The sequence below is a fragment of the Colossoma macropomum genome, unplaced genomic scaffold (genome assembly GCF_904425465.1).
Source record: "Colossoma macropomum unplaced genomic scaffold, Colossoma_macropomum, whole genome shotgun sequence".
Classification (NCBI taxonomy): Eukaryota; Metazoa; Chordata; class Actinopteri; order Characiformes; family Serrasalmidae; genus Colossoma; species Colossoma macropomum.
In genome coordinates, this window is record NW_023494810.1 from 9,813,378 (window position 1) to 9,957,556 (window position 144,179).

General features: G+C 38.6%; 5 protein-coding genes across 5 annotated transcripts; 2 read left to right on the forward strand and 3 right to left on the reverse strand.

Moving 5' to 3' along the window:
- Positions 1-1,124: 1,124 nt before the first annotated feature.
- ssuh2.2 (ssu-2 homolog, tandem duplicate 2) lies at positions 1,125-18,556 on the reverse strand. The gene is made up of 13 exons (XM_036559787.1): positions 18,447-18,556; positions 18,062-18,120; positions 17,834-17,917; positions 15,740-15,809; positions 15,473-15,602; positions 15,307-15,367; positions 13,173-13,294; positions 13,025-13,087; positions 11,185-11,267; positions 9,449-9,541; positions 9,233-9,338; positions 8,273-8,380; positions 1,125-2,029 (listed from the first exon to the last, which is right to left on the reverse strand). The coding sequence occupies exons 1-13, from the start codon at positions 18,467-18,469 to the stop codon at positions 1,886-1,888; spliced, it is 1,146 nt and encodes a 381-aa protein (XP_036415680.1). The 5' UTR covers positions 18,470-18,556; the 3' UTR covers positions 1,125-1,885.
- A 4,305-nt stretch (positions 18,557-22,861) lies between these two features.
- LOC118799537 (protein SSUH2 homolog) lies at positions 22,862-36,540 on the reverse strand. Its single transcript, XM_036559485.1, has 12 exons — positions 36,373-36,540; positions 35,787-35,873; positions 34,466-34,535; positions 32,142-32,271; positions 31,516-31,576; positions 31,300-31,421; positions 30,681-30,743; positions 30,407-30,489; positions 29,735-29,827; positions 29,016-29,121; positions 28,750-28,857; positions 22,862-26,569 (listed from the first exon to the last, which is right to left on the reverse strand). Exons 1-12 carry the CDS (start codon positions 36,392-36,394, stop codon positions 26,429-26,431), a joined length of 1,086 nt encoding a protein of 361 aa, XP_036415378.1. The 5' UTR covers positions 36,395-36,540; the 3' UTR covers positions 22,862-26,428.
- Positions 36,541-44,394: 7,854 nt separating this feature from the next.
- On the forward strand, positions 44,395-48,314 carry rpl32 (ribosomal protein L32). Its single transcript, XM_036559349.1, has 4 exons — positions 44,395-44,490; positions 45,263-45,363; positions 45,569-45,750; positions 48,142-48,314. The coding sequence occupies exons 2-4, from the start codon at positions 45,268-45,270 to the stop codon at positions 48,269-48,271; spliced, it is 408 nt and encodes a 135-aa protein (XP_036415242.1). The 5' UTR covers positions 44,395-44,490; positions 45,263-45,267; the 3' UTR covers positions 48,272-48,314.
- A 64-nt stretch (positions 48,315-48,378) lies between these two features.
- cand2 (cullin-associated and neddylation-dissociated 2 (putative)) lies at positions 48,379-64,934 on the reverse strand. The gene is made up of 15 exons (XM_036559348.1): positions 64,867-64,934; positions 63,761-63,904; positions 62,203-62,357; positions 61,922-62,045; positions 59,552-59,808; positions 58,361-58,466; positions 58,107-58,252; positions 56,116-56,402; positions 54,885-55,026; positions 52,082-53,584; positions 51,228-51,323; positions 50,399-50,568; positions 49,995-50,159; positions 48,980-49,087; positions 48,379-48,852 (listed from the first exon to the last, which is right to left on the reverse strand). Exons 1-15 carry the CDS (start codon positions 64,932-64,934, stop codon positions 48,628-48,630), a joined length of 3,696 nt encoding a protein of 1,231 aa, XP_036415241.1. The 3' UTR covers positions 48,379-48,627.
- Positions 64,935-66,810: 1,876 nt separating this feature from the next.
- sec13 (SEC13 homolog, nuclear pore and COPII coat complex component) lies at positions 66,811-74,683 on the forward strand. The gene is made up of 9 exons (XM_036559824.1): positions 66,811-66,947; positions 68,186-68,230; positions 68,335-68,450; positions 68,740-68,891; positions 69,005-69,138; positions 69,789-69,922; positions 70,374-70,494; positions 70,993-71,139; positions 74,137-74,683. The coding sequence occupies exons 1-9, from the start codon at positions 66,945-66,947 to the stop codon at positions 74,245-74,247; spliced, it is 963 nt and encodes a 320-aa protein (XP_036415717.1). The 5' UTR covers positions 66,811-66,944; the 3' UTR covers positions 74,248-74,683.
- The last annotated feature ends 69,496 nt before the right edge of the window (positions 74,684-144,179 follow it).

Sequence of the window (144,179 nt, forward strand, 5' to 3'; positions counted from 1 at the left end):
ATTTAATAACTTTCTGTGAGGGAGCTTTTAGAGGTGGATGTGTGGTTCCTATCACCACCACTGTGAACAATTCTGAGTCAGTTTCATTTCTCTTGAACGAAGCATTTTGCATCAAAACACTCTGAATGACTTTGTTTACATCTGAACCATTTAATTATGTAGAAATTTAGAACAATTTGTTCTCCTTTAAGTGAACAATCTAAAATATCTATATATTAATGCATGTTTATGTTGTATGAATGATTGTTCCTAAAACATAAAGAAATATGTTTGTTAATTGCATGATTACTACAGTTTACAAGCTGCACTATAGTTCTTAAAGAAACGCACTATAAAAGTAAATACAATTTATTAACACAGTATAAAATGTAAAAATAGATTAAACATGTTCATATTTAATATATTATACAAAAAATCATTATTATTATTATTATTGTTATTATTATTATTAATAAGAATAAATAACTATTTTAAGTGCTGAAGTATTATGTAATATATACACATGAGAAAGTGTGGACTTGGTTTCTTCTCTGAGGATTTTCAGAACAAGAGCGCTTTCAGACTACTCCCCCTTTCTAAGAGAAATTAAGGTAACACATCATCTACAGGGAATAAACTTATTTTTTCCTGAACATTTTAGTGCACAGTTTCTATTTATTTGCTGAGTTTGACATATTGGACAAAATAAAACATAAAATGTACCATATCTTTTGCACAGGCCATTTACACATTTTTTCCCAATATTTTAGCAAATAAACAGTAATTGTGCATTAAAATGTGAAGTGTTCATTTATTTTCACTAAAAAAAATTAACACAACATGGAATTTGACCAGGGGTGCCCAAACCTTTGCTTATATACAAAAATATATATACTCACATCTCCGTTTTAGTCATTTTTTGTTACTTTTTTGCATAATTTGTAAACATCAGTGGCCCCTGGACATTGTGTTAAAATTTAATGAGCAACAAACCAACATAAACGGAAGCTGGAAAAATCTTGCTGCATTAACTTTCAATAAAAGCTAAGAACTTTTTTCTTCTCCTGTCAAAGTGACATTTTGGAGATGCAGCGTTTTGTTCCGACAGTGGCAACATACTACAAAATCACACAGTTACCACAGTATGCATAATATTTGTCTGGTTTATTCTCACAATATCATTTGGATCATTGTAACAGTCATGATTATTCTTTAAAATGACAACCTATAACCTTTTACAAAATATGGAGAAATGTAATGATACCACATTTTTACAAATTCATAGATTTAATTCACATCGTGAATTAAAGCTGGGAGACTGTAACATAAACTCATCGTGTAAAATTGTTAATATGTGAATGTGAATATATATGCCCTTGAAATGTGAGAGCCAGCCAGGGGAGGGAAGGGTGGCCTAAACCCAAACTCGAGTAAAAGTACTGTAACTTTGGTGAAATACAGTTAAAATGAAAGTAACTTTACAAAAACAACTTACAAAAACAACAAAAATATTAGGTCAAAAAACGACATAAGGAACCCGAGTAACTTACAGAACTACAACACATGAACTTAGCACAGCATAGAAAAATGAAGTTGGTAGTGCTATATTGTTCTCTTTTTAATGCACTTTTGGTCTAAAAAATAATCGTAAATCCCATAAGTCAGAGGTGTGGATAACCACAAAGCAGCACAGATGCTGTCACAAACAAAACATAATGAAATTCATTTTCCTCCCACATCCCTGTTAACGTTTTGGCTTTGAACTTGAAATGCCAAATGAAACAAAGTAAAAATGTATAAATCAAAACACATTTCAGTGTCTTATGTGTTTAACTACTAACACAATACAAAACAGCGATGAATAAGTGATGAATGATGCAGGCTGAACAGTGCTGTAATAAAAGTCTTAAGAAATGGTGCAGCAGAGACACTTGGCAGGGTAGTCCTTGGTGAAGACCTTGTGCTCAGCTCCATACACAAAGAAGATGTGCGTCTTCTCCTTCCAGGCGTAATGGACTCGAGTGACCGGGATCAGCTCGATGGTCTGCCTCTGAGGAACAAATGCACAAGCATTGTGGCTTTGACCTTTTTCACATCCTCCAATTCTCTCTTCAGTTAATCACAGCGGTACAGTTCACATTTATGAATCAAACACATTCACTTACTGTAATAATGCACTGACAAAAGTGAACAATGGAATTTAGATCAATACTTTGAGCTTCAGAATCTCTAAAAAGATGCAAGTCTTCCAAATTCAGCCCTCAAGGCCTACTAACAAGTCGACGAATTGTTGTTTTCCAGATGCTAATGTGCTTTAGCCAAATATTCAAAGACACGGCACGTGTAAAGAGTTTGCAACAGTTCATCCAGATTTGCAGTTTCCCTCTTTACCCCATATGTAGCTGATCAGCCAAGACATTAGTGTTTAGTGTCAAGTCTGCTTCTTTAGCTTTGCACTGGAGCTACAAGGCTAATGTAGCTAACAAGCACTGGAGGTTTCTGGCCACCATTTATGCCTAAATCATCACACACTTGTCTCAAACTGCACCTTTGAGTTGTTATGTAATCTCAAATGCACCTATTTATGTAATTTCTGACAAGGTATGACATACTGTAATCTAGAAAAACTGACAAATTGGAGTGTCTACTTGATTTATGCAGCAGCTTCACTCCAGAAAAGAGTAGAAAACGTCAAAGCATTTAATGCCAAGACAACCTTGCTGTCTTAAGTGAACGCAGTGCATCATTAGCATAGCCAGTAGTTTGCAGTTAACTTCATTGAATAAAATAAAAAAAAAATTCCCTGTAATTTTTACATTTTGAGTTGTTCACCTGAGATAGGGCAATAACATTACATATCGGCTCAATTTAATCCACACAGAATATAAATAAACACTTCTTTAAGTGCCTCCATACATAAGAAGCCTATTTTCCACAACATGTTGATTCACACTGGATTAATATAACCTGGGTTTTTTTCTAAGGAGGCGCCAGAATCTTCACTGTCATGTATAAAAGCTGCCAACACTGCATTGTGTAGCTAAAAACAGTAGTAGCCACCTTGGAGCCTGACTGTTTGTCTGTACCTCTGTCTTTTTGTCGACAACGCTAGAGTGACCAGATGTCCCTGTTTTCAGGGAAATGTCCTGAGAAACAGCTGCCAGAAAAGCAGATGGGTAGACGTCTTGTGTTGTGCTTGCTTTGGCCAACAGAGGGGGCTAGTTTCAGAAAATACTGCGGTGTAAAACTCAGCCAGAAACTAGCAAGAGACCATTGTCCACAACATCACCACAAACGTCTTTTCAAGACAAGAGGGGTTACAGGACTTGAATCGTACTACCAGGTATCTGATTTATACAGGTATACAGTCTACTTAAATGTAGGCTTTCATGTGATCTACAAGTAGCACATCATTTTTTAAAACCATGTCACTTTTTCAGTCATCCATATGTGACAAATGGCATAAGTTGATAGCAGCCATCTCTGACTCTACAGAACTGGAACTAGCCCAGAGGTTAGTTTAGGGTTTGGGTATTTGGCTACAGCCATGGGTCTCTTTTATGGCGAAAGTATTTAATATGAATACGAATTATGGGCTCTGAATCTTTTGTGGTAAACATATCCCTGCCTCATTCCTGCCTAAGCCACTAGATCTAGTGACTTTTAAGGCCCTTTTTACTTAGCAACTTTATTTCTAAAAAGCAGTGAATGACGAATCACACAAGGGGAAAGCAATACACATCAATCTCAGTCAGAAGTGTCTTTCTATCTCTCCTTGCACAGGAGTGAGTTACTGTGGTTATGGGGAAAAGCAGTAATGATGAACAAAAATTAATTTATAGTTAATTTATTAGTACCCAATTTTATCCGCTGCCCTTCACCACAGCTTATTACAGTACAACAGTTACACACTAAATAAATTAAACTGGAACTGCCCTTCCTTTTTATTTCATAGATAAAACACTGGATATTTTAATGATATACTGACTGCCGAACTGGAAATGTCCCTGGTTTTTATTTGAGAAATCTGGTCACCATAGACAGCAGTATTCAGTCAAGTGTCCTAACAAACCAGCAAGTCTGAGAGGCAGTTTGAGGAAAGTGTGTGATTACTATGCTAACTGCAGGCTATACACTTCCATTTCTTTTTAAATACATTGTAGCTCCAGTCCAAAACTAAAGAAGCAAGTTGGACATCAGAAATGTTTTGGCTGACTACATTTGGGGGGAAATTGTGCGCTTGTTGGCTGAATAATTGCTCTGAGTTGAACTGAAATTCAAGATGGATTTGCTGAGGGTCATCAAGGACTGAATGGTAAACTTTCAGTACAATGAAGGGACTGCTGCAGAATTGTATGCAACATATATGGAATATACATGGAAGAATTATCATGTATTTCTTTATATGACTGAACTCCAAGTAACATGAAGGTTCCTTTACTGTAGGAAAGACAAGAGGCCTATGAGTAGCAAAAATAAGACATTCATTTCCAGCACTTCAAAGCAAACAGTGGGTAGTCTGATATGTCTCCATTGGCTTTAACTAACACACGCCAGGCAGTCAGTCCTAAAAGCAGAATTGAATACTGCAGTTACGAAAGGCCATTATCTCTGCTGCTAAATCGATCTGCCAAGATAGAGCTAATGAGGGCAATGACCTGTAGACGATCTTCCCATTAATGTTAGATTGGTGCAATGAAGGAAAGTGAAGTGAGCCAAGAGAGGGGCTTACATAGACAAAAGTAATGAGGCTGGAGTGAAGCCACAGGAGGGGCCTGAACAGGGCAAAGATTTAATGTGGACAACACAAAAACTCCTTAGTCTGACAGAGCCGAGCACCACAGAAGAATACATTAATGACATAACGCAGATAAAGCCATAAGTATTCTAACACTACAATAGATGTTTACTGAAAAATAACAGGGGTCCTCCAAGCCCCTCGTCCAGTATATCACATGTCTTCTCAAAGACGTCACCCCTAGCAACCAAGGGGAGGTCCAGTATAGCAAATTACTAGCAGCTGTTCTTAAAGAGACAGGATTGTTTTTCTTCCTTAGGATTCTATTGTTCTGACACTGCAGTTCCGTAAAGATAGAACATCAACAGCACAGACTGTAGTTTAAATGACAGAAAACCTTCTGCTGTTTGTGACATATTGCGTTTGAGATGTGTGCCGAGGTGATTTAACTGGCACATTTATAGAAATGCTGAATGCACATTGTCCCTGTAAATCTAAACTGGTCAAGGTAAACTAAATATTGTTGATAACTTGGCCAAAGTTTCACAGGAGAGGGATAAAATGCTTACTTATAAGCAGACAACTTGTAAATAAGAATATATACAGTAATTAGCCTACATATATGTTAATTAACTATGGCTGCAGTCTGATAACTGCACTGTTAATATCAGTATAGGCAGATAATGTCTTTTTTAAAAATTAGCATGAGACAGTTATTTAGATTTGGCTGATTTTTCAAACCAATACTGGATGATATACACCATATTAGGGGTGCGGGAAAAAATCGATTCTTAGATGCATCGCGATGCAGACGTGAACGATTCACAAATGTCAAAAAATTGATTTTCTAAATATTTAATTTATAACGTAATGTTGACGGAACGCAAAGGGCGGAACTTGGAAGTGGGTAAGTGCAGCGCCCGGACAGTCTGTGGCGGCACATAACAAAAACACAGCTGGATGAGTGAGAAATCCGACTGGCTCCCTCTGCATTAAAGCCAGGTTAGATCAGGAGTCACAACACAAATGATAAGAAGAGCCATTTTGTCCTTTCAACAAAAATCAAACCAGCTTGGGAGCCACAACATTTAATGTCCAGCATGTCTCAGTATGTGATAATGTCCTAGTTTAGGCTAAAGAATATATAAACAAAAACGCGGACTTACTCTGTTCTGCTTTAAGCTTTATCTATAGCCGCTTTCCTCCCATCTCCGCCAGAAAACTTTCCTCAAAAGTTGAATAGTTTCTTGTAAAATGTGTTTCAGCTTTCGGTTGTTTTACGAGGCTGAAGTCGCTTCTCATTCTCCAGCTTCTTGCTGAACTTTCCGGTTCCACCTTAAATTCTGACTGCGACGCCGAATGTAATTGCGGCACCATTTAAGGTGGAACAGGAAAATGTTTGACAGTCTCTCGTTGCGCTGCTTATAAATGCGAATAAGTCCATTTGTCTCCAAATGCTCGTCTGTCTTTCTCTTTTCTTTTTCGTTCGCTACTAGCCAGGCGAAACCTCGTTGCTACGTGACCTGCAATCCTTCGCGCTCCACCCCCCAAATCATCCATTACCACTGGACCTTATTTCACCGTAACAGTGCATTTTATCGCAGATTTAGTGGCAGCAGCGTCTCATGTGCTCCAAACCAGAGCAGTAAATGAGAGCCTTCTAGTTTACTTGCCACATCACTTCCATTTGATTTATTAATAAAAGATATTGGACGTAAATGCACTATGGATCATTACAAATACTTCGTTTTAAAACTACCAAGTCCTCACACAGTAAGAAAATAGAAATCATGTGTAGAAAAAAAAGATGCATCAAGATGCATCGATAATCGTTTTATAATCGCATCGCAGCCCTCTGAATCGTAATCGAATCGAATCATGAGGTGCCTAAAGATTCCCACCCCTACACCATATGGACATTATGACACCCCACCTGAGTTCAGGTGTTTTAGCCACTCCTATTACTAACGGGTGGATAAAATTAAGCACATAGCCTTGCAGTCTCGATAGACAAGCAATGGCAGTGAAATAAGTTGTACTGAAGAGCTCAGGGACTTTAAACGTTCCACCTCTGCCACAAGTCAGTTTCTGAAATTTCTGTCCTGCTAGATCTGCCCCTGTCGACTGTAAGTGGTATTGTTGTTAAATGGAAGCACGTAGGAGCAACAACAGCTTAGCAATGGACCACACAAACTCACAGACTGGGGCCAATGAATGCTGAAGCGCACAGTGTCTATCCTCTGTTGAATCACTCACTAAGGAGTTCCAAATTGCCTCTGGCAGCAACATCAGCAAAAGAACTGCACGTTAGGAGCTTCACGAAATGGGTTTCCATTGCTGAGCAGCTGCACACAAGCCTAAGATCAAAATGCACAATGCCAAGCAGCGGGGGGAGTGGTGTAGAGCATGGCGCACCGGACTCTGGAGCAGTGGAAACACATTCTGTGGAATGGCAAATCACGCTTCTCTATCTGTCAGTCTGATGGACAAGTCTGGGTTTGGCGAATACCAGGAGAACGTTACCTGCCTGACTGCACTGTGCCAACTGTAAAGTTTGGTGGAGGAGGGATGATGTTATGGGGTTGTTTTTCAGGGGTTGGCCTAGACCCCTTAGTTCCAGTGAAGGAAAATATTAATGCTTCAACAGACCAAGACATTTTGGACAATTGTATGCTTCCAACTTTGTGGGAAAAGTTTGGGGAAAAACCTTTTGTGTTCCAGCATGACTGAGCCCCAGTGCAAAAAGCAAGGTCCATAAAGGCACGGCTGGGGGAGTCTGGTGTGGAGAAACCCTCACAGACCCCAACCCCATCTAACACCTTTGGGATAAACTAGAACGGAGATTGTGAGCCAGGCCCTCTTGTCCAACATCAGTGTTTGACCTCTTCTGGATGAATGGGACAAAATTCCCACAGACTCACTGCAAAATCTTGTAGAAAGCCTTCTTGTTAAAGCTGCAAAGGGGGAACCAACTCCATATTAATGCCTATAGATTCAGAATGGGAAAGCTCCTGTAGGTGTAATGTGTAGGTGTCCCAATACTTTTGTCCATATAGTGTACTTACGGTACTTCAGAAAAGCAGAACATTTAGTTGCCAGTTTTCTGAATTACTGCATTTGTAACTCTACAGAAACAAAAGTTATATTTCTCTGTAATGCTAAAACAGGTAGATGTAGTTCCAATTTCTACATTTTATAAGTGTTTGTGTATCGGCAGGTCCAGACATAAAAACAAGATCAGACATCAGCATCGGTGCATCCCTGTGTTTAGCACTATATGGCTTTGAGATATCAGAGAAATAACCTACATCAGTCACACATTTGTCTTCAAACAGCACAGTACTGTGCCATTATTTGGCCTCTACTGCACATCATTTGGACACTATAGATTGCAAAACATTGTGGGATCTGACTAGATGTACCTCTCAACATGAAAAACTGACCTGTGTCCCTGCAAAGACATTTTGTACCAAATTACCTTGCAAGATTGAACTCAAAAGAACAAAAGAATGCAGAATGTACCAATTAGAGTTTGAGTGTCTAACAGCTCCTTACCTGCTGTAGGATACGGCAGGAGGTGGAGAACTGAGCCTGATGTTCCTGCACAGCCTTCCTTGAAGCTGTGTTTACTGCCTCATCAGGGAAACTGCTGACTGGATAGACCTGCGACATTCAATGGGAATCATAATGCTCAGTTTAACATTCATACAGCAACTGAATATTCACTGGACACATGGGCTAATTTCATACATACATTAGGTAATATAAGGTTGATCCAAACTCTTTCTTTAAAACTATGTTTTCCAATTTTAAAGGATACATGAAAGCAGAGTATGTTAGCAGTGACTACAGACTGAACAATGCTTTTATACTGTCAGTTTTTGAGTTTCAACTCATTCCATTTACACAAAAAGTACTGTGCAAAAGTCCAGCCAAAGTAGCCGGTAAATACAAGTTATTAACTTTGTCAGCGTCTGGGAAAAAAACTGAAAACATATATTTAACAGACAATGACACAGAAGTCTCAATGACTATAAAATTATATATATATTTTATACAAATATATTTTTTATACAAAAATATTTATATTTTTGTCCACCCATTTTTGAAACCTGTCATTTTTATATCATTTCCTTGTTCTAAACACCCCCACCTCTTGTACGTCTTAGAAGTTGGTTGCATTTCTGCATCTAAACTAAAAAACCTTCTTTTTTCACTTGTTTCCTTTTGACTTTCTTCTACCTGCAAGTGGATTATTGTATATCTCCTTGGAAAAATCTGCTCAAAAAGAATATGTTGTGCTTCCCTTTGACTGGAAATTAAATAAATGAATGGTGATGTCTGACTTTCTGTACGGTACTGTATATATAGCCAATTTATTAGCTACTAGTCATGGGGAAGGATGTCTGTGCTGTGCATATTTAAACTAGCATAATTTTAACTTCAGTCATGCGCATGGAAAAGTTCCAGTGGGCTTCCCAGGTGATCCATGGAAGCATTCTTTGGTTTGCTCACCAGTGCATTCATGTCAGTAAGAAGCGTTTCTCCAGCAACAGAATCAAGAAGGTCAACAGAGAATCCTGAGCGCTTATCCATCACCTGCACATAAACGTTGTTTGTCCTGAAAGGATCACATACAAAGAGAAAAACCATTAGCATTAATCACAGACCCTGAAGTAATAACCCTCCACTGTGTCTCACTACTTGCAAACAATTACTGATGATTTATACCACTTAATCTTCAGCTTGACGTAGCAAAGGAGTTGTCCTCTTCCTTGACAGGTTGTGCAGGTGGTTGATCCGACTCCTGAGCAGTCTCTACATCTAGAATAACAAAATCATGTTATAGTAACAAGAAGCACTCTGAATTAAAGCCCTTACCCTAAATGTAGTCAGTTGGCCTGGTGTCTGAAGTCGGCTTCTTTAACTTTGCACTGCAGCTACGAGGCTAATGTACCTAACAAGTAATTGAAGCTTATACCCCACCAATTAGCATCTTGTAAATTGCATGCCAAAAATAAGCACATACTTGCTTCAAACTGGGTCAAGTTGTTACATAGTCTCAATCAGACTGGCTTACGTGGTTTCTACAACTGTATGGCATACAGTTATCTTTGGAAAAGGAAAGAAAGTATGTTTAATAAATGACTTGCAGAGCTACGATCCTATGGCTAACCTTATTCTAACGTATCTGGCTTCAATCCAAATGTAGTTGATCAGTCAAGACATGTTTAGTGTCTCAAGTTTGCTTCTTTAGTTCTTTATAAAAATGACCCAGATATTATACAAAATACAAACAAAAAGGCTTCAAAATGGCTTCTACTGTTTTATGCATGTAAATTTTGTACATTTTTATACATAACACTATGTGATCTTAGTGTATTAGTGATGTTAATTGGTGGTCATAAGCTTTCTTCATGTGTTAGTTATAGTACTGCACAAAAGTCAGTACTATAACTAACACATGAAGCTACAAGCTGTTAATTTCATAAGATATTTCTGAAAAGATTAGATATAAGATAATCCACATGCATAAAAAATGGGAAGTCAATAAAAATAAGTGAAAAAAACAGGAGTTTCCAAAACTACAGTTTAAAAAATGTTAAAAAGCTACAAAGAAAATGGGACTCCTAACAACCCTGGAAGAACTGGTAGACACTAAAACTGTCCTTATCAGATAAACGGCATGTAAAGCTTTCATCTTTGAGAGAGAGGAGAAAATCAAGCTGCTTCAGATCTGAAAGCATTCATAGGTGTTTCTGTCCATCCTTCCACTGTGAGATGACAACTCAGCGCTATGGGTCTGAAAGGATGTGTAGCTGTTAAGAAGCCTCACTGAGAAAAGGAGACAGACACATCAAACAAAGAAGCTGAACAATGGACTGACCACCCCAGAGTCCAGACCTCAACATCACTAAATGTGTGGATTACCTAAATCATAAAAAGCAGAAAATGCAACCAACTTCTAAGACTGAACTTTGAAGGTGTGGAAAAATGTTCCTAAAGATTTCTTTGAAGAACTGAAAGCGGGTCTCCCAGAAGGTGTAATAAAGGTAAAGGACGGACACATTAAATACTGGAAAAAACATATATTTAGTCATTGAGGCTTCTGTTTTACTTTATTAATGTGTTTCTGCTTTTTATCATTAAACTGAAAAATTAGTACCTTGTACTTAATGCCTGTTTTGACTGAAATTGAAATAAGTTTAGGGTGGTCTCTGACTTTTGCACAGTACTGTACATTAGCCTCTTAGCTTCAGATTTATGTCCACTCACCTTAATCCCCTAAACTCAAATTGCTCATTTGTATTTTATGATTATATAACTACCTAATAGTTTCATAGTAGTTCCTGACTAATAAGACTTAAGATTCATGAGTTAAAGCTATTCAGATGCACCTGAAGTCCCTGATTAGGTGACTTAGATTAGTAGGTGCAGAAAAATTGATCAATAAAGCAGGTGCTTACTTGACTCTACCCAGCCCATTACAGGAATAACACCGTTGATTAGACGTGTTCGTCCCTGAGCCACCGCACATTTCACACTGGATCTGCAAGCAGAAGAACAAGCCCATGACACAGATACATGATATTTTTTAATTGTTTCTTTTCTTATTTTTTTTAATTCAGAGGTCACGAAAGGTGAATAATCGCAGTTCTTAAAGGATTATTCCAGTATTTTTCCATCTGATCTCTATCTGTCACATATCGTTGATTACCACATTACTATTTTACAAACAAATACTTTTAACTGAAGAATTCATGAAAGTGTTTTACAAAATTATGTGTTTTGTATAAACACACACAAATTCAGCAACTGCCCACTGGCTTCTGTTGAAAGGGAGTTTCGCATAAACAAGTTTTTCCCGTTCTGCTGTATATGCACTATTCAGCAAAGAAAAAAACAGTCTCTGAGTATTTATGTGCAAAATGTCATCATCCGTCACTTTGATAAGCCAAAACATTATGACCACTCAGAGTTGAAATGAGAAACATTGATTATCTCGTAACAATGGTGCAAGTTGAGGTCCCGGGATATATTTGACGGAACAGTCTGTTCTCATAGTCGAAGTTTTGAATGTGGGAGAAATGGGCTGGTGTGGAGACCTGAGCGACCTTGACAGAGGCCAAAACATTATGGCCAGATGACTGGGTCAGAGCATCTCAGAACTGACAAGGCTTGTGGAGTGCTTCCTGTCAGCAGTGGTAACCACTGACAGTGGGCCAAGGAAGGACAAACCACAAACCGGTGACAGGGTGTTATCTTTCTGTGGTCCAACAGAAGGACTACTGTAGCACAAGTCACATTATAATAATAATTATATAACCATCTTAATGATGGTTATGGGAAAAATGTGTCACAACATGTGTCATAGTCGCAGACCGGTCAGAATGCCCATGCTGATCCCTGCCCAGCGTTAAAAGCACTTGGCATGAGCATGTGAGCATAGTAACTGGACCTGGGAGCAATGCAGGAAGCTCAGCTGGTCGGACGATTCTTGTTTTCTCTTACATCACACGAGCAGCCAGGTACTCGGGAGGCCAGGTACGTGTGCAGTGTTTACCTGAAGATGGCACTGTGGGAAGAAGATAAGGTGGTGGAGGGAGTGTGATGCTCTGGGAAGTGTTCTGCTGGGAAACACTGGGTCCAGGCAATCACATGGACATCAATTTGATACGTGCCACCTACTTCCCCCTTTTAAAATCCCAGGCTTATTATATACGAAGGCCTATTATTCAGGAACTACAGGGACTTCAGTGCAAACTGATGGAGCTATTCTTAGGTTATAGAAGTGTGTAATAAAGCTCTGGACCTACTGGCAGGCCCTGGCCTTTCAAGGGGTTAAACATCATTGCAGACCAGATACCTCCCTTCATGGCACTGGTATAACCCTCTTTCAGCAGGATAATGCACTCTTCCACCCTGCACAGACTGTTTATGAATGGTTTGAGGAGCAAGACAAAAAATTCAAGGTTTTGCCCTGGCCTCCCAGATCTCAATCCAATCCAGCATCTGTGGGATGTGCTAGAACAACAAGAACGAACCACAGCAGCTCCACCTTGCAACTCATAGGACTTAAAGGATCTGCTGCTAACGTCTTGGTCACAGGTACTACATAGCACCTTCAGAGGTCTTGTAAAGCCCATACCTTGGTGGGCCGGAGCTGTTTTGGCAACATGCAGAGGACCAACAGCATGTTAGGCAGGTGGTCATAATGTTTTGGCTTATCTGTATATATTCATTTTAAAGGAAAAGACTTGCTGGCTGAGCTGTAGATCAAAAATTGTTATTTTGAAATGGACTTACCCTGCCAGATGTTACACATCGATTACATGCAGATTTGCCAAGATTCAGGCAAGAGTGACAGCCCTAGAATATAAAAGAGAGAAATTATAAGCTCTTGACACTCCACGTTTTCAATATAGTGACTTTAATGCAGTTTTGACTGCTCTACCTTTATGGAGGCCGTATGCGGGATGCGAATATCCATTTCAGAATCCACAAACAGAGTAGGTACGGAGACAGCCACATCCCACGGGCCAGGAGCTACACCACTCATTCCATCCACTAACTGGCCTGTAACACAGAAAGATGCATGACACAGTGCAGTGCTACACCTTCAACAGGTCTGTGTTGATAAGGTGTGAAATGTGTAAGATAAGAAGGTGTATGTATCTCCTGGGGAGTTCAGGGGCTGAGGGTCATGGGAAGTTCACTTACCTTGTTCACTTCTGATACTTTTCCCTATTCATAATCCTTATAGGGCACCTGATTTCCTTTGCATGTAGTTTTTGTACAGTGTTATTGGTTACCATAGGAATATAATATTTTATTTAGTTTATAGGCCCAAATCATGGAAAAACTCTATTTTCTGCCCTTTTAAAAAAAAAGGAGTTTAATATAGTATATAAACACGGATAACATTTCAAAACGTACACTTAGCTCCCCAGTACGTATAATCCAGCTGCAAAAACCGCAATATGTAGTTTATGCCCATTAATGCTGCAGTTATAAAGAGTGTTCTGGCCTGTACTGCTTTTGATTGAGGCACAATACAGAGCAGCCAATCAGAACAGAGCTCATTTACATTTAGTAGTCGTAAAAACACAGTAACAGTAACAGCCTGTTTAATTTGAGGGATAAAGCGAGGTTGGGAAATGGTCATGTAAAAATGAATTATTTTATTTGGGTAGATAAACCTGCACAAATGTGCAAACGTGGCCTTTGTGGGAAAAAAATAATCAAACCCCAGAAAAATACAGAATATCTGCCCTTTAAAAGCATCTTTTCATGCACTTGCATATATGCACATTATTACTGGACAACTTTTCCAGGTTCGGCTCCTGCTACTTTGAGTGCCAAACCTTTTGAACAAGCAGAGTATTCTGAAAACATAACATTAAAACATTTTAAAACTCTTAACAGGAGAAAAAATAAGCCTTTTTTTTTTTTAAACTTTATATAAAACTTTTTTTTAAATGCAGCTCAAAAGTCAAAATAATTGAGTCATAATTGTTTACAGCAGTTGTGACTGCACTGGATGTCTGAAGAGATTAATGACTTCACTCCCTTACAGAAGCTATGACGTAAAGTGGTTTTAAATGAGCTGTCTCGTGCCTAGGACATCGTTTTATGGTCGTTTTTAGACAGGTTTAGGTCTAAATTGTGTTTTTGTTATCAATTCATGGTGGAGGGGTACATGCAAAGCATTGTTATATAAAACATTACCAAAAGAAAACATATTTTTTAAATTTACCACCATTTTATGATTATCAACATTACTTCTAAAAACTCTTAAGACCTGTGTAGGTGGTTTTGGATAGTAAATAAAATGCCCACATTTGCATTGCAAACATCATGACCCCTGTTTCCCATCACCACCACTGTTAAGAAATCTTAAGAGTCTGTAAGTTTCTCTACAATGAACTCTTTCACATCGAAGCACTCTGAGTGACTCTGTTTACATCTCAACTATTGAAACATTGATGCAATACCTCTATAATTCTTCACTTATGCTTTGTTATAAGTACATTAGTGTTTTGGTTCTAGCCTTATGAGAATACTTCACCAAAATTAGATGTTATGATACGTATATTAATAGTCACTATTCTCCATAAACAGACAATGTGTTGTGAGACAATACATGGAGTTCCACTTTATGCTGCAAAATCGAAATTCTGAAAAAAATCTATAAAAAACACTGCCCTATTGACTTTGTGTTGTGGAATCGTAGTCAGATACACATGTGGGGCAACATGCTCTTTACTTTCATTTGTTGCACTTTGCATGTATTTACATTCATTTGTCTTCTAAGAAAATTCCTTGTTTGTTCACCAGGAACTGCAGCCTTATTTTGGCATCAAAAGAACAAAAGAATACTGGCAATTCTTTTTTGCTGCTGTAAAAATATAACATATTATGGTGCTAAGAACACATATATAAGCGTATACATAACACAACACCAAATGTGTGCTGTTATTCCCCTCCCAAATATGTTAACATGACTCTAACATTGTATTTAGTAGGACTGAATTTTCTATTGTGGCCATTTTTTTAATGAAATTGTGAGGAAAACGTGCTTTTTTTACCATTATATGGTTCAGTGGCCCATTCAGTGGATCTTGACTCTGTAAACGTCTCCAGTCGATACTAAGAACGAAAAAAACAGCGATAATCAAAATTTCTGAATACATAGCATGTACATAGCATGCAGTATACTGTAAATAACATCACCATACTACAAAGTTAACCCACCCGATAGGTGTTAAGAGCTTGAAAGTCTGTTAAGACCATCTCTTTGGGTGGTTTCCTGCTGTAGCAACAACTGCTGTAGGCATACTCAGTGAAAGCCTCCCTGGCAAGCTCCTCAGAAATGGCAGGAATGCTGCAGAAATAAGACGAAAGATTGCCTTAATAAGAAGATTATTTATTCAGACTTCTTAGATCACAGAACAGTGAATATGTTTCTTAAAGCTGACATAACTATTTCACAGAATGAACTCAATACTCCAAAGCTCTTACTCCCAGCGTCTGGTAGGTGAGGTAGCCGGTGGCTGCGGATGCTGATATCCTCCTGGTGGGGGTGGAACATCTAGAATTAACATAGAGAGTGCAGGTTATCTTAGATGAGTGGTGGAAAATATGAAAAAATGTTATCAAAATTGTGATAAACTGCTTAACAATGCACCCTTCTGAGTATAATAAATGTAACTATATCAATTATAATTACTAAAAAAGACAGATTCACACCAATTACAAAGAGCAAGTAAACAACAACAACAACCAGTGATAAATGAGAGGCTGTCAGCTCATAATGTAATTTTTTCAGAATTTATTTTTCTCAATTCTTTGATTTTTTTGCTGTCTGTCTTAAAATAGTTTATCTTTGCAAATAACAAGCTTTTTAAAATGTGGCACTATTTTTTTGCATTATGTCTGATCCAACTTGTTTTTCTGAACACTCATTATTTAAAGTATTTCATGTTTATTAGATATTAAAGGGAAAGATACACAGACAATTTCAAGGCATAATCTAACACCATGTATCATTTATAGCCATAGGCTAATTTGCAGTGTTCCTGAATGGCCCTTTAATAAAACACCATTCCCTAAGTAGGAAAGGAGGGGTGAATGAAATGAATAAACAGTAAAAAAGAAATTTACACATGCTTGCAAAACTAGCTGCTTTCTATGTACCTTTTGTCTTGCCTTTGAAATGATCCTATTCATGGATAAGCTTTAGTTCATTAAGAAGTGGATTCATTGGGAATGCATACATTAACATTAACTACTACCTTGTACTGTAAAACTGTTTGACTGGTGGACATTTTGTGATAAAGCGCGCTGCAGCAGCAGCCTTGGAACAGAATCTTTAGCCTGTCGACGAACCACTTCAGGCCTTGTGTCTTGTTCCCTAAAGCTTTGCTCCCTTGTTATCCTGCTCACCTGTATCTTGTGTATAACCCTGTCAAGTAATTGTTTTTGTTTTTTTCAAGTATTTCTTGTTTGTGTTTCCCCAGTATATTCACTTTAATCTTATAGCCCATGATGCTTTGAGTGGCCTATGGACAGAACAGGGTTAGCTTAGCTGTTGGATTTTGATGTCAGCTCTAGTTTAATTAAAGACATTTTAAGCTCGTAACAGTCATGCACTGCATCTCACTGCACTGAAAAATCAACTATGCTCTCCATTATCTGCAAGTAAAAAAAGCTGTAACATGGAAGTGGCTGTTTCCTGAGCCCCCACAGTGGATGAGTAGATAAACCCGGTCAATGAAACATCTCTAAAGGAAAAAAAATACTTTTCCTATTGGACTAAAGATGGCAAAATTTGTAAGATTATGGTTAAAATGGGTCAACTATATGAAGTCTTAGGCCAGAGTTCAGTGACAACTTTTTTCCTTACATATTTTACTTTTCATTATTTATTTGGGTCATTCGACAAAAACGTCCACTTTTTATTTATCCATAGGAGTCACTGGTGTTACTGATCGTTATTGGTGTTACACATAAGAAAGGTAACACCAGTGACATTTTTAATGAAAAATGCATTATACAAAATGGCTGCTACAGAGCATCAAACCACATGTTGTCAATCATGGAATATCCACTAAAATATGTAATTTAATCCATTTGTATTGATTTTTTTCACAATTACCTGAGCATAAGGTAGGCCACACCAGTGACTTCAACTACAAGCTTCATATGAAATCATGAGCTAAATAAGAAAATTCCTGATAACTGAAAAGACACAGTGGACTCACCATGTCCTTTTTAGATCCTCAGAAAATAGGTAAAAGGAAGTCAAGCGATGTCAACAGTGTGATTTTTATTACAAAAAAAAAGATATTGTAACCCTAACATGTTTTTCAAGTGTAATATATCTGTAAACTCTAGGGACACAAAAATAGATGTTTCTGTAGAATTTCCCATTTATTTATTTTATTTTATTCATTTTTTTACTCCTAAGCATCTTCTTTAAATTTATATAGTTACGTTTTTTTTTAAGAATGTTAAAAATAAAAAATACAAAAATTAAAAAATTGACTATGCTCAGTTTAAGCAAAGGAAAAAAGCTCAATGTCAAGTGTAAATATGGTGCAATGTATTTTGTACCATTGTAACCAGGGCCTAAGTTTTCATAGCCGGGCACTGTGGGCATGTCTTCTATAGAAGGAGCTGTGGCCTCTGTCCACTGACCTGTGGATTAAACACCAGAAATGGATGTCTTACTTTTAACAGACAGAAAAATGGCTTTATGAACATCTGTTCTACCTACCATCTACTTACTGAACTCTGATTTACTACACAGGATGATACAAAGCTAAAAGGATAATGCATTACCTGCAGTAGGGACAGACGGGTGGTGACAGGCTGGCCCTGCTGTGGGCTCATCCTGATCGCTGAACAGGATACAAGAGGTTTAAAACAGTCATGCATATGTGTAACACAGTAAATGTTATCCGTGTAAGTCAACCAAGACTACTGCAAAACTCATTCAGATCACATATTTACCTAAACAGAAGAAAATACATCACTGGACATTAATAAATGGTTGAAAGGTAACGATAAGTGTCTTGTTTACTAGTCATTCCTATAGGATTACCTTCAACTTTAAACTGGACACGGAAATATTTTATCTTCCCAGACTTTAACATCGTCCGTTTTTATTTGTAAGGCAGCATCTTTTCAGCAGCACTGTTAAGATGTACAAATAACTTTAACCCACCTCAGCAGATGCCTTCTGTCCATCCTGGGCAGTGTTTCCCTTTCGATTAAAGTTTCACTTCTGCGGAAACGACTTTCTTTCTCCACCCGTATTAGGACAAACCCCGCCCCCCTCCTGCCGTTTGTCTTCGTCCCGAAAACGGGTGGAAAACAAACTGTAACACGCTCATGTTGGTTCGCAGTAGCTTAGCAAAGCGTGCTGAGGTGGACCAAAATACTGCATACTTCGAAATACTCGACATTATATAGGTGGAAATATGTCTAAGAACACTCTAGAACACATTAGATGGTGTTATTGTTCTTCTATTTCATTTATACTTCATTTATTTTAAACTATACTTCAGCCCACAGGACGAGATAGCAAACTTCTGCTTAGGTGTTGTGTAATAAGACTTAGCCATTAGCACAGGAAGCAGATGTGTAAGCAAATGAGGGGAAATGTGTCAGCTCTGTCTACACCTATTGTTATTTTTGACAGCAATGTTAATAATTTAAAAAAATAGCTTTTTGTTATCTTCAAGAGAAACCCACATGGAAAACAAAATATGGACACACATTTTATATATTCGAAATACCTTTCAAATACATTGCAATCCATACCAAAATACACACACTAAAATGTATTTCAGAATATATTTCTATATTAACCAAATATATTTTCAAATACAGGCACAGCTTGAAAAGTCCGTATGTACATTTACACAGTTGACATAAGATGATTTCTCTGATTTTTCTTTTTTTAAATCATGTTTCATAGTTATTGTACATCTGTAAAACAGCTCATCACATAACCAGTTTATAAAACACGAGAAGCTATTTTTTAATATAGAACAATATTTTAAAGGTTTTATCTTAAAATATTATTGTATAAAACAGATTCATGTTTACAACATTAACATTATACTACATAAAAAATATATGTATTGTATTTAAAATACATTCGTCACAGAGATTTTGGTCACTGGAGTTATCAGGACTCTTCTATTACATTTTAACATAGTATTTTGAGCTCTATTAAATTGATTCTTTGGATCAATGGTCATCAGTGAGCAAGCATCTCCAGGCATGATAAGTCCAGACTTGCTCACTATATTTCATTAATTTATGAATAATTTTGTTTATCAGGCAGCACATAACTTCTATGTGTCACCTGTGTTATGTGCTTTAATGGATGGGTAATTGAAATTTTGTCAAAGTAATGCCAGAAATGATTTATTATAATTTATTACTGATTTTAAATAGCTGCACAAGGTCACTTGGACACCAGTGGGTCCGCAAATTAACAAAATCCTCAGTTTTAACCACTAGTGACTGTGACACCACATTCAGATAACACCAGTGACATGTAGTGACACCAGTGACTAATGATAATGTCATTAATGATAAAAACACTTGAAAACTAGTAAATATGGACATTTGATCTTTATCAACATTGAAGACTTCCAGTGCTTATTTTGTCATTTTGCTACCCTGGCTAAGTGTGGCTAAGGCCAGACAGTGCAGGAGAGAGGCTGAGGCTGTACAGGCAGCATACTGGTTCAGGTAAAGCTGGTTATTTGGCAAAAAAACAACAGACATACCCTCCTCAGTCATCTATGTTTATTTAAAAACAAATACCGTTTTGTTGTGAAACATGTTCTCTGCTGCCTATTAAGTAACATAGTAGGTGAATTCATCTTTTTGCTCACAGGAAAACATATAATATTCGACGTCCAGCATACTGGACATGTGGACTTATGCGCATGAAATGTAAGAGATTTTGAAACATTAACTTGTTTATAATCATCAACATAACAAGACAAAAAGCAAGCACTGCACTTTTTCCATTTACTGTGTGTACAATTACATGAAAAACTTTCTGAATTCTTGGAACCACCTGGACTTCTGCATTAAAAGCTCCTAAAATGTTAAATATTCATCACTGGTGTTATGGACTTGTTACAATAAGGTGTTCTTTTTTGATGAAATGTTGTCTGTATTAAGAGTATCTTACATGAAATGTTAGAATAATCCATTTTTGCCCTGATTTTTATCTCAGTAGTTCCATGCTCATTCTACAACATCTTAATCACTTTTTTAAAATAGTATATGGAGGTACATTAAAGTATATAAAAGCATCTGTATTTTGTGGTTTTTGATTTAATTTTTGATTATTCACATCCAAGAGCTAAGGAAGACTGAGAAAAGGTGGAGGAAATCCCAGCTTGACTTAGATCTTCACTCCTACTAATCTCTCCTTTCCAAGTTCTCACTCGAAGTTACTGCTGCAAAGCCATCTGAGAAGCCTCAGTCAGCAAGATCAGCCAAACTGTCATCTGTCCTGATTCTTCTTGACCTCTCAGCAGCTTTTGACACAGTCAACCACACAGTCCTTCTGGATGTCCTCACCGACCTTGGAATCACTGGCTCTGCGTGGAAGTGGTTCGAGTCCTATCTGGACGGTCACTCTTATCAGGTAACATGGGGTCCACATCCTCTCCATGCAGGCTGTCCACTGGTGTCCCACAAGGCTTAGTGCTGGGTCCTTTTCTCTTATCTTGGTGATGTAATATCCTCTCATGGCTTCTCTTGTTACTGTTATGCTGATGACACTCAACTAATGCTTTCTTTCTCACCCTCTGACACACAGGTTTCAAGTTGCACCTCGGCATGTCTGACTGACATCTCTACATGGATGGCAGCTCACCACCTGAAGCTCAATCCTAGCAAGACTGAGCTGCCATTTATCCCTGCAACTTCAGGTCCTCATCATGCTCTTGCCATCTCATTCGAGAACTCTCTGATTGTTCCGTCTGTAGAGGCAAGAAGTCTTGGTGTGATTCTGGATGGCCAGTTATCGTTCTCTGACTCACATCGCGAACCTAACTCAGTCATGCAGATTTCTCCTGTACAACATCTGGAGGATCCGACCCTTTCTCACTCGAGAGGCCACCCAGTTGCTAGTTCAGCCTCTTGTCATCTCAAGGCTTGACTACTGCAACTCGCTCTTGGCTGGTTTTCCTATGCAGGCCATCAAGCCTCTGCAACTCATCCAGAATGCAGCAGCACGGCTCGTCTTCAATCTCCCTAAGTTCAGCCACGTCACCCCACTGCTGCGCTCCCTTCACTGGCTTCCTGTAGCTGCACGCATCAGATTTAAAACCCTGATGCTTGCCTACAAAGCCAAAAACAGACTAGCCCCTACCTACTTGATGGCAATGGTCAAAACTCGAACTGTATCTCGAGCCCTTCAGCTTCGAGTACAGCTCAGCTTGAGCTGCCATCCTTCAAGGCGCATGGAAGACAAGCATCAAGGCTTTTCTCCGTACTGGCGCCCAGGTGGTGGAACAAACTCCCACTGGCTGTCTGAACAGCAGAGTCTCTCGCTGCCTTCAAACACAGACTGAAGACACATCTCTTTATACAGCACTTAAATGAGCACTGAGTTAAGTATTAATTGTAATGTATTGTACTGCACTTATTAAAATGTATTGTATTGTATTGCACTGGGCTGTGTTTAACTCTGTTCCTTTTTCTCTGGGTATCAATAGGGACTTTGTTTCTAGCAGTATCTGAGCTCAGGACCAGCTTTCTCTCTAACCTATTGGTAACTAGCAAAGATACTTTCTCTAGATTAACAAAGCACTTTTTGTAAGTCGCTCTGGATAAGAGCGTCTGCTAAATGCTGTTGTAAATGCAAATGAATTTCTTCAATAAACACAGTCATGCTAAATTTAAATGTAAAATAAATACATGTATGACAAAAAGAATGCCCCATTAAGGGGTAACACCAGTGATAAATTGACAAACATTTTGCATTGTACATTAAAATATTTTAACACATGGTTGGAATTAAGCTCTCCATTTTGCACATATGATAATAGGAGGTATGGATATTAGGTGGATATATATTAAGGTTGTTTGGTTTTGGTATTAAAGACATTTTTGAGAATATACTTACCTGGATTCCCAGTTCAAATGGAGAATGACCCAAATAGATTTATCAAATACAGCCAAAAATACTGTCTAATACTGTTTGGATACCTTTTGAAATGAATTTGTTACAGTATCTTAATTTTAAGCATTAGCAAATGAACCTTTAACATGACAATAGCAAGTGTTGTGGGTATTGATGAACTGTGAAAATGCGGTTATGATTTGATTTCTTTTTTATTTGAAATGCATTTTGTGTCTTACTGCATATGTACATGGTTAATGCAAAGTCAGTACCATTCATACAGTTCTTGTGTGCTTAGATATACACGTAACCGTGGTTAAAGCTACATACAATTGAAAAAAAAAATTCATATATATGACAAATGATCAATATATATCTTAATACATTGCAAAAATATATCTAATAAACACTTTTGGATTATATTTATTCCTGTATGGGAACACAGCTTTTAATTCAAAAATGCATATGGACACCAAGAGTGGCAGAAAACAAGATCGTTTATTTAAAGATAACATGTTAATCCTGAGTTGTCCTCGTGAGCAACAGCTGACAAAACAGAGAAATCAGACCTTTCTTTTTAACTGCTCTGGGGTGAGGACACCTCCCCAACTACCTCACCTATCCTCACATGCAATTTCTGACTTCACTGAGTTCTAGCATAGTTGTAACACTTCTTTCTTTTTCAATCACCTTCTTTCTTTCAGCTCTAGGCCTTCTGCGACACCTCATTTGTCTTCTAAAAACGCGATGTCACCCTACAACAGCTATTCCAGTTTTATTCGTCCATTTACAGCTACATTAAAAAAACATAATCACGTACTTGTTTGAAGATGAGGCTATGCGCCTGATTACACCAGTTCACATATTTCACATTTCCATTTTTTATTGGTCAAAAGATTACAAAAGAGGTCAGAATATACTGATCGTACCTAATTGCGGCTGAATAAGAGTGTAAACATATATGCATAATAAATCAGAAGGACGCAAATTAAAATATGATCAAACTAAGCCTCTCACATCTGATATCTTAACTGTGTATGCTAGTCTGCAGCACTAAGGACATAAACAATGCCCAAGTGTCTCTTGTTGAAGCATCATAGATACATTTTTATGTTCAAATGGGACTGAACAGTGTTTCTCAGCCCTGGTTGTAAGACAGCGATACAACTTGTAGCACTCCAGCATATTCCAAAGCTCCAACCTACCCTTCAGGGTGACACAGAGAGGACTTGCACATACACAGAGATAGGGCAAAAGAACTTTCACCTTAGATTATAGTGCGATTAACTACAAAATCCAGCATTAATATGTTAAATTACCATTTTTCAACCATGTTCATAAGTCCTAAAGAAAACCTTCCATAAGAGGGTCTGCTTTGCACTCTTTAGAAAGCTAGTCCATGTTCTTTAGTGGTGGTTAACCACAAAAAACAGCTTAGACCAGCAGGGCTGTCACATCTAAGCTGGTTTATGTTGGTTTACCCTGCTAGAAAAAAACAGCACATGATGTATTTTGGAAGCTGTTCTGCTTATCACCACCAAAACCAGCATGTTTTGGATTCTGGTACACTTGCCTAAGGTGTGTTTTTCAATAGGGTATGCTGGACTAGAGGTAGTCTGGTGCTGGTCATCCAGCATGGTAGTGCTAGCTCACCAGCACACCAGCATCTAAAACACAACACATGCTGGTCTATGTTTCTTTTGCTAGCACAGAAGGCCATAAGCTACCGGGTTAGCATGGTGGTTTATGTAAAATCCCTAATAGTGTACTCTATTATAACCCTTCCCACAAGATATATACCCCGGTAAGGGTATTAATAGAGAGCAAGTACCTCCTTTGCTGCAGTAACAGCCTCTACTCTTCTGGGAAGGCTTTAGAAGGAAAGAAGAAGGAAAATACTTCAATGTAAGTTTAACTTCAATGTTATTTTGAACCACTGGTATATTCATCGTTCAATGTTCATATTGTTTTTAAAATGATTTCTAAAAAAGTTAAAAAATAAAAAAATAAAAATGATAATTTGATAATACAACGCTGACCTCTCTATGTCTCCACAGGTTTATATATAAAGTATACTGAGACAGTGGTTTAGTACAAGCAAAGAGAGCCCTCATATCTTTTAGTTATGACAAGAATATATAATACAGGTCGCTGTTAGTAGCTACGCCATGCAATGTAATATATACTTGTGTTACATTATATTGTTTAGAGAGCAAGTACCTCCTTTGCTGCAGTAACAGCCTCTACTCTTCTGGGAAGGCTTTACACTATGTGTTGGAACATTTGCTGTGAGGATTTGATTGCATTCAGCCACAACAGCATTAGTGAGACCAAATACTGATTCAGTTCTGGACACTCCAGCTCATCGCATAGTTACTGGATGGAGCTCCATCACTCCAGGGAACACAGCTCCACTGCTCCAGAGCCCAGTACTGGGGGGCTTTATACCGCTCAAGCCCATGCTTGGCATTGGGCATTTAATCTTAATCTCACATGGAGCTGCTCCCGAGCTTCACATTCTTCATCAGTGCTTTTCTATGAGGACTGTACAAGCAGTGTGCCAGCAACGGGTGCACCCTAGACTAGCTGAATTAACTAAGAAGGGCTGTCTGGATACTTTTGGGCAGCATAATCAACTGTAACATGCTGGCAATCGATCTTGACCAGCACAAGCCAGCACTAACAACATTTAAAATTTCCTTGTTTAGATTCACACATTAGGCCTACATATTCTTCAGGGGACCTACCACACCCCACTCAGGCATTCGACTGGCCTACACGACCAACATGAAATATGATAGTCCTTCTGTGTTTTCAAGTATCTACAAAAGCAGGCCACTGCTGTTCCGCTGTACAGAATTTTTCATTTCCTCTGTGGAAACGAGGGCTTAGGCCTACTGCTACAGAAGGGTAGACAATCTGCAAAGGGTTACACTATGCTGCTCAGACATAGCCAACTACGTTTGAGATAGATTAACTTTATTACTATAACGTTTGTTATGTTTGGATGGAACTATATTGATTATCAACGCTGCAGTGCTTTGAAAGGAAGAGACCACTGAAAAGGAAACGAACGTGCTGCTAATTTCATTCGTGGATTTGTTTGCTAGTTATTAATCCCTCATGCTGGCTCTTTTGAATGCTTTAAAATGAAAGGCAGAAAGAACATATCTGAGAGATCTGAACATATCTGATAGGTCATATCCCATAGACTTCTTAGTGGTTTTAAAAAGTTCTACATGCCACCGCTGTCATTAAGTTTTGCATCTCCTAGTTGGTAACACTGAAGAAGAAGGAAAATACTTCAATGTAAGTTTAACTTCAATGTTATTTTGAACCACTGGTATATTCATCGTTCAATGTTCATATTGTTTTTAAAATGATTTCTAAAAAAGTTAAAAAATAAAAAAATAAAAATGATAATTTGATAATACAACGCTGACCTCTCTATGTCTCCACAGGTTTATATATAAAGTATACTGAGACAGTGGTTTAGTACAAGCAAAGAGAGCCCTCATATCTTTTAGTTATGACAAGAATATATAATACAGGTCGCTGTTAGTAGCTACGCCATGCAATGTAATATATACTTGTGTTACATTATATTGTTTAGTAGATTAACTTTCTAAGCTGAGTTAGTACCTTAATAATGCATAGCACAATCACAATTATGGAACACAATAATTACATTACATATCATGCACAGAATTCTTGTTTATACAGTGAAAAATGTAACCTGTTTTTATAATTACATGATTCAAAAGTGTACTTCAGTTCCACATGAATAACATATATGATATCAGCACAGTTATTATCAAAAGTAAGTAAAGTAAAAGAGAAACCTGGTGCTGATGTAATATATTTCCTCTATGTAGAAATTACACATTTGAGTCAAGTACATTTAATACAGTGGAAGTAAATTTGTTTTTTTTAACATGAACGGTCGATTTAAGAGTTTACCTGTTGTAATTATGTCATGAAGATACTACTAATATAGGCTTATGCATGAAGTTAATTGTCCTAACCAGGGCATATGGCTTCACATTTTAGAGTATAGTGCAGCAACATGTAGCTGGATAGTCGTCTGCTTTAACTTTTGACTCATTACCGAAAACATAGTAAACATAGGATTTTCCCTGCCACTCGTAGGTCACCTTGGTGATGGGAATCAGTTCCACACATTGTTGCTGGAACACAGAGAGATTCTGAATTAGTTCTCATTTTGAAAATCAAGGAATCTTATATTATATCTATATCTATATGTCTATCTATTTATCTATCTATCTATCTATATATATACATATATATATGTGTGTGTGTGTGTGCATATATATACGAATAAAGCCTCGTACCAACAAAATGAGAACTTCACAGGAGAAGAAAAAAACTCAATGGAAAAAAGTCAATGGAACCAGATATTTTTCCAAGTCATTTTAGATCATTTCTTTTAATCAATTCATCATAATAATTCATCCTAATTAAATTTACACACAGTGTAAAGGGCAACAGGTATTTTCAAATTATGTCAGAAACTAAAAAACGACAAAAATGGAGATATGAGGCTTTGTTCTGACAGCAGTAATATAAAATGTATGTTATACCAACTTTATACAGTGCTGTGCAAAAACCAGAATCTACACTTTCCACTCTCCACTTTAAATTTCCAGTCAAAAGAGCCATCGACTACAAGATATTCATTTTCATATTTCTGAGGAGATTCTATATAAAATAAAAGATATCCACTTGCGTAAGGAAGGCCAAAAGGTAAAGAAACACAAAGCCCTGTTTTAATTCTTTTTTTAACTTACTCTTGCCCACTTTGACTCACCACGCTGATGTATGTCACTCCTACGTTACAGAAGCGTCCACACACAGCCAAAGTGGACGCGACAGTGTCTGTGTTTACTTGCAAAGATTTTTGCCAATCCAATGTACTGAATTCATTCTGATTATAGATTAAGACTGAGGTGTTTCTATGCTCATTCTACTCAACAATCTGAGGGAAAATCTCTGGTTTCATGCGCACTACAAGTAATCACGCTCATGCATAGAGTACCGCTTAGTGTAGATGCTACCATGACTACCATCGCGTGAGTCCAGTCAGAGTGAGACGAGCAGCAGTGAGCAGCACTTGTGTTTTTAATTGCTCATTTAACAGACTCAGGAAAACGTACTTCACATGTCCTTATTAAAGAAGGCTGAGAGGAAGACGTTGTGTTCTGAGACACATAAGCTGGACGTCCGTCCCACCGCCGCCTTTTACAGATCAGAACATAAACTTCCGTCTCCTCTGCAGACCAGTTTCTGCTCTGCCATGCTGAACGTTACAAACTTTCACTATGACGTGACGCATAGAAGGTACTTAAACTTTTCAATTGGGAATGTAATCAGATACAGGCGTTTACTACTCTATTCCGACTGAGGTGTATACATAGATGTATTCTTTTCCCATTGAGCTATTATTCAGATTATTAACGGATTATCAGGCTGGATGTAAACATGGTTAGTGAGGAGCAGATTATTCAAACGAAATACACTCACTATCTGGGTAAGTGTGGCTGCTGAGGTTGACACTGGTGTTTACTCGATCCTTCACCCCTCTGGGGGTTTAACTAACACCTTTCACTTCAGCTAATAAAGTAGTGGAACAAGTGGACAAGGGCTTGTGAGATCCGGTGTTGAAATGGGGGGGGTGAAAGGATGAAAGGTCAGGAATTTCTGAAACTGGAGTTTAAAAAAGTCATTAAAAAATCCAGAAAAAATGGGACTGTGCAGGACCTGGTAGACACCAAAATTCTCCCCATCAGATAAACAGCACTTAAAGCTTTCATCTTTTAGAAATGGAAGAAAAACAAAAAAAAAAGCTGACAACTGACAAAAATGAAGAAAGTTGGCAAATCAGACAAAAGGAGCTGCTGGTGTTCTGAACAATGGACTGACCACCCCAGAGTCCAGACCTCAACATCACTAAATGTGTGTGAGATTATTTGGATCGTGAGAAGCAGAAAATGAAGCCAATTTGTGAACTTTAAAGGTTTGGAAATATATCCCTGCAGATTTTTTTTCGAACACTGAAAGCAAGTCTGGAGAGATGTACTAAGAATAGAAGCTATAATGATAGGGAAGAGTAGACATGCTAAGTACTGGAAAAAAATATATTATTTTTTGTTGTAGAGGTTTCTGTGTCATCTCCTGTGTCATTTTTGGTTAAATTTACGTTTTCTCCCTTTTTCCTGACACTAAAAAAATGACTTTACATTTTGACTGGAAAAAATATAAATGAAGGGTGGTCTCTGACTTTTGCACAGTACTGTCACAGGGCACAAATGAAACATCATAAACATGGCACATTCTATGGGGAACCTACCTGTTGTAGGATGCGAGCAGACTGAGAATATTTGCTCTGATGCTCCCTAATCATTCTTTCAGATGCCTGCACCACGTTTTGGTCTGGGAATCCAAGCAGTGGATATACCTTAAGCAATAACAATAATAATAATCAGAAGAATAATAATACTGTAATAATGGTGATGATAGCAGTCCACACAGAGGATAATAAAATGTGAGGGACACATTAATATTTACACAAATACAATCAACATGGAACATCAGTAGTAATTTGCATTCTCTTACCATGTACTTTGTATCTTTAAAGAGTTGCTTCCCACTGACATCATTCAGCTTCTCCGCCTTCAAACCACTCGCCTGCTCTGCCATAAAATCCTCAACATTGTTTTTCCTGGTATGAAAAGCATGTGCATCACAAACCTTTTCCTTCAGTGAACAAGGATGCATAGTGGCATTGATGTGAAGCACATTTTTATTAAGCACCAAAAGCTAATGGAGAGCTAATAGCGCCCCCTTGTGGAGGATCTTCAGTCTGCTGAGCATGTGTGAGTGAGTAAGTGAGTTGCAAGCCCAGTCCATAAGGTGCTTGACATCTAAAAATACAGGGGGTGAACAAAATAATGGAAACACAATATGAAGTACTCATACACACTGATGACTTCATTAAGCATGTCTATTATATAGGCACAGCTTTGAAAGGTTTACAGTGTCATCATCTATAGAAAGGGACCACCATAGTTCCCCCGCTGACCAGATATTATTTAGCTGGCGGACCATTCTCAACACAGCAGTGCCACTGACATGGTAGTGACATGTTAGTTTGTGTTATGTTGGTACAAGTGTATCAGGCACAGCAGCGTTGCTGGGGTAACTGATAAACTGGCCAATGAGAATCAACATTTCATGCGTTTTTATTTTGTTTTTTGTACACCTTTTGTACTCTACATTGCTTCTTTGATGCCAACAGTTCGTTTTAAAGTACTTTTAAAGTGTAAGTGAATTACCATTCCACAGTAAGTTTGATGTAGGATAGCAGCTGCCGCTTCCCTTTGCAGGTTGCACACTGTACCGTTCCTTGACCTGAACAATCATTACATCTGTATAGAGCAAAGAAAACAGTAAAGTATGACAAAGTATCACAGTAGATGACTTTCTGGTAGTGCATACAGATTCAGTGGAAAGATAAAGACTGATTTTTTCTAAATCAAAGTTTTATTAAATGCATTTTTCTAAAAACGAACACTTTTTACTGTTTTATTACCAATTAAAGATTGACCACACTCTTAAAATTAAAGGTGCTAAAGAGGGTTATCGTAGCATGAACTGATGATAGTGTTACATAAGTGCTGCATGCCACTACACTGCACAACACATGGGAGAACCTTTAATTGGCGCTGTAACTTTTTCCGTATTACATAAAACAGTTAATGCTGTATGCTGTAAAACACAAAGATTATGTCTGAAAACACCTGTCAAATACTTATGACAGATCTCTACAAACATTCAAAATATGATGTTACATAAAATTAATGGATTATAAACTAAGCTTGGGGGATGGGGACAAGGTTGTTCTCATTGTAAAATTACGTGGACCACTGTTTTATGATCTTGCAACATCGAAAATCAGTTATCTGTCTCTATATTCAGCTGTTAGGCACCCATGTGTGTAAACGTACTTTTTTTTTCCTGTCCCGTTGCACTCATTGCAGCTTTCCTCTCCAGACACTTTCCCAGAGCCACTGCATGTCTGGCACACTTTCTGCATTGACAAATTGAAAGCACTGCTTTCAAATAAAGCACTTTCAGAAGCAATTAGGAAGGCATTCAAGAGTCATCTCTCATTCATAGAGATGAAAACAATGCACTAAAAATGACTCTTCATAACATGGCACTCCATCTCTCTATACAAACTATACACGTTCTGAAAAGCAAGAAGTTTAAATTACTTACATTCCCTGAGCCAGTACATGCAGCGCAGGCACATTTCCCAGTGGCCGAGCACTTCTCACATGGCTAAAAAGAAAATTCACAGAATAAGTAGGGCTTAAGTATCGTTGATCTGCTTTTGCAGTGGTGTTTGGTTTGGATGCTGAAAAAACAGAATTTACTTCTTTCAAATGTGTACATCATCAATTACTATCAAAAGTTAGTAAACTGAAAAACAAAACTGTTGATGTTATGTGTTTTATTTGTGTGGAAATTATTTTAATTTAGCATTCAACACATTTCACTGCATTTACTGCACTACAAACTTGTACTACATATCGCTTATTTTGAAAGTTTGATTAGCTTGTCTTTAAATGTAAGGTCTTTGGGATCATAATGGGCATCTCGTTCACATTCTCCTTTTTTTGGATCTACACTTTGAATCTGATCTTCCTAAATTACCAGGGAACTTTATGCAATTCCATTGTAATTCTCAAAATAATGTATACATGCCTAAACCAACTAAAGTTTCTGAAGTTTGCTATGAGCTCAAAATATAATCTTAATGAAAAATGTATGCCATAAATGCGATGCAAGCAAAATGAATAATATTCCTCCTGTTGACTGTTAAACCGATGTATACCTTGACCGATGAGGTGTAGGGAACTTCAACTTCCTGAACAGAATCTTTAAACATTTCAGGGGTGTTAACAGGGATTTGCCACGGACCAGGAGGAGGCTGTGTGAAAGCATTCACTGGCTGACCTGTTGCCAAACACATTCACAGCATTGAGGGAAACCATGAAACCATGTAAGTGGTTGTAAAGAAACTTGCTGATAGCTGTGAAATTGTCATTACCATCATAAGGCTTAGTGGCCCATTCCGTTTTTCTGGACTCACTGTAGGTCTCCAGTCGATACTTCAGAGGAAAGAAATTTGTTAGTTGTTAGTTTCTTTTATGAAAAGAAGCTTTATGGAATTAATGTGGAAAGAAGCGTCTTCTATCATTACATGGCAAGAAAAAAGTACTTGTTGTACAGTCTACTTATTACTGTCAGACTATAAAAACTACACACGTTGCAGATTCATACTGGATTGAAATAACTCCACAATTATTACTGTCAGACTGTAAAAACTACACACACTGCAGATTCATACTGGATTAAAATCATTCCATAACTATTACTGTCAGACTGTAAAAACTACACATAAAGCAGATTCATACTGAATTAAAATCACTCCACAGTTATTATTGTCAGACTATAAAGCCCACATACACTACAGATCCATACTGGATTAAAATCACTCCACAATTATTACTAACTATAGTCTAACTATAAAAAGTCCATATTCATTCTGGATTAAAATTACAGATCCTGTTGCTGATCTCTTAAATTACAGCTCCTCCCCAGGTAAAACTAATCCAGCTCTAAAAGGGCCTTAGAGTTTTGTGTAGACAGTCGAGAGATCGTGTGGTGAATTACACGGTAGGTGTTGAACTGCTCCATGTTGGTAATCGTGCCATCTGTCGCTGGGCCAGATGACCAGCAACAGTTGCTGTCTACATGCTTGCGGAATGCCTCTTTGGCGGCTTCCTTAGTGAGAGCAGGAATACTGAAAAAACAAAACACAATGAGCTAAATTTCCTCATTTCTTCAAAGTGTCCATACCAGATCAGACTATTAATATCAACAAATAGAGATTCACAGCATCTTTCCCTGGAAGAAACATACACTGTTGTATCTTCCAATACTGCTTTCTTCATTTATTTATCCAAACATAAATAATAGACACATTACAGACACTACTGCATAACTATTTAAAGTAAATGAGGAGTACCCTTTTGTTATAGCACATACTTTGGATACAAAGTGTTTGTATACACATCCTTTACAGAGAAAACACTTCTGCACAACTCAAATAACTCAAATAAATACTTATTTTGCCCTGTAGAGGATGTGTTAACTTAGTTTCATTTAGAAAATCAACAAAACATGTAATTTGACAGGGAGGGTAAACTTTTTGCATACAACTGTAAACTAAAGTTAGACTTGCATTCAGTAGTTTCATTTACTGCATCACTACAATAACCACACTGACTTGAGCAGCTTTAAACTTCCACTTTTATTTAATGAAATCAGCAGCCTATACTCAGCTCAAATTCAGTGTTGAAACCAACTCTGAAATTCTTTCAGGAGCTATCAAACCCACACAATGGTTGTCTTGAAACCCAATACAGTGACACGCTGACATGAAAGCATTCCGATTAGATAACAATTCATAGATTCGGCCTTTGAATGGATTTACTGAAATCCTTTCACTGATAATCAGGCGTTTAAAGTTAAGGTCCTTCTTTAATCATTCACATTCACAGTTACTAGTTCCTGTTTTGGTGTTTCATTTTATTTCTTGGTTCAGCTCCTTTTATTTTAGCCCAAAAGGATTGAAACAGAGCAAAGAAGGGACCCAACATTCTTCCGTTCCTATGCTGCAGTTCATAAACAGGCTGCCTACATTTTAAAATTGCTTAATAGAAATAATTATTTTCTTATTTTAACCATGCACTTTATTTTAATTGAATGGAATTGCTTTAACATATACTATGATTGATAAATTACCTCGCAATGGTCCTCATTCACCAATATCTTCCTAAGTGTTTTCTTAAATTTGTTCTTGAGAAAGGTTCTAAGAGAAAGTCTACGTCAGATTCATGATGTGTTCATAAACCACAGAACTGTTCACATCTTTGTGCTCTTGAGTGTGTGTGGATTCTGTTCTTACCTAACAACAAATCTCAAATAAGAAAACACTGGTGAATGACACAACCTTTGTCAAAACTGAGTAAATGGGTTTTAAGAAGAAACTCCTTTTTAAGAACTGTTGATGAATGAGGCCCAATGTTTTTAAGTACTTCTATGAGTTTCTAGTTGAATATCTCAGTGATGTTGTTAGTTTATGGTTTGAATTCTGTCTCTTTATATTGTTTTCAAGCAGAATCTGCACTTCTGAAGCAAACCTTGTGGGTTTGATTATTTAGACTATCATTTTGAAACAGACATTAGGCTTTTTTTTACAATTAAAATGTATATTTATATTTACATTCATACATTCAATTTGTAATAACACTGACTTTAGCTTTTAATGCACTTTATCTATGTCGGTAGCATAAAATGACCTTACATGCTGTCATGGAAAAGCTTTTTTGATCATGAATAAAGAAAAAAAATAGATTCAAAAAGAACCAAGGATGTTTTTAAAACTGTTGTATAGTTAAAATCAGAATATTCTATGAAATCGTTCAAAATTAATATGAATTTTACATTACAGTCTATTGAATACTACTTGACACTTTTCCCATCATGTTGGTAGGCTTTTATTATCAGCTTGTTTGTTTGTAAAACTGAAATTGTTCTCGCTCTTTTCGTTCCATCAGTCAAGTTTTCTGCTGTCAGTAATAAATATGATGTAGTTATTTTGTGCAAAAGATGTGAAGTTTGGTTTGCATCAATATGCATGCTTACCTAATAAAGAGGACTGAAAACAAAAGTGTTAAAAGTGTACCTGTACAGTGCACTTTTTCTGGGTAACATTCAGAAATTCTTAATATTTGATTCATCTTCGCACTCTTCAGTATTTTATCGAAACTGCTTGAGCATATGCAGATTTTGACCTCATGGCCTTCACCGTTCACACAGTTTTGGAGGGGCTTGTACGTGTCTCTACAAGCCCATGTTTTCAGGAACACTGATTTACAAAACAGGTTGTTAAACAGAGATATGAAACTTAGGAATGAATGAAGAAAACTTACCTCCAATCTTGCGCAGGCTGTGAGTCAGGAGTTGGCATGGGCTGAACAGGTGGAGGAGGGATAAAGCCACCTAATTAAAATATGACAGCACTGTAAGAGAGCCTGATTTACAATAAACACCACCGAACAGTTTTGAATATGCATTTGTCTTAACTATAACTTAACTGTCTTAACTATAGTTTGCAATTTTACAGTCCATTGACTTAACAGCTCTTGTTTAAAGCAACAGAACATAAGAAATAATGTGACATAGAAGTAAAATCTATTTAATATATTATATTTAACATCATTGTATTATGTGTCAATATTATAAGTTCATATTTTTTTAAATAAATTATATTTAGTTTGCATTTACCCTTTTTTCTAAGCTATAAGCCCTTAGGCTGTACTTGAATGGTAATAGGTGGGTCACTAGAGCTGGTACTAATTACTGATGAATTTCAATATTAGGGTAGTTTCCAAATATATCACAATATCACAGTGTCAGATGACACTTCAAGTTGACTGAAAAACAGGTTGTTTTTCAGTGTTTGACATAATTTGAAGGTACCTGTTGCCCTTTACACTGTGTGTAAATTTCATGAAGAACAGACCAAAAGAAATGACCCAAAATGAATTGGAGAAAAAGATCTGGTTCCATTGAGTTGCATTGAAAATAAAGTATGTTTTTTCCTTCTCTTGTAAAGTTATCATTTCGGACATATGAGGTTTTGTTCCGACAGCAGCGTTATGTTTCTTGAGCGCTGCTACTTTATGCTTACTAACTAAACTTCCTATTTATTTAATTTTTAATGGATTTTAAACTGTTCCTAAGCACACGTTATACAATATACATTCCTGTTAACTGTCAGGCCCTGAAAAGAGTTGTAGGCAAATGTTTGGGTACCCCTGCTCAAATGACCTCTTTTATTGATTGATTTAGTGAAAACAAGTTAACTCTACAGTGAACACACTTCTGCACATTTTAACCCCCAGTTACTGTGCACATTTTAACCCCCAGTTACTGTTCATTTGCTGATTTTACCATATTGGGCGGAATACATAAAATGTGGCTTGTGCAAAAAATATGGCACATTTTATAATTTGTTTTTTTCCTAAAATATTTTAAACTCAGAATGTAAATTGATGAATAACTCTTGCTAAAACTGAAAACTAATATCACAAATAAACTGGTGTGGACTGTGTATCGCTCAGCCCTATTGATAATACAGCATTAATCTGTGCATAAAGAAAACAAAAGTGGATTCATAAGTCTGTTGCTGTGGCTTTAAATCTACATGCATGCAAAGATCATTTCACAATAGCGAATGCTTTTCCCTACCGCTCGCCCCTGGGGCAAGCCCCTCATATCCAGGAACAGGATTGTACATAACTGGGGCCTGCATGCCCATCACTGCAGGATACATAGCTGGGAGGCAAACACAGAAACATTCCAATCAGTTAAACAAGCATGAGCTTAACATGAGGCTATATATTACATTATACAAAAACAAACACTCTGAAATGAGAAGCAGACCTGTTTTTTTTTTCACTTTTTGTTGGTTTTTGTTTTTTTTAAAAAGAAAGGAAAAAAAAGAAACAGGCCAACATGCTTTAGGCTCCATGTGTACAGAAAACACACATAAGCCACTTTAAACCAGCACAATCCTGTAGTCTTTCTATTCCTCAATTTGTGAAGTATCTATAGTAAATGGCAGTTTCACTGCTTCAGCTGGTTCTCACAATCCTCTAGTCTTTCTATTCCTCTATTTGTGAAGTATCTATAGTAAATGGCAGTTTCACTGCTTCAGCTGGTCCTCACACAAACACCTCCGCTGAAATCGACACAATTAACTTAACGGAGGTTCTTGAAACGACAAAAGCTAAACGGAGTGAATCAGAAACGAAAGGAATGTAATGAAACCTACCGGGACCCGCTGGATAAGCCATTATAGGTGAAGAACGGGAGACTCTGGCTCGGTTTGACGGTCTGTTTGGGAGGAATGTGCCCCAAAGGCACTTGCAGAGAGAGCGGAGATTAGATTACTGAGGAGGGCTCCTCCCCGTCCACCGCCCCCTTCAGCTAACTGCTCACAGCCCTCAGACTCAACTAGAGACCGAGTTGTGTTTCAAATGGCGATTTTCTCCCAAACTCACGGTTTATCAAGCACATTTAAAACATATTTACCTCGCATTCAGACTAACAATACCTCATACTTTGATACGAGGAGAAAGTTCAGATGAAGGCGGTGTGGCTGTGTACGTTAAGCCATACCGTCCTTTTCTGGAATGTTCTTTGGTCCACACTGCTTAAAATGGCCTCTCGTCAAGAAAAAGAATCACTATAATGTCTGTCTGTCTCTCCATCCATCCATTCTGCTGAAAAGGGACCATTGGAACCATATTGAAAATTCATGCTTTTGCATTACAATGGGATTTGGTTTCATCTATCGATCTGTCTGTCTGTTTATCCATCCATCCAACTATCTATCCATCCTGCTGAAAAAAGACCATTGAAACCGTATTGAAACTTGATGCCTTTGCATTCCAAAGGGACTTTGCTTCATCTATCTGTCTGTCCGTCCGTCCATCCAACACAGCTTATTTTTAACAAAACAGTAGAATTTAAAATTCTGTAACATGTTATCATCGTGTCTGATTTAACACCCCCCACCCCAAACCCATTAAAAAAAAATAAATAAAAAAAAATAAAAAAACTGCTTTGTTCTTTCCAGTCGTGGATGGGATGTTCTTGCGGGAAAGTCTCAGCAGATGATTTCTGTGGAAAATGCTCTGAAAGCGGTAACGATTCATTTTTCTCTGAAGTGCCTTGCCACAGAGCCATCATGGGAAATGGATGCATTCTCATCAGAACTTAACTGAATGAGTCGAAAAAGAACTTTTAGGCAAATAACATTTAGACACAGCTGATTGGAGGTGACCTCAGGAAGCTGAACAGGCAGAAATAGGTTCACCATTGCTTAAATAATAACATCTAAGAGAAGCAACCTGTCAGAAGTTGGAGCTCATCAGTCTGAGCTTTTTTTGTGATTTGTAGAAACCTCATGTTTTTAGCAGCACCAGAAACGTTTTGACATTTCTAGCTCATTCTGTCTTTGTCTGCCATCTTCATGGATGTTCCTTCCTAAAGTCTGTTGACCAAAAAAGTTGTGTTGTTATCATGTCGTGACAACGTTTTGTCTCAGGGTTGAATAATGGCTGTCATTGTGTTGACTTTTAAAGATGAAACTACGTAACTTTTCCAGATTGCCATATTAAATGTAAATGCTGCCTCAACATTGAAAGCAAACATTGTCTCAACATTACTTTTCAACTCTGCTCTGACATCATATGCCAACATTGCCATAATGTTGTGAAAACGTTTTGTCTCGATGTTGATTGTCAGTTATAAGTATGTTGAATTTGAAAGATGAAACTATGTAACATTTCAACATTGTCACAAAATCAAATGTATACAGAAATCCAGAGAGGCTATGAGGCAGTTATAGTTTTCTGGATTGTTATCTTGAGATAACAAGATAATTAACTCATAATAACAAGTTAGCTATCTTGTTACCTCGAGATAATAAAAGTTGTTAGTGGAAAAAGTTTCCTGTGGTCTCACGAATCAACATTTGAAATTCTTTTTGCTTGTTATCAGTGCACAGTTCAAAAGCCAGTATTCATGATGGTATAGGGGTGCATTAGTGCACATTACATGGGTGACATCTGTGAAAGCACCATTAATGCTGAATGATATATACATGTTTTGGCAACATATGCTGCCATCCAGACAACGTCTTTTTCAAGGAAAGCACAAACCACATTCTGCTTGTATTACAACAGCGTGGGTCCATAGTAAAAGAGTCTGGGTGCTAAACTGGCCTGCCTGCAGTCCAGACCTGTCACCACTGAAAACATTTCGCGCATTATGAAATGAAAAATATAACAACGGAAACCCCAAACTGTTGAGCAGCTGAAATCCTGTATCAAGCAAGAATGAGGAAACATTTCACTTTCAGAACTGCAGCAGTGTCTCCTCAGTTCCCAAACGCTTACAGAGTGTTGTTAAAAGAAGAGGTCATGAAACACAGTGGTAGACACGCCTCCGTCCCAACTTTTTTAGAACGTGTTGTTGGCATCAAATTCAAAATATATATAGTATCATTTCTCAGTTTCAACATTTGATATGTTGTCTTTGTACTATTTTCAATGAAACACAGGGTTTAAATGATTTGCACATCATTGCATTTTGTTTTTATTTACATTCTGCTCAGCCACACTAACGTGTATAAAACTCCAGCAACATCTGATACATCCACACAACAAACACTGCACTGAAAGAAAAAAATAGTGTAACACATGATGTGTAGCACATGATGTCATTTGTGATAATACTTATCCTTGAGTGTTCTGTTATTTTTTAAACAATAGTTTTGCAAAAAGAAGAAAAGAATTAAGCAAAGATGCCCAAAACATATTAAATGTCCTTTTGTATAGGCAAATCCTTCCACCAAAAAGTAGTACCCTTTTGCATGACAAATAGAGCCATAAATCTGTCACAATATCAGGTTCAGCTCAGCTTTTTCAGTATTTACCAGAATAACCTGAATGCGGTTTTGTTCCAGGCATTTCACAGCCCATTTTATTTGATGAATACTATTTGGTTCATTTCTGACTAATTCCGTTTTGTATAATTGTGTAGGAGCAACAGCAGGTTTGGAATTTGAGGCCTGCTTTCACATTCTTCTCCAGAATTAGACCAAACAAGCTGCAGGTGAAATACTAACATGACCATTTTATGTTTTTGTTGGTGCTGTAGGAGAAATGTAGTGCAGTGGTGTAGCTCTGCATACTAAAGCTGTAATAAGGTGTGTTTCAGCCCGGACTGCTTTCTGAACAAGGCACAATTTAGGGCAGTCAATCAGAACAGAGCTTATTTACATATGTCAGTCTGAAAGGCACAGTAAAGAAAAAATGGCTCTTCTATCGCAAGAGATAAAAAGGTTGGAAAATTGGTCATGTAAAAATGAATTATGACTGCTTTTCAGATGTAAAAGCTTCCACAAATGGAAAAACAACATACAACAAAAATGTAGGATGTGGGCCTTTTAAACAAGAGAAAAAAGAAAAAAATTGTAGATGACAAAATCACAACTATGTTTACTATTTTATGATATTATGCTTGACCTGCTGACATCTGTAGAATTTGTGTCAGTTTTGGCAGGATGTGGAGTAAATTGTGCCACATAGTGTGATCTGATAACATTTATACACTGCATTTTCCAACAGTGTGCCCAAAACATAGTGTGAAAAGACATTTATTTACATTTTACCTTCATCTTAAACATGCTTAATATCAGTGTAATGTTGATGGCCTTTTAAGGAACCTCAGTGATTCTTGGTTTGGATATACCTTTAATTAGAAACAAAGCTTTAAATTCTGTAGAGGTTTTTTACATCTCTTAAATTCCCAGGCTTAATATATTTTAAAACATATTACATGGAAAACAATGCAACAGAAAATGCAAGCGGAAAAAAACAAACTGTTACACAGTCCCACACAAAGGTTTGGGCACCCCTGGTGAAATTAAATGCTTTATTGAGGTTCTAAATGAAAATAAATTATTAAATCCTCTGCAAGGAATAAACATCTGCATATTTCAATGTCTGGTTCTTTGCTATTCCACATGTTGGGGAAATAAATTACAAAAAATGTGGCCTTTTGGAATATCTTATGTTCTACAAGCCTGTTTCCAAAAAAAGTTGACACGCTGTGCAAAATGTAAATTAAAAACAGAATGCAATGATGTGCAAATCCCAAAACTCTACATTTAACTGAAAGTAGTACAAAGACAACATATCACATGTTAAAACTGAGAAATGTTATTGTTTTTTGAAAATAAATGCCCATTTTAAATTTGATGCCAGCAACATGTTTCAAAAAAGTTGGGATGGGGGCAATTAAAGACTGGTAAAGTTGTTTTACAATGAATTACGTTAATTGGTAACAGGTCAGTAACATGACTGGGTATAAAAGAGTCTTTCAGAAGTAAAAATGGGGAGGAGCTCACCACTCTGTGAAAGACTGCACAAGCAAATAATGTTTCTTAACCAAAAATAGCAAAGAACCTGGGTTTTCATCTATGGTACATAATATCATTAAAAGATTCAGAGAATCTGGAGAAATCTCTGTATGTAAGGGATAAGACCAAAAACCAATACTGGCTGGCCATGATCTTCGGGGCCTCAAACTGCACTGCAATAAAAACAGACATGATTCTGTGGTGGAACTCACTGCAGAAACACTTCAGAAAACCACTGTCTATGCAAAAAGTTTGTCGCTGTCTGTGAACACAGTTCATCACTGCTTTCATAAGCACAAGTTAAAATTGAAACATGCAAAGAAGCAACCATATACAAACAAGATCCAGAAACACCGCTGCCTTCTCTGGGCCTGAGCTCACTTAAGATGGACTGAGGCGAAGTGGAATAGTGTCTTGTGGTCTGACGAATCAAAATTTGATTGGGCTAAAGAAGAGACCCCGAACTATTGAGCAGTTGAACATATCAAGCAAGAATGGGAAACGTCTCACTTTCAAAATGAAAGCAATCTGTCTTCTCAGTTCCCAAACACTTACAGAGTGTTGTTAAAAGAAGAGGTGATGCAACACAGTGGTAAACATGCTCCCGTCCCTGTTGGGAACATTCCAAATGTCACATTTGTCATCACTGGAGGGTGTTGTTTTATTGTATGCACGTAATGTCAGGCAGGTTGAGACATGACAGAAGGAAGTAGCTTCTTTAAAGGTGCAATGTTACGGGAAACAAAGGGTTATAGACCGATCAGGAACCAAATGATGAAATAATAAATGAACAGCGCTGTCGCCTCACAGAAAGAAGAACCTGGGTTTGATTCCCTGCCTGGGCGACCAGGGTCCTTTCTGTGTGGAGTTTGCATGTTCTCCCTGTGTCTGCGTGGGTTTGCTCCCACCGACATGAAGTAAATTGAACTGGAGATATTAAACTGGCTGTAAGTGTGCGTGTGTATGCACTGTGATGGACTGGCAACCTGTCCCAGGGTGTTTCCTGCCTTCTGCTCAATGACCGCTATGATAGGCTCCAGCATCCCCCATGACTCAGGAGGATAAGCGGGTTAGAAGATGTTTGAACAATTAATTAATTTAATTTAAGTTTAATTAATTGATGAACTTTTGTTTAAGCCTCCTTTTTTCTTGCCATTAGTTGTAGATTTGACTGCACATTTTCAAACAGTTGAAATGTATTAATAAACTAAAAATTTAATTGAACAGACAGAAAAAGTATTTTTTTCAAAATTTCTGCATAATTAAATCATTGAGATGTAAATCCAGTCATTCCAGGTGGTCTGATCTAAAAATGCACCATGTAGAAAAACCGACTCATTATTCACAGTGGTGGTGATAGGAAGCAGATGTCTGAAGATTTTAATGCTTTCCAAATCTCCTCAAAATTGTAAATATGTTGCCAGAGGCCTGAAACATCGTTTTACAAAAGGTTTAAGAAGGTCTTGGTCTTAAATGTATTTTTAAAATAAACTGGCAGAGAGGTATCATTCATTATAAAGCAAAATAGCCCCCAAAGAAAACTTTTCAGGCTTACTATATTATCACTAAATTATCATCAACATGTCAAGTTTTACTGGTGGTTTTGGAAAGTAAATAAAATGGTTAGACATGTGACTCCCTGGTTCCTATCACATCCACTGTAAAGAAACAAGAAATTAAAGTTTCTCTGCAACGGACTATTTCACATCAAACCACGCTGAAAGACTTTGTTTACGCCTCAGCAAATTAATTATGGACAAATTTTGAAAAATCAATGGAATCCCTCTTTAAGCAGGTCACACACACGCCTTAGCGCAACCTTCAGCAGATTAAAACATTGCAGATTTTCCTCCTGCCTGTAGGCTGCTGGATATTGCTGAGTAAGACGTTGTTGGTAAGTTAGAAAACAATCAGTGGTTTGAAACAGTTCTTCACAGACTTTACTTAAAACTGTGCCCTCACTGCTGAAGTAACTGAGTGTATGTGACAAGCAACACCTGTAACCAGACTAGAGCCCGTCTGGGGAGGCCTGTCTACTGGACTACAAGGGGCCAGAGAGAGAGTCCTCAATGAATGGGAGTTGAATGGAAACTAGCTAAATAGCTGAAATGATTCGTCGTAGAGCTCCATAGCTGTGTCATTCTGTAGGCGGTGTTATAACTATATTTTTTGTCTTTGATTATATTTAGTGTAGTTTGCCTCTGTTGCACGCTATGATATAAAAAGTGTTGCAAACCATGCAAACTGTAACACGACAAAACACGCAGACGCTCGCAGGTAAAAAGTGCATTAGAGGCTTTAGTGTTGAAATCGCAATCCACCATCGAAGTCAGAAAACAAGCACTAGTCAAATCCAAAAAGGACCAGAGATACAAAAACCCAAACATAACCAGGCAAACAGTCCAAAAAGGGGTCAAGCAAAAGGTAATCCGAAAAACAGTCAGAACCAGGCATACACGCCATGAAATGAACCGCCCAGCAGCGCTCGTGAAAAGAATCAGCATCGCGCAAAGACACGAGTCTAAAGGTCCGGGCTTTATACTACGAGACAGGAGTCACGTGATCCCCAGGGGGTTCTGGGAGATGGAGTCCAAGGAGGCTTCAGAGCCAAAGGGAGTCGTGATACAAACCCTTTTGAATGTGCAGTTTTGGTCTGTGGTATATTGAACCTTTGACCTTAGTGTCAGCGTCTAGAGAGTGGCTTAGAGTTAGATGCAAATCTGATTAGCTGTAAAGCTGCAAAAAACCAAATGACTGTATAAATGACTTAAAAAAAACAACAACTTTATTATTTAAAATAAAATCAGATTTTAAATCATCTTTTTTATTGATTATTTTATTTTATTATTTTATTTTATATATCATCAGGGATGATATATATTATTTATAAAGACTTTATATTAATAAGTATTTGTCTAACTCGATATCAAGGACTGATGGCCTAATGAGCTATAGTAATGCTAATGCTACAGGAATTTCTATAGGATTTGGACAGTTGCTAGCAGAAGACTATGCAGCATTAAGACTTAGATTACTACACTCTAAAAATAATGTGTTAAATAGCAACACACTAACTTGTGTTATCCATTTTATCCACTTTTTGTGTCCTATTGTCTTCTGATTTAACACATTCTGTGCTAAAAGTAACCCAAAATGTCTCGTCTCCAACTGAACACACTGATTTGTTTATTTAGATACGGAATGTGTGTGTGTGTGTTTTTTTTAACACATCTGTTTTAAAAGTGTATAAGACACTACTATAGGAATATTACACCTAGGTGAGCATAGTATAGATAATATTTTAACCCAATCAGTGTTTTGGATAAATAAATAATTTATTCATAATTTAGGAATAAATGCATAAATACAGCCTGACATACATTAATGGAAGCTCATTTCCACCATTGAAAATAAAAAATAGAACAGCACTTAATTATTATCTCATTATTATAATTCATTATTAAGGTACGCCACTATTTTGCTATATGTCATTATTTTGCGATACTAAGTAATTATTTTGAGAAACATTTTCATTCGTTTGTGGTTCTTTATGGCTATATTTTTGTATAAAAAATATGAATATATATTTACATATAAATAAAGAAAAAGATTTTCAATATAACGAGAAATTGTCTGAAAAATATGAGGAAGCATCTAAAAATAACAAAAATGTTTCTCAAAATAACGAGATATTATCTCAAAATAATGACGTGGTATCGCAAAATAATGGCAGAGTGTTTCGCTTAAGAATGAAAAAATAATATATATTTTTTTTTTTTTTAATTTTAGGTGGCGAGAATGAGCTTCGTAAACATATCGCCCAGATTTATTTCGAAGGCTTTTATTAATAAAACACGGTGAAAGAGAACTTCCTGTGTGAGGTGGTGGATTTCCCAGCGTCCCTCGCGCTCTTCCCCCTCTTCTCTAGCGCTGCGTCTCTGTGTGCAGACAGACCGAGCGGTGAGTCCCGATAAATCTAATGTCATCCATTCGGCCAAACCTCGTTACATCGCCATCCACGCATATTTATACTCATAAACATTTGACGGTTTGAAGCGCTGTGATATTGTGAGCTAAACGCTTCCAATATTGCCAATTTTGACCAAAAATAGCACTGACTAACTGACACGGCTACCGGTGTGGAGTAACGCTGTGGTCGGTTCGCCCTGCTGTGTATAAGAGACTTCGCTGGTCTGAGTACAGCTTAAATACTGATTAGTTAACGTGTTGGTAGAAGTTTAATTTCGTGCTCATTGTATTTTAAAAGTATAGTCCATCAAAAACTTTACGACGATAGCTTAGCAGCGTTAGCCTGCTAGCTAACAGCTACATAGCTTCACATCTGCCTTGGTGTAACGTTAACGGATAAACATGTTCATACAAAGGCTTATATATATATATATATATATATATATATTATGTGTGTGTGTATATATATATATATATATATGTATATATATATATATATATATATAAAATTCATGTAGGTTCTTTCCAGCATTGTGTGTACAGCGTGTGTGTTTTCTGTGGCTAGTCTGCGTTGTCCTGTAGAATTGCTGCAAGTACTGCCAACTGGCTGAGAAGGCCTTGTAATGTGAATTGCATGTGTTTATAAATCATTTGTGTCTTCATAATGGTAGATCAAGGCGTACCATGCATCCTGATTTGTCTATTTGAGCATGGATAAATGCTTTATTTTTAACTGAGTGCATGTGTTTTTTTTTACTTTCAGCCACCATGGCTATCCTTAGACCCCTCACCAAGCCCAACATTGTAAAGAAAAGGACCAAGAAGTTCATCAGACATCAATCTGACCGTTATGTTAAGATCAGGGTAAGTTTGCTTGTTGTCTCTTGTGCTTGAAAGATGTTTGGTCACCCGAGGATTATATTTACAGCTACTACTGTAGACAGATTTGCAAAAGAGTATTGCATGGTGCTGTTTTTTGTTTTTCATAGAGATGTTGCAAAAATTTGCATCTGCTAGATGTTTTGTGGTTGTGAGCACTCCTGATGTGAACTAACATTTATTTTTGCAGAAAAACTGGAGAAAGCCCAGAGGTATTGACAATAGGGTCCGTAGGCGCTTTAAGGGGCAGATGCTGATGCCAAACATTGGTTACGGTAGTAACAAGAAGACCAAGCACATGCTGCCCACTGGATTCAGGAAGTTCCTGGTCCACAACGTCAAGGAGCTTGAAGTCCTTATGATGAGCAACAAGTAAGAATTTTTAACATTGCAGTTCCTTTTGAAAACTGAGAACCTAATGATATCCGTAGCTGTATTGCCAACGTGTGCACTGTCTGTGTTCAACATGTAGATGGTCACGTTATGTGTTTTATCACTGAGTGAGGGGAACATGTTTATATTGGCTCTAACTGTTGGTGTTAACTTTTTAACATTGGCAAGTACATTTGAAGTGTCAGTGTTTCACTTGCAGATCACATTTTAGTAGAGCTCTTAGATCCTTGTTTACAGCTTGCACAACATGTTTTTGGTGATCATGTACCGTGTTCAGATTTCGCTTTGCGGCATGAAAAGCCAGGTGTAAACCTCTCCAGTGCGCATTGTGATCAGATTGTGATTAGGTCACTCAAACCACATTCGCAGGTGGTCAGAGATGGATCTTACCCCATTTAACAACAATGTCAATAGCATGTTTTTGATGTCTGTATACACTTTCAGGAGGAGAATTGTCTGAGTTGACCAGCAGGTGAGCAAATAAACAAGGAAGTAAAAGCTGGAAGATCCTCTCAGGGTGCAGTTCCCCATACCAAGAGCCTTTTTGCACTTTGGGTCGATGAAAGTGTCCAAGCCAAGCTTGTCAATCCACGTCGTAACAGAGAAAAAGTAAATAACAGTAAAATTGAAAGAATTAGGCCTGTGGTGTTGTGTTTTCCCCATGCAGAGAAAGTAAAATTGGATCTAATCTGGTCATAATGGAGACACATTTGCATCAAAATGTTTTGTCATGATGGCACCTGAATACATTTTGTCTGGGTTCCATTTACATCTTTCACTAAAATATGTCCCAAGTAACTAAATGAGATCTGATTTTACCATTTTAAAAAGCATGTTAGTATGTTTCTGTTTTACTTTTGTCTGTTACGAGTCGACCTGCTTAACTTGGACACTTTAATTAGCCCAGAATGCGAGAAGGCTCTTAGTTTGGGGCTAATTCAGCCTCATGTATCCTCCATTTTCCATTTCCGTTTATCTTCTCACCTGCTAGTCAGAACTCGGCATGCATTTCTGCTCATGTAACCATATATGGATCTCGAATGTGTTCCTTTTACACTTGTGTTAAGAACCGTCTCTGACCACCACCAAAGTGGTTTGAGTGATCTGATCTTTTTCTCCTCACGGTGAGTTCTGGGGATGTTTTTACATTTGGCTTTTTATGCAGTCAAGTAAAATCTGTATGTGACTGGACCATCGAAAACGCATGTTGAAGCAAGGTGTAAACAGGCCCTAAAGTGTAAATGGTGTCTGGCCAAAGTATTTGCAGTCGTGAAACATGATAATGCAAGGTGTAAACAGGTTTTAGTGAAATGGGTTCAGTTTCATTGGGATGCTGGTGGATTCCATGAAAATCCTAAAGTTCTGAACATGCGTAGTAGCCTGTTATCAATTTTAGTGAACAATGTTTAAATACGTTCTGCACTGAACAGCTTATTTATCGAGTGTGCAGAAAGTGTGAATTGTCCATATTTGTGTATTGTTGGTGGGTTAGTTTAATTGCTTTGCTATGTAAAAAAAGGATTCACAGCTGATAAGTACTTTTTCTCCTGAAGTCCAACAAAACAGTAGTGCCACATTTAGGATGAATCAAATGAGTACAGTCAGTGTACTGTGCACTACATTGTTAGACAGGGCTCACTTTTCTTACTTTAATGGAACATGAGTTGGTCAGTATAAGTACTGGCTATCTACAATATGCTTAAAGTGTATTGATATTGCTGTAACAATGACATGGTCATATTGTGCACCACCGAAAATGGTGCAAATACATGTTGCCATTTCTATTCATTGGGATGCAGAAAATGTCTTGTATGCTGTAGGATTATTTAAGGAAAACAGTTATTTTGCCTGGCATTATGTATTAGCTTATTCACATCTCGAACTGCACCAGGACCTCAACCTGGAGTTGCTCATCTCCAGCATTGTACCTGCCAGATTCGTGATTCTTGTCAGGTATTAAGGGGTGGAGAGAGAGTGCAGCAGAGGAGATACCCATTCCACCTCTAGCTTTTCCCGTAGCCAGCAGGTGGAAGTTAATCTGCCACAGGTAATTAGACGATTAATGTTTAGCTCGACAGTAGAATATTTAAATTTACGTAGGGCGAAACTGTACTGCAGTTTGCATTTCTCTTCTAGAGTCCAAACACTTGCCATTCAGACACTTGTCTTTGAAAGAAAGAAGGTAGTTTCTTTATTGCAAAGGGTCAGTTCTACATTTTCTAGGCTAGTTATGAAAGTCAGGGATTCTTCAGTTCTTCAGAACACTTTGCAGTTCAAGTGGAAAAACATCATTTCCCTGACCATGCAAAAGTGTCATGCTTTAAATTCTTGAATTGTGTTAAACCATAACTTGTTTTTCTCACTTCACAGGAGCTACTGTGCAGAAATTGCCCACAATGTGTCCTCAAAGAACAGGAAGCTGATTGTGGAGCGGGCAGCTCAGTTGGCCATTAAGGTCACAAATCCCAACGCAAGACTCCGCAGTGAGGAGAACGAATAATCTGGCCAGCTCTGTCTTTTCAATAAAGTTAATGTTAAATCACCCTTTGTCTGTTGGTGTTTTTTGTATAGCCTTTCTGTTTATGTGGCTGAGATTACATACAAGACTGTTTTTCAGAATATTTATTGGTCAGTGCTTCATTGACTACGCTTTAAAAATTCAGACGTTTAAAACCTACTAATTCCGGCTTGCGGCAGTCTAAAACTGGCTTATCATAACTTATCCAATGAATAATGTTGATAAAAATAATGCATTAAGCTTAAACTATTAATCATCCATGCCCCAGTAAATCTACATTTAATGATTTACAGAAGTCCAACAGTTACCACACAGTAAGCAGATCCGAACTGCGAGTCCTAGCTGGTGTCCATTGACTCCACAGCCCCTGATATGGGGTCTCCCTGAACACTTTCGAAGATGGTAGCCATCTCTGCGTTCGTTCTGATCTGGTTGACGAAATCTGCCATGACCGGACTCTTCTCTACTTCACTGATGGACAGAAGCGCAGCCACTGCACGCATAGCTGAGCGCCTCAGCTCCTCTTGCTTCTCGAACTCCTGCTTCACTGAGCCGGCCTTTACCTGAACATTCAGAGAAGGACAGTCGGTGCAGCAAACTCACGTTTGTGGTGAACTAAGGTTATGAAGCAGTTTGACCTCAAGCGTAGCTAAAGTAAAACATCTGGCCAGCTTCCAACAGAAGCCTTACCTTTGTAGTGCATGTGGCTCTAAGAGGCTCCACTAGCCTCTCCAGTCTCTGTACCACAGCAGCTGGAGACAAAGAGGCAAGCCTGGCCAGCATTATGAAGGTTAACATCTGAAAGACAGGACGGGTCAGTCATAAAACACTGAAAAATATCTGCTTATTTTAAGTTTAGTGAACAAAATTAAATAGTGGAAATATAATTTTAGATAAAATGTTTTTCCCCTGTTGCTTAAAAATGACCCCAGAATCAGAACCTTTCATTTCAAAGTATCAGATTTACAAGGAGTTTATTTTTGTATAAGTGTCAACATAAAATTAAATCCAATAAAATAAATATGAAGGAAACTGTATAAACATAACAGACAATACAAAAACAATCTGCAAGCAGTATAAAGGATGTGCAATGGGAGATAAGTACAGATATAATCAAGTACTGAAGTACATCTATTCAATATGTATAGCTGAAAGAACTGAACAGCAAATATAATTGTAAATGTAAGCACATTTATAAAATATGAATATTGCAACACGTTACAGTTGTACCAGTCACATATCCCACACCAAAAACTGTTGAGAGCTTAACTATAGTTCATCACAGAATGGCTGCTGAATTTTAAGAGTACTACACCTTTACATGACTGCAAATTCAGCTTAACAGAACCGAATGTTCTTTGCAGCATTGCCAAAAAAGTTTCTGATAACACTGGTAGGGTTCTCTGTACTATGTCATGATAGTTTGCAGTCATTTTATAAGGGTTACTAACCAACAACTAACATCACTCCTTTGTTTTCTAAAGTCTTCATGCCTTTTTGAACATCATTAATATAAATGAACTGGTAAACTATTCAAAGACATGAATGGCGAGATCATAATTACAGTAACGCCTTTAACAGTCTGTATTTCAAAGCTGACGGGGAAGTGAATCACAGCATAAACAGATTTTTAAGACCTTTTTTTGTTTCCTAAATGGTTTGATCAAATGAATCACATTCACAAGTGGTCAGTCTGCACACTTACTCTAATGTCATAGTGATCTTTTAGACCTTCCTCCACATGGTTGAGGAATTCAAAAATGTCCAGGCAATCCAGACAGCTGTCCAGCAGAGTGTACATGCACTCAAAGGCAGCTTTACGCACATCTAACCCATCATCCACTGTGTGCTTAAAGGGACCCATCTCTACCTGAAACGTCAAACAGTATCATAATACATCAGCTCTGGAAAACACTGCATTCAATTCATTAGACTGAGATTTGGAAATAAGCAGACCAGCTTCTACAGTCGTCTCCATGCTTCTATAAGTGATGTTTACCCAGATCTAGATCCACTTGGCCACAAACCATATCTAAATGACCAAATTGGTCATGTTACCATTTTCATTAGTAAATGGGTTATCAGGAAACAGCATGCAGTGTAGGCTACCTCGCGGATGAGGTCTTTTCTGATCTGGGTTTCACTGTAGAGCTTGGGCAGAACTGCAGTCAGGAGACCACGAATCAGACCAGGTTTATTGTGAGCGGCTGAGTTGAACATCACCAGGGCAACACGTCGCACATTGAGGTCAGGATCTTGGATGGTTTTCAGGAAGTCACCTTTTAGAGCAGATATGGCAAATTCGGTCACATGCAGCTACGGTTATGACATAGAAATGAAATCAATTCCTGTAAATGAACTTGATTCTTTATAATAATTTGAGGCTGACTTATGTTTAGAGTTTTAAAGTTTGGAATCACTTGCCATATTTATAATTTCTGTTACTTTGTACACAATAACTTATAAAATGTGGATTTGAATATCACAAACTATTCATCAAAAAGTTTTTGTTTTATTGAATAATTATGTCAAGAAGTGGATACAATGCTAAATGAACTACTATTTGCTTTTTTTTGCATTTTATCTGTCTTGAGTTTTGATCTCCACTTTATAAATAATTTTGTATGTTAACTTTATTCTAACTTAATTGTAGATGTTACACACCTTTCTCAGTCAATTTAGAATGACTTCATCAATTCTACACCTACTTTTTATTTATAGCTATCTAGTGTCCTACTATTTATATTTACTAGTTCAACAAGACTAGCATATTAGGATCATTTAATACATTTGTCTGCAACCAAATTAGTTTTATATTATTAAAGTCATCTAAACTTTTGAATGCTAGGTTACATAATACAGATAAACAATAATTCTTAAAATGTTACTGATTTTAAAACAATTACCACAAATGTAACTTAAAACTGAAAGGTTTTACCTATGCATTCCTTAAGAAGTGAGTCTATGGGCACAGGATGGTCTACGATGGTGAATTTCACAGCTGTCACAACAGTACTGCGGGCAAGAGAGGAACCTAAAACAACAGATTTACAAAACACTGAATGTTCTTCAGTTTTTGCACTTGAATGCATTGATCTCAATCGCTACCAACTCTGTCAACACCCCCTTGGGACCTGCTGACAGAGTTTCTCAACCCAGTCCATGGGGCCCACCACAGCTGAACCAGTTCATTAAGAACACTGCATACCTAGTAAGAGGTGAGTGCAAAACGACTTAAGCACTGCCACCATTTGCACATGAGGGCCACAAGGCCATAATGTTCCCGATCTCAGTCATCACACCTGATTGAACATGAGCATGAGGTCATCGGGACTGGGATTGGAAACCCCTGCCACAGGATGTCCCTTTTCTCATCTCTTACCCAAAATTACTTGAAATACAAGTGGGGATCAATCAGAGGTGGTTTTATTTACAGCTGTCTGATCAATATGGTGGAGATGATATATAGATGTGACTTAAAATTCCTTTGTTTATTAATTTTGTAAGCTATTGACCTGTTTGAAAAAATAGGTTCCACCAATGACATTATCTCTCACAGGCAGAGCCGAATAGCTTGCATGACTCTGTCCCAAATGCACACTTTTAAAGCTAGAACAAGTCGATGATGTCACCTATGTGTGGCTTTGGAGGAGGACTGGAAGGCTTGGGGTGCTATTTGGGACAGGACTTTAGAGGTTGACCATCGGATTGCCCCCCCAAGGACCAGAGGAACACTAGCCCAGGACAAAAATGAAAATATGATTGAGATATGGTTTGGTTGCAGCTCCTTACCTGAAGATAACTGCTTCTTTAGCCTAGGTAGAAGCTGAGATGGGTTTACCAACGTGAGTTTGCCGAGACATTCTGCCACAACATTACGAGTGCCTTCTTCAGCGCACTCACAGTTCTTGAAAAGCAGTGTCCAGATGTTCTCCACATGAGGCTTGAGACTCTCAGCTGACAAAGCACTAATCACTTCCTTGAGGGAATGGAGAAGCAGGTATTGTCTCTTAGGTTGACCACCGATCTCCTTCAGTAGGAATGGCAGGTACTCTTCTAGATTTCCCACACAGATGTTGCCAAGGGCGCACGATGCTGCAGACTTCACTTCTTCATTAGGGGAGCTAAAGGCCTCCATGATGACCGTCTTCAGCTCCTTGTGCCCTCCCAGATTTGTAGTACGCCCCACTTCTCCAAGGCAAAGGAAGGACAGGATTCTCACCGATTCTGACGTCCTCTGGTTCTTCACCTCTTGGATGAGGTTGGTGACTGTTCCAGAAGCTTCCTTGGGACATGCAGAGGACAACGCTGCCACACACTTTGCCACTGAGTAGTAGGACTGCCTATGCACCGACATGGAGTCAGACGATTTAGCCTTATAGAAAGGACCGGTCAAAGCTTTCATGAGATCACTGTAGCCTGTATTGCTGGCCTTGGTCAACACGAGGGCCTGGAAGAACTCCACTATGGAACAAAGAGCACCTCCTTGCAGTAATGGAGAATGCACCAGGTGGAGCACTTCAGGCAAGATAGTTCCTCCTATCTTGGCTAAAGAAGATGGGCAAACTTTGGCCATGCAGGTCAGAAGCATGATAGCCACTTGGGATATGTGCATATCACTCTCCTGAATCAAAGCAGGTAACTCATTCAACACAGACTCGAGCATAGCAGGCTTGAAACAGTCGCTGTAGTTCGTAACAATGATGTTTAGGGCCGTCAGTGTGTTCAGCTTAAGGGCACGCTGGTTCTTTCGTAAGAAAGATCCTAGAATTGGGATCCCTTCTGTCAAGATAGGCCTTAGGTCAATCTTAAGTGGAGATGCGGCAACAAGGCACAAGGTCTTCACAGCAGTGAGCCTGGTGATTTCGTTCTTTAGTCTTTCCAAAAAGATCTGCAGGGTGGGCTGCAGGTCTCCACCCAGCTGGTCACCTAAGTGACCAACAATGTGGCCCATACAGGAGATGGCCCTCTCCTTCACTTCCTGGTCAATATCTGCTGCTTTTAACCGCTTCAAGGTGCTACTGAACACATCTTTCACATAGGGCTTTACATCAAAAGAGGACTGTTTCTCCAGGGGTCGCATCAACTTCACCATCTGCTGGGTCACTTGGAGGGCTTCCGATGTGATTTTATAGAAAGGGTCTTCGACACAGTGAATTACAGGGGGTAGAATGACTTTGATGTGTGGGTGAAAGACCTCTGGGGTGTGGCTAGACAGGAGGACGTGAAGGAAGGCAAGAGCGTCGATCTTCATGTTTGAGGAGGTGGACTTGTCAGTGAGGGAGTACACAATGCCTATAGAAAGAATGTGTCTTTATGAGGGATGCAAGAATTATTATATTTACCATTAAATTAGGGATGCACTGATATGGATTGTAGGCAGATGCTGATATTTTTCATGTATGTATCTGCCGATATTGATACAGAAATATTTATAAAGTGTATAACATTGGACTAAATGCATCTGGATTAGCATTAAAAACAAGTGTAATATTTATTAGTAGAGGGATATGAATGCAAAAATTGCATAAATTCAATGTAATTGAATAAAATGCAGACATTTTAGCACAGTAGCTCAACTGCTCTTTCAGTTTACAATAAATGCTTCGATTGCCGAGCACTGTGGATTGTCTATACCCGTTGTTGGCTTACTCCTTTTGCCTTTTTCCTTTTCTTTTTAGTTTTCTTCCCTGTCGTGTTTTTATTTCTCTATGTTTAATTCTGTTTTATGGATAATGATGTGTGTGATTCCACAATTTGTTTTGCATTTTTCAACACTGAATCTGAGAAAGATGCACTTATGCATCTAAAATGTGTTTACAAATCTCTGACAGATGCTGACAATGGCTTTTTAGCTCAGAATTAGCAAATATAGTAAACGTGGTTTACTAGCATCCACGCTAATGGTAGACCACATCAAGGAGAGTCCAATGCAATGCAAAAAATGATCTGATCTTTAAAATGTACTTGAAGAAAGTGTCATTATTATGAGTTAGAACACACAAGTGCTGTAGATGTAGGTCTTTATTAACCCCTCTATTGCACAATGTTGCCTCAGGGCAACAAACTAATTTTCCTCACTTTACAATAACGTTATACTTATTCAAAGACAATGATAGCCTTAACAGTAAAGGGAAGAGATGAGTACGTCAATACAGGGCATATGCTTGGTCATAATATCTCTTATTGTGCACATTTTAACCTCTTTTTTAACATTCAGTATCAATTCTTTTTGCTATGAGAATTTGCAGAAATATGTTTGTTGCCTAGAAGCAAAACTGCATGACAGTGGAATGGATTAGCCAGTCACAAGCCAGTCAACCGCTTGCACATACCCTAAAGCTTTATATCTAAACCAAACTGATTTGCACTTTGTGTAAGTGAAACTGCAGTACCATAATACAATTATTTTGTCCAGGTTTTTTCAAGTTAACATACATTACATGCCACCTAATGCATGTAATAAGGCTGCAAATATTATTTGTAGATATAAATATACATTTGTTTGTATATACATGTATTCTGAGAAGAATACCAAGTATTGGTTCACACCCGTACATGAACTGTGATCATTTATAATGAACAGGATTCTTACCTGGAATGAGGTTAGGAATGTGTTCCCCTAGTGCTCCAGGAAGCACATTGGCCATCTCTGTTAGTATATTGAAACAGCCCTGCCTGGACTTCATGCTTTTCTCCTTCAGTTGTTTGTGTAGGGCCTTTATCACTGTGGGAACCTAGAAATGCAAGAAACATCTGATTTTAGAAATGTAATCTACATCTCAACATATACAGGAAGTTGCTGTGATCCACTTCATTATAAAGATTAACCGAAAGCCCTTATTATCCACACAGGACAGCCCATAAGTAATTGGACAGTGACACAATGTAAGTGAATTTGGCTCTACAGAAGCACATTAGTTACGAAACTAATTAACGAATTAGTGACAGAATGTCAGCATCAGTTCTAGAGTATTTACATCTACATTAGGCAAAAGGTTTTATTTTTACTTAACATTTTGCCATGACCCCAACTGGACACTGTTTATTCAAAATGTCACAAAATTACAGCAAAAACAGGCACTGAATACTGATTTATTCAGGTTTTTTTAATTGATGAGTTATTTATTATTAGTTATTATTTATTAATCATATATATATATATATATATATATATATATATATATATATTCATAAAACTGTTAAACCTCTTAATATGTTCCCAGTGGACAGTACATTTTTTAAAACTGCCCATTCGTTTGAACTAGACACCTGGCATCATTTTGTGGTGCTGTCCCATAGATCATTGTTGGGGAGGGGGTGGGAGCATACGTCACGTTGCAGTGCATGCCGGGAACTCTAGTGCAGCTCATGGTAAAATGAGCCAATATTAATAGAAAATGAAAATACTTTTGCAGGCCGAATAGGATTGCGCCACGGGTCTGAGTTGGCCTGCAGGCCTTGTGTTTGACACATGGGCTGTAGAGGGTGTGTTAACTTTTTTTACTTAAAAAAATCAACAAAACAGATCATTTGACTAGGGGTGCCAAAACTTTTGCATGCAACTATACAACAAAGACACATTCTAAGTGACTAAGACACAAACAAAGGAACATCTGCTAACATTATCAGTGGCTGTTGAGCCTGACTTGGCAAGTTTCTCTAAAATGAAGCACTTCACATCAAACCACTCTGAATGACTTTGCTTACAATTTATTAGTCAGAAATTATTCAGAAATCAGAGGAATTCCCACTTTCACGGATCATTTAGTGACTGAAATGGCCTTAATTACAGTGTGATGATTTATGTCTGACTGTGCCTATACCTGTTTCTTCAGGAGGGTGACTGCTGGGTCCTCTTTAGCTCCAGGATCCAAGGCGGAGCCATGGGGGGGTTTAGTCTGCCTCACTAAAGCCACAAAGGCCAGAAAAATGTCTGACTTTACATTCTCCTCTCGTTCCTTGAAGCGTGACACCAGGGTTGGGCACACAGAGCCATAAAGCTCCACCAGTAGGTCCCTCCGGCTACTGATCACCGCTTCCAGACACTTCACAGACGAGCGCCTCACCTTCCAGCTCATGTCGTCATCGTCACTGTATTCGTCATCAGATTCTGCAGAATAAAAGAAGTTCGGCAGGGAGATTACGATCCATTGGAATAATCTCACATCCCTTTCACTGGAATCCTGCACACATGCAAAAAAAAAATGATGTGAAAACGCTATGATGACATGAAATCATCACAAAGGTGATATTTAAATGCACAATTGTTTGTTTATCTGAAACATATTGTGGGAATAATGTAAAATAAATAAAATGATGGTTAATAAATGAATAAAAATGATGGTACTTCAAGGGTTCTTTAGTAAAGAAAATGTTCCTGTATAGAATCACGAACATTCAAAGGACCCTTTCCATGATTAAAGGGTTCTCTGCATGGTGACAGTGTTCTTCAGATTGATGGAGAACGTGCTGTAGATGGTTCTATACAGAACTTTTTTGAACAGCACCAAAAAGGGTTCTTCTACTGTTACGATGTCAGGCTTGTGACAATGAAAGAACCTATTGGACTGCTATATAAAACCTTTTCAAAAAGGTTCTATATAGAACCATCTGCAGCACATTCTCCATCAGACTGAAGAATCATTCCTTGTTGCAAAGAACACTTTAATCATGCAGGGTTCTTTGAGTGTTCACGGTTCTATACAGAACCATTTTCTTTACTAAAGAACCCTTGAAGAACCATAATGAGTCTAAATTTGTAATTAAAATTACTTGTGAAAAGTCAAAAATTCAACCAACTTCTGAGACTGAACTTTGGAGGTGTGGAAAAATATCCCTGTAGATTTCCTTGAAAAAGAAAGTCTCCTGAAAAGAATGGAGGCTGCAACGAAGGCAAAGTGTGGACACATAAAATACTGAAACATATTATATTTAGTTGTTGCGGCTTCTGTAGAATTTTCCATGAAATATATGTTTTCAGCTTTTTTCCTGAGTCTCAAAAAGGAATAACTTGAAGTACCCGATGTCCATTTTGACAGGAAATTAATAAATGAACAGTGCTCTCTGACTTGATTCACTTTGTAGGTGTACCAAGGTCCACACCTACAAGCTCATGCACGCCATGCATACTTTGTCTTGGTCATCCTTTTGGCCAGTGGACCACTCTCAACCTAGCAGTGACACTGACATTTGTAGAGGCAAAAAATGTAGTGGTCCCTTTCCATTGATGTATGTGGCAGAGGGAGGCTGACACAGTCTGCAGCCTGTAATTACAGTCTATAATTGTAAATCTACAAAGTGCACCTACATGGTAGGTGTTTCTGATAGAAGGGAATTTATTACAAGGTAATTACAAGATAATTACAAAACAGGTATGACAAATAAACTGGCAATTCAGTCTATATGAGCCTTGATTCTTGATGAGCAGTCTCCTAATGTGAAAAAGTATGTGATCAAGGTCTTGATTCGAGGGGGTGCCGAAAAGGATGTTAAAGTAAAACGACAAAAATGAACCCCTTCGCAAAACTGCTACCCCGCTAACACCACTCCGTCCCCTTTGGATTGAATCCATTACATTAGTTACACTTAGAATTAAGGGTATTGTCTATTACTTATATTTTAATTCTATCCATATTTGAGATTTACACACCAAGGTGCCTAAGATGTATTTGGAGTGCCCCCCACTTCCACCCCCCAGTTATCGGAACCCACCCTTCAACTTGACATTCGACCAGTGATTATCACAGTACTTATAATCACAGTGTTTTGCCATAGAAGTGATTAGGATACACTTAGAATGAGTTAAAAGTGGTACCCTGGTCCTCATCCTCTCCATTCTCAAGGTCCATGGAGTCCTCCTGGTCTTCTTCAGCATCATAGTTGTAGTTGGGGTCATGGGTTACATACTTCAGGCACAGCTTAATTACCGTGGGGATGTGAGGAGACATTTCCTTCGGGCATCTTCCAAAAAAACGACACAAATTTTTCGTTTTTATGGTGCAATATAAACTATATGTAAATATAATTCAGAAGAAATGTCTTCACGTGGGCTTAGATCAAAAGATTTACCTGCGAACGAAGGCTTCAAAGGCCTGAAAGCAGTTCTCCCTCAATTCATCATCCTCCACATTACAGAACTTCACCATCATCGGGATAATCCTCTCCAGGTGCTCACCTAAGATATGCATACATGTTGATTTGATAATAAAATGATCAAGAATGCCTGGTGATCAAATCTTAGGCACATACATTTCAATAATTTGACAATTATAGTGTATTAATAATTGTTTTCCCTCTTAAGATCTGCAGAACTGCCATCACTTCCAGGCTTACATTTCTCACTCCTGTAACTAAAGAATATTACAATGTTTTCCATGCAATTAGTCAATAATAAGCTTGAGGATGTAATAAAAGTCTTAGCATTTAAGAGGCTAACCAGTCTTGTGGCTCTGAAAAAAATGTAAATGTTGTATAAAGCCTCTAAAACACTCTTTAGTGTCTGGTCTACAATGTTGTGCATGTTATTGGTATTAATTAAGTAAAAGTTCTTCTGAATAAAATAAAATTATTTATTATTACAATTGATTCCAAAACTTAAAAAGTAGTTGACAAGACTTCATGCAAAAACCACCAATGATTTTTTTTTTATTTAACAAAAAGGCTGTGATTACCTTCTGCACTATTCAAAAGTTTGGGCGCCCTAGTCAAATTACATGATGTTTTTTAACTGAGAACAAGTTAATATCCTCTACAGAGAACTCGCTTCTGCACATTTTAATGCACAGTTGCAGTTTATTTGAATATGACATATTGGAAAAAAAATGTAAAATGTGGCCTGTGCAAATGTTATGGCACATTTTATATTTTATGTTAAACTCCAGTTTGTTAAATTCAGCAAATAAATCTAAAGTGTGCACTAAAATTTGTGTGTTCTCTGTATAGGATGTATTTTTAAATAACTCAACCCATTCTTCACACTCTGGTTATCACAGTCCTTATTTTTATATTGCTGCCATCTTCTGGCCACCTTGTTTAAAACTGCCTGTTAAATTCTGAGAGATAAAGGGAACTTGAAAAATGGACACATAAAAATGTTGTATGTGGGCTCAGCGGGGAAAATAAAATACCAGAAACTATACTGACTATAAAAACTATATCGACCTATAGGTTATCAAAATGTTTAGCCCTTTTAAAACTGATATAGGTGACAAAATTTTATACGGACTTGTACATACGACAGAAAACGAAGCTCAGCCTCACCAACTCTGTGCCCTCCTTGGCGGGTGATGGTGGTCAGGCACTGGATGTAGGTGCGTGTATTAGCCCCAGGTGCCCCCCGGGACAGTTCCTTCATGAGGTGTTCAGCAAGCTGGGTGAAGAGTGCAGGGCTGCAGCTGGGCACCAGATGACCCAGCGCCATGATGGCACGTTTCCTGACTGCCATGCGTGGGCTGGTCAGCTGGGGGAGCAGACTGGTCAGGATGGACTGGTGAAAGCTGACCAGTGTACTGCTGAGCCTACAAGGGTGAAATGTTACTGTAATGAAAAATCCCATTTACAGTTTTCTTCTCAACCCAAATCTAGCTGAGCTAATGTACCAAGCTAAAGTAGCTATATGGAAGATAGCCCACCAAGTAGCACTGTGCAAACTACAAGCCTAAATCATCACACACTTAACTATGTCCCAGAAGTATGTTGCATGGCAAAAAAACAATAGTAGTAGCTATTCCGAAGACTTGGACCTACTAAGCTAATGTAGCTAACGAGTAACGGAAACTATAGACATACCTAGATGCCACGTTGGGTCCAGCCAGGCATGTCAACGATCAACGTCGCTGCTGGACTGCATTCAGGACCATTACAGAGCGGCGGTTTAAGAAAGGTACTGTCCATAATTATACTATTTCAAGAATATTGCACTGAGAAAGTGGAAAAGGATCATATAACGGAGGGAACACAGCAATCCACACTCATGTCTGTGTGATGTTTATGTGTAGAAATGGTCGTGTGGTTGGTGATGCACAGAAAACCTGTTGATGTGATTGTTTTCCCTCTGGTTTTATATTAAGCTTATTTCATTTAATAGTCTATGTTATTTATTTACAATGATGGTTAATGCTTTATAGCTAGGTAAGTTATAGTATTTTCAATCCGTGTAGATATTCATAATAGATTAATGTTAGCACTTTCTTACATAAATCTGAAGTCAGCTTCTTATTTGCCAGGATCTTCTCGAATTTACCCTCTCCACCTTAAATGGTACATCAGCCAACATCTTGTTAGAATTTGCCCGTTCCACCTTAAATGGTGCAGCTTCAAGCACCAGAAAGTGAAAACTCGAACAAGAAGCTGGCAAATAGGAAGCTAACTTTAGCTTCATCCTTCTTACTGTGTTTTGGGGGGTTAATTTAATTTTTATGTATATTAAGATTAAAAGTGATTCACATTTTGATGGATTTGCTGATTGTGTTTCTACCAGAGCTTGTGCTAAACTCGGTGTTTAATGTCAGCTTCAGACTGAACACTTTCCTGCTGGTACAGACGGCTAATTAGCACGATCAATTATTAAAGAAATAAAAGCTACCGAGAGCAGTCCGTACAGCCTTGATTAATCTGTGTCTGAGGATTATAACAAAACAAATTTGGTGAAAATTGGTTGAGTAATAAGGAAGTTGTGGCTGATTTAATCCTGAGACTCATCGCCACTCAATACAAGTGAATTTGTTCACAAGCGGATCTTGACCGCTCCAACACGGCGCACAATCTCACACACTTCTAATCTTAATACACATAAAAACGAAATACCCCCCAACAAAACACAGTAAGAACGACGAAGCTAAAGTTGGCTTCCTATTCGCCAGCTTCTTGTTCGAGTTTTCCCGTTCCACCTTAAATGGTGCAGCAGTCACTTTCTGGTGCCTAAAGCTGCACCATTTCAGGTGGAATGGGAAAATTTGAAGAAGAAGCTGGTGAATAAGAAGCTAATCTCAGGTTCGTGTAAGAAGGTGCTAACGTTAATCTATTATGAATATCTACACAGATTAAGGAATGATATAACTTACCCAGCTACAGAGCTTTAACCATGATTGTAAATTAATAACTACTACATCATGATCCCCTAAATAGACTATTAAATGAAATAAGCTTAATATAAAACCAGAGGAAAAACCATCATATCAACAGGTTTTTGTGCCTCACCAACCACACGGCCATATCTACACGTAAACATCACACAAACAATACGCATCACACAAACATGAGCGTGGATCGCTGCATTCCCTCCGTTATATGATCATATCCCATTTTCTGAATGCAGTATTCTTGAAATAGTATAATTGCGGACAGTATCTCTCTTAAACTGCCGCTCTGTAATGGTACTGAATGCAGTCCAGCAGTGATTTTGACCGCCCCAAACTGGCGGCACCATTGACGTGCCTGGCTGGACCCAACGTGGCATCTAGATATATATATATCTATGACTGCAGCCCCCAACTCATCTGAACAATGTAAATAGGAGCTGCTGATGGTCACTATACCTGAGTCAGGTGCCTTATGAGCCCGAATACGGCACAAACGTGAACCGGCTCTGAGACTGAGATGAAAATGCTTTAATGAATATAAGACACACACCTTCCCAGCATATCAGAGAGAATGTCCAGGGCTTCCAGTTGCACAGACACATCGTCCTGCTTCCCCATGGCACCGATCAACTGGGACGTGATCTTTTTACAAACGTTAGCCGTCAGACACAAACCTTAAAAACAGAGGTCAGTAAAAATGCTATAACAGAACATATACAGTCTGTTGGAAATCTGTTTAGTCAAATGATCTTTAAATTAAACTGTAAACGTATCATAGAACATATGATAAAATACTGCTACATTTTACTATCACACCTGCTGACATTTTACCTGCGGATGCTGGGGGCAGCTCTGCGATAACTGTCTTCAGGCCCATGCTGGAAATGTCTCGGAGCTGCTCTTTGTCGGACACCATGTTGGAGCACAGAGTGTCCACCATGGTCTCCACCTGATATTCCTTCACTTTGCTCACAAGAGGACCTAGACTGCACAGGTCATGAATAAGTCACAGTTTTTATCTGTGGAATCAATTGTAATTTATTTTGCATCCAAACACGCTATACAGTTGTGTGCAAAAATTTAGGCACCCCTGGTCAAATGGCCTGTTGTTTTGTATGTTTTTAGTTTTTTTTGGGTCACATTTCCTCTATAGAGAACACAATTCTGCACATTTTAATGCATAACTACTGTTTATTTGCTGAATTTTACATATTTGAAGAATAAAACAAAATGTGGCCTATGCAAAAATTATTACGGCACTTTTTATATTTCACGGTTTTTTCTTTTACAATATTTTAAATTCATCAAACGCACAGAAACTGCACTAAAATAATGCAGAAAATGCCATATTTGAGTTCCCTGTAGGGGATGTGTTAACTTATTTTGACATAAACGAAAACAAAACATGTAACTTGGCTGCGGTGTTCAAACCTTTACATGAAGTGTATTAATAGAGAGTTTATCCTCCTTTGCTGCAGTAACAGCCTCTACTCTTCTGGGAAGGCTTTACACTAGATGCTGGAACATTGGTCTGAGGGTTTGAGTGCATTCAGCCGCAAGAATGTAGTCAGGTTCTGATGATGGATGATTAGCTCTGGATCATAAGCCACTCAGCTTATCCCAAAGGTATTGGACAGAGCTCCATCACTCCATGATGGGGGTTTAAAACATGCCTAGATAATGTTTGGCACTGGGTATGGTGACCTTATACGCATGTTGGCATGGTGTAGTGCAAACTGCCACTGAGAAAACCACATTAAAAATCTCAGCAAATCTGTGGGCCAGTAAACACTATGTTTTTATTTCATTTTTAATTAACATTTTACTATAACCCAAACTGGACATTTTTTATTCAAAATATGCCGCTATTTCAACAGCAAAATACAGGCACTTGTAACAGACCTTGACAACATTTAAATGCTTCCAGGAGCTCAGCCTTTTAAACATACCTGTTTGCTTGAACTACACACCTGGCATCTTTTCTATACTGCAGGTTCATTAGTTCTTGGGCTCAGTTTCTGAGCTGCTGAGCTGATGTTAAGCGCTTAAATTGGTTGAACTGCAGCTGAAATGCAGCGAGTGTGTTTGGTGATTTAACTGGTGTGGAATTTTGTAGAACTGAGGCATAACCACTGTCCCATAGACTGTTGTTGGGTTAGGAGAGTCAGAGCACATATTACGTTGCAGGGCATGCTGGGGACTGTAGTGCACGTTGTGAAAATTAAAATACTTTTGCGAGCCGGAGAAGATTGTGTTGTGGGCCTGATCTGGCTTTGTGTCTGGATGCTTTTGGAAATATAATGCATGATGCACTTGAATATGTACAACTTCTGAATTATACCATTGTTATTAAGCCTAATTTGGCAAAGTCGACTAAGAACTTGCCTACCATTTGACCGCAAGGTTCTGAACTTCGCCGTTTTTGTCCTCCAGAAGTTTCAGCAGCATGGTCACCACCTTCCTCTCACTGTCCTCATCAAGCTTTATGGAATCTTTCTGCAGCTCCATCATCAGATCATTGGTGGCCATAAACCTAATGAGAGTGAAACAGGTCTAGCAACAGTCTGCAATGAGTTAACCAGGTATAAAGACTAATCTAGTTACTAAATTATAGCTGTTCTGGGCAAAATTACTTTATTATGTAGTTATAGGCATATTATAATCATACTCGTGCCATACAGGTAGAACAGACTATCAGACAATCACAACATGGGACGGTCAAAGATGGTGCCCCATTAATGGACAATACACATGCTTCAAATATCCACACAATAGCCACCTCCATAGTGCAAATTTCACCATTTCACCAAGTTTGTAGACACCTGCTCACCCAGCATGTCTTCTGAAATGAAAGGTATTAATAGTGAGTTTGTTCCTTGCTGCAGTAACAGCCTCTACTCTTCTGGGAAGGCTTTACACCAGAAGTCGGAACATTGCTGTGAGGTTTTGATTGCACTCAGCCCCAAGAGCATTAGTGCGGTCAGGGTGATGGTGACCAATTATTCCTTTTTCTCCTCTTCTTTGGTCACTAAAATTAGAATTTTTCTTAACAAAATGATTTTTTGTAGTTATAGAACTACATAGTAAGTATGTAGTTATATATCGGTCATGCCTGTGGAACAGGCTATCAGACCATAAACAAATGCATAATAATTTACAATAGAGATAAAATCACAACATGGGACAGTAAAGGACGGCGCCCCCTCAACTGAAAGGACATATGTGTTTAGAGTATCCACAGAATAGCCATATCCATAATCCAGATTTCACCATTTCACCTGTTGGGACACTGAGTGGCTTTTTCCACAGACAATGACGAAGCAACAACAGTAAACTTGGAGGCCTGTAACACAGTAAACTAGGCTGCTTTTCAGAGAAAATCAGCACTAACAGTGAAAAAAGTACATAAGTTGTTAAAAAACAGTCGTGTGACTTTCCATTAACGTCCTATTTTTACAAATATTAGTCATGAGTCCAGCATGCAGGCTGTCTTACCGAAAATCTTTGTCAGTGGATGTCATTTTTTCCAACAGGTTGGAAATGTGATAGGTGACATTCGACATTTTCACTTTTTTCCCACACACTAACAACGAGAAACAAAGCTGTTCTTCGGACTTCGATAAAAAGAGAAGGAAAACTTTACTGCACTGACATAACGGGCGCTGACAGGGACGCTCAGCGGCGTAGAGCAAGCTGGGAAACTCGACACCTCCAGGCAGATATAAATAGAGTGATACCAGGCAGTGCGGTCCAAACGGGCTAACTGCAGCCTACTTAGGGCACTAGAGGGGCAGAAGGCTCACAGCTGCTGCTTTGTTGTGTTCCAATCCGCTGTGGGCTGCGCTCCAATCTGCGTAGCTGTAGCCCAGATGGAATGTGGACGTGTTCTGGCAGCTTCTGCTTATGTGCTCCAGTACAATTAGATTTTTGTAAGAGAACAAAATTTGTGTTTTACAACTTGTTTATATTAGCACGCTATACGAGTTAGCCTTCCAGTGAGCTGACCGGTGCAAAAGTAGGCTGTACATTAAAGAAGTAGGCCAATTGGAGCACAGCCATTTCCTCAAAGCGCCCTTCTCTAGAAAGAACCAACTAATAAACGCTTAGTTTCCAGACTATTTCACAGCGGTGTTAATAAAACCAGCAGCAGCGAACATAGCTTCATAGAAGTATGAGGTAATATTAGCTAGCAGTTTTAACTCTCACTGTTTTTTAACTTCATAATAAAGTGACATTTTACAACTTGATGTCTGATGCTGCATATCATACATTTGTACATTACTTACTAAATTATAAAGCTAAAATTAATTTTTGCAATACTTCAAGACATTTTTACAATAAATGATATATTTATTTTTTTCAGATATTTGATCAGTTGAAACTGAGAAAAAGGAATGAGTAGTGCTACATTTAAAAATACTATAAAAAACTCTAAATTCAATGTTTTTATTCAATATGTGGTACATGTGTTGCACTAATTTCAGTTAAACAGTTAAACAGCTAATTTTGCTCTCTTTATAATGAAACAGGCAGTCGGTCAGTTTCTACAAGTACTTGCAGTATAAACAATTTGTTCAAAAAGGCATTTTGTATTGTGACATAATTTATCACGGTAACGATATATATTGTCATATTGGCCAGCTCTAGCTCAGCCTTAGGAAGAGCAGCAGTCTGTTTCTGAATCACTTTCGACCCCTATATGTTTTTTTTCGTCAGTCCCTTCATAGGGAGTAGGGGAAAGGCAGGATCGCATCTGAATGGAACGGACCGCATGTCGCGAGTTTGGCTGCCATCGTGTGGCGCCGGCGCGAATTGCAGGCTGTGTCCCAGAACATACGGGCCTACTGAACTGTGGAGTTTGTCGGGGCGAAAGGGAGAAAGAATCCTTACCGAGGACAAAAATCAAGGCAAAAAGCCACCAAATTAAGCAGGGACTGAAAACAACTGAATCACAGGCCTTAGGCCTGCCCTGACAGACATCAGCAGGGAAAAATATAGATATTTGTTTTTAATTGATGTAATAGTTCACAACAATTATAATATACATGAGTACAACACACATCACTACCACACTAAATGGGGTAAAATAAAAAAAAAAAGAGGACTCCGATGATTTTGTAAAGAAAAAAGACAGTTTTGTTTTAAAGATTGTGTTCATTAACTAATGTCTCCTGAAAAGGGGAATGGGCTAAGTATAAAGACGTACTAAGCGGACTATAATACCCTCAGTTTTTAATATATACGTATTTGTCCAACCTTAACCGAATATATGACAAACATGACACATATTTTGAAAGCCATAATGAAACATATTTCCTTCGTGAGAGGGATTAACACTGCTTCCACATTAACGCCACCTTTATTAGAGAAATAAAAGCGTTTTCCTTTCCACGTCAGTCCCTGTGTTGGACGCCACGGCGCGCGGAACTATTTTTCGTGTCCTCTTCACCACCCGGAACCTTCCGCTCGGCGGTCGGGTTGCCACGTAGAAAACGCAGCCTGCAGTTTCTCTGATCTCCCGCGTTTAAAGTGTTTCTGTGCTGTATTTGGTGGAGCGAACTTAATATTCAGATATGGTGAGTATCACATTACTGCCCACCGAACACCTAATGAGCTGTGTTTGACACTTGTCTGTATTTAAGCAAGAAGTAGCTGCTTTCAGATGACTGACTGACAGTTAGCCAGCTAGCGTAGCTACGCATCCCGGCTTCTGTACGCTTTGGGCTGATTTAGCGATATTTAGTTCGCATTTAGTTATGAGCTTATAAATCTCTCTTTAGAGAAAATTAACGTTGTACCTTCACTTAGACAACTGAGTGTTTCTGCAGATTCAGACTAAAAGTAGCTGGAGGAGGAATTACTTCGAAAATGCTAACGTGGCTAACAGCGAAGGAAGCCACGGAAGCCAACAGCCGCGATTTTGGCACAGAAGTGGGTTATCTAGATTAAATAGTTTAGTTGTGGTTTACTATGTTAAACACATTTATACTTAATACTTAATGTGGTCCACAGCAAGATTATACCTGTCTATGTTTAGTTTTAGTCAGCCAGTTAGTTCGCTAGCCAGCCTGCTGGTGTTTCTTAGTTTTGAACTAAGATGTTTTGAAAGAAGAACCAGCTATTGAACCTAACCTACCTGAGTAAGTTAGTTTTGAGATCAACTAAAGTTAGTGCTGAGCGGTATTGATCAAATTAAATATCGCGATATTTTCCAAATATATCGTGGTATGATACGATATTTAAAGTTTGCCTTATTAAAGGGAACGAAATACCTTTTCTTTCTCAGTGGTGGTACTCATCGTTAAAAGAGTCCTACAAACCTGGCCTGGGGACCTTTACACAATACACAGCATTAAACTGTATGATAAATATTATTAATGGTAATCAGACAAAAATTTATTTTTAACTCCTTTCAGAGCAGTCCACTGAAACACCTAGGTTGGCAAATGGTATATATTACAGTTATTTGCCAGGTCCTGTGTACCATGAGGAAAGTGCGTAAAATACAATGTAAAAAAATAAAACCGATCAACAACAAGGACACCACTGTTTTATGGAATAAAATGTTTCCATAAAAGTCTTTTTTATGTCAGTGCTACTGAGATTGATAATCAGAATCACAGGATACAGGTATAGTTGTTAAATCACTCAGCACTGGTTCCAGATTTATTTTAAGCTGGTCTGTTATTTCCTATATAACTGACTGAAAGTGTAGTTGTGATCTTTTTAGTGTGTTCTGATTTAACTAATCTTGGTAACAAGTTGCTAACTCTCACTCCCTTGTTCATTTCCTAACGCTGTTCTTATATTTCAGGTGTCCGTCATTAACACAGTGGATACCTCACATGAGGATATGATTGTAAGTATGTTACAGTGGAAACAGTTGTAGCTAAACCCAGAGGTTTTATTTATTTATTTGTTAAACAGCTCTAACTACAAATTCTTTATCTCTCTCGTTTTAAGCATGATGCCCAGATGGACTACTATGGCACAAGACTGGCAACCTGCTCCTCTGACCGCTCCGTGAAGATCTTTGATGTAAAGAATGGTGGACAGATTCTTGTGGCTGACTTGAGGGGGTAGGCAGTCTTATTTTAGACTCTGTACTGTTGCGCAATAAATCTGGAGATGATAAAATGCATTGGAAGCTGTGATGTGCATCTGTTTTATAAATAAGCTAGTTAAATGAAAGATAGTTAATAGTATTATCTGATTGACTGAAATGTTCTTGCTTGCTCTACATGTTGTAAAGCATTTGCAGAATCCCTGTTCTTGTCATTCTGTCATTTAACTCATGCAATATAGCAGGAATCGTAAGGGTATGTGTGTGTCAGTCTTTTATTGATGCGCTGTTTTCGTTCTTCGCAGGCACGAAGGTCCAGTGTGGCAGGTGGCCTGGGCACATCCCACATATGGCAACATTCTGGCTTCATGTTCCTATGACAGAAAAGTCATCATCTGGAAAGAAGAGAATGGGACATGGGATAAAATGTACAAGTACACAGGTCACAACTCCTCAGGTATCTTTTGTTTTAGTTATGTTCCCTGTGACTACGTTTTGCATACTTTATTTTTGACAATCACTATCTTAAGGGATTGTTGACCTTAATCGTGCATTTCTGGTTTCCCATAGTGAACTCTATTTGCTGGGGACCCTACGAATTCGGCTTAATCCTGGCCTGTGGAAGCTCTGATGGGGCTATTTCCATTCTGACCTACACTGGTGATGGGCAGTGGGATATCAAGAAGATTAACAATGCACACACTGTGAGTACTCATTGTAAAAGTAAATAGGAGGCCGCAGCTGATCTAAGACCTGTTTATCTAATAGTTCTTTCCTACCATACAGTGCGGTGCAGCACAGTCTGGTTACCAATCTGTTATCACATGTCATCATTCCATTGCCAAGTGACTCGAACTGTGCCTGAGTAACTGCACAGCAATTACTTAGCCTTTTCGCTGGGAAACCAAGTGTAATGAAGTGTGGAGTATGGGTGGAGTTAGAAGTAGCTCAGAGCATTGGTTGGTGATACACAGTCGCACAAATGCCACTGATGTGTTGTCACTAGAGTCAGACAGAAGGCATTAAAAAAAACAATAGCTAGTCAGACGTCATTGTCTGTGACTCTTCACATAAACTGCAGAGTAAAAAATAAATCAAATTGTTAAACTTCTCGATTGTTGCTGCTTTATTTGTGTTTGCGATTAAAATGGCTTTGTGTGGTAAATCGTGTCACAACCACACAAACTTCAGAGAACCCCGCCTACTTTCACATTCACAGTTTATGTGAAATGTGTGTAATGTGTAATGTTTCTAATAATAAAATATTAATATTTTAATTTTTTGAATTAAGTTACACATTTTTATAGCTGTTTTTCATTACATGAGTAATCCCTTTCTCTCTCTTTTCTGCCAGATTGGCTGTAATGCAGTGAGTTGGGCACCAGCTGTTGTTCCAGGCAGCCTTATAGACCAGCCAACAGGACAGAAACCAAACTACGTCAAGAGATTTGTGTCCGGAGGCTGTGACAACTTGGTCAAGTTGTGGAAGTAAGTTCTGGTCTCTTCTTGCATTTTGTGTGTAGTAGCAAATTATGATGAGTGGAATGAAATCAAAACGATACTTAGTCAAATCATTTTAATGCCTATACATATGATTGTTAAGTAAACAGAGTATACCAAAGTATACATTCAAAAACTTGAACATTTATCTTGGTCAACTGACTCTGAATTAAACGGTCCGTATCCTATTACTTTCTTTGTATTTTATATCTCCACATGTTTACATACTTTGCCAAACTTTTCTACCCAATAAAAAATAAGAAGAACATTTAAAACTCTGGTTAAGTACATTTTCAGTTTTGTGACCCATTTTAAAATCATGACAAAAGTTCAGTGGCATTAACTACAGCCGATTTACAAAGAATGCCACTGGAACACTGCCTTCACCACATGCACATTCTGAATTGCTAATATTGGTACATTGATGTTTTCTTCACAGAGAAGAGGATGGCCAATGGAAGGAGGACCAAAAACTTGAAGCTCACAGTGATTGGGTGAGAGACGTAGGCTGGGCTCCATCCATCGGGCTGCCCACCAGCACAATCGCCAGCTGCTCTCAGGTAATCCCACCAGTTCCTCTCAGTATGAAATCTAAAGAATAATTGTGTTGTTCTGTGGAAGACGGCTCATTGCAACTGTTACTCCAAAATTGTAACTAAAGGTTCGGATGAGGAGCAGGTGTCTCATCAAGACACTCCCATTAAAAAGTTTGGAATCACTTGTCATATTAACACGTATACATTTATTGTCATTCTAGAAACAATCAAACTTTCTGAATCTGTAAATAAATTGATGTTATATTATTGAGAACATATTTCATAGTTTTTGTTTTATTTAAATGAGCAACATGTGTTGTCTGGAAAATAAGCAAAAAACATTAGAAATCTTTTGAGAAAACACTGAGAGACATTGGTGGAGCAGAAAAGGACATATTGCAATTAATAACATATTTTGGACTTGTTTTACTCGCCTTTGTGAGCTTTCTTTGTACAATATTTGAGGATGTGATGGGTTTGTTTCTTTATTGATTACTGACCTCTAAATATATCTCTCTGCAGGATGGCAGAGTGTTCATCTGGACGTGTGATGATCCCTCTGGAAACACCTGGACTGCTAAACTTCTGCACAAATTCAATGATGTGGTCTGGCATGTGAGCTGGTCCATCACAGGCAACATCTTGGCAGTCTCAGGAGGAGACAACAAGGTAAGTGTCTATATTTATTGAGACTTTAATGTCTGAAGATCAGAGAAGATTCAGATAATACAATATTCACCTTGTGATTGTTTATGATGAAAATAAGTAGTAAGCCAGTGCTGTGATCAGAGTAATAGTGGTATGCGCTCAGTACCGCATTGAATGAAGGTGATTCATTTGATGTTTTATTTTGTTCATGTACAAGGCTTAACCTAAAAATGAATTATGAATTACTAATGATGGGATTGGATTTTGAATGAATTATTTATATGGCTGATTCATCATGCTGCACAACTAGCTGTTTAGGATATACCAAATGCAGATTTTATGTTGGAGAAGAAAACATTGCAGTTAACATGCCTAACAAAAATGCTTGTTTACTAAAATCAAGAGAATATGGTGTATATCTTTTAAACCCACTTATAAACGTGAAATGTAAAATATACTAAGAATGCCAAAGGCTCACTGCCTTTACTACACATGTATTGAGGTTTCAGCTGAATTGCTATTGGAATTGCAATGATGTTTTCTTCACAGATGTCTTTTATGGACGTCTTTTATGTCGAACAATTTCCATGTGGCACACAGCAATTCACTATACTGTAATTTGAAACAGTTTCGCGACACTTTGAAATAATGTCACTGTGTTTTAGCCAAATGAGCTGGAGTTTCTCCACATCATGGGAAAAAGGGAAAAACGCACAGTCTCACAAATGCATGTATGTTTGCAGTCACACTTGTATGCATAAATTAAAAGGCATGAAAGTATACCGATTCTTAATTGGAGCGCTGGTTTAGTTTAATAAGCAGCTCGACAGACTACTAATGGGCTGACAGGCTAGTCCAGCATTATTTAAAGTTTTTAAGAAACTGAACTGAAACATAAAAGAGGGAAAAAAAGTATTAAGAACTACCAGTACAATACTAACAATACTCACACAGACCATTCATAACCTTTTTTAAAAACTTTCAACAACACAAATTCATTACATTTAAATGAGTGGCAGCAGAAACAGTGCAGTGAAATAGAGAAAAGTTTAGTTGAAGTAACTGCAAAAGGGAATATATATATATATATAACTGTTGTTGGAAGAAAACGTTGTACCTCCATTTTTGTCATTATTCAGTTTTGGATATAATTTGAAGATGCCTCTTGCCCTTTACATTGTGTGTAAATTTCATGAAGAACAGACCAAAAGAAACAGCCAAAACTTTGAAAAAATTCTGGTTCCATTGACTTGCATTAAAAGTAAAGTAGGTTTTTTCCATCTCCTGTAAAATTATTATTTTGGAGATACAAGGTTTTCTTCCAGCAACAGCGATATATTGTGTGTGTGTGTGTTATTCAGGGAGGTTTTCTTTCCTAAACATTGCTTTGTCTGTTTGGCCCTCGGCCCATCACAAACATTACACTTTCTTCTTTGCCAAAGTTAAAATTTTATTGGTCGCAGCACTGAGTTACTCAGCTTTAATTAAACAAGGTATTATTGAACTAAGTGCTAAAAGTGCAAAATGCACATAAATATTGAACACATTATTTGTTAACTGAGGCCATAAAAACTAAGATGGGTGTAACGTTATTAATGTACTGAAGAGCGAGGCAAAAGCACTGCATGGCTGTGATTACTTAAAGCCAGCAGCTCTTTAGAAAAAACCCACACTGGCACTTTAAGGTTCAGGGGTTAATGACTGCATTTATTTCACCTGGGGTTTAGCTGGGCCAAGGGAGGCATCAGGACGAGCTCTCCTCGGGCTGATGAAGCCTCGCAAACAGATCTTTGCACTTCCAGTGAGAGGTCCTCTCACACAATTATTTAAAATTCCAGGCACTTTGTCGAGCTCCTTATTCAGAGACAAATGCACCATTAGCGAGTACATTTGTAAATGGAAACATGTTCCAGCTGCTTTATAATCTGCAAAGGTTGCATGAAATTGATTGCCAGTGAAATAAATCAAAACATTCCTAATGCACTTTTAAAGGAATAGTTTGACTAGAAAAGTATGTGATTTCATTTATTTTATTTAGTGCAGTGTTTCCCCTGGGCCTTTCTCACAGAAGGTGCTGCATTTTAAATTCCCAAGCGCCGTGCATAGAATAAAAAAGACCCCTTTTCCATTTTATAACAAACAGCCAGAACACCTTTCCCCAAACAGAGGAAACTGTTATTTAGTTTATAATAACTTGTTTTGTGGTTCAGGGGCTAATGTCGCTAAGGTCAGTGTTACTAATCTTGAATGCTGTTAGATGCTAATTAGCAGGATTAACATCTAGATGCAAGTAAAGAAGATTTAATGTGGTATGCTTAAGGGGCATTCTGACCTAAAACTGGCATTTAATATGTTACTTGTTAAGCGTGTTTGATATGTTAATTCTGTAGCACACCATTGTATCAGCTTTTATCAGTTTATTATTCTCAGTGTTGTATCCTATTTGTGTTTTCATTCATCATTCATGTTCTCTCACTACAATGCCTAGCATGCTTTACACATGTGCTATACAAATATTAAGAATCAGTTCCAAGGCAGTAAAGAATTCCTGATTAGCGTAGCCACTGATGTACAGGCTTATAGATGTGATATTCAGCTTCCTAGCAGTAACATAAGCAACCTGGCTTCTTTCTTCATTGACTAGCTAGCCAGAAAAAAAGAAACGGCCTGCCCAAACAGTTCAAGTATCTGCCCCTTGTAGGTTTTCAAAAGTTCCTCCCATCTTTAAGAAACATTATCAGAAGGGTTTTTTTTCCTAGAAACTACTATGGAAGTACAGTAGGAGGCAACCAGCTATATTTACAACAGATGTACTAATGGTTGGCTCTTTAATTTTAAATCAGCAGGCTTAAAAGTGCTCAACCTGAGCATAAAAGTTCAGAGGCATATTCTGAATTCAGCGTAAGAGTCTAAAATGTTTGAAAATGGCAAGTAGGCTTTAGCAGCTGGGGAGGTTGCTGTAGTTGGGCTGTAGAGATGACCTTTAGCCTGATGCTTTTCACTGACTTCCGTTCCCAGGTGACCCTCTGGAAGGAGTCCGTGGACGGACAGTGGGCTTGCATCAGCGACGTCAACAAAGGCCAAGGGGCCGTGTCCTCCATCACAGACGGCCAGCAGAACGAGCAGTGAGACGGGCTAACGGAGATCGTCTCCTGGAGATCAGTGCCTCCAGAGACTACTAAAGCCTCAGAGACTTTCCTAGAACATTGTCCTGTCAGTCCTTCAATCTTTCAGTTGATTCAGGAGGCAAGACCAGTCCAACCTACTTCTTATTTTTCAATGAATTCTTTTTAAAGTTTCCTTCCAAAAGGGTAACTTTCAATAAAAGTATTAATAAGTTAACTGTGATGGATTGATTGTGGTTGTGCTTAATGAGCAGGATCTGGTAAGAAAGCCCTGAAAACATGTAAAAGAAGATTGAACCAGAATGTCTGTTGTGGATATTGATGAACTACAGGTTCTAAACCCTGGTCTTATCTTAAGAGGAGTGGCTGATTACACTTTATTCTGAATCTGTTTGTGTACACTGCCACTGAAATAAACTTTTCTAAATAACTGAACATCATTATTTATAATATTGCAATTGTTTTTCAGGGCAATATTACAGTTACAGACAGTTTCAGCTGCAACATCTAAAGGAGTTTATTTAAAAACAAATTTATTATCTTTATTCAGGGGTCATCCTTATGTTCCCAGGGCCTTATGTTTCTAGGGTTCTTTGTTCTCCAGGTCATTGAAAAGTCTAGAAAACAGCTGTACGTTCCCCCAGCCTGGTGTTCCTGCTTTTGATTTAGTAAACAGCCCTATATTCCCAAGACTTTATATTCCCTCATTTTCTTTCATGGGAAATAGCTGTATGTTCTCATGTTGCCTTAATTTTATCTCTTCAACATGAACATAAGAGTAAGATCCAAACTTATGCTTACAAAAACATAAATATTATGATGTTCATTGAATAAAACCTGAAATTGTGTTAATGTATGTGCTGCCTCTAAAAAGATTCCCTTAATAAAACACTATGATTGACCATTTCTGTGAACGAGAATGAGAATCTATTCAGTGATGGGCAGCATTTAAATGTTTTATATTTATGTTTACTGTAATCGTGTTTAAACTTCTCAATATTACCAGTATTGCAAAACATCACCCAAGTATTGTGCGAGCAATGGAATTTTGGAGCTAAGACGGCATGAAAAAATCATATTTTTATTGTTATCACGGTATGATTTTCTGAGATAAACACATTGTTAACGGCCGAAATGACTGAAAGGATTAAATAATGTCACACAGCACCAGAGTGAAGTAATCAGTTTAGCATTAGAAGCCCAACAAATGTTTTAGCTTAAAAACACCTGAACTACAAGCCTGTAAAAATGCTGAAAACATCATTCTTACTCTTAGTGTGTAAAATACATCTAACTACAGCAAAAAAAGTGGGCAGGGCACCACTTTTAAACCAGATAAAGCAATTATTTACAACGTTTATGTATTCTGCTCTCTGACTACTGACAAAAAAGTTTCAGTTACAAACTTTGCTGGCTTACAGAGCTGGGCTAGCTGAGGCAAAGTGTGTTATTGAAAAAAAAATCTGCCCTTTGTTCTCTGTGTGATCTTTGATGACCCCATGGCATTAACCATGACCTCAGGAACCCTTACATATGTGCCTTTAACATATCATATTGAGGTATGACATATATAAGGAGATGAACACAAGGCCCTGGAAACAGCTATGCTCCCCTTTATTCCCTAATTTTAGCTTTACTTGCTCTAATGAAGTTGTATTTTTTGGCTTGGTCAAATGTAATTTTATGCTGGTCACAGACTTGCCGAAGTGAATCGCTTCTTAGTTCAAAGCTTTAAGCGCTATTATGCGGAACATGCCAATATTCCCTTGAGCAACAGTCATGTGCTATGAACATGATGTGAAAGCAGCATATGCATGCCAGTCTTTGCCCGGCCTTGCTGTGATGAGTGCCACTCAGTGTGTCCACTAATGGACTTCGGAGGAATGTGTGTTCTTTACAACACATGTCAATGTCATCAGTTGCTGCTGGGCGCTTTCAAAGTCTGCTCCTTTGCAATGGTTCATTTTGAACTTTAAGTGACCCTGTGACAACTAAAGATAAGTATGAGTGTAAGAGCGTTTGATGCCTGTCCTCTGATGTAGCTTGTTATTGCTAATGCCCCTCGGTTCCTCTTGAGTCACTCCATAATGAATACAGTACAAACCGCAGAACGTTTTAATGTTAATTCATGTCCTTTGGCATCAACTGACCAAACCAGAACAAAACAGAGTAAAGAAATAGTAAATGTCATACATTCTGAGGTAACTGTTTCTCTGTAGAAAAGATGTTAGCGCAGCTACTAGCAAAGTTGTGAGGTGTGTACAAAATCTACCACAGGTGTCCGTGTGCCCGGGCGTTTTGTTCGGTTGTATAATTGGTGTATTTTATGTTTGTTCTGAGTGAAAATGGCACAAAAGACATGACTTTCTCACAGTGTTTCAGTGGGAGATAACTGGGCTTATTTTTGTGGATGTAAAAGTCAGCATTAACATTAGCAAATGCTAACGTTGACTCTCATTGAAATACAGAATGCTGCAGTTAGAACCACAGTCGACTGATCTGTAGCACTGACATCTTTTCAGCTTTTCTCTTCCTTTCCATTCTGAAATTCAATTGTTAAGATGTAAACAGTCACTCGGTGTGGTTTTTATGTAAAATGGCTCATTAGCAAAACGTAATTCATTACAGTGGTGGAAAAGGAGCTCACAAATATAGTAAATACCTTTTATTTGCTATCCAAAATGACCAGCAAACCTGTGTTCTGATGTTTTAAATTAATGTCGATAATGTTAAAATAGTGGTGAATCTCAAAAAAGGTACTATTTTTGCCTTATAACTCCCTGCATGTATCCCTCCTCCATAGAGCTTAAAATGCTAAAACCCAACAGCAACACTATGTTAAACCACATTCAGAGAGCCCCTAAGGTGAAGGGTGATTATTTTTTAAAATTAATATATTGAGGCCACAAATTAATAGCCTCATTATGCTAATTTGTGACCACGAGAAACTCATGACCTCGATATATAAACTGGGGGCCTGGATAGGCTATATATTTTATAGTCAATCACCTTGTCACACTCAACCGTTTCTACGGAGCCCCTAAGGGGCCGTGGTTAAAAAATTGTTAATGCTAATTAAAGAAAAAGTTAATGACAATGCGTTCCCTCGCAAATGTTTTGCGTTCCCTTGGAAATAAAATGCGTTCCCTCGCAAAATATATGCTCAGGCAGCAAGCAAACGTAGGACCAGAGGTGCCCAACGACGTTGCCTACATTAGAGCTTTGTTTTTAGCATATTTAACGTTAAAAGCTGTTTTCCCAGTTTCGCCAGTCTGTGCTGAGTTTATTCAGCAATTGTTCTCTACAGTCTCTGTAAATGTAGCTTTTACTGTACGAGGACACTCGACTTCAGTTTCAGTTTGAGTCACTAACAGCAGAATCATGTTTGATATTGAGAAGAGACACTATGTCTTTATATTTCAATCCCAGATCAACATAAAATTCAGTGAGCTGCTCCGTGTCTGAGCTTAAGCAAAGCACAGCTTTTGCAAGTGAATGCAAACCATTGCATCGTAATGCAAAACATTTGCGAGGGAACGCATTTTATTTGCGAGGGAATGCAATGTCATTAACTTTTTTTTTTAACCACGGCCCCTTAGGGGCTCCGTACGTTTCATGTAATAACTTTCTGTGAGACTCTTCAGACGTCTGGTTCCTATCACCGCCACTGTAAAGAACTCTGAGACGGCGAGTTTCTCTACAGCGGAGCATTTCACACCAAACCTCTCTGAACGACTGTTTGCATCTTAATGATTGAATTATGCAGACATTTTGGAAAATCGGTGGAGTTCCCCTTTAACTGTGGACTACGGGCGACTCCACGAGGTGCAGTTAAACACACTTTGGCGAGCACAGTGACATTAACGAGTGAGTCACTGGGTCTCCATCGCCGTTTGGAAACGGGTTAGCGGCAGCATCTCTCTCTCTTTCTCTCTCTCTCTCTCTCTGTCTCTCTCTCTGTCTCTCTCTCTCTCTCTCTCTCTCTCTCTCTCTGTCTCTCTCTCTCTCTCTCTCTCTCTCTCTCTGCTTTTCTCCCTCTCCTGCTAATGGACCTCTGCTCGGACACCGAGGCGCGCTTTTCCCCTTTAAACCCACTCACATTTCTCCAGCGCTCCCCTCCACATTACGGAGTCAACACCGAGAGGAGCGACTTTCCCCTCAGAGCTGAAATCTGCGCTGCTGAGCTCTGAGCTCTGAGCTCATCGTCCATCGTTTCTGAAATCCGAGTTGACCGTATTTTGCCTCCAAAGTCCGAGCTTGTCATGCCGAGCTGGAGGAGAAACCTCACTTTCTGTCTGCAGAGAATGCATGATGAAGGTAGGAGAAGCGTTTGGGGGGTCTGCTCTGCTCCTGCCTGCTCTGGGGGGCAAATGTTAAAATGTTCTCGGCTACTTTTCACTTCACTGGCGCTGGATTGTGTTTTTAATTTGTCTGAGCTACGTGAAAACTCCAAAAGCTGGACTTTGTCACTGTATTTTGCTCAGAAATTGCTGCTGAGTTTACTTTGTGTTGTGTGCAGATACAGTGATGTGCTTCACTGTGATGTTCCATTCATTTCTCTGTAGTTTCCTATTTATCAGACTTCACCTGCCTTGCTTCTGTCTGATCTCACCCCTCCTCTGCTCGCTGTCGCGCTGTGGAGAGATGTAGCTGGTGTTGAGGAGGAGCAGAATGTGTGAAACTTCAACTTAGCAAGCGGTTTTTGTCTTGAATGTCGTTGTTTTCAGTGTAAGCAGTCTGTCTGCCGTTGCTGCTGAGTGATATAACCTATGTTCTCTTAAAGGTCCTGCATTTCACTCCATTGCTCTGGACTTCACATCAGTGTTTGGCACATTGCTAATGTTTCTAAGGCCTAATGTTAAATCATGGAGGCTGGTTTCCCAGACCTAGATTAATTCTAGGACCAGACTAAAACAGTAATAATATAGAATCATCATTTGCACCACTATACTCTTAAAAATGATAGTTCTCCAGGGGTTCTTTAGTAAAAAAAAAGGTTTTATATAGAACCATGAACACTCTAAGATCCCTTGCATGATTGAATGGTTCTTCGCATGGTGAAATAGTTCTTCAGATTGACGGAGAGGGGTTCTATATAGCACCAAAAAAGGGTTCTTCTTTTGTTACGATGTCAAGCCTGCAATAATAGAAGAACCATTTCTCAAAAAGATGCTGTATAGAACCATATAAAACACTCTCCATCGATCTGAAGAACCATTTCACCACACAAAGAATTATTAATCATGCAAAGGGTTCTTGAGTGTTCGTAGTTGTTTATAGAACCATTTTCTTCACTAAAGAACTGCTAAAGAACCATCTTTTTTAAGTGCGTAGGGCTGTAACAGTGTATATATATTACCAAAAAGGGTTCCTCTTTTGTAACGATGTCAAGCCTGTAACAATAGAAGAACCCTTTTTAGTTCTGTATAGAACCTTTTTGAAAATGGTTTGGTATAGCACCAAAAAAGGGTTCTTCTGTTGTTACGATGTCAAGGCTGTAACAATAGAAGAACCCTATTTGGTGCTATATAGAACCCTTTTAAAAAAGATGCTGTATATATACAATATTATATTGTTATATATAGCATTGCTATATATAACAATATAAAACACTCTCCATCAATCTGAAGAATCATTTCACCATACAAAGAACAATTCAGTCATGCAAGGGATCTTTGAGTGCTGATGATTCTTTATAGAACCATTTTTTCTCTATAGACCCCCTGAAGAACCATCTCTTAAGTGTGTAGGGCTGTGTATCTGTGACACTCGCAGCAAGAAACATTATAGGATTTTTTTGTAAAAAACAATTAAGCATGGTATGGCTTTGTTTAATGCCCTGTGTTTAAATAAAGGGGTCACTAAATGTAAATAAAGCATAGTTTGGCTTTTTAATGTAAATAGTTGTACCAAGTAAAATAGAAAACAAAATAACTAATAATCCAAAAAGGGTGGAATCATTAATATATGGCTTTTTGTTGGAGGTGCTTAATTGTTGTGTTATTATTATATAATTTAATTATTTTAGCTGACCAGTTATTTTCCACAGAAGCTTTCACGGTCAGACATTTATGTCTGCAATAATCTGTATGTGAATTGGGTGCGTGTTTATCAGTCAGATTGAGGCAAATATGAGCAAATAAAATTAGGCAAAAACACATTTATTGAGACACATCATGGTGCTGTAACACCTTTAGAGGGCAGTGGTGAGAAATGTGTTTATTTGATATTTGTTAGTAACACCTTTAGGGGGCGACAGTGAGTAGTGTGTGTTTATTTGATGTTTGTTAATACCACCTTTAAAGGGCAGCAGTGAGTAACCTTTGTTTATTGAGCGTGAGCTACTGCTGTCATCAGCTGGAAGTTACTAAGTATCAACAGCTAGCTAGTAAGCATGATAGCTAATCAGCTAATTTGGCCAGTGGACAAAAAAGACAGAGACATTGTTAATCACAGTTATTTACATGGCAGTTCAATGTCAGCTAAAGTTTCCTGGTCATGACAAACGCAGTGCCAGTACATCATGGAGAATGGACGTTCTGTTAATTGGTACTTAGTACTGGAACAGGGTTCTTTGACTTAGTGCTATATAGAACCATTTTTAGAAGAAACCATACAACTGGTTGTCCATCATAGAGAAGAATGAGAACCATTTCTGCATTCATTGTTCATGATTCCGTATAGAAGCATTGCCTTTACTAAAGAACCCTCATGAACCTAATATCATGAATAAAGTCGGATCAGGGGCTGAGTGTATCGTTGTACTCCTAAGCATCAGAGTTTACTCAGGTAATGAGACCAGGGCTAACCTATATCTGGGAAACTGACTTTACATGTTGGTCATGCTCAGTCAGAAGGGTCACCATGTTTCCTTGCAGTATTTAGGTTGGTGTCATGGAAACTACAGGTCGTGCAGACTTGGCAGCTACTGTAAAGTGTTGGTTTCTGAAAAACTGGATTATGGATGCTGTGTTCAAGAATCAGCTGTGTGTGTGTGTGTGTGTGTGTGTGTGTGTGTGTGTGTGTGTGTGTGTGTGTGTGTGTGTGTTGGCTTTTGTGAGAGAGCTTCAGTTCCTTTCCAGTTCCTGTTGTAGGAGAGCTTCTTCAGCTTCTTCTGAAATGAAGGGTATTAACAGTGAGTTTGTCCCCTTTGCTGGAGTAACAGCCTTTACTCTTCTGGGAAGGGTTACACTAGATGTTGGAACATTGCTGTGCGGATTTGATTGCAGCCACAAGAGCATTAGTGAGGTCAGGTTCTGATGTTTGACAGTCAGTTCTGGATCACTCCAGTTCATCCCAAAGCTATTGGTTGGAGCTCCATCACTCCAGAGAACGCAGTTCCACTGCTCCACAGCCCAATGCTGGGGGCCTTCATACCCCTCTAGCCGACGCTTGGGGTATAGGTATGGTGACCCGAGGCTCAAGTGTGGCTGCTCCAGAGTCTCCCATAGCACATGCTCAATTGAACGCTCAGTAGCTGAATTCACTACTTAAGGAGTGATTGGATACTTTTGGACAAGTAGTTCAGAAGGTTGCCTGAGATCCTTGCTTGTCATAAAGATGTAATACAGTAATCCCACCTATTGCTCTTCTTGGCAGCAGAACTTTAATATTAGTCTCGATCCCTCTTTCCAATTTTGCAAATCTGTTAAATATGGCACATTTAAGAGCTCGAGCACGAGGTGCAAAGTAATGATGCGCCTCAGAGGAGGCTAACAATCATGTTGTATTCATTTCCATTTGGGGAAAACAGCTGAAGTTTCTCTGGAACATAAGGATGGAGATTACATTAATTGGCGACACTCGAGAGATTTGCATTTTGCTAAGCGACATTCGCAGCGTGAGAGAGAGCCTATTTTCTGAGGACCGAAATGTCTCGGTTCGCTGAGCAGCCATTTGCGGAGGAACTTTGAGTTGACTGCAGAAATCCTGTATCAGTCTGCCCAGGAAAGGCATTGAGATAGCACAGAGGACACATCTATCTCCACAAGCTGATGAACATTTCAGCTGCCCTTATTCTCAGTGTGGGATTATTGAGAGTGGCAGGTTCTTCCTTCAAGCGGTCCTCTGTCAGCTGATGTGGAAGCTTAATTCATGACCAACACAGCACAGAGCAGAGAGCCAAATGTCAGTCAGCCATTCTGCAATCTACAATGTACAGAGTCACAGTGACAAGTCATAGAAAAGTGAACATCACTGCTGAATTTTAAGGGTTTTCCAAGCATGATGTGGTGTACTTACTGTACATTGGCAGGTTTTAGATAAGGCATTTTGAGGATCCAGGTATGGTGGAGAGTCCAGCTGAGGAAAAGCGTCTTTATTATCCTAAGACACTTCATAGCTTTAACCCTGTAAGGCAGGCCAATAGGTCTCTTTTTCAGTTTACCAAGGGATAAATTGTAAGTGAAGGTGGGCAATATGGCAAAAAGAGAATCTCACGGTACTTCAATATTTAATGATACATAATTATCAAGTACAGGCTTTTTTTGCAGTGCACAGTAAAGATAATGATCTACTAATAAATACTTCAGAATACTGCTTGAATGCTAATGGCTCCCCCTTGTGGAGAATCTGTAACCTGCTAAACATGAGTAAGTTCCATGAGGAGCTTCAGTCTAAAACCAATCAGGATTCCCTGAACAGCAATTCCAATTAGTGTTTGCAGTTGGTCCACAAAATATTAATAAATATGCATATTTATGCTGTCAGTATAGACCTACAGAAATGAATAAATATATATTTAATTTTGTTAACAGCTCCTTGTGATGATGCAGGTTTGTTGTGGCAGTAGCATTTTACACACAATACAGAGAGTGAGCATAATCATGTTTTAAGGATTTACTTGTAGTTCACTGTACATTCATTTTTAAATATATTTTATACATGATATATATTGATAAATAATATTTTAGAATATACCTGTAAAATATCACATTAAATCATATAAATCCTAAAAAATATTCATTATTATTATTATTATTATTATTATTATTATATCTTAATCTTAGCTAATTTACAGCCTTGAGGCCAGTCTTGAGCACTACAACGCTACCCTGAAAGTAATATAAAAAAAGATTAAATATTACTTATACATAGATTTTCTCATATAAAAATATTTGTAAACATATTTGCTTATATTGCAAATATATGTGCATGTATGCGCATTATGCCATGTTTTATAGTACATGCTAAATGTATTTAACTGTGCTTTTTAAAAATATTTAAATATATGGTAGTATATGCACAAGTGCTAATGCACATATGTAGATGAAATGGATATAATGATGTCAGTTTTTAATGTTTATGAATTTGCCACTTATTCCGAAAGATATATGGAAATATATATCCTTTGCATATGGCTTTGTTCAGCACTTCATATACTGTGCTGCACTAAGTCCAGGTAAACAGATTATACCTAATTATGCTCACTTTGTAATGAAACATCACTTAAGTGATCTTATAAGGAGTAATAGTGTCCACAATACACTCAGAAAAGCATGTTGACAATAAATAGCGTCATATTGCCCACGCTTAATTGTAGGACTTCACAGTTATGAATAGCAAATGATACTAACTGTTATGTTGAACATTTCAGCTAAGATTATGAATCACTTTCTGTGATTAATATATTTCAAAACTGTACGATTTGTCCAAAGTCATTATATTTACTCTGATGATAACATCACAGATTTCAGTGCCCCCTGATGAATGGTAAGAGCATTCATTTAATCAGTAGTGATGTTTACAACTAGAAATGCTTCCTGTAGCAGCGAGACCGTCAAGAGGAATACATTAATTTTACCCTTTTTGCTAATCGCAGAGGCAAAATGTCAAGTCCAATTAATATTCAATTAATTCCGCTGTATATTGTGTTTAACATCCTGAGTTTTAGAGCTAAAGTGATCCTTAGCGTCCAGAATTCAGCTCAGTTTTGACCAAAATTGTTGGTTTTCACAAAAATGATCATGCCTTTGGGTTCACAGCATCCGTCACAGAAACACCTACGATTTGTCAGGCTGCATGAACACCTGCGACTTGTTAGAGTCACAGATTCTCAGTTGCGCTGTTTGGGATTCATTAGTCCACTCAGAAACCCGATTTCGTCAAGTTTGTTTGATTTCACATCAGCAGAAAACACTACGTATTTGAGTTCTCACTGGGTGAATAGTACAAGCTGCTTTATTCTCATGCTTACCAAACATAATTCATTAAGTAGGGCCTTTCTCAACATGACAACCTCTGCAGAGGGGAAGATTGTGATTTGTGTTAACATGAGCTCAATCATACAGCTCTAGAATCAGCTTAAAAGGCTGTTAGTGTTATTCAGAAGCTCTCCACCAAACAGGGCTTGATTGCCATAGAGTTATTTTTAGAATGGTCTGGAATTGCATACATGTGAAATGTCAGGGGTTGTGCCCCGTTGCCAAAGTCCAGTCATAGCAAACATTGTTCATACTTCACACATGGCAAATTATTCCGCTCATCCTGTACGCAACACAGAGTTCAGGTTCAGGAGCGGAGCTTATCACACGCAGCTATTTGGTGTAAATATTTTCTGGTTGCTCACATGTTCTTAGACGTGTACTTTGTCTATGCTGCGTCTTAGGCTGTTGTTTTAGGTTTTAGCCTCGAATACCAAGTGAAACAATATCACCACATAGAGATGAGCGTTCTCACCAATTTTGATATTCAAGGATCCACAAGAGATAATGAACAGTTAACTGTGAAGATGGAATAAAGATGACCTCTGGCTTATGTAATCATATCTTAATTAACAGGATAAACTGGTGCAATTGTGCTAGGAGGCTACATATTGTTAGCAATAAGGAAAAAGCAGCAACACGATGGTGTGCTTGTGAAAATGTTTTATTATTAAACAACACCCAAAAACTGGTTACAGTTGTCTCCTAGGGGTAAGACGCAACAAAGAGGAAGCAAGACTTAAACGCCAGACCAGAACAAAGAGGAATTTCTGCTTAATAACTAATAATAATAAACACATCAAACGCAGATTTAACAGTTTATTCGTTGCTCTGCACTTTTAATCCAGCCTTAAAAAGGAATTTAAACAGGCGGATGAAGTAAAGAAAATGAAAAAAGGAAACATACATTCAGGGAGATAACTATAAAAATCGACTAATACAAAAGGCTTTTACAGCCGGTGCCAACAGATACAGCCAATCGCATGCCGGGAAAAGCGGGATGTCAATCACGCAGCAACGCCAACCTGAAAACACTCAGACACACAGAGAGAGAGAAGGAGAAAGAGACAACCAAACACAGGACGTAACACAGTGTTTGAGTAATAGGGGCTGCCCCTTCAGATGAGCTATGGGATAATGCTTGCACCAGTGTCTTTTCATTGTTTTTGTTAACGCCAGTTAGAGTAGTTAGCGTGCAACCTCTGATTTCTCATATTTCTCAGTCTGGTTGGTAACAACGCATCTTTAGCAAAGAATCACAAATATGATCAAACTTAATTGTTCTGTGTATATTTTCCCAGAATTATAGCAGAATGAATAGCAGAGTGATCTTGGTATTCAAATACTGGCAACTGGAATGGTTAACCGAGTTTCCCGAGTACCCGTGCACATCCCTAAATCCACAAGACGACCATTGTGGAATTCTAGCTGGTTCCCTGAGGATCATCTTTCCTAGAAAATCCCACTCATACTGGGCTTGATTGAAAAATGAGGTGAAGATTCAAGGAAGGATTTCGCTTTTGTCGGAAGAAAACCTCGTATCTCCATTTTTGTCGTTTTCAGTTTTTGACATAATGTGAAAATGACTGTTGCCCTTTATATTTTGTGTAAATTTCATGATGAATGGACCAAAAGAAATGGACCAAAATGACTTGGAAAAAAGTCTGGTTCCATTGACTTACATTAAAAGTAAAGTAGGTTTTTTCCTTTTCTTGTAAAGTGATCAATTTGGAGATACAAGGTTTTCGGTAAGTGGCTCCACAATGAGTTGGCCATACAGAACCACACACCATGGACCTTGTCTGATAAGTCCTGCTTCATTTTCAATTTAATTCCTCGAAAAAAGGACAGTCTCAAGTAGTGCTGGGTGATATATTGTCTATTGTAGCATTGATTTTAAAACAGTAGTGTCTCTGTGGCAAAGCAGTTGTTGTTAGCAACTATTTTTGTGCTCAAGGCGTCCTGTCCTGAGATGAGTATGTGATTTGTTTTGCGGCAGACCAACCAGTGTTTTCAGCAGGACCCAGGCCCAATCCCATTTCACCCCTTGCTCCTACCACTTAGCCCTACCCCTCCATTTTGTGCCCTTTTGAGCAGTTGTTGTTAGTTTTTAAATTTTGTTGTGCTACCTTTATATATTTTATATATAATATACCTTTTATATATATTTGGAAAATGTAATCATATTTTGTTTTATCAGTGTCTTCCAACACTAGCCTCAGATTTTTATTGTGGAGACCCTGAGCCCTGTGTGGTGACCAGCTGATTTGCATTTTCCTGTGAGTCCCATGGCCGCCTTCCTGCAACTGTCAGTTTACTGTTACTTTTTTAATTGTTAAGTTAGTGTTGTTAAGTAAAGAGTGTTGGGTTGTGTTCAGGGACGCGGGAAGGTGGTTTAAATTTAAGGGTGCTGAAATTTTAAGCGGTGTGGCTGATGATGCCAAAATGATTTGCCTTTATTTATTTATTTAGCTAATTTGCATCAAACAGAGCATGTCATACAGTGCTACAATGAGGCGACAAACATTATGTAAATGAACTCAGTGGTGACCGAACAGATTTTTGACATGTGGTGAGGTAATCGATTTTGTCACATCCACTGGCACACGTAAGACTTAACAATGAAATGCACACTGAGCGAGAGATAACACTTGATAAAATGTTATTATTATGATGGACAATTCTTTTAAAGTATAAGAAAAAACAATATTAGGATGTTTTAGGCCTATAACTATGAATGGACTTTCCCTCTCCACTCCAACCTGCGTGTGTTTTACCGACGCAGCCCAAAAGTGGTCAGTTGTCGGCTCGCTGTAATGAAATACAGCGTTCAGTTAAACAAAGCAGGGCTACTGCAGATTTTGAAAATATAAAACTACAAGCTCTGCTCTAAAACAACCTCACATGAGTCTCTATGATGCTCAAATTATTGAGCACCCTCAGCACCCCCACTTCCAGCGTCCCTGGTTGCACGTGTCATACTGGCACACTGTTCTGTGTATGATATTTTTTTATTGTTACAGCCAGTAGCAGACCAGTGGCCTTAGATAACCCCCGCCAGTTTCCCCTAGCCTTCTTGTCCTCTAGGTAGGCACCAGGCACACGCTACAGTACTGTAAGAGCGAGTGTGTTATTAATAAGTGCTTCCTCATCACAACTCTTCTGTGCTGATGCTATTTTATTAAGAAAAACTCTTGAGAAATGTACTAGAACTGTTTAGCTTCATTGTGACTGCTGAATGCTCAGCTAGCTAGCTAACATTGCCTGCTACAGCAGCTTATTTGAAGGGTGGGCTTTCTTGGAGGTTGTGAAGGTTGGGACAGGACTGAATGCTGATGGAAAAGTGATCCCAAATAAATCAGTTTTCAATTCTGAAACATAATTACTTTTTTAGCAACCAAATTACTTTTTAAGCAACTATTTTTGTGCTCAAGGCGTCCTGTCCCGAGATGAGTATGTGATTTGTTTTGCGGCAGACCAACCAGTGTTTTCAGCAGGACCCAGGCCCAATCCCATTTCACCCCTTGCTCCTACCACTTAGCCCTACCCCTCTGTTTTGTGCCCTCATGCCTAGCGGTAGGGTGTCCTGATTGTTGTTGAGATAGAGGGGTAGAGCGAAGTGTTAGGGCCACATGTTTGTCAGAGACACACTCCAAACAAGTCAATACAGTAAACACATTACGTGTGTATCATTGGCGTTATACACGCTAGCTAGCATGTCCTGTGGCTAGGCTAACTACAACAAAACTTATTTGCAGTCTGTCATGGATACCACAAACCAATCTGCCAGCATTCTGAGGCATTGAAGACGTCTTCATTTTCCTTTCCAGACAACCGCCAAAGGATGCCTATTGGCATGTTGGAAACATCCGGCAAAACCCGCCACGTCTGTTTACTTAAAAAAAGCCACCGACAACTACTGATGACGTGTTGGGTTCTTGAAGGGTTGTCCCATTTCGTAGGAGAAGATTTCAACCACTACCCCTTGCAAGGTGACATTCAAAGGCAAGGGGTAGGGTTAAAAATATGAAATGGAATTGGGCCCAGTACCTTCACCCTTCTTATAAGCCTCTCTACTTCCTCAAACAGGTTTATCGCCCATCTGCACCTTTTAAAAACAGATGTTTTCTTAGATACGCCATCGACTATTGAAGTCGCCTGGACCAGGAAAGTGTGTTACTTCAGAGCGCTGAAACGCTCTGCATCATTTAGCATTTCTCATCTATTTCAGAAATGCGATAAAGTGTCCCATTTGCATAATCTCCTTTGGTGCTGCTCTTAACAAAATCTCTCCTACGCAGATCTCCCTAATAAAGCGCTTCATCAGTTCCCACAATCAACATCAACAGCAGCAGGCTTCTGTCACATTAGTGTGCGCGAATCCTCGTCCAGATGATATCTCTGTTTAGAAGATGTGGCATGTCACCATGTCAGGAGGTCATCGGAGCGGATTCTTCTGTAACATAAATCACAGACGGCGACCTCGGCTTGGAAGCACGCTCGCAGGACACCTCTTTAGGTTTCATCTCGAGTTACACTTGATTTGCTGTTAGAATAATAATCACCGAACACTTAAAGCTCTCTGGGGGGATATTGATGACCGCGGGGCCTCTCTGGAACGTGTGGAGGCCGGTAATGAAGACATGTCAGGCGTTATCGTATGAATTGTAAATAGGCGGCGAAATCCAAAGAGGAGCGCTGTTTTCCCTAAGCCTGCTAGAGCAGACAGGCTTCAGCAGTAATGAACTCATCCCAAAGGCTATCATTGTGAAATTGCTGTCAGACTGCTTATGCATATGAGAAGATTACATTATTTACAGAGGTATTGTTAACTCGGGGCAGCTCGCTGACACTTAGATGTCTATAATTTCCATACCTTTTTTGCATTAATGTTTTCACCAGGTTAACAAAAGAGCTATTTTTTGTTGTTGTTGTTGGTTTATGTTCTATTTCTTTGGGTTGTTCTCCACTTGGAGTAGGAAACCATGTCACAGAGGTTGCAGGACTTAAAAAGATGCTTAAAATATTAGGCACAGCTCCAGAAGTCGGTATGTACATTTACACAGTTGATCTAAGATTAAATAATACTATTCCCTTATGATTTCTCTGATTTTTCTTTTTTTATCCTGTTTCATAATCGCTCTGCATCTGTAAAACAGCTCATCACAAAACCAATAATTTCTTTTTTAAATATAAAACAATATTTTTAAGAGGTTTAACTCAGGAATTTGTATTAAACAGATTCATGTTTACCTTTTATATCATTAACGTTATATTTTACGTTTATTTGTCACAGAGATTTTGGTGTTACCAGGACTCTTATATTACATTTTAACACAGTATTTTCAGCTCTGTTAAGCTGCTTCTTTGAGTCGAGGCTCATTAGAGAGGAAGCATCTCAAGGCATTAGAAGGGAAGTCACACTCGCTCACTATATTTCATTAATTTATTAAGAATTTTGTTTATCAGACAGCACATAACTTCTATGTGTCATCTGTGTTATGTGCTTTAATGGCTGGGTAATTAAAATTTTGTCAAAATAATGCCATTTATCATTTTAATTACTGATTTTAAATAGTTGCACAAGGTCACCTGACCACCAATGAGTCAGCCAGTTTACAAAATCCTCAGTTTTATCCAGAATGTCACTGGAGTCACAGACACTGGTGATACACCATATTTATATAACACCAGTGACTGTGAAATATGTTTGGAATTAGCTCTCCTTTTTGCATACATGATAATAGGAGATTATGATTGACATATTGAGATTATTAATTATCATTACCAGAGTGCTTGACTTGATGAGACTAGTTGTGCTCTCTTTCAGTCTCTTTTCCATAGCATGTAAATTTCCTGTGTCACACTTGAGCCTGTCCACCATTTGATTTTTTTCCACCTCCATATGATAATAGGAGATGATAATTGACATATTAAGATTATTTAGTTTTGGGATGAAAGAAACTGATTTTTTAAAAATGTATTCCCACTCCAAATGGAGAATGACCCATTTAATAGTTTTGCTGGTTAATATTTAATCTACAATGATGTCAGATCCATCTTAACTTAGCTCCCCATTATTGTGCCTCATTCTAAAAGCACTCCAGACTGATACACACCTCATAACGTCACCTTGATTGGGCAGGGCTAAACTGCTGCAGGCTGAATAGGCGGTTATGTGCCAGTGCACTGTTTTTTGTGACGTCACAGAAACAACTGAAAACTGTCTAGATTTAGTACTTTTTGAAAATTTAAATGTTTACATACAACATCAAATTCTTTCTGTTCTTTTGGCAGAAATGCAAGGAAAATCCAGTTTTCCATGATGTGGGCCCTTTAACTGCAGCATCCTTTTGTCTTGTTTGCACAGGGGTGGCCTTTGGGTGTATGTCTGGGGTGGCTGGCTATTTTGCTTGGCTAGTTTTCTTTGGGTCAGACATATCCGTCAGACTCCCCAGCGATTATTAAGTACATAATATATATCCAGATTGCAGTTATTTAGGACATTTACTGCATTTTCCTTACTTACAGATATTTTGTCCAGAATAGGCTACACATGTGACATTCACTGTGAACCCATAACAAGTGGCCTAGGCTATGTGTTATATTAAAGGGAGTGGCTCAGTGGAAATGGGCAATGTGATTAGATGAGTCACCACAGCAGAAGAAATTTTTACATCTCATTTTCTCTCCTCCATCTCCTCAGCACTGTTCTTTTTTCCAAGAACGCGACAATCATCAGCATGCTGTTGTGCAGGGCATCATCCAGCCCCATTGGGGAATCATCATCTCCTGCGAGTCATTTTTCCCCCTCAAACTGGGGCAGCTTTGCATGGTGCGTTGAATGTTTTGTGACAGTGGCCACTGCTCAGTATGATTCATGTGTCCTGCTGTGGCTGGACATGACATGATGTTGCAAAACCGGCAACGCTGATGTTGCGAGCTGCGCTGTCTTCAAACACACGCTGGCCTGTGTGTCCAGTTTTATTTAGTAACACTTGACTGGAGGGTGTTTGCATGGACGCGTTTTGAGATTCAGGGATTTAGCCCGCCCTGACCCTGGGATGCAGTGGCCCGTGAATGCTGAAGACCACGGTAAGGGCAGCGGCTCGAAGACTCAATATGGTAGAGTCCCTAGACACACGGCATGGTTTGTCAGAGGGCAGAGGTGGAAATGGTCACAGATAACCACATATTTATTTCCTCACTGTGTAGGACTATCATTACCAGAGTGCTTTGGATGAGACCTGTAGCTGTGCTCTCTTTCACTCTCTTTTCCATAGCATGTAAATTTTACTGAGTCACACTAGAACCTGTCCACCTTTTGATTTTTCCACCTCATTTCATTCCGGAAGGAAGAGTAAAGCACAACGCCGATGTCACGGTAGAAATAAGGTGCAAAACATTATGCATTCTTTTGCTTAGGGACGAGAAGCGTTGCGGTAAAGCGCTGCTAAACAACAAGCTAATTTCATACTACTCAAATAGATTTAAGGGAATAAAACTATCAATAGCGTTTAGTTTAATTTTGACATTTGCTATCAGCTGACTGACTCTTGATAAACTCGCTATTTTCCCACTAAATGTTCAACGTATAATAATTTACATTGTGACTGGCTAGTAACATTAGCTAATGCCAGGCCCACACTACAGGGTTTTAAAAATCCTTACCAATGTTGAAAAAGTGAGAGACCCCACACATTATCACATTTTTCTCAATTGTTTTTTAATCACTGTTAGTCATCAGTCCCTACACTACTCAATCTGCTCTGAGTGAAACACCACACTCTTTCAGATTATGCACGTGAACAAGAGCCTGACCGATGGGTCCGATTCTCAAAACCTCACAGGAGTTTCTCACAAACTGCTAAATAACCTGACTTTAGATCTAAATAAACATGTTGGTGATGTATTTTTCTGCACAAGAAAAGCCAAGCAGGAGAAAAATTGTGGATGAAGCCATCGTTGACAGTAAGGAGTCAACGGGGCTTATACATACTGCAGCTCAAGCTTCAGGTGAATACATACATATATACATACACATAAGGTGAATACATATATATAGGTAGGTCTGTACACACTGACAAGTTCTGTTCAGCTCGACTCTCGTTGATTGACGGTCTTTCAGGCGTGTTGTCAACATCGTGTTTAACAGGAGAATTGCTGTCCACCCCACACTACAGTAAACTGAGTCATTAATACTGAATGTTTATTGAATGTTTAATATTTACGATTTATAATTGGGGCCCCGACTGGACTGGGAGTAGACTGGAAGAGTAAAGATTGGGTTATAGACACCCCACACCATGGTATAACCTGAGACCATCATTTAAGATCAACCTGATATCGGGACACCTTTGTGAATGAACTGATTAGCAGTGGTCAGTTTATGTTAAAGACTTTAAATTGGCTGCTTTTTGTTTAGCAAGTTTCACGTCACCTGCTGTGGATTTCTGGTCAGAGTTTAATATAGGTAATAGTACAATACTGGCTGGCACTTTTCTTGGTCGCTGTGGGTTGTCCACCTGATGCGCCTGGCATAACTCATATATCAGATTTGACTGAAATCCTTGTTAGTAGTATGTGTTGTTTTCAACATTGGTCTGGTTTTAAAAGATATCTTTGCAATTCATTGTGGCTCTTGTAGTACATCAGAGATGAGTGAGATATTGAGTAGTCATGAAAATCTAAGAAATCAAATGGTGAGTTATGAATAATAATAATCAAATTAGCTGCTGGTGTATTTTTTTGGAATAATTCCTGTACCTGGATAACAAATTTGTCTGAAATGCCGGTGCCTACAGTATATATGTGGTTTTGACTTCAGCTATTAAGTAACATAAATAGTCATACTATGAAACGCAGGTTTAACACCTCTTCATCCCTCAACACTACTCACTGTTTATTTGTTGTTAACCACTCTGAGAAAGATAAGAAACAGTGGTGCCAGTGCTTGACACGTCTTGTTCCTACAGCTCAATATATTTGACTCTGTTTATATTCCAGTGGACCCGCTCATCTGTCTCCCAGGCTGTGCTCGGTGAGCTGGGCAGCAGAGCTAAGACAAGTGTCCGTAGCAACCCATCACCACCTCCAATGACAGAGGGCGCCAGGGGGAGACAATAAACGTCTCCACTAGTGAATTTATAGACAGTCGATGTCTCTATCTCTCTCTCTGCTCTCCTCTGAAAAGGCGCTCTCACTGGAGCGTGAATGCCACAGTACATGCCCCTGGTCATGTTGTTGATTACAACAAACTATTTGAAAAGGAACATGCTAATGGAAATAAAGAAAATTCTGTAAAATAAAGAGTATCCATACATGCTGCCATATCAGCGATCATCTAGCATTGTTTGGATAGTTTAGATAAAATTTGATCCATGTCTGCCCTACAGGCCAGAAATATTAAATAAACATGAAGAATTAATTTTATTTAGGACTGGAACCACTTATTGATTTATTGATAATTACTAATAAAACCATGAAATCGCTAGGTAGAATTGATATTTTCTTTCCATTTTGTATACACTGGCATTCTTCTCATAACCTGCCTGAAACTGACTAATTGAGCACTACCGAAGGCAAAGTTGTTAATAAATTAATAAAATTAAACTTAGTAATGTAACTTATTTTGGTTAGAAACTATTTCACCCCTTGTTTTGAAAGTGGCTGCAAACTTGCATTCTAGATAGAAGATACACTATATTGCCAAAAGTATTCACTCACCCATCCAAATCATTGAATTCAGGTGTTCCAATCACTTCCATGGGCGCAGGTGTATAAAACCAAGCACCTAGGCCTGCAGACTGCTTCTACAAACATTTATGAAAGAATGGGTCGCTCTCAGGAGCTCAGTGAATTCCAGCGTCATACCGTGATAGGATGCCATCTGTGCAACAAGTCCAGTCATGAAATTTCCTCGCTACTAAATATTCCACAGTCAACTGTCAGTGGTATTATAACAAAGTGGAAGCGATTGGGAATGACAGTAACTCAGCCAACTTTCTGCAGAGTCAATCTCTACAGACCTCCAAACTTCATGTGACCTTCAGATTTGCTCAAGAACAGCGTAGAGAGCTTCATGGAATGTGTTTTCATGGCCGAGCAGCTGCATCCAAGCCTTACATCACCAAGCACAATGCAAAGCGTCGAATGCAGTGGTGTAAAGCCCGCCGAGTTGAAGCTGTTATAGCTGCAAAGGGTGGGCCGATATCATATGAAACCCTGTGGATTAAGAATGGGATGTCACTCAAGTTCATATGCGTGTGAAGGCAGACAAGCGAATACTTTTGGCAATATTTTGTAGATTCTGCTGGTTTGGGTTCATTGCTGTTTCTTCTCTTTAAATAATGTACATGTGGCTTGTGAGCTAATAACAGTGCCCCTTGTGGAAAAACATCAGACTTCTTAACAAGTGTGAGTGAGCAAGCTCTAAAGCCACATCCACATCAGTGGTGACCAGCACTCTTCCTGGAGATCTACCTTCCTACATCCCCAACCGCGAAACTAACACTCTGCCTTTGGCTAATCAAGAACGTTTGATCAGGTGGCTCAGGTGGGGTTGATTAATGTTGGAGCTAAAGTCTGCAAGAAGGTAGATCTTCATGAGCAGGGTTGGTGTCTACTGTTTGGAAATTCAGTTACAGATGCCTATGGGAAACCAGGAAGCATTATATTTTCATTATTTTACACTTAGGCTGTAAGGAAATTGTAGAGAATTTTCCTCAGATGGTATGTCTCATACTGAGGAAACCTACAACAGAGAATGTACTCTAGTTCTCTGTCAGTTCTGTTTCCCAACACAGCGATTGTTGCCCTTGAAACATTATTATTGGGTTACTCGTCAATCATCAACAATATCCAGTTACCTCACCTCATCACACAGGCCGATTTGGTTGTGGGCAAATGGACTTAAATGTGAAATAATTTCAAAATCACTGCTTGCTTCCATAGTTGTAACTTGACCTGCATGAACTTAAATGCTGCATGCACCATGGACTGTTACCATAGTCTGCAGTGTCCCATTTTTCTATCTTCTCATGAGTCAGCACACCGCTAGTCTTATCATCAAAGTAAAGGGTGCTGTACTCTAGGACTATTTTAATCTCTCTTGTTCCATTAATTAGCAAATGAAATTGAAACTCGTGGTCTGCTGCTAGATGGAAGAATGACTTGTGAAGGATTGGAGGTTGCCAGGGAACACAGGAGAGCCTTGAAGTTGAATCTGAAGTTAAGAAGGCCCCCCAGAAGTGTACACCCTCATTTAAGTACAAGAGCATTTAATAAGATCCAACATGAAGAGTAGAGATTTAATAGGATGTTTCCACGGACTATGCCGTTTATTCTCAGAAGTATTTGAATTATGCCACTTTGTTACTGCCACAGCTGAGGTAGAAGAATATTAATAAGAAGATTGAATCTAAATAGACTAATATAAATACCTTCAAACCAGCTTCATAAACAGTCACAGCAAGCAGAGTTAATTCAGTTTTTAATGCCCTCCCAATCAATAGGCCTACAATGTACTCAGCACATCTACCATTTCAGCAATAATGGACACTAGTAATAAAGAATGGGTCTTTTATATGAGCTAATAAATATCCTTCCAGCTCACTGATGGTGTTACCTGAAGAGGAAGGAGTAGAGGTTCTTTTATGGTGTAAATTTACCTGCAACTGTGGTCTAGCAAAAAATGAAAAGTTGTTAGTTAAACTAGTAGTGGGCGCCGTACTGGTTCCTCTGATATACCAGTTGAAATTCTTCTTAAGCTATGAGTTTTGGCATTACCGTTATACCAGTATGCCACAAATAAATGCAGATAACATAACGTACATACAGTGTAAAATGCCAATTCCTTCACCTGCTGTGTAATGAGTTGCAGTCTAAGGTAAATTAGCCCAGTTTGTTGTTGAAGGATCTAACATCAGAATCTTGAGGTTAGCTGTTATCCGTTAGCCTAGCATGGAGACTAGCCCATGCACGTCACTTGTCCAGCTGCTTCGAGCTGTGGTCTTGGGCCTGGACCTCACTACAAGCTGAGAGGCTTCACAGCTTCTCAGCTAATACTGTTAGCATGAATGACTTGTAATATTTACCAGATTCCACAACAACTGTTGATAAAACAGATGAACATATGAGACAAATGACAGGAAATTCTGACATAAAACAGCATTTAGCACCTTTTTGCTGGGCTTAGGCTACGTTTACACAGCAGGTAAAAGTGGCCCAAATCTGATCTTTTTCCTCATATGTGACACAGATGTGTCATCTGTGTGGCTGTGTGAACAGCAAAAAACGCATTGAATCTGACATTTTCAATTCCGATTTGAGACGCTTTCATATGTGGTACAATCCGATCCGTATCCGATCCGCGGCAATGCGACTCAGTCTGAACAGCCAGATCAGAATTCATGCGACTTTTACGTCAATCCAACTCGACATTCGTCATAATTTCGCGCTGCTGAGACTCATTTAGGCTGATGTTTCTGTACTAAAAATTAGAAGGGACTCATCAAACCGCTCCGGGTTTGAAGAGGTTTCGAACGAAATGGCCGAACGTGGCCGGAGGAGCCCGAGGCTGCGCCGTCAGAGAACAGTTAAAAGAATCCGAGGACATGAACCAAAGAAGTGGCCGAATATCGCGCCCTTTTTACCGCGAACTCAAACACACTGTGGGTGATGAGTCCAGCTGTCAACCACTGGAACTTTATAATCACTCCTGTGATGCTGGTGAAGACGAAACTGAAAGCTGTGGGAGCGTCTGGCGCTCGCTGGCCGTCATGACTGTTTACCCTCGGATGAGCCGCCACGTGAAGCATTGTTCTTTTGCGCATGCGGGTCGGTTTAGGGGCTGATCTGTTCAGACTGATGTCGCATACAGGTCACATTTAAAAGATAATGTGAACAGCCAAACAAAAAAAATCAGATTTGGTGAGAAAATCAGATTTGGGCCACTTTTACCTGCTGTGTGAACGTAGCCTTAGAGAAGCCGCTGTGTGTTTATATGCAGAGGAAAGTGAGGAACAGTGATGTCACATATCGCTAACATTCAGTTCCTGCATTAGGTGGCTAATTCAGCAGACTCGTCTTGGTTAATGCTAACACGCTGTCTGTGAGCAAATTGGGCCATATTCCATCCTCACAGGAGTAAGATAGGCAGATAGCTAAGCTAACAGGCTAACAGTAATAATCAGACACAGGCTTTACTAAAGAAGTCAACATCCACACAGACACATCCAAAGTAAAGAATGTTACTTTGAATGCCTTTTACAAGATTCAAATGTCAGTGTTGGAGCAACATAGCTGCTATAATATATGTGAATATACACCTTGTTAGCTTGGTGCTAATATAGCATTGAAAACCCCTTTAGCATGTTGGCAGAAAAATAGTGTTAGCTTAGCAGTAGCAAACAGGTAAGAGGCAGCTACATACAAAGCAAGTTAAGGTTTCTCCATTGAATATTGCTGTGTAGTGACACGCTTGGCTGGAACATGCACATGATTTAGTGACTGTATCTGGCTCTCAGCGTAAACGTCAAAAAAGTCAAACATGCACTTTCTTACTATGCTGTGCTCTGATGCAGTTGTTGTGGAGCTCTCCACCCCCGCACACTGACCCCACTCCCTGCACTGAGAGCAGGCCAGTGGTCATTAGCGTAGAAAATCAGCACCCAGAAGAGTACACAACAGGGGAAAAGTCATCTTAGTGACTTAATGAATGTGTTATTTGTTTTGGTTTATACTCTGTCATACTCTATCATGCTTTTTATACTAAATAAAAAAGTAAAATGTGTGTTCTTTAAAAAAAAAAAGGTACCAAAAACTGTAAAAGAACCACTTCTGGGTAAGAACTTTCACTGGAAACTTTCATTTTTGTCTGTGAGATCTGATGTGTGTGTGTGTGTGTGTGTGATGTATGAGAACCTTTTTAAAGTTTAAAGAACCTTCACGCAATATTCAAGTTATACTGATTAAAGCTTTTTCCTAGGACCAAGTGTCCAAGCTAAGAACCATTTAGGAACCATTATTTTTAAGCATGTGTGGTGTTTGAATAAATTCAGATAAGTGTTGTGCTAGGAATACTGCGAAGACAGCCAAAGAGGGAGCTGAGGGTGATCGATTAACATTTTTAGGCCAAACAGTTTTTCCAGTATAGCTATAATGACACAGCTATGTGTTGAAAGATGACTGTATATAACATGTATCCCTGTTTCCCCTCCTGTGTCTGCATCGAATGGTAAATTCAGGCAATCATTGCTGCATAAAGGCCATTTCTCTGTGTTTTGCTGGACTCCTTAGTGTTGGTGTCATATTTAAATACGGTCTGCACTAAGCAGTACTAGTGAACTATTTCAGGTGGGTGGCTGATCCACCATAATAATAACAATAATACTGTATAATAGGGAGGGACTTTTTAACCATTTTTGCTTGCTGTATTTTTAAACAAACATTATTTGAATATCTCTACAAAAAATGTATTATTTTGTTATGAGTTTAAATTAAAACAGATTTTTTGCTAACATTTTGTGGTATCAAAGCTGTGCAAATAGCAGGATGTCTAATTAGGAGTGCCATAATATTTAAAATTGCAGCGCAAAATTATGCTATACACAATTCTAGGCTAATAAATGTCTAAGAAATCATATGTGGGAGCACTTTGGTTGTCAGACATTAATAAAAATGCAGTACTGTACTGACTTGTAGCTCCTAAAGATCCTCAGTCTTCCATGCCACTCTAGGTAACATGACTATGACTGAGCTCACCTCGGCCTGTATGTTGCCATCACACTGCTGCATTCTGTGTTAAAAAAACGGCGACCTATACAAAATAAATAATTCAATAAAATACATCAAAACAACTTAAACTAACTAAAACTATGATAGTGATAAATAAAACAATTCTTATTCATTCCACGTTAAGCGTCTAGATATGTGACTCCTTAATGCTATACAAGTGTTACAGGCGACTCATAAAAGTGGCTCTTGATGAGAGAGCTACAGTCGTGTATTCTATCATAGCAACATGGCATGTGAGCAGCAGGGCTTCATATCCATATCATGAAAAACTTTTATGAAACTTTTATGAAACTTTTAAATTGTAGACGTACCTTATTGAAATATTCAGTGCACACATACTAAGATGGGTTTGAAAATTGCTGTATTTGAAAAAATCATGCACATACATATCATATTCTTTCCACTTTTGGGTAACAATAGTAGCAATTTCATATAAAATATGCATAATATAATATGCATAGGGCAATACGCAATACATTCAGCATCAAATCACATGGACTGTGATCGTTTTAGGGCAGTGATTATCGATCGCAGTCTTATAGGAGTCATGATTTGCACAGTTTATTGTTTTTCTCTGGCTGAACACACCTGATTTAACCCATCAGCTAATTATCAATCAGTTCAGGGGCTGGAGCAGGGATCCCTCCAGGGACTGACTTTGAGAACCAGGGCTCAAGGTAGCCATGACTGATCGTTGCCATGAGCTCAGTTCATCCATATTCAGTAAAACCTCTCTCTTCTCTCTACCCTTCCCCCATCTGTGGTTCGCGGCCTTGTTCCAGCCGAGCGCCCATGTGCCGTATCCTCGCTTGCCCCACGCTCCTCAAGTGGACCATGAGGAATCCGAGGGAGGAGAAGCTACAATGTGCTGGAACAAATGGAGATCTCGGCCATGCACCGTCATGGCTCGTCGGGGCGTCAGACTCGGATCTGTCGGGAGCCGCTGCCTTTTTGTGGGCGGATGTTAAAGGGACCTTTAGGGCAGAAGAAGCCGTCTCTCCGCTCTCTCTGGGAGATGAGGAATATAATCTAAGATGAAAGCCCGCATTGTGAAGGCAAGCCTCCAACCCATTCACTGTCTGCTCTGTAAAACTGGCAGGAAGCTGCAGTGTAGGCAATACATTGCCTAGGATTACGCAAGCAGGCTGAAGCACAGGTGGAGATCAGCGTATTTAGAGGGACGTGAGCAGGGCTGGAATCAGAAATAAAACTCTGATTTTTCCTAGTTTGATCCGTAGTTCCAGGCTGAAACCCAGCGACTTCAGGATGTTGCCCGGCCTCTGTGACTGTAGTCTGCAAGTTTCAATGATGGCTCTCTTGATAAAAAGCAATTCTTACTGCAATGCCTTTTTTGTTTACCATAAAAGTGCATAGAGCCTAAAATATCGTTTATAAGCAAAATGCACCACCGATGCTGGCAATGTCAATAATATCTGTAACGTAAGCACGGGGAAGAACTACAGATAAGGCAACAAGTAGCTAATTAACAAAAGCAATAACAAAGTTAATTACCCTTAAAACAAGTCATGATGGAGCAGTATGAGAGCGAGAGGCAACAGTCGTGGAGGAGTTGGAACCAAAGTACCGATCACCACTGCAAATTTTGACAGCTGGGTGTGTTGGGTGTTTTTATGACCAGATCAACAGCAAACATGGCAACATGTGGGTGGTTGCAGACAAGCTCTATCAGACTGCCATGGTCATATTGCCGTATACTGCCCCTAAAGTTTATACTGGCATTGCATCTTGCAGATACTTCGTGATAAATTTGGATGTGCACTACCAACACTTCAAATTAATGCAGGATGCACAAGGCAGATATGCGTATGCGTAGTTAAAAGCAAGTACACCGTGGCCCTAAGAAGCCAATTTCAGCTTCATTTTGAGGATTTTGTGTGAGCCAAGTCGCTTTGCTACAGCTACAAATTGTTTACTCTCATAGGAAATCACTGGTTGCCTGATGCTCTGTTGCCTGCTAATGTGAATGTAAGGTTACTAGTTGGAGCTGTGCACAGTTCGTGTCATTGACAGCAGCCTTAGTAAGTTGAACATTAATTTCAGGTGCATTGTGGGTGCGTATTGCTGTCAAGGCATATTTTGTGCTTTGCCTGTGCTCTTATTTGTACATCTGGATGCGTGACTGTGTGAGTGAAAGCAAAGGCATACTGGCATGAGTGGCTGTATTGCAGTGGTCATCAGCCCTCTTCATGGAGATCTGCTTTCCTGCAGAGTTTAGTTCTAGCATACCGCCCCTCCTCTTACCTACTACACTAATGCATCTAATCCAACCAGTCAAGAACTTCAGAAGAAGTCAGTTAGCTGGAACAGGTGTGGCAGATTATGACTGGAACTAGATTCTACAGGAAGGTAAATCTCTAGGACCAGGGTTGGTGACCACTGCTATAGTGGTTGTAGTAGCTGTGCTGCAGCACTTAGCCAAGCAGCTAAACTAGCACCTGACTTTGCTTCCAGACAGAAGTTTAGTGATGTAGCTATTAGACTAATTTTCCCATCATTATGAAATATATGGAAAAATCTATAGATCTAGAAAGATCTATAAAAACCTAAATGTTTGTATATGTTGATATATATCTGAGATATATAAAACCCTTATATTGCCGTACCATACATCAGGTTTCTGTTAGGACTACTTTATACATATTACATGATCGACAGCTAACTGCACTACAGAGCAGACACATTTGAAAAATAATAAAAAAAAAATTCAGTTACCTCCTACAAGTATATATTTCTGCCCATTAGCTTTAGCATTAGCTTATGAAGTTACATATTGTTATGTTCAGAGGGCTATAAAGCTGTTGGATGTTTATAAATATCCCCATATATCTCTGAAGTAAAAATAGTAAATAAAATAAAATAGTTGTTATATTCATTCATGGACAGCGTTAGTATATTCTTCCCTGTGTTTGTATTCGTCTGTGTGATAATGCTATAAAACACATGGTCTGAAATATGTAAGGAGTTGCTGTGGTAACATTCGAATGGACATGTTCTACATTTTAATGTACGTTTTTCATTGATTTTGATTCATATTTAAATGTTGAATTTTGTTATGACAGACACTAGTTTGATTTTTGGCCTACAGAAATTGGCTGCTCTGTGAGATCTTCACATAGTGTCTTATGGTAAAGCGCCCAGTTGAAATTAAATGACATAAAATTACATTTGATAATGATTTGAGGTTCCATTTTTCCCCTCGAATAGAACATAATTATGTGTCTGCCAGAGGTATTTCATACGCTGCATCTAAAGGGCATGAAAAAAACAGGCGACTGTAATTACAATAAGTGCATCTACAAAATAAAGCAGAGTCATTCGAAGTAGAAAATCTATGCTTTAACTCTCAGCATCCACTAACAAACCTCAGTCAGTGCACTTTTCCCAACTATCGTCATCATAAAGATTTTTCGAAGTAGGTCAGTATAGACCTGAGGGAGATAAAGGTTGATTATACTCAGAATTTCTGTTGTGTAATCGATAGTACTTGCTTGAAACAGCCCTTTATTATTATGCTATTGATCATCCTAAATGGTGGCTTTGGGTATGTTGCATTGCTCACACGAGGAAGTTTCTCTTTGGAAGCACTTTCAGTTCTTCATGCACAAAGCCCAGAGTCGCAATAAGTGCAGGGATTGGATTTTCCTTTGGCATACCATAAATGGGTTTCCTTTTATCTTTGTGCTTTTTTTGCCCCATGAAAGCTATTTGACTATCTCGTGGAAGCTTTGTTGTGGGGAGGCTTGGCCTGCCTGCCTATTGTCGTAGAGCCTCACAGGCAATTCCTCTTTACCGATGAAGCCAACCAAAGAAGCAAATAAATACCGAATGGAGGAAAGTCTTCACAGCAGGCCTTCCCAATCAATTCAGTGAGGAATTTGCCATGCTGCATTCCAAGCCTATTGGAATACCGTTTAAAGAGACCAATATCATCCCTTCCATTATAACCCAGATTTCCAATGACCAAGTCATTGGTAAATTACTTCAACTGGTATTGCGCTGGTGGCAGGGGCGCACTATATCTACTTCCTTCTCTTACAGGATACAGAAAGGGCAGGCGACAGGGTGCAGTTGCATTGCTGTTTTTATTGCACACAACCTTTCGTCATTCAAAGAACCTAATAGAGCTTTTTAATTAAAAAGGTTTATTAAACCTCAGTGTTTTCTTGGCTCTGCTGTTTCATATCTGACATTCTAATAAATTACTTGTAACATGTAAAAGAATTTTTTTTTACTTATACTCTGTTGGTTACTATGAGTATCTGCTAATGCCTTTGAGTCAGAATTGCTCACAGTGGTGGAGATAGCAACCCAGACTTCAGAAGAGTTTAATGTCTCTGAACGGTGCCTCACAGAAAGCTATTACATGAAATGGTTACAAATAGGCTGTCTGAAGCCACAGACATTCTCGTATGATGGTAATGAGGTATAATTTTGGCCTAAAATGCAAGGTTTAAAATCCATTAATGGCGAAGAGGTACATACAGACAGAAAAAAAAAGAATTACCACTATCTATTTAAATGATTTAACACTATTATGTTATTAATATTGTATGTAAAAACTCAGAAGATACATGTAGGGTCACTGTTGGTAATGGATAACAAATAAAATGGCTATATTTATTGTTGTAGGCATTGTGACCTCTGGTTCCTATCACCACCACTGTAAAGACATCTGAGTCTGAAATGTTCTCTTAAATGCTCAGTTTCCCATCAAAATGCCCTGCATGACAAAAGGTTGGTGGAATTCACCTTTAAGTTCGGACAGCAATTTTTAAAAGAAACCAAAGAAGTGCTGATACAGACCTGTTTACTCGTTTTTGTTAAATAGAGACTAGTTTAAGTCCCTAAAAGCCTAGGGACATATTGTGGGTCCCCACTTGAATACCTCACTCTCCGTTATAACTACTTATTGATGTATTAGTTTCATTGTCAATGTTACCAAATCATTTACAATAGCTGTGAAATAATGCATCTAATATTGAGCCTTTACATGAATTTACACTTAATATCGTTAATGTTTGGATGCAGTTACTAATTACTAGTGCTGTGTACGAAATATCAATACAGCAATATTTGTGGTGGATGTGTTTGTGGCGATATACATATCGATACGGTGACGGCTGCATTCATATTTACGCATCTTCTTTGTACACTGAGCGTTAATGCATGAGTGAAAACTGAAGCTGCATTTCAGTCATAGAGTGTGATATTTATGACATCCAGCACATGAAAAACCAGTGCACTAATATTTAGGTTTTTGCTCTTTATTTAATATCATTATTAGCTTAAGACTGTGTTGGAACAGAATTCACCAGAAACTGATGACAGTGAAGTTAATGAATTAGTTTTACCTGTGCTGTTGCATCTTTTACTAACTAATGTGAAGGCATGTATGCTCTAAGTTAGCTGTGTATTTCAGTTTCGTTTTCACAGACATAGTTTAATTGGTAGTAGTAGTGGGTTATTTGTTTGTGGCCTGCTGTGGCACATTGGTTGTGTGTTATTAGAGACACCATAGCAACACCATAGCCTCCACCCAGGATACCTTAACAACAACAGTGCAACTCCCTAGCATCCACCTCAAAACACCCTAGTAACCACCTGGGATACAATAGCAACTACCTACCAACCTACCAGAGCAACCACCTTGCAACATCCTAGTAACCCCCTTAAATACCATAGTAACTTTCTGGCATCACTCTAGCAACCACTCAAAAACTGCTGAAGCACAATCATTCTGTCGTTTTGCATTTTTTTTTAAAGAAATGCACTTTTCTAGTTTATTAATTATTGTTGTAGCTTTTGGTACATCTAGTGTGTTAAGTCATCATATTTCCTCAAACCATGGCAGTTTATATTGTGAAGGCGCATCCGATGCCTGGCCCTGTCCGTGTCCAGACGGCCATCTGTTGCCTCCGTCTCCACTGCCTATGCAGAGGTGCCCGTGTCCACTGCTCCCTCCCAGCTGTGCCATCATGCATGGCTGAGACGAGGCGGTCTGGCACGCTCTGTCTGTGGCTATTCAGGCCACTGACACTCACAGACGGTGCGTTAATCCAGGGGCCTCTGCTGGCCTGCTCTTCATTGTCACTTTCCTACAGGTCCGTCAGACCCAGCGACACACTCTCAGACCAAAAGACTGAATGGTGTGGTCAGTGAAGAGAGCAGATTCTGCCCCAGATGTCTCACTTTGTGTTTTTATATAACTCATAATAGGCATCGCAATAAGGAGGGTGAAAGTAATTGGGTCAGTTTTGTGAATGAGAATTATTATATGCCTTCTGCCTGTTTATTTCAAAATAATACTGCCTTATGCATACGACTGTATAGTAGAGTTAGTCCAGATACTAGCTGCAGAGTGTGGTCATGAGTGGACAGAGCCAGGGTGGACCTGGAGCTGGTGAGAGCCATGAGTCCACAGTTTCCCGTTGTGACAGAAGCTCATGCTGCGTACGACTAAACCTCCGACAAGGAAAACATCTATGAAAACGTCCTCTCAGTTCGGAATTCCTACTCAGTTCTGTTGACAAGATGTTCTCACCTCTCATCTCAGTGTGTGACTTCAAGTCAGCATGGCTGCTCACACCATCAGCGGAAATAAAGCACAGTTTTTCTGATTTTAAATAAGATTTGCTTTAGATCAGTCAGCATACACACACAGTAGTTGGTTAAATCTATTGACCATAACATTAATGATAAATTTTGCTGTTTTGAGAAAAGAAATTCTTCATGAACTTTAACATTGTCACTCATACTGCGTTTGGATACGCAGCGGATGGTTAACAAGTAAACAGGACTTCACTCCATCAGGGAGCTTGTTAAAAGATACACTCACTATGAGGAGAAAGAAAGCAAGGAGGTCTGGGGAAAACATATCCTGATGTTCCTTTGCTGTATTAAAAAGCATATAGATCACAAAAAAACACAACAGGAATGTTTTTTCTATTCAGAGAGGTGAAAGGTTGCATTACACTGAAAGCAACAGGATAGTGGGCCAATGTCGGGCCGCTGAATGGCTTTTTTCTCAACGTTTTCTGGGTGGCCAGGTAGCTTGTGGCTAACAATACTTGCTTTAATGGAGGCGTCCATGTTTCTTTCCCAGTTTGTAGTTGGAACATGCAGAGCTTGAAAATGAATCAATTCCAAGCTTTTACGTCCCACTTTCAAAATAAGTTGACCACAGCATTATAGCCCAAACACACGCTGACACGTCACCACCACGTCAGTGTCACTGGCTGTGTTTATATTAGGGGTGCGGGAAAAAATCGATTCTTAGATGCATCGCGATGCGGACGTGAACGATTCTGAATCGATTCACAAATGCCAAAATTGATTTTCTAAATATTTAATTTATAACGTAATGTTGACGGAACGCAAAAGGCGGAACTTGGAAGTGGGTAAGTGCAGCGCCCGGACAGTCTGTGGCGGCACATAACAAAAACACTACTGGATGAGCGAGAAATCCGACCGGCTCCCTCTGCGTTAAAGCCAGGTTAGGTCAGGAGTCACAACACAAATGATAAGAAGAGCCATTTTGTCCTTTCAACAAAAATCAAACTACCTTGGGAGCCACAACATTTAATGTCTAGCATGTCTCGGTATGTGTTAATGTCCTAGTATAGGCTAAACAATATAAACGAAAACGCAGATTTACTTTGCTGTGCTTCAAGCTTCAGCTACAGCTGCTTTCCTCCTCCGCCAGAAAACGTTTCCTCAGAAGTTGATCAGTTAAATGTCTTTCAACGCTTGACTGTTTTACGAGGCTGAAGTTGCTTCTTATTCTCCAGCTTCTTGTTCGAATTTACCCGTTCCACCTTAAATTCTAACTGAGGCGCCGAATGTAAATGTGGCACCATTTAAAGTGGAACGGGAGAATTCGAAAGAGAAGCAACTTCAGCTTCGCCACTTTTTAGTGTGTGACAGTCTCTCGTTGCAGATTTAACGTACCAGGAAACCAACTGCGCTGCTTATAAATACGAATAACGCATCGCTGCTATGTGACCTGCAGTCTGCATGCCGGTTCTCGGTCGTTGCAAAACAGGGCTTTTGTGCTATGTTGCTGAGAGAACCACTCAGTGTAGACGTTACCATGACAACAATCATCATGCGAGTCCAGAGTGAGATGAGCAGCAGTGAGCAGTGCTTATGTTTTTAATTACTTTAAAATGATGTCAGACTCAGGAAAATGTACTTCACATGTCTTTATTAAAGAAGGCCAAGAGGAAGACGTCGTGATCTGAGACACATAAGCTGGACGTCCGTCCCACCGCCGTCTTTTAAAGATCAGAGCATAAACTTTGTCTCCTCTGCAGACCAGTTTCTGCTCCGCCATGTTGAACGTTATAAACTTTCACTATGACATGATGCACATGCGCAGAACGTACAGAAACTTTCCGATTGGGAATGTAATCAGATACGTTTGTTTACACAGTTATTATTCTTCTATTTAATGGATTATTTACAGGATTACCCACCTCATTCAATCAGATATAAATTGTGTTTCAAATGGCCTCAACTGGACTAGTCTATTCCGATTGAGGTGTTTACATGGACGTATTTTTATTCTGATTGAGCTATTAGTCGGATTATGAACAGATTATTAGGCTGCATGTAAACATGGCTACTGCAGTGCTGAGAATGATTCACCACCCAAATAATATCTGCTTTGTGGGGGTCCTGACCATTGAAGAACAGGGTAACAAAGTATGCAGAGAAACAGATGGACTACAGTCTGTAATTGTAGAACTACAAAGTGCTTCTGTATGGTGCTGCTCAATGAGCATAGAAACAAGGAGGTGGACTTCATGAAATGCACGGTCAGTGTATATTTCACTGAGATCTTTGCTACAGGCTGCAACTGTCATATTCCTTTCAGCATGATGAAGGTGTCAGTTTGATTATTGTGTTAAAATGATGCCACTTTGTTAAGTTTGAGTTGAAAATAAAAGCTCAACCTAATGACAAACAGTTGTGGATAAGCTTTGCTCGCTAAATAGTAAAAGTACCATTTTATTCATAATGTTTGTTGATCACAGAGGCAGGTTACTAGAAGACAAGCCAGAATTTATCCCCGCAGACGTGTAAATTACATTTCTTCACAGGTGTAAAAATGGAGCTGGGTAAGCACACTTCATAATCTGGAGTCAATCTCGCATACAAAAGTGATTCATTCGTTTTCGTCTCCAGTGCCATATTTTCCATTGCTCTCCGAGTACCACTCCAGCGGACAAATGTTTCTTTCACAACAGGCCCAAGCTATTACGCTAATGTATCATGATAATATGTCAGATGGGTTTCCAGAAATCCAGTCGACTGAGTGCGTTCTGCTCGCTGTTCCAATTCCTCTTTGTTTCACTGGGAACTGATTCCACTTGACTGCCTCGTCTTATATAAAAACGTCAGCCTGATCACGTCTCTGGTTTTCCACAACAGAGAGATGGTGTGAGTGCAGTCACACAGAGCGCAGGTGTTTAACCATGTGTGGCTGTGTGGGTTACTGCCACCCTTTGCATTTTAGTTCAGTATGCTTCCACTTTCATAATCAGCTCCATGCAAAATCCTACATTTAGCTCCCAATGAAGCAAACAGGCAATGTAAGGGTATACACCACTTATTGCTGTATTGTACGAGCTACTGTTATCTATAAAAATGGACAAAAGAATGTGGCATAGCTAAAAACAGCCATCATGAAGGTGAATTAGTCTGTACTTTTTTATTTTTACAGATAACAGTAACATGTCATACAGTATCAGAAACCACATAAGCAAGTCTACAGGGTCATTCTACAGAAACGTCCATTTTTTATCTATCCATAGGAGTCACTGGTGTTACCAATCGTCATTGGTGTTACACATAAGAAAGGTAACACCAGAGACATTTTTAATGAATGCATTTTACAAAATGGCTGCTACAGAGCATCAAATCAGATGTTGTCAATCATGGAATATCCACTAAAATATGTCATTTAATACATTTGTATTCTTTTTTTTTCACAATTACCTACAAATAATGTAGGTCACACCAGTGACTTCAGCTGAAAGCTTCATATGAAATCATGAGCTAAATAAAAAAAATTCTGATAACTGAAAGACACAGTGGACTCACCATGTCCTTTTTCATAGATCCTCAGAGAATAGGCAGAAGGAAGTCAAGTGATGTCATCAGTGTGATTTTTATTTCAAAATAAGAGGTTTTTTGTTACGCAGTAACACCAGTGACACAACGCATGGAGACCACAACTTTTATTATATGTTTTATAATATTTATTTGACATTTGTTTACTTTGTCATTTAAATCATATATTTAATAATCATGTATAAATTATTGCAGTTAAAATTGCAGAAAAGCATTTTTTTTTTCCATCAAAATATGGCCTCACCCTTTACACATGACTATGAGGATGAGCACTTCTGTGGTGCTTGATAATTGATTTAAAAACCAATATTGCTGAACTGGTGGCTCAGGAAGGTGTAATTGTTAAGATAACTTATTGCTTTGTTTTAAAATATAAATAAATTATAACCCTAACGTTTTTCAAGTGTAGTATATCTGTAAACGATAGGGACACAAAAATGAATGTTTCCATAGAATGACTCAGTTGCTGTTTGTTGTAGGGGGCATTCTGACCTAAAGGAGCATTCAGCGTATTTTTTTATGCAGTTTTCTGGAGCGCAGCATGGTATACCTCAACCTCCATTCGACAGAGTTCATGATTTTAAATGTTTTCAGTCAATGTTCGCACCCTACAATAACCAGCATGCATTACGCCAATACATCATACAACCACTGGGAATCCTTGTGGTGTGAACCAATCCTGACTGTTGCCACTGATATATAGGCTAACAAATACAACCAAACTAGCTTTACTGTAACAGTCATAACTGAAAATCATAAAGAAAACAGGGATTGTATTTTTGTATAAATGAAATATTTTTATACAAGTTTTGTTGAAATGAAATATTGTTATACATATCGTCTAACGTGAAAATGCCTTTAATTATCGCAGTGTTATTTATTTATTTATTTTTTGTCATATCGCCCACCTCTAATGTGCGCAATAAAATATTTGTCTTCCTAGCAGTAATGTTGGCTGTCTGAAACTGGTCTGCAAAGGAGACAAAGTTTATGCTCTGACAGCGGTGGGACTTGCGTCCAGCTTATGTGTCTCGGCCTTCTTTAATAAGGACATGTGAAGCACGTTTTCCTGAGTCTGACATCATTTTAAAGTAATTAAAGCAGAAGCACTGCTCACTGCTGCTCATCTCACTCTGACTGGACTCACATGATGCTCGTTGTCATGGTAACGTCTGCACTGAGCGGTTCTCTGTGCATATGTGTAATTTTAGATTGGATTACTTGTAGTGAGCATATAAACAGAGATTTTCCATCGGATTGTAGAGTAATGTGAGGAAATAAACACCTCAGTCTTAATCTATAACCGGAATGTATTCAATCAGATTGGCAAAACCTTTGCATGTAAACACAGCCATTGACAGTATACATTTTGGATGGAACTACTTTAACACACTTTAAGGCAAGTGTGTGATGATTTAGGCGTGCAGTTTGAGTGATGTTGATCAGTGGCTGTAAGCTTCCAATACTTGTTAGCTGCATTGGCCTTGTAGCTTCAGTGCAAAGCTAAAATAGCAAACCTCTCTCTGTTTGATAGTCTTGCATTCAGATCCTGTAATGTATTTCAAAGTCATAGAATGACGCTGCACATACAGTGTTAGCCAAATCTAAACCGCTCTTTCTCATTTAAATGGTTAAATTATGAAGTATTTGAACTTCAGAACACTCTTTGAAGGTCGTATTTACTATCAGACCTACTGACTGGTAAATCCACGTCTTCTCTTGAAAGAAATAATGCAATTTAATCGTGTTTTTCACCGGCTAAGGAGAAAAGGTGAAAGGAGGTTCAGGATCAAGAGCTGTATCTGGGTCAGTGTGGCATCTTAGAGCTTATTCTTAGAATCCGAGTCCAAAAGACCGCAACAAAAAACACAGATAACCTTGCTTTTTCACCGGCAGACGTTTCGTGCCGCACTCCGGCAAAGATAAACTCTTCTCACACCATCAGGTGTTAATGAAACTTCAGGGAGACGCGGTGAAAAATAGAAGAGAGCTCATTTTCTCCCCAACTGCTCCGCATGCGTCGGAACAGCTGCTGAGGCCTGATAGAGAAAAGGCTTAGAGTGGACTCGACACTTATCTTCAGCTGCAGTGTTTCTGTAAAAATGCTCCGCAGCACAGCCTTTCTTCCAGTACAATACCACAAAAAATGGTTTGCCTTTTATCCGCTGTGTTTTGCTGCATGAAATCTGAGCAGGGGCATTAGATTTCATGATCCAACTAGTGTCAACAACCTTTCAAACAGGTCAGAAACAGATACCAGCACAGATTTGCTGTCCTTTAGCCTTTTTGGTTCATTTGTTTTTGACAGCCATTGAGCATCTTATGGGACAGAACAAATACGTGCCAGTCATGCTACAGTTATCAACACAGTAAGACTTTAACTGGGCTTTTCAAAGCGTGGTGTCAAATTGGTTTAGTTGTAAATTTTACAATGGTGAATAAGAGTGTTTACTGTTTAAATGCATGATAGACATCACACCTTCAAAGAGGCTGGGTGAAAATTTTAAATTTACACAGCCTCCTCACTTGCCCCAAACATAGTTGACCAGCCGAGAATATTTGGTGTCCAAATTTTGCGTCTGTAATTTAGCACTGGAGCTATGAGGGTAAAGATCCTAAACACTATAAGTCAATAGTCACCCAAATCTTTTTGTGCAAATACATCCTCAAAACTTCTCTCAACCTGCTCAAACTGCATCCAGGTCTTCATTAAGGTCATGCAGGCTTGTCTGTGTGGTTAGGACACAGTATGGCTTACTGTCAACTATAAAAATGAATAAAACTTGACTGTATTGTGCACAAGACTTCACTTGAACATTGCAGCTTCATAATGACTGTGGTGGGTTAAGCGTAATTGACATGTAGTTGATTAAAATGTAATTGGTTTGTTTTGTAGCCTCCCAATGCACAGCCTCAGATACCGAAATAATATGATTCTTTCCAGCAAATACTGGGTTATTTTGTAAATGTCTCTGTTCAGTCAGCAGACTTCTCCAGGGGACATTTGCCCTTTTAAAAGAAAGCTTTCTGTCGTGAAGGAGTGCCGTAATTTTCCTGACCCCAGAGTTACTTCTGTAGTGGCTGGAAGCTCGTTTTTGTCCTTGGGTCCTTCTAGAAAGTCCCTTTCATGTTCGTTCTTCTGCTTTTTAAGAGTACTAAAACTGCTTGTTCAGTACAGCAAAACAGCACTAAGCATGTGCTTACATTTCATTTCTAATTTTAAAATTTAAAAATATCTACTGTGGAGAACAAATGATTTGAAAATGTAATCCTTCAGCTGATGTCATTTATTTTTCTTTTTACCAAAATAAAAACAAGTTGGTAAAAAGTGGACAATGACCTGCCATTTTTGTCTTTTGACAACAGTTTTAGTACCTTTACTACTCACCGTGCTGAGCTTCTGTCTTGGATGCAGTGCAATTTCCTTATTTTTGCCTGTTGTGCACAGCCCTGCACTACATTCTCTGCTACACTGTTAGAAATAAAGGTTCTGTGCAGGTACATTTTTCATTCTTCAAGGTACAAACAATGTAAATGTTCCCTCAAAGGTACAACGGTGGTTTTAAGGTCCAGTTGTGAACCTGGAATAAGTTTTTTCCAGGTGAAAAGTATCATAGCCTAATGTTTTAAAACAGAACAATAAAATAAAAAGCCTGGAGACTGAGACGGGGTGTGTGGAGTCAGTACTTAGAAAATATAATTTCAGTGGATTATGGAACAGTTATGTTTCCTGACTAAAGGTACTGAGATGTACCCTTGATGGTACCACCCCAGTGAGAAGTTGGAAGGAGTGCAGTTTTCATATCACAAGAGCTGTAAATTAATTATAGCCCTAATTATCAATGATGGCTTAATGTTTTAAGTCTTAAGTGGGGAAATGTAACCTAATCACACAGAGCCTTTAAGCTGCTGTAGATGAGTTAGATAAAATAGTTTATAGAATTTGATTGCAATTTAAATCACAGTTGCTATAATCGTGGGAAAACTTGCAATATTTTCCCCAAAATTCCCTGGTCTACCGGAATTAACGAGAAGATTCTTTGCCAACTGTTGTTTTATTATTGCTGTTATCTATTAAATCGATTTGTTGCTGCAGCCCTAGCAGATACATTATTATATTGCCTCACAGACGACGGCTGTTTCATATTCTGTCAGTCTGCCCTCTAATCCGCACCGTAACGCTGCTACGGCAGTCTGTCTCTCAGTATGATAAGCTGCACAGTTTTATCTTAATTTAGGAAGACAGTAAAATCTGTTATCTCCCTCTCACCTCAGCCGTGCTTCGAAGGTGCCAGTTTTGACACAGTGTGTGTCTGAGTCATTTTAAGAGCTCTTACCCAGAGGACTCAATTTCACAGCAGTCTAATAGTAACCCACCCTTTTTGTTTCTGCGACTGATAAAAAGTGTGCATTTTATGAATATATATGGCCTTCGTAATTCTGCTGCTGAAGTCATTTGTGAAATATATAGTGCATGCTGACATTTCACAGGCTGTAACAGAGCAGTTTCTATCATTTCATTTTCAGCTGTCCTTGGATAACCTGGGAGGAATTTCACAAAGTAGTGTCCACCTCCTCCCATTGGGCACACTTTACTTTGGGCTTTGGTTACCTGAATAGCTGAGAAGTCCTGCTTTGTGAAATACGCCCCCCCCCAGCCATTATTGTCTTCTTAGTGCACTATTTGTTATTAATTTTCAAGGCAAATTCCAACAACAAGGCTAAAATACAAACTCATAGTTGGATGTAGGCTCAGGCTGTATAACTGGAAGTGTGGATTGGAAATATGACAGTATTTTATTGTTATTGGGATAAATTATGTCATGTTTTTGGGATATATTGTGAAACCGACTAGCTACGCTAATTGCAAAGTGATCAAAGTGCCTGTTTAGTTGGATTCAGTGCAGTACAGTTTAGTTGTAGGTATTATTATTATTATTATTATTATTATTATTATTATTTTGTTTGTGGCACTACAGGTCCTATTTTATCTGTTCCAACTTTTTGAATCTCAGAAATACTAAATATTTTGATTCATATTGTTTCTCATTAAAATATCTTGAAGTATCATGATATATTTTTTTTGCCATATCGCCCACCCCTGACTGGAAGCACCTAACCTGTTAAAGCCAGTGTTCAACAAACTGACCAGACACTTACACATGCCTAAAATAAGCAGCCTAGACCAGGGGTCGGCAACCCAAAGGTTAAGAAGAGCCATTTTGTCCTTTCAACAAATATCAAACCACCTTGGGAGCCACAACATTTTATGTCCTTTTTACCATCTTGGCTGTAAATATGTCTCAGTATGTGCTGATGTCATAGTATAGGCTAAAAAATATAAACAAAAACGCAGACGCACTTTGCTCTGCTTTAAGCTTTAGCTCAGTTATAGCCGCTTTTCCTGCATCTCTGACAGGAAACTTTTCTGCGAAAGGAAAAGTTTCTTGTAAAATGTCTCTCAACATTCAGCTTTTTACGTGGGTGAAGTCAGCTTCTCATTCGCCAGCTTCTTGTTTAAATTTTCTCGTTCCACCTTAAATGGTGCCTGAGGTGCCAGAATGTAACTGCTGCACCATTTAAGGTGGAACAGGAAAATTAGAACAAGAAGCTGACGAGTAAGAAGCTGACTTCAGCCTCGCGACTTGTTTGACAGTTTCTCGTTACAGATTAATTGTATCAAGAAACCAGCTGGAGTGATTATAAATGCAAATAAGTCCATTTGTCTCCAAATTATTGATGTTCATTTCAAATCTTTCTCTTTGCCTTTTCGTTAGCTACTAGCTAGAGATTCTTGTCTGCACTGATCTTCAGGGTTTAAGAGTAAATTAGCAGTTACACATTAACTCCAGCTTTTAAGAAAATTCATTGTTAAAACTGTATTAGAATGATCAGCAGAGCTTTACTGCCAATGAGGATTATCTATGTTTACTTAAATATCTAATTCTGCTGTGGAGCCGCAACAGGGCGGTAAAAGAGCCGCATGCAGCTCCGGAGCCACATGTTGCCGACCCCTGGCCTAGACACAAAAACTGCTACAATCCCAAAATGATGAAACACACATACAGTACACTCTTTTAGTAGCTGGACATTGACATGTTGTTGTTGTTGTGTTGTTGTTGTTTGAATCAGTGAATATGAGGTTAGAGTGTGGAGCTTTAATTTAATGGTATTCACAATTAGAATGAAACTATGATAGCAATCACAGCCCTTTTTATAGATCGTCCCTTTATTTTAGGGCACCATTAGTGGATTCTAGATGTGGCCTTGAAGTCTTTTTGTGTTGTATCTCCACATGAGGGCCAAAGAAGTCTTAATCCACCACTCTTTAATCCAAACAGCTTGAGTATAAAAATAACCACTTTGGCTTTGATTTCTGTGCTTATGGAGGGCCGTGTCTAGGTTGACTATAAAAGAATATGAAGTTCACAAAGAGCTAGAACAGATCCAGTTTCCCAAAAGCTTCACCACTTACACATCAGTAGATACATCGGGCCTCTTAATGTTTTGTTGGTATTGGCACATATTTTGTGCTCATAATTTATTACTTTTTAGATTGCTGCATCATCAGAACATGAAGTTGCAGTATTTCTATGATATATTTATATCACTGATATTAAGACTATTGATATTAAGATTGTGAGTTTCTGCTGTTTGAGTTTAGGAAATGTGGCAATTAAACACTGTCAAATAAGTCAACTATTAGAGTATAAAATTAAAATCTGAATTCTAAATACAAAATTATTGTATCAATTTTATCAATTATTGGTGTTCTTGACTCTGTTTCCAGTTTTTTTAAGTGACATTTCCACCAGTGAAATGGAAGTCAGCTTGGATATTTTGATTTAATGTAATAACATATAAATAATAATTAAAACACAATATTTTTCCTGCACAACTGTTATCAGATCAGCTAGTTGGCTCTTTGTGTGTGTAATGTGACTCTGCTACCGAGCCAAGAAGGATGAAAGGGGATGAATGAGACCCCCTGCTATGAAAATATATCAAAATATCAAAAAATAATGTACAAAAGAATTGAAACACAATACAAACACTTCTCTAAATGTTAAAACTGGTGCTGGTCAGGCCCTGACCAGTGGACATCCATGGAGAATCTGTCATGCTCTGCTGGTTGCTGCAAAAAGCACAAGATATGCATTCCTAATGCCCATAGATCTGTTGCAACCACCTCTGTCATAACCGCAACCCCTGAACACTCGAACTAACTTCCCTCAAAACCATCAGAAGTCTTGCTGTGACCTTCTTCGATTGGAATACAAATTCCAGCCTTTCAGTTCTGCTCAAACACTGTGATTTGAAAACTCTTTTGCAGCAAACTATCCCAGCTTATTTCTGTCTTCCTTTATCAGTAAGTGAATCACCAGCTTCCTAACAGATAAGAGGGAGTGTGCAGTTGGTTTCTTATCAGTCAGACAGATCAGTGCAGCACACGGCTGTGCACTCTCCCCATTATTCTACTCCTTCAGCAGGAAACTCTCAACCTTAGAGGCACCGCTATCCTAGTAGGTATCATTACGGGTGGAGCAGCAGTCCATACACAGTGTGTAACTGCTTCAATTTCACAAAGTAGAAATGTTAACTTCTGTTCTCTGTTAGAAAAGAGGAGAATTAGGGATGCACCGATTATGGGAATTGGCCAACGGAGACATGCAATATTTTTAATTTACAAATCTGCTGATGCTAATATAGAGACTGATACATGAACATTTATATCAAAAATAGGAGTAGATTCCTGTATTAGCATTACAGAGAAATGTAATGTTTATTTCTGTCGGGTTACAGACGCAATAAAATGAATAACAGAGCCTTTCCAGAGTATAGTAGATAGGTCATCAGTGATTGGTCAGATCTAAACATCTGTCCGATGCTGATACCATTTTTTAAAACTGATATCTGCTGATATAATTCCAGTATGATCAGTTATCCTAAGAAAAATGGCTCTATGAATTGTGAATCCAGTCTTAGCTCAAACACTCCTACCTTGTTGGTTTATTTTGTAGATGTAAAGTCAGAGACAGTAGCTCATCTGTTGCTGCACAGTTTGTGTTGGTCATCCTGTAGACCACTGGTCACAGGATGCAGCCCACAGGATGCTGTTGGCTGGATATTTTAAAAGCCTCATTAGCCACGTTTACATGCAGCCTAATAATCTGTTAATAATCCAAATAATAGCTCAATCAGCATAGAATACGTCCATGTATACACCTCAATCAGAATAGACTAGTCTGATTGAGCCCACTCGGAGTGGGTAATCCTGTAAATAATCAGTTAAGTAGAAGAATAATAACAGTGTAAACGTTTGTATCTGATTACATTCCAAGTCGGAAAGTTTAAGTACGTTCTGCGCATTTTCGATCACATCATAGCACAAGTTTATAATGTTCAGCATGGAAACTGGTCTGCAGAGGAGACGAAGTTTATGCTCTGATCTGTAAAAGACGGCGGTGGGACGGACGTCCAGCTTATGTGTCTCAGATCATGACGTCTTCCTCTCGCCCTTCTTTAATAAGGACATGTGAAGTATGTTTTCCTGATTCTGACATCATTTTAAAGTAATTAAAACACAAGCACTGCTCACTGCTGCTCGTCTCACTCTGACTGGACTCACGTGATGCTCGTTGTCATGGTAACGTCTACACTAAGTGGTACTCTTTGGATCAGATTACTTGTAGTTTGCATGTAAACAGAGATTTTCCATTAGATTGAGTAGAGTGAGCATAAAAACACCTCAGTCTTAATCTATAAAAGGTTTGTATTCAGTCAAATTGGCAAAAATCTTCGCATGTAAACACAGCCAGTGTCACTGCTGGACTGAGATAAGTCCACCAACCAAATATATCCAGCCAACAGCGTCCTGTGGGCAGCAGATATTGGCACTCATAAAATGCCTCTCAGCCAATTACAATGATAGGTGGGAACTAACCGTGATACAATAATTAGTTTCGGATTAGTACCAGCTCTGCTGTCAAGCGTTCACCTGTACTGCAAAGAAAGTACAGCAGAAGAACTACATACAAAATAAAAGTCCTGGTATCTTTTGGAGCCACCGAGATTGGAGCTGTAAGAATGCCTTCCATGGTTTGTCGCCATGTCATCTCCACTCTAAAAGCAAACTGTTGCTCATTCCCTGCTCTGGGAAGAAGGTCATCAGCTGCTAAGTGCCCTCCATTACTGACCTGCTGAACCTTCATTATTCCAGAGTAAAGAAGAGAGCGGAAAGAGTTGCTGACGACCTCTCCTACCCAGGACACCACTTGAGGAAAACACTTCAGGTCTGTCAGGCCTTGATCCACCTGCAGCCTGAACAATAAAATCCACTCTTGCTAGATCTAACAGGCTTTCAGACTTTTCAGTGCTCAAGTGGTTTAAAGACCTTGAAGCTTTTATTATTTTTTTATTGTTCTCTTGGTACAACACCTGGCTTATATGCTTTGCATTTGATGGGAAAGATTTAATAAAATATTCCTGATTAGTAATCAATAAACTAAACATTGGCTGACTAGAGACCCCTTCTAATAAGGTAATATAGGGAAGCAGACTATGGACTGTGTGCAGTAGACTCTCTAACGGGGAAAGAGTTTCTGGGCCCACAGAAGGGAGCTGTGCCAGATGACAGTTTAAGTTTGAGGTCCACTCTTGTACATATATGGAGGGCTGTGAGATGCCCTATGGAGAGTTGCGCAAGAGGGCCCTGTAAGGAGAGAACAATCTAGTAAGAGTCAGACCAGAGTGGGTTTTAAAAAAAGACATCATATGCATTTGTTTTTTTTTTTAACCCAATTTTCTCCCCAATTTTGTCATCTCCAATTTTACCCGCTAGTTAGGACTCCACCAATCACACAATACTATCAACGCTAGGAGGGCGAAGGCTAACACAGGCTTCCTCCGAGACCTGTGAAGCGCCACCGCTTCTTTTCGAACTGCCGCTCACGCAACATCACTGGACAGCTGAACGTGCTTGGAGGAAAGCGCCAACCGCCAGATCTGTTACATCAGCTAACAGACGTCTGCGCTGACTAGCATCGCGTTGAGTGATGGGGGGAGAAGGGGGGGCCATTCTACCCACCCAGAGAGAGCGAGGCCAATTGTGCTCTCTCGGACTCCCGGCTACGGATGGTTGTAGCATCACCAGGGATCGAACTTGTGATGCGTTTGGTTTTAAAGGTTACCAAAAAAGGTATAAGGACATGTTGGGGACTAAAATGGTATGGAATTGTGTAAATGGGGTGGGGAGATTACCTCATCGCCCCAGAGGGGAATAAAAACGGATGTTTTGAGATGATATTTGCATTGTGGCTGACCGGGAACCATCTTGCCATTTGATGTTCAATAAAGCGAAGGCCTTTTCCTTCCTTCCACAAGAACTCAGCGGCTGAAGTCTTTTTGCATTCCTTTTTATCCTTTTTCATTTTTGTTGATATTCTTTGATACTTTTAATTCTTTTTGAAGATATTAGATTACAGATAGTTATTAGGGCAATGGTATTGATAATATTAGAGTTACTTACAAATGTCCAGACTCTGGGCAAAAAGAGAGAGCTCTTGGTTGCAACACATTCTTGGCTTTGTCCGCTCGACAGCATCTACTAAAAAACAGCCCATTGACATTTTTATTCAACATGTTGTTGGTAAATCTGTGATATGGATACAGTACCTAAGGCTGTGTTCACATTACAAACATTATTTCTCAGTAACGTAAGTGACTCATACTTGTTTTAGAATTAACACACTTTTGCCCTGAAACGATAGACCAGGGTTGGGCAGCATGTGGCTCTTTTACTGCCTTATTGAGGCTCCACTGCAGAATCAGATGTTTAGGTAAAAATAAAATAATTCCCCTTTGTAGTAAAATAAAGCTCTGCTGATCGTTCAAACACAGTTTTAACACTAAATGGTCTTAAACACTGGAGTTAATGTAGCTTATGTTTGCTAATTCACCAACCTTTCACTCTGAAGGTTGGCACGCAGACTGCTGGTCACCACAGACAACAATCTCGCCTAGCTAGTAGCAAACAAAATAGAAAAGAAAAACATTTTAAATGAACATTGATCATTTGGGGAAAATGGATTTACTTGCATTTATAATCACTCCAGCTGGTTTCCTAATACGTTTAATCTGTAACGAGAAACTGTCAAACACTAAAAAGCCGTTAGCTGAAGTCAACTTCTCATTTGAATTTTCCCATTCCGCCTTAAATGGTGCAGCAGTTACAGTCTGGTGCCTCAGGCCCCAGTTAAGGTGGAGCAGGAGAATTCAAACAAGAAGCTGGTGAATGAGAAGCTGACTTTAGCCTTGTAAAAAGTTGAACATTAAGAGACATTTTACAAGAAGCTGCTCTACTTTGTAGAAAAGTTTTCTGCCGGAGATGTGAGAAAAGCGGCTATAGCTGAGCTCAGGCTTAAAGCAAAGTAAGTCTACGTTTTATATTATACATGTTTTAGCTTATACTAGTACATCAGCACATACTGAGTCTTATTTACAGCCAAGATGTTCTCAAGATGGCTCACAAGGTGGTTTGATTTTTGTTGAAAAGACAAAATGGCTCTTCTTAACATTTGGGTATAGGAAAAAATTCTGTATATTCTATAAAATATATATATATTTCTATATAAGGTTCTGTGCAAAAAAGTTACATACAGAGAAGAATGGCTCCTATGTGGCGCCCATGCTCATGAGAGGACAGGGGCCAGAATATCTTCAGAGTGCTCTTAGCTCTGTCATCCTCATTCATGCTCCATGAACGTTGCTTTGGATCACTCCACCAGTGGCCGAGCCTGACTTAATCTGCATTTGTGAACTGCAGCTGCTGTCCTTCAAGGCTATCGTAACACACTGTCGGGACGTGACTTTGCTGCTGTTCTGGAAGGTTTACTTTGTTGGTCCTGAGGGTTAGTAGTCAATGCCTTGACATGCGGTTTTAGAGTCGATTTCTTTGCCCACAGCAGAATGTATTAAACCTATAATTAGACTGTCTTACAGCGGCATGTCCAGGTCTGCTCCTGCAGTTCTTTAGTCCAGCACTGTTTGGTCATTTCAGCGCTCAGGGCACCTGATTGAACTCAGTAATCAAGCTGTCATGTCAACATAGTGCTCAGCTTAGTAAGTCAGTAGTTTTTTATTCAAAAGTTCACTTACTGTACTGTACTCCTCTATGTCCACTTAAACCCGAGTAAAATTATGCTTTTTCTTCACTCAGTTGGTCAGTGTTCTTTAGGTATGGATGATATCCATGGTATGCTCAGAAAAACGCACTACCATGATATTAGAATTTACCACAGTAACAATAAAATATCATCGTATTGCCCCCTTGTAACTGGATTCCAAATTCAATTGCAAAGCACATATAAAGAAATGAGACTTTCAAAACTACTTTAACCTGTTTCTAAATAATAAGAACAGGGAATTCCACCAATTTCCCAATTTCTGCATAATTCTTTCAGCAGGATGTAAACAGAGTCAGTAAGAGTGATTCGATGTGAAATGTGCCATTCTGGAGAAACATGCTGAGTCAGCATTGTTCATAGTGGTAGTGAGAGGAATCAGACGTCTGAGGGGTTTAATGCCTTGAAAAGCTCTTTCACAGAATGCTATTGTCTGATGCCAGAGACACTGTTTTACAATAGTTTTGAGAAGTTTTTGGCCTAAACATTCCATATAAAATACTCCAAAGACTTACGTAGGTTCAATGGTCATTTTGTGCAGTTAATAAAATGGCTATATTTGTGTTGTAAACATTGCGACCCCTGGTTCCTATCAACACCACTGTAAAGAAATCCAGGCTGGTTAGTTCCTTTAAAATGAACATCTTTATTTATATTTCAGTGATTATTAAATGCAGAAAAATCTGTGAAATTCCCTTTACAGGAAGCACAGTTGTATGTATGTGCCATGGTTTTATCACATATGTCATATCGTGTGATTGTCTGGGGCCAGGCTTCCCAGTCAGTAATCAAACCTATAATGTTGTTACATAAACATAAATGTGGGCCGGAAGCGAATGATGGTGTTATTGTGCAAATAAGAAGATTACAAAAAGAGGTTTTAATAAAGGGCTTAGATACAAAGGGGTAGTCAAAAACAGTCCAAATCAGCAACAGCAAAAAACACAAGTAAGTCATGTGAGAGTCAGTAGCATCATGGGAAATGGAGTCCTGTTTGGCTTGGGAGCCGGAGGGAAGCGTGACACTGAAATAACCTTTGGTCAGTTTTGTTTTACATTATTTCCCACACGTTGCTTCTGCTCCAGGTATATGAACACGGCTGTTTTATAGTTAATACCGTACAGTTTTTTGATTTCTGATGCCTCACTATCAGAAGGCAAAACGCAAAATGAAATATTAAGGGAAATACTAGGTTAAACAACAATAAATCTGTGAATACTGAATATGTTTTGTTTGATATATTTTTGTTGTGTGTGTATATGTGCTTTTAAATTTCTGTTTACGTGCCCAAACATTAGATTAGATACATATTAGAAAAATACTCACATGGATACATACTGATAAATGAATATGCTGTATCAGTTTTACATGCTGTTCAGCTTGAAGCCCTATAAACATTACACGTGCAGTAATGTACAATGTAGTATACAATGTTTATCCACAGTCCTGTGCAAAAGTTTGTGCACCCCAATGGTGGTGCCGTTTTGTTGATTTTTTTTTAATTTTTAAGTGAAAATAAGTGAAACATATCCTCTACAGAGAACACACTTCTGCACATTTTAACGCACAATTACTGTTTAATTGCTGTATTTAATGCTGGCCTGTGCATAAGTTATGGCACATTTTTTGTTTTATGTTTAATTTTTTAATATGTTCAACTTAGCAAATACATAGAAATTCTGCATGAAAACACACATGCCAGAAGTGTGTTCTGTAGAAAATATGTTAATTTACTTTCACTTATAAACACACACTGCGCCTCCGTGCCACCCTGTATTTAGAAAATCAACACAATGTCATTTGACTGAGGCTCAAACTTTTGCATGGGACTGTATATCGGCCATGGTCAACGAAAAAAATGAAACAAAAATAGAAATGGTTCTCAGCTTTAGAGCACCAAACTGTCAACTGTTGCCCTGCGGAGCCAGAGCTGGACACTCCTACCTTATTCATTTGTACTTGCTTCACACTTTTGCTTTTGCAGTAATGAGTAATGTAGAGTTAAATGCATCTGCTGGCTGCAGTACATGATAAACAGGCATTGAGCGTGAGTAGAGTGCTTCTATGGCTCCTGTCCTCTGGCTTGGGTGGTGCTCAGTGTTCTTGTCTCATATGTAAAATTGTGGTAAAAGGGCCTGAAGATTTGAAAGATTTTAATTAACTAACAGTACCGTACATTGTCTGAATATGAGCCAGATATGCATTCTGTAATTCACAGCAGTGAATATAAGTAGTTCTAATATGGGTAATTATTGCGCACGTCTTTGCCTCATTGGCTTGGTAAAAACAGCCTGAGCAGAACAACGACACTTTTTCTCCAGATTGGCATGTTTAATTTAGCTTCACTCTTTTGGAGTTTCATATGGCGTGGATAACAGAGCGAGTCATAATTTATCATTTAGAGTCAAAGGTTTTCATTCAATCTGAAGTTTTATTTGAAAGGAGCTTTGTTAATAATGTATGGTGTGTCTGTGTATATGTTCCTGACTGTGCTCAGAGATGTTCTCTAGTGCTGGAATATTATGACATAGTAGATTGGATTCTCCATAAAGAAAAGCACTAAATCAGACAGACTGCTCAGAATCCACCCCCTTGTTAAAGACAAGGTCAAACAATGCTTCAACCTCTCACCAAAGTCTGAAGAGCTCACACAGTTATGATGAATGTGCAGATATATGGTCCTACAAATACAAATCAGGTACATTGTGGAGCCTAACAGACCTAATTTTTTATCATACTGTACATCAGGGGTGTCAAACTCAACCACTAAAAAGGCCACATTTAAAAATCTCAGTAAATCTGTGGGCCAGCTGTGTTTATTTCATTTTTACTTAACATTTTGCCACAAACCAAACGGGCCATCGTTTATTCAAAACATGCCAAAACTGCAACAGCAAAACAGGCATTAATACTTATTCAAAATAATTCTAAATACAAATAAATTGTTTTAGGTAGTTTTTTAAAACTGCCTATTTGCTTGAACTAGACACCAGGCATCTTTTCTTTTTGTGTAACTGGGGGTCCATACATTGTTGCTGGGGGAAGGGGGTCGGAAGGCACACTATGTTGCAGTGCATGCTGGGAACTGTAGTGCGTCTCAGGGTGAAACGGGCTAATAAATTAAGGTGGCAGTAAATTTAAGGTGGAACTGCTTTTAAGGTGGCACTGAATTTGAAGTGGAATTGCATTTAAGGAAGCACTAAATTTGAGATGGCAGTGAATTTTATGTATCAGTAAATTTAAGGTGGCACAGAACTTAACATGGAACTTAATTTAAGGTGGCACAGAATTTAAGGTGGAACTCCATTTAAGGTAGCACTAAATGTAAGGTGGAACTGCAATGAGGGTAGCTCTAAATGAAAATAAATTGTTTTAGGTAGTCTTTTCTTTTTGTGTAACCACTGGCCCATAGATTGTTCTTGGGGGAAGGGGGTCAGAAGGCACACTACGTTGCAGTGCATGCTGGGGACTGTAATGAAAATCAAAATAATTTCACAGGCTGAATAGAGCTGTGTCACGGGCCTGGCTTGGCCTTGTGTCTGACACATGGGCTTCACACTTCTCTGTATTAAGAACAACAGTAAACTTGAATTGAATTGAATGGTTCTATCCAGTAACAGAGGCAGTAATGATGTACCGTACTGTGCAAAAGTCAAAAGGCATCTGAGAAAATGAAATGCAAGGCCAATTTTTGGACATTAGCATTTATTTGTTCAAAAATATTGACATGAGAATAATACAAATAAATGACATATTGTGATTTGATGTGGGTGTGTTTAGTTTACCATTTCCAAAGCTCTCCTCGAGGAGGTCCAGTATTTACAGTAACCATTCAGTACCTAGTTTATCTAAAAAGCCCTTCATTAAATTAACTCAGGCATTCAGGACCTGAACAAAGCCATGAGATGGCTGGAGTGCAGCAAGAAGTCAGCAAACAAGCCATGTTTTTGTAACTATATTCTTCTCACCAGGCTATTAATTAATTAACCTTTTACAAATGAGAGTCTTATTGCTTTTTACTGTATTTACATTTGTTTTAAACACTTTTCATGGTTGTCTATGACTTTACACAGTACTGTGTATTTAACTGTTGGGTGTTCATGGTTGGGCTAGAACACTGCATGACGTTCCATGTAGAGATGCACCGAATGAATTTTTATGGCCAATTCTGATTCTTATTAGCTTTTTCTTAACCTGAAGCTAAAACTGTATGGGCTAAATGAACACATTAAACATTTTTACAGTAGCCATAAAATGCAAATTCCTTCTGTTTTGGAGATCCCTTTTTTTGTTTAATAATATTGATTGAATATATTTCAAAACCTGAGGCGGAGTGGATTTTCATCTTTGTACTTGAGCAAGCCAGCATTAATAATGCTTTTATTGTGTTTAAGTGCTATTTTTATTGTGGTAGTTGAATGTGATGGTTTTATAAACAGAAAGCTGCAGTTGTGCCATCTTTGTGGAGAGGTATGAATAGTTTTCACAGCAGGGGGCTCTCATCCCTCCCTCCCCTTTCACCCCTTATTGCTCACTAGCAGCTCAACACAACGTCACACACACACACACACACAGACAACACCCTCCTTGTTAATCTGAGAAAATATTTTGTTTGATCATATTCAAAATATCTGAGTGAATTGACATTGACATTAAAAGTATAAGGCAGCTGGATATTTAGTGAAATGAAGGCCATGCGTTTGAAAGACTCGTAGAAGCAATACAATCACCTGGATTTCGAGTACTCTGATCACCAACCTTGAATGAGCAAAATGGAGAGAAACATTTGCTTCCTGCTCCCCTGTGGACCTCTGGAGTCAGGGCTGTACAGCTGAACTTTATTTTCTTGCAAACCTTTCCAATTCCCCCAGCTTACAGGCTTACACAATGATTTTTGCTCACTCAGAGAATCTCTGGGGTAATCCTAATACTCACTATAAAGAAACATTTACAGTAGCAGTTGGTGAAATGCTGCTGTTACTGGAGGTGTTCAGATGCAGAATGCTCACACAGAAAGACAATCCATGAAAAGCCCAAATTGCTACTAAAAGGGTTGTTTATGTACTGTTGGTTTATTCAGCATTTGGAGAATTTGATTAGCCTTTGTAATGTGCAGAGCATTGTGGGTTTTTTTTTATTTGTCTGTCTCACAGATAGAGCTGAACTGATTTGAGGAAAATATCTCAATTCCAATTTTTCAGAATTGTGACAGCGATTCAAGTTGCGATTGTTTTCTATAAATTGGAGTGCATTTCTTTTTTTTGAACAAGGAAATACCTTTTTCTGGCTTCAGGCTCAAGCGCTAAAAGTAGTGTGCCAGATATCTGGTTAGTTGTGGTTGTCACTTTCCAATCAAACTAAATATCAAGTTTACAATAAACCAATCAGATTTAACACCAAGTGTATAGTAGACCAACCAGCATAAATGCCAAGTGTACAATACACCAATCAGACAAAATGCCAAGTGTTCAGTAGACCAATCAGACTAAATACCAAGTGTACAGTAGTCCAATCAGCCTAAATGCCAAGTGTACAGTAGTCCAATCAGACTAAACGCCAAGTGTACAATAAACCAGTCAGAGTAAACAAGTGTACCATAGATCAATCAGACTGAACGCCAAGTGTACAGTACACCAATCAGACAAAATGCCAAGTGTACAGTAGACCAATTAGACTAAATGCCAAGTATACAATAGACGAATCAGTTTAAATGCCAAGTGTACAATAAACCAATCAACCTAAACGCCAAATGTACAGTGGACCAATCAGCCTAAATGCCAAGTGTACAGTAGACCAATCATCAAATGACCAGGTAACAGAACAAACTATCTGCCTTTTTTTTACAAATTAACACAGTAGTTTGACAACAAACTTTCACAGTCTGGGGTGAAATGCATCTTTCACAGTTGAAGAATTGAGAAGCAGCAATTCTCTAAAGATAACATGTAAATCCTGGTCTGTAAAGGTTAAATGCACTGTGATTTTGATTATCATTGCACTGTCTGTTGCACTACTTTCTAAGACACTACAGAAAATAATGGAACAATTTCAACTTTAAGCTGTATGTGACTCTTTCCACCCCTCATGAATTAAACACTGACCTCTGGTATTCACCTCCACAGCCATGTTGTTATTGCGGCACCATTTTGTCTGTCCCTGAATCACAATTTGACTGTTATTATCAATTAGCCTCATTACTGCAGTATCATCAGCAAGTGGCTGCTGATTTATGTTGCTGTGCAGCAGGTGAACAGGAAGCAAGAATCAGTCAGTCTCAGACTGAAGAAGCTTTGGGGAGCTATTGTTGATAAACAGGTCTAAATGATTGATTTGATTATTGTGGAACAAGTCATATTTTCTACAATAATCTGAATACTAAAGCGAGTGGAGGAGCTGGTTACACATTGGTGGAATATAGACAGTGAAAACAATATGGCAAGCTTTTGTTTTTACATTTACATTTGGAAATAGTAGGAATGCACCAGCATGGTAATTATGGCCTGATGCCAATATCTGATGATGTCCATGTAGATACAGTACTATGCAAAATTCATAATCACCCTTCAGTTTACTTAATTTCCAATCAAAATGGCCATAAGTGCAAGTACAATTTTCTGCATCAGGACAGAATGTAATAAATTAGTATAATATCTATTTTGCAATATTTAGTGTGAAATCTGCAGGGATATTTTTTCACTCCTCCAAAGTTCAGTCTTAGAAGTTGGTTGCATTTTCTCCTTCTCATGATCCAAGTAAACTCAAACGCATTTAGCTTCAGTAGCCTCTTTGTTTGATAAGTATGTCTATGTGCATTTCCATATCAAACCTTTCTCAGATTGTATTGCATGATGTATTAAAATTTGTTTGTACTTCTCAGCATTCATGATGCTTTCAACCAAAAACAAATCACCGACTGCAGATGTTGAACTATCTCCACCATGCTTCACTGGTTCAAAGAGTCTTCCAGTGCTTTGGCAGCATGCATACTGCAGAGACCTCATATTTAGACTCATCTGTCAACTCATCTCTCAACTTTACTTCACATGTCAGATGTTCAGTTTTGGTGTTCTAGTGCAAATTTTCTTCTGTTTTGTCTCTTTCCTTCATTCAGTAACAGCCGCAGGGCATTTTTATACCCCTGTTGAGTATGAGTGGGGATTTGGGGCCTCTACAAGCACCCTTTTTGCCACCTGTGGTCCACCTGTCAGGAAAGCCTGTATCCGGTTACAAGTGGAAGTGCACCTCTCCGAGTTTGGATAGCGGCGTGGGAACGATTGCTTTGCTGTCAGAGCTCTGGTCAATAAATAGCATCCCGACCTGACACATTCGGCCTGGTCCGGCTGTTCATAGCTAATGTTGACAGCTACAGATTGTATGCCCAGTACTGCAGCGCTGCTGAAAGAAACATCTTCATCTCCCAACAAATATTTGTTATGCTGGTTATGCTGTTTTTTCCCCACCCTATTTAGACTGAGGTGAGTGGTGGCCTGCTGCAGGCTAGCTGTCAGCGTCCTCCTTGTTACAGAGCACGCTGAGCGATTTAGACATGTGGCCACTGCTAAGCTGCTGAGGTAGTAAGACATCAGCCTGCTTTCTCAAGCTCAGAAGCAGAGTAGAACTATTTAAGGACATGCCGTCTTATTCTGATGCAGTTACTGCTGAGATGCAGCTGAATATTCAGTGAAGTCTCACATTGGCCGTACTTACGGGCATTCTCCACACTTTAACACTGCATTAAGGCTTTTCTGATTTACATATCCTTTGTGTTTTGCATGATTGTGTTGTCATTTCTGACACTAATATCAAGTATTATAACATATTTAATCACCAGATTGAGCACAGCCTCAGTTAATGAGATATGCCATTTAATAAATGTTCCTAAACGCTGTAATAGGAGATACGAGTCAGTAAATAACTTATAAAGAAAAGGAAAAGGTTGAAAAATTGTCACAATTGTCAGATGCCATCCTTTATTCATTTAATTTCCAGTCAAAATGGACATTAAGGGGGAATTCCACCAAAGTTTCTAAAGTCATTCAGAGTATTGATAGTGAAACACTTTACTGAGCCAGAACTGTTCACAGTGGTGATGATGACAGGAACCAGACGTCTGATAAACCTATTATTTAAGTATTATTTAAGTTACTACATGGAATGGTTATTAATACACTTCCTGATGCCTGAGACCTTGTTTTATTATACATTTTAGATAAGCTTTTTAAAACACATGCAAGGCAGAGATGTACATGCAGGGTGTTATAAGGCAACATAGCAACCAAAGAAAATATATTTTTCAGATTTGCCATTGTTTTCCATCAACATAAAGACACGTGTTGGTTTACTGTTGGTTTCTGGATAGAAAATAAAATGTGTATATTTGTGTTGTAGACATGGTGACCCCTGGTTCCTGTCGCCACCACTGTAAAGACATCTAAGTCTGTAAGTTTCTCTACAATGAACTTTTTCACATCAAACCACTCTAAATGACTCTGTTTACATCTCAACCACTGAATTATGCTGAAATTTTGAAAACTTGGTGGAAATCCCCTTTAAGTATAGGTTATTCGTGTTTCATTGTCTGTGTATATTATACACAAAATCACACAGAAGCCTCAATAACTAACTTTCAGTATTCATTGTGTCCAATCTTTACTTTTATTACAGCTTCCGTTCTTTTCAGGAGACTCACTTTTAGCAGCTTGATTTTCTCCTCTCTCTCAAAGATGAAAGCTATAAGTGCTGTTTATCTGATGGTCACATACTTGTGGAAATATTAGTGTCTCTTTGAAGGGAACATAGTCTCAGAGACTCCTTTGGGAGGACACAGCTGTAACTGGTTGGGTTTGAAGTATGGAAGAGTAAAAGTGGCAGTAGAGTGCACAGATGCAAAGAGTGGACAAAATAAATACTGACAGATTTGAAACTTTTGTGCAATTTTTTGGTTAAATATATTTCTATATAATATATATTCTATATATAATATTTTGCTATGTTTTTTTCTGACAGTAATTTATTCATAACTTGTACTAAATGTCTGTTAGACAGGAAATTAAATAAACAAAGAGGTGGTATTTGGCTTTGGTACTGTAGTGTATATAATAAACATTAGAGCAGGCAATGCACCAGGCATATATTCTTTGTGAAATCTTTATTTTTTAATTGATATGCTCTTGTTGTGTTGTTGTTTTGCTATCTGGTGTCGACTAGAGGAGGATGGGATCCTCTTTTGATTGAAAGGAACCTCCTGGTTCCTCTCAAGGAGTTTTTCCTTACTCATTTGAGACTTGGAGCTGTGATTGCTACAAAGCAGCTTTACAGTAATGCTTGTTGTTGCTATATAAATACATTTATGAATTGAATTGAATTGAGTTGTTCAGGCGAGCCCTGTCAAATGACATGTTTTAGTTAGACACTTGAGGCCTATCACATTAATATGTAATACATTATTCGTTTTCATTAGTGTAGTAGCACATGGATAATGGCCTTGGTAGGCTGCACCACAATCTGTTTTGTTCATGGAGGCCTAAAATCTCCTATTATTATCAGCTGGTTTAACCTTTTAACACTATTTTTGAATTAAGTAAAAGGAGCGCTGTTCACACATACTTTGGGCTACAGTAATGATCTTGTTCATATTTAAAAGGTAACACTCTCAAGTGTTTCCCCAGTCATCTGAATACTTCTGTGAATTACTGACACAGAGTAACAAGGGCTAGAAAGGAGGAGTTTATTTCCGCCAAACTGGTCTCTAAACCAGATGGCACAGTGGCGCAGTGGGTAGCGCAAGAAGGGCCTGGGTTCAGTTCCCCGCCTGGTTGACCAGGGCCCTTTCTTTGGGAGTTTGTATGTTCTCCCTGTGTCTGCGTGGGTTTCCTCCCACAGTCCAAAGACATGCAGTCAGGCTGACTGGACATGCTAAATTGCCCCTAGCTATGAATGTATATTTCTATGTGTTTTCCTTGCAATGGACTAGTGACCTGTCCAGGCCATTCCACCTAATGACTCCTGGGATAGGCTCCAGCACCCCCCTGTGACCCAGAAGGATAAGCGGTTTAGAAAATGTGTGTGATCTCTAAACTGATCTCTGACTCGAGCACGTTTTGGTTATGTTTACTCATTTGATGCTTATGTTGCCAATGAGACGATTGTAACTGTTGTTAATAGCGACTCATAAAATGATTTGCAGGAATCAAATCCTGAAATTTCAAGCTTTCTAACGGTCAATTGCATCGCCATAATGCTGAACATGAACCGCAAGTGAACACCTCAACGGACATGTACCGGTACTGATACAGTCATCAGGAAAAGGTTAAGAACCTCTTTAATGCTTTTTTGTAAGTCACAGTTGCAGCTATTTACAATATCAAACTGCAAGCAAAGAGGAAGCAGCAGGTCTGTCAGAGCGAAATATTAAACGGCAGTCAGAATCTCTTGAAAGAGTAATAACCATTCATTTGGGATGCTGCTGAGAGGTGCAGGAATAACGTTTGCTTCTTTTTTCTGCTTATTTATGTAACTCTGGGGGCATTCATCAAGCATGCCGATTCTCTTAGGGAGAGCGTGAATTGCTTGGACCCCCCTGTGTGAAATGTTGCCTGCATTGGTCCGCTAAAGCCCCTTAACACTGCAGCTACTTTCCTAGCGCTTCCGTCCGCAGAGTGCGTGCCTTTTGAATGGCTAAAGGCTTATCACACTCACACACTGCACCCCACCAAGTGTAATGGATTGTTCCTTCAGGATTAAGCTCTAAAATATCACAGCAGTACCTAGAAGGAGTTGGTACAGCATTCTCACACTGCGCCATCATTTCTGTTGGGCCTAGGGCTTCTTTTCCAAGTTTAAATGTGAGAACATGTTTTATGTTCAGCAGCAGATCCAAATCTGTCCAAATCTGGCATCAAACAAGTGCAGATATTATAAAAAAGATGCATAGCCTGTAAACAACAAGAATGAGCATGTAGCAATTGCATAAACTGCATAATAGTGGTTATTATAATGGTCTTGTAGTTCTTAATTGGTTTATTTATGCAACATTCAGCAAAATTATGGTACATACACACTATAGATAAAAGTATTGGGACACACCTCCTAATTATAGTTCAGGTGTTTTAGCCACACCCATTGCTAACAGGTAAATAAAATTAAGCTTATAGCCTTGCAGTCTCGATAGATAAACACTGGCAGTAGAATGGGTCGTACCAGTGAGCTCAGTGACTTTAAATGTGGCACTGTCATAGGGTGCCACCTCTACCACATGTCAGTTTGCAAAATTTTTGTCCTGCTAGATCTGCCCCAGCCAACTGTAAGTGCTATTACTGTGAAATGGAAGCACGTAGGAGCAGCAACAGCTCAGCCATGAAGTGGTAGACCACCCAAACCTGGTAGAGGAGTTTGGTAGAGGAGGGATAATGCTATGAGGTTGTTTTTCAAGGGTTGGTCTAGGCCCCTTAGTTCCAGAGGGAAATCTTAATGCTATCCCATTCCATGCTTCCAACTTTATGAGAAGAGTTTGGGCCCTTTTCTCTTCCAGCATGACTGTGTTCCAGTGCACAAAGCAAGAACCATAAAGACATGGCTGGGTGAGTTTGGTGTGGAAGAACTTCACTGACCCTCACAGAGTCCTGACCTCAACCCCATCAAACACCTTTGGGCATGAACTAGAACAGACATTGTGAGCCAGGCCCTCTCGTCCAACATCAGTGTCTGACCTCACAAATGCTCTTCTGGATCAATGGGCAAAAATTCCCACCGACACACTCTGAAATCTTGTAGGAAGCTTCCCAGAAGAGTGGAAGCTGTTATAGCTGCAAAGGGGGGACCAACTCCATATTAATGCCTATGGATTTAGAATGGGACGTTATAAAAGCTCCTGTGGGTGTCCCAATACTTTTGTCCATATAGTGTATCATGTATCATGATAATATCTTGATGTTTTTGCCACATCCCTCAGGCTTGGAACACTGACAGTTTGCAATGTTACAGTCAAATTTCCAGTCTGCAAGTTCATGGGTATGACTGGGATATTTTAATGACTTTAATTTGCACAGTGTAATCCATGATATAACTAATTTTGTGAGTCTGCCAAAGTTGTAACGGACAAATGTTTCTAAGTCGCCTGACTTGCCATCCCATGAATATTCATTCGTTATCTCTTATGGAATGTCTGCCTCGCTGTAAATTAGTTTCCTTTTCTTTCAGTATTCCATTTTAATCAGACTACAAAGATAAGGAGGCCGAGAGACACCCTGGGGCTTCCTCGTGGTCACAGTAATTACCACAGTGGTAATTTGTAGAGGCTAATGTAATCTTTTGTTAATGCTCCACTGAGACAACCTGTTTTTTTCATGTAAACAAATGAACACTTGATGATATGTTGATACCTCAATGATCACTCAGACTGAAATGAGGTTAGTCCACCAGTCTGTATGAGCAGTGCACGCTCATATTTTTTGAATTAGGGAATAAATAGTCTAGTGTAGAACAACGCTTTCCAATTTTTTCCCATTTGTGGCTTTTTTTATGCTGTATTTCTACATTTATTACTGTACACTACAGTGTATAATGTGTATTTCCTGTAGTATATTCATGGGCTGCATTGTCAGAAATGGATCTTTTATGTTTTTGAGCACTAGAGGGCCCACTTTCAGACTTTATCCCTTTTTCCAATAAATTCAGCACATTTGAGTAGAACTGTAAAAACTAAGTGGAGCTCTCAGTGACCAGCTGTAAGGAGCTGGAGCTGGCAAAACCTTTAACTGCAGCATTTTGTTAAGGCTCAGACTTAAACACTGTGTCTTGTGTGCAATATCAGATTGGCTAAAAGACAGGAGCGAGTGATTCTGTGTTGAGGAATCTGTTCTACACATGTGCACTAATATGCTGAATATAGACATACAAATGGGTAACAAATGAAAAGAAAAAAAACAGGGCTTCATAAAACAGCACCAGATGTACTGCGCCGCACTTTTCCTTAATTTACATTTTGGTGATAACGATTGATAACAAGATCCAATCCTGCAAAAAATAACGCCTCTTCTTCCTGCATCAAATTCCATGTTTGGCAAATCCCCTCCTGTGTATGGAGAGCGTGTTTAGCCTGTAATCCTAACAAGTGAGGAGTGATTTGACATACTAAGATTCTAATGTTTGAATTGCAACTTTTAACTTTCAATTCTAGTTTTCAGTTTACAATTGATTTTACAAATGAATTCAATTTACATGACATTACTGGTAAAAACTCATTTCTTACTAGTAAAAAATTTATTTTTACTAGTCAGAATGTAATATTTACTTACTACATATGTAATATGTACTACATGTGCAATTCAGATTCCTCATATCAAGAATTTAATATTCACTAGTTAAAATTTAATGTTCACATGTGTAAATTGCATTCCTGAAGCTAAATCATTTGCTATAGTAATTAGAATTTTAGCATGTCAATTAAAATTTTATTTGTAATAAAAATGATCAAATGTTAAACTTAAATTTGTGTTAGTAAAAATTGTTACTGCAATTCTTAGTTTTAAATTCTTAATTCTTAGTTTTATAATAAAAGCAAAATTTTCTGATAAAGAAACTTTGTTTCTTCATTAAAAGTTGAAAGCATATTTACCAAACAATTTACTGTTATTTGCCAATTCTTCCCTTAAAATTCATAGCTTTGTTTCTGACCATTTTAGTTTTTTTCATTTCTTTGTTTTCACTTTTTTCATTTTGGCAGCTTCACTTGATTTAAGTCTTAATATATATGACCTAATTTACATGTGGATTTTGATTGGCTCTTGCCTGGTGAAAATACAGCAATGTTCGACCCTGGCGTGCTCACCACCACCATAGTGACTTTATGAATAGCTCTGATTTACCATGCCGCACACCTTCTGTGGCATAGCAGTGTAAACAGCTGAGTTTTACAAATCTGGCCCAAAGTGTTTTAGTAAGTGTTGGGCCACCACAAGGTGTCACAACAGCTTCAGCGTGCCTTGGCACAGACTCTGTTTACACCTGGTCATTTTCGTGAGAATCAGGATTATATCTGGATAGAGATTCAACATAAAAATGTGTAAAAGCACCCAAGACACAGTAGATTTAAATCTGATCATTCAAATCGCATCAGCAGGTCTAAAACGCATTTTAGCCACATTATCCAACTACAAATGCATCTCAGGCCATACTCGACAACCTAAACCCCTCCCAATACTGTAGTAACATCTCCCCTTAATTCAGTAGCCTACTTTGCTGGCCTTTGGTTGAGCTACACGCTAAAGAAAGATGGTTATTCAAGGGTTCTTTAGTAAAGAAAATGGTTCTGTGTAGAACCTTGAACACTCAAAGGACGCTTTGCATGATCAACGAGTTCATTGCATTATGAAAGGGTTCCTTAGATTGATAGAAAATGTGCATGAATGTGCTGTAGACGGTTCTATATAGAATTTCTTTGAAAAGGGCTCTATATAGCACCCAAAAGCGTTCTTCTGTTGTGACAAGCTTGACATTGGGAATCCTTTTGGGTGCTATATAGAACCATTTTGAAAAAGGGTTCTACATAGAACCATCTATAGCACATTCTTCATCAGTCTGAAGAACCCTTTTATAATGCAAAAAAACCCTTTAATCATGCAAATAGTTCTCTAAATGTTCATGGTTCTACATAACACCATTGCCTTTACTAAAGAACCCTTGAAGAAACCTTTTTTTTTTTTAAGGCTGCATGAAATAACATGGTGTTAATGGGGTCATAGATTCTACATGTCTCTGGAACTGTGGTGGAGGGACAGAGTGCCATTCTTCCAAAAGATACACCCTCAACTGGTGTAGATGGTTTTGCAAAGTGGCCAGATTATGATTTTTACACTCATCAAACTGTTTAGTGACCTGACCACGCCCACCAGTGCATTTACATATATCTGCCCATTCATGCCAAAGTTACAAAGATTTTTTTTAGCATGGATTGCTTTTGGAATGTGATGCAGTATAGGCCAGCCAATGAAAACAGAGCCACTTACATATCAAGTCCACTTGCATTGAAAGTTAAAAATGTTTTGTTATCTCCTGTGAAGCTGTTTCTCTTTGGACAGTGACAAGATGTCAGCCTTTCAGGGACAGTAACAAAAACAGCCTGTTTAATCCTCAGGTATGAAGGGAGGTTGCAAATATGGTCATGTAATGAATTATGACTCTTTTTGTGACATAAAAAAGCACAAATTATATAAGGGGACCATAGGAAAAATAAAACACAAGAAAAATGTAGGACGTGGACAATTAAATGGAAAATGAAACATTTCACAAATGGGTATTAAAGGATATTTTCCATATTTCAGTGGCCATGTTAACAAGGCAGTGAATATTTGAGACTGTGGACTGCTGAGGTTCACCTAATAGCCTCAGGGCTGGCGGTACGTTTGAGGAAATTTGCTGAGCTGTAATGATAATTCATATTGGCTCCACCGAGGGAACACTTGTGTCAAGTACAATATATTGCAGCGCACATATTGAATGTTTTATTTGAAATGGTTTGCTTTACTGACTTGCGATGTTGGCATCACTCACCCCCAACTCTTGCCAAGGGCTGAACCTGACTCATTCATTCCAAAAATATATAGAAACAGGTGAAATAACTAGACATTATGATTTGAGCGCGAGTGACAGTGATGTAACGTCAGTCTAATTAGATGACTTGAACAGGAAGGCTGTTCTGTCATCTTCCTGACAAGAGGATCTGTGAGACTTACCTCGGGGGATGTTCACTGAAGAGAGAGGCCAGAATTAAATAAAAGACTATTTATCTTTAAATGGGCTCTTTTAAACAGCCCATTTTTATCTATTCATTAATAAAGCTGTGTTTGAAGTCATCAAAGTCATCAAGTTTTTTAAGCTGTTTCACTGGAGATTAGTTTGTATGTGAGTTTTGCATGTACAAACAAACAAGGCAGGAATTTAAGCATAAACATGCCAGTATGTACTGTTTGGAAATCAATAACCGTAAGCAAAGATATTGGATATCTTTCATTCTGTCAACCGAATGAATCTGGCATACCTCTGAAAAGACAACTTCAGATTTATTCTCTTCAAAATCCATTTGTAGTACCGTACTGTGCAGAAGTCAGAGACCACCCTTAATTTGTTTGATATTCAGTCAAAACAGCTTTTACATACATACATCATCTAAACCGCTTATCCTTCTGGGTCGCGGTGGGGTGCTGGAGCCTATCCCAGCTGTCATTGGGCGGAAGGCAGGATACGCCCTGGACGGGTCGCCAGTCCATCTCAGGGCAGACAGACAGACAGACAGACATACACAATCACACACTCACTCACACCTAGGGGCAATTCAGCATGTCCAATCAGCCTGACTACATGTTTTTGGACTGTGGGAGGAAACCGGAGTACCCGGAGGAAACCCACGCAGACACGGGGAGAACATGCAAACTCCACACAGAAATGACCCTGGTCGCCCAGCCGGGAATCAAACCCAGGCCATTCTTGCTGTGAGGCAACAGCGCTACCCACTGCGGCCAAAAAAGCTTTTAAGTATGTTATATATATAACATTTCTGAGAAGATTTAATATAAGATAACCCACTTGCATAAGGAGAAATCAAAGGAACATAAGTGAAAAAACAAGATATATCTTATGATAGTGACAGTTTTGTTGGTCTTCCAGGTGGTTAAGTTAAAATACTAACTTTACAGATGAGGGCAAAAAAAGTACTTTCAGTGTAAGCTAATGTGAAGAGATGGGATTCATATCAACCACCTGTAAGACCACCCAGACTGTGACCATCAGACAAACACTAAGTAAGAAGAAAATTTGCTAATCAAACAAAGAAATTGGTGTTCTTGAGCAATGGACTGTCCACCTCAGAGTCCAGATTTTAGTGAATGTGTTTGGGATTATTTGGATCGTGAGAAGCAGAAAATGCAACCAACTTCTGAGACTGAACTTTGGAGGTGTGGAAAAATAATGGTAGATTTCTTTGAAAGTGAGTCTCCTGACAAGAAAGGAAGCTGTAGTGAAGTCAGAGAGTGGACACACTAACACTGAAAAAGTTATATTTGGTTGTTGAGGCTGTCAGAATTTTCTTTTAAATATATTTTCTGCTTTTATCCTGACATTGAACAGTGAATAACTTATGCTTTATGGCTGTTTTGACTTGAAATTAATTAAATGAAGGGCTGTTCACTGCCTGTCTGTTCAATTCCAGTTAAAAGTTAACATTAGTGTTAAAATGTCATTTGACCAGACATCCTCACAGAAGTACAGAGACTAGATCTGAGAGCTGATAAACAGTGCAGAAACAGATGGGTTACAATCAGTTACTGAGAACCTACAAAGCACACTAATATGGTAGGTGTTTCTGATAAAATGGCCAATCAGCTCAGGTAAAAGGTAGATGTTTCTAATTCTGATTAACTGCCAACTCACTGTAGTGCACTGTTAGTGTTTTCTTTAAATTTACTGTTTGTGAGTCTCTGGCAATTAAGATGTCCATTGTGCATGGACTTGTTCTGATTACGTACACCAACTCAAGCCTGAATCCGATTCCTCTGCAGTCTGTTTGACTCTTTTTAATGATCCTTATATTCTTGGAAGACGCTCACTAGGGCCTAATGCTCTGGCCAAAGGGTTAGGTGTTTTTTTTCTTCTTCTTCTTTAGATTAGGCTGCTCGGGAGTAGATCGAAAAGGCAATTGAATGATTGCTGAACGGCCTCCCTTTTGTGAGCAACGCAAGGAGACTTCACCAAATGAGATGCGCATTGGTGCACAAAGATTAATGGCACCTCTGAACCATTATATTGCAGCGCCCAAAATAATCAGAGCCACTTCTCTAATCTCCACTTTGATGAGTTCTTTCCTGAGAGAGAGAGAGAGAGAAAGAGAGAGAGAGGGAGAGAGAGAGGGAAAGAGGGGTAGGCCATGTACTTCATTGCTCCCAGCTTGGCTACCTCACAGCTCCTGCCAGCCGGCCAGTGCTTCGTGCGTGACAGTGTTGACAAACTTCCAAATATTTCGACAGCTTTAGTGCTAAATCTGCTCCATCTCTGCACTTTGTATTTCTAAATGCCATCACCAGCCACAGCCACTTCACTAAAGATATTAAAATAAAATATCACATTTAATAATTACTAACTGTGCTCATCATCTGGTTCACCTGTAAAAAATGATGGCATCCTGGAGGTCTGTGGAACTAGGGGTGGGCAAAATATACTCAAACTTATTAAATGCTGTTTTTGACTATTTGGACAATAACAATAGAAAAATCTCACACTTAACAGAACATTTAAATGATAATACAAATAAGAAATAGTGATAAAAACACTGTTCCCTCTGCTGTGCTGCACTGCTCAGTGCAGACATATTCAAACAGTTTGAGCAGCTGGTGATCAACAGTGGGGGAAAAAAGGCTGGGAAGTGTGACAGACAAAAGACTTATAACCTCCAGTTATAAGTATCAAAAGGGGGATACCACACCAAGAACTTCTGCATTATGTTTCATAGCACTTAAAAATGACATCACACTTGACATGCTGAATAGGACAAAACAGAACAGAAGCAGAAAGTCTCTGCAGCACTCTGGAGTCATCAGATTTTCGAAATGAAAAAAAAAAATTACAAGTGATAGAGTCAAACTGCAAAATACATCTAAGAATAATGGAATTTGTTGCCTTGGATGGCCAAATGTAGGATGTTGGATTTCATGGCATATAGCTTACATCATAAATGTACATTTATGTTTTTTATTTATTGATAGTTCAGTTTTGACTTATTGAAAGCAGATCTATCTAATATATATATATATATCATTATATATATATATATATATATACATATATGTATGATATAATATATATAAAATAAAATATATTTTCTTTATTACCTTGTTTTTTATGTTTTTTATGTTCAGTATGTTTATTCAACGTCATAAATAAAACAGCAAATTAAAAAACAAAGCACCTTCTTAGTTTTGGTTTTCAGCCCTCCAACACCTCCAACAAAAAAAAAGCAAAACATATATTAACCATTCCACCCTTTTTTGGGTAAGCAGTTGTTTTATTTTCTATTTTATTTTGTACAACCTTTCACATTAAAAGTTAGACTATACTTTATTAATATTTTAGTGACCCCTTTATTTTAAACACAGGGCATCAAACAATGCCATACCTTACTTATATGATTTTTTGCCAAAAATGTCACAGATACCGTTTTTCATTGCAAGGGTTCAGTTTACAGCTTTGTGCTTGCTGCATCCTGCATGTTATATCCACTATATCTGGCATCATTATTTAGTGTAATAAGGTGGAATGTGATGTATAATACTGTGCATGCTGTTTGAAAGCAACCCTGATTTTTTAATTTACTCTGCCAATGAAATGTAATACACTTTGCTCTGAACACGCAATTTTGGTGAGGCTGTCTGGTTCTCGGGGCATTTTTCTAATAGTCACACTTCCTTTAACACCTGTCACTGCTGCTACCCACCTCTATTATGTCTTTAGCACACACCCCCCTAATCAGGTCATCTTCTTTTGTATTGAAATAATCAGTTACAGCAGACACAGCAGTACAAAACCCCAAATATCTTACCACTGTACCCAGTGCTACCCGCCTGTATCGCAATTACAGTATGACTGTTAATTGGCCAGCCGAGTTATGTGGTCATATTCAAGCACAGGACTCTAAATAACAGAAAAGGCCTGCAGGTAGGAGTCTAAATGTCACATGGGGACGTGGAGTGGCCGAAAGCTACTGTCGGCAGAATTAGCCTCTTTTTCCACTTCACTCCACATTAACCAGTGATATGGGAGACTGGAACAGTAGCAGAGGGAGGAATCGTCTGCAGTGAACATAATGGTCATATATATATGTATATATTTATGTATGTATGTATATATGTATGTGTGTGTGTGTGTGTGTGCATATTGGAAGCCATATATAAAATAAATTATATATATAATATATATCATATATTATCATATATAAAATAAAAAAAGTCCAGCTATGGTGTTGATAAGTTGGTGGTTGCTAGGCATAAGTCCACTGCCACCTTACATTTCCTGCTATCTTAACTTCACTGCTACCTTAAATCCACTTCCACCTTCAATCCACTGCCACCTTAAATCTCTTGCTACCTTAAATCAAAGATGTTTGGACCAATCATAAATGTTTGGGCGAATCCAGCAAATGTAAATAATGTTCACAATATTGCTGCCCACTCTTTAACTACACAACTTGTTTCAAGACACATCACAATCGAAAATGTGTAGCAGTATAATTACAATGTAGTATTTTGTTCTTTCATAAAATTAAATAAATGCTGTTTTTTTACACTGACACCAGAATCAAACACATGCATTATCTTTTCTCTGCATGGTGTGGGACTGCTCTGTTGTGGTTTAAATATGTGCACAAACAAAAAGCTCAAGTGTAGTCCTGCTGAATCTGACTGCACTCGTTATTAATGTGTAAACTCTATGCGCATATGGTATTTGGATAATAAGACGCATACACTTATTGTTGCATTTACGCTTGCATTTAGTGGATCTTACTAATCCCTAACAAATATCATAATCAAAACAAGCATGTTATCATTTGAAAATGTAAATTTTAGAGATTGATACATAATAATACTCTATTCAATATTATAATAACAAAAGGGACAAAATATTGTCATATTTTGATTGATCGTGTTTTTAAGTGGTGCTATGGTGTTGCTAAGGTGTTTCTGTAGTTTCCTGAAGGTTGCTATTACGTTGCTAAGTGGAAGCTAGGTTGTTGCTGTATTATCGCAGATGGTTGCTATGTGGTTGCTGTGCTGTTGCTAAGTTGGTAGTGGTTGCTGATTATTAAGTCCACTGCCACCTTAAATTTCCTGCTATCTTAACTTCACTGCTACCTTAAATCCACCTCCACCTTAAATCCACTACTACCTTAAGTCTCTTGCTACCTTAAATTTGCTACCCTGAATTCAGTGCCACCTTAAATACACTGCTACTTAAAATCTCCTGCTACCTTGAAAGTATGTGTGTGTTTGTGTGGTGTGTGCATGAGTGTTTGGTGTGTTATGTGTGGTGTGTTGAGTGTGTGTGTTAGTGTATTTGTATCGTCGTGACACAAGAAAGGTGCCAAAACTTTTGTACTCCATTCATTCCTATGGGGAAAATTGCAGTTGAATGATCACCTTCAAATGGTTGCTTTTACACCCCTGTAACCTACACATTGCACAGATTTTCACCTGCTTGAGTTTCTTGCTCTGTGAATGCTGAACACTTTGAGTTTGAATGCTAATGCCTGAGGTGAGTCACATGGGCCTTTTGCATCGCCTTAAATGACTTTCCAATTAGCTGTTAGAACTCAAAATATCTTCCAACTGAGAGTAATTACAAGTCCCTATTTGCTTGTCTGAGTCCAAAATTAAATCTCAGACTGTGACATTGTTGCACTTAACTCAGTTTCAATCCATCTTGCATTTATTTGCACTAATTAAAACACACCCAACCTTTAGTCCATCTCCTGTGAAGCTCCTTTTACTTGCTGATTAGTGGGTCAAAAATATAAATTGCCAAAGTTATTCCTCCCTTTGATGGCCTGTGACAGGATACATGGACCTCATCTTTGATTGTAATTATGGGGGTGCAGATTTGGCCTGATGAGTGTCAGGGTCCAACATCAGTGAGCTAAAACCTTAGCTATATATATAGCTGTTGTTGGAAGAAAACCTTGTATCTCCATAATAGTAACTTTACAGGAGAAAGAAAAAACCCTACTTTACTTTTAATGTAAATCAATGGAACCAGACTTTTTTCCAAGTCATTTTGGGCCGTTTCTTTTAGTCCATTCATCATGAAATTTACATACAATATAAAAGGCAACAGGTATTTTCAGATTATGTCAAAAACTGAAAAATGACAAAAATGGAGATACGAGGTTTTGTTCCAACAGCAGCGAGATAGACACAGACACATATTAGGGACATGTCGCGTTCTGTTTTTGTATGTATATGGCTGATATATTTTAGCCATATGTCAGTATATACAAGCATGCATGTGTAACATATATTTACAATATATGATAGAAAACATTCATATATGGATACAGTATATTACTCATATATCGCAGTTGTCATAAGAAAACATTTTTGTCATTTTTCATTTTTTGACATAATTTGAAAGAACCCTTTGCCCTTTACAATGTGTGTGAATTTCATGATGAATGGACTAAAAGAAACGGCCCAAAATGACTTGTAAAAAAAGTTTACATTAAAAGTAAAGTATGTTTTTTCCTTCTCCTTAAAAGTTACCATTTTGGAGATACGAGATTTTCTTTCGACAACAGCGACATACTTCATAGTGTAGAATGTTTTTATTTTCCACATACTTCCAAATGAAGTGAAAATTAATGTATCTACCAAATTACACTCTAAAACATCGTAAGCTATGCGATTAAATCAATAAGACATTAAAATAAATGAAAATAAATTAACACATCCTTGACACATTTGAATATTAAAAACTGAACAGATAACATAGTAACATTTGTAACTGTACAAGGGATGTATGTGCCATGTATATGCTTGTGTAGTCCATCAATTATGCATATATGT

Excerpts from the sequence above, each read along its gene's own strand:
- ssuh2.2 (XM_036559787.1), bottom strand. The coding sequence starts at position 18,469 with ATGGACAGAAGGCATCTGCTGAG. Across the intron at positions 17,918-18,061 it reads CCCGTCTGTCCCTACTGCAG|GTCAGTGGACAGAGGCCACA; the intron begins GTAATGCATTAT and ends TTTAATCCACAG. Across the intron at positions 11,268-13,024 it reads GATGTGTAACATCTGGCAGG|ATCCAGTGTGAAATGTGCGG; the intron begins GTAAGTCCATTT and ends TTCTGCTTGCAG.
- LOC118799537 (XM_036559485.1), bottom strand. The coding sequence starts at position 36,394 with ATGGCTTATCCAGCGGGTCCCG. Across the intron at positions 31,577-32,141 it reads AGCAGTTCAACACCTACCGT|TATCGACTGGAGACCTACAG; the intron begins GTAATTCACCAC and ends TTTCCTCTGAAG. Across the intron at positions 28,858-29,015 it reads TTAAAGATACAAAGTACATG|GTATATCCACTGCTTGGATT; the intron begins GTAAGAGAATGC and ends TTATTGCTTAAG.
- rpl32 (XM_036559349.1), top strand. The coding sequence starts at position 45,268 with ATGGCTATCCTTAGACCCCTCACCAAGCCCAACATTGTAAAGAAAAGG. Across the intron at positions 45,364-45,568 it reads ACCGTTATGTTAAGATCAGG|AAAAACTGGAGAAAGCCCAG; the intron begins GTAAGTTTGCTT and ends TTATTTTTGCAG. Across the intron at positions 45,751-48,141 it reads GTCCTTATGATGAGCAACAA|GAGCTACTGTGCAGAAATTG; the intron begins GTAAGAATTTTT and ends CTCACTTCACAG.
- cand2 (XM_036559348.1), bottom strand. The coding sequence starts at position 64,934 with ATGTCGAATGTCACCTATCACATTTCCAACCTGTTGGAAAAAATGACA. Across the intron at positions 62,046-62,202 it reads GCTGCCCCCAGCATCCGCAG|GTTTGTGTCTGACGGCTAAC; the intron begins GTAAAATGTCAG and ends TCTGTTTTTAAG. Across the intron at positions 55,027-56,115 it reads TCACCCTCCTGAAGAAACAG|GTTCCCACAGTGATAAAGGC; the intron begins GTATAGGCACAG and ends TTGCATTTCTAG.
- sec13 (XM_036559824.1), top strand. Across the intron at positions 68,231-68,334 it reads CCTCACATGAGGATATGATT|CATGATGCCCAGATGGACTA; the intron begins GTAAGTATGTTA and ends TCTCGTTTTAAG. Across the intron at positions 68,451-68,739 it reads CTTGTGGCTGACTTGAGGGG|GCACGAAGGTCCAGTGTGGC; the intron begins GTAGGCAGTCTT and ends CGTTCTTCGCAG.